The sequence below is a fragment of the Lissotriton vulgaris genome, chromosome 3_1 (assembly GCF_964263255.1).
Source record: "Lissotriton vulgaris chromosome 3_1, aLisVul1.2, whole genome shotgun sequence".
In the NCBI taxonomy this organism is placed as follows: domain Eukaryota; kingdom Metazoa; phylum Chordata; class Amphibia; order Caudata; family Salamandridae; genus Lissotriton; species Lissotriton vulgaris.
The window spans coordinates 386,001,345-386,145,523 of record NC_141689.1 but is presented as its reverse complement, the minus strand read 5'-3'; the positions used below and the strand labels follow the sequence as shown (position 1 = coordinate 386,145,523).

Sequence of the window (144,179 nt, the reverse complement as noted above, 5' to 3'; positions counted from 1 at the left end):
CAACAGAGCACTGCATCAGTTCTTATATTTATACCCCTAATTCGCACGAAATGCGAAGGTTGCATTCATTCTGTACACAGCCTAAGTGTAAAATGAATAGCACCTTTGCTTTACTCACACCAAAGCAAAATGCAGTCAGAGAATACATAACAAAGCACTTTAAGAAGGTACAAATAGACATCTGTAACCAACTTCATGGAGTGGGAGTTGTAGCCATTACTTTGTAGCTTGTCCACATCACATTGTGAACATACTGATAACTGACCAGAACGCACTGATATTAGGCGCACAAGAGCATCAGAGCACACAAAGCTACACTGGGCACAGAGAATCTACAAAAACTGTAAGCTTTTGCTTAGTTGAGAATAATGTTCTGTACAAGGAATTTCCTCACCATTGCCCACCCCTCAAAAATGCCATGCACTGCCATGGTCCTCTGTCATATAATCAAAGGAAGCACGCACATCACACTTGTTACTTGCTTTTTTGTGTCAACATGCAAGCTTAGTAACCATCCTGGAAAAGGAGTTGTTCCTGTTGAAATAATACGTAGTAAATCTTTTTGGCACCTTCTCTTCTATAATTGATTATATTTCTTTTTTTTAATTGCCTCTTTACTTTGTATATCAACAGTTTGGATTTGGCCCTGATGGATTTAGGGGAGCACGAGCCAACTGTGAGTGGGTATCATCTGCCTGTTCTTTAATGTGCAGATGACGCCGTCCTTATGGTCCGTACAGCCAATGGCCTACTGCGTTTATTAGACTTTTTGTTACATACATTGATGGCCTTGATCTAATGACCAACTATGCCAAGTCAAACGTTATGGTGGTGAGCCCTAGGAACACCAGAACCTTACATTTTATAGTGAAGGTCCATCTTATCACTAGGGATGATCATTTTTCTTATCTGGAGATACTTTTTGATTCCCGACTTTCCTGGCAAACGTTCTAAAGAAATATTGTTCCAGATTCAAAGCAGTGGTAAGTGGGGTTGGCCTCTTGGCTAAATGTTTGTGCCACAATAACGTGAAGGCTATGATTAAGGTTTATAGGGCCAAATGTGTGCTATTGGCATGTCATGGTGAAATTTCGGGCCATGTACCTGCATCCCAACTGCAGGTGGTTGAAAATTAATTTTTGAGAAGCTTTCTCAAAGTACCAGCTAGCACTGCTTCTGAGATTCTGCTTGAGGAAGTGGGCATGGGGCATATCTCGGATTTGATTAGGCTTAACCCTTTGCTACTATAGCTGTCAATTTGGCTCAAGGAGGATCTATCACTGAATGGGATCATTATACGAGACTGCTTGGCCCTGGATGGCAGGTTGAACATCCCTAGTTTGCCTACATTAGGCAGCTCTTTAAGTCATTGGGTCGCTCGTTGTTTACTCACCCAGAAGCTATAGTAAGGAGGGACATACCATGGCTTAAACAGGCTTTTCATTACATGGCTGTTGTAGACCGAGAGGCTAGGGCCCTCTTAAAGCGCTCTGTGTGTCATTTAGTAATGATAACATCAGTTCCTAGAGGAGAACCTTTTCTGGTTTTGGAGATGTCTAACTTTCATCGCAGATTATGAACCTATTTTAAATTTAATCTTTTTCATCAGCTTCTGTTGCCCAAAGGATCTTGGTGTAAAATTTCAGAACTCCCGACCTGTATTTGGGATGATATCTCAATTCCTGATACATTTCATATAGTCATGGTTTGTTCAATTTTCAGCCATTTTAGGCATAGATTTATTCGCCCACTCCTCCTACCTACAGACTTTACTGAAGTGAGGCCTGTCTTTCTTTTCCTGCCTTTGTTAAATTCCCTTACTATTTTTTTCATTTGGCTCGTTTTTTATCTGGGGCCATTCAGGGGCGATAGTTTTTTGTGATCCTGGTGTATTATGTTGTGTATAATTAGTCTGTTATTTTTTCTTATGCGGATTTCCAATGTATTTTGTATTTTTCCAATGTATTTTGTGGTTTTTAGATGGTTTCAAGTATTTGAATTGTATTTTGCTGAGAAACATTTTTATTATCTGCTATATTGTATACTTTTATGATTTTCCTGAAAAAACTAATAAAGCTATACATTCATTCAAATAATCCTGTATTTCGAAAGCTTTCAAGGGCTGGTTTATAAGGCATTTCATAAAATTGGGGCCTTATTCCTGAGAAATAGATGCCAGCACTAAGTTCCATCCAGAAGTCAGCCTTACTTCAGGCGCAGGACCTCCTCAGCTCGGATTAAAATCTTGGCTTTTCTCACAATAAATCAGTTGCCCTTGGATTGCCCTCACTGCTTGTCTTTCCCAGCGCCGGGACACTCCAGGGGGTAGCCGCACGCTTTATAAGTACCCGGATGCAAAGACATGGAAATGTTGAATGTTTATTGAACTATAATGCCGAGTTAACGTATTGCAGCAAATGCTCTTTTGAGGTGATTTAAAATGTTCTGCATCTTGCAGACACTCTGTTCTCTCCTGTCTCTACTGATAACGAAAGATCTGTTCTGTTTAAGGCAGCCGTTGACAAAGTAAAAAATAGGAAAAAGAGAAAATGTATATTTAAAAAATATTACTACAGAGATTACACTTCTGCCATGCCCTAATTTTTAGGTGAGCAAGCACATGTGTAGAGGTGGAATGCAGTCCCTCCTCTGGAGCCAATGGGGGGAGTGGGCTGACCCACAGCCTCATGTGGGTTGGTCGAAGCAAAATCTGACTGGCAGCTGCACATACCACTGGAGAGGACCACGGACCAAAAGACCTTCTATTTTTCTATATAATTATGTTTTTTTTTTTTTAAACATAAGTCTGGCACTGTCTCTAGGTTACACCAAAAAATGGGCAGGCGAAACCAACCCAGTGTTTTTCTCAGAGAGAAGAAATAAGACTGTTAGGGGCTCCGCCTTTTTAAGCCTTGCCACGTGATTAAAAGGCCCTTGTTAATAAAACATTGACATTTTAATTGTCTATGCCTAAAAGCTCGCAGCTGCGATCAATCTAAACCAGACTGGTAAACTGGGTGTCGGAATTCCTCACGCTTAGCAAATATTTGTTTCTTTGCATGACTGCAGATTTGCATATGCAAATGTGGTCATTCTTAGCGTCTTAGCGTCTTACCCGTGGAATAATGGAGCAAAAGGCAAAAACAACGCACTACAAAACAAATAAATAGAATTGTTCTTCTGTGCTTCGTGTGGCATCTCGAACGAGAAACGCGCTTTATCTTGAGTGTGTGGGACTTTAATAACCATTTTAAATGGTGCGCTAATTACTACTTAAGAATTCTTGTCAGCTCTGGCAGAAAGATGCCACTCACAGTTTCAATTATCTGCTTGTGCGGTTCCGTTCACTCGATAATGCAGCCTACGTAGCCCTCTGCTGGTGAACAGCATACAGAGCGCTTACATTACAATACAGACATGCCATGAACAATACAGACATGCTATATACTATTTAATGAACTACGTTCCTCTCATTCGCTGTCCATGTATTTTATGAGTGCATATTATTTTTCATGCTGTGTCTTCCGAGTGAAATGCTTGCACGGAAGGACTTATTTTGTGTTAATTAGGAAACATAGGGGTGGCGTGAAAAGGGCCAATAGCGTTTGTGTTACAAAGAATAACGAAGAGTCCGAAAATCAAAGATCAACTTAAAAAGTTAATGGTAAATGAGCAACTTGGCCCACTCTCGCCCGGGGGCGATGCAACCTCTCCACTCGTCTTCCACCAACTCTGACCGCAGTTACACAGGGCCGATTTTAGTGTGGTTCGGGGACGCTGTCTTGAAATATAATGTATGGGTTTAAAAGCATCTACTTTAGAGTTCCTTGTGTGTCCAGCAGTTTTTAGGTAACAATAAAAATGTCGAGATACACCTGAATAATGTCCCTGTTGGAGAGAGAGGAGTTTTGTTTTGTCGAGTGGCAGTTTTGACTCATCATAAAGTAGTGCAGAGGGTTAAAAAGCTAGCAGCAAAGAACATGTGCCATGCAGATCACATAATCTTTTTTGTGGATTACTCAGTGGGTCACTGCTTTTGTCACATAGCTCTCTTGTTACATAAGTTACAATCCTATAAAAGCCCAGTGACCAATGAACTGTCATCAAAGAGATTCATGCAAAATGCATTGTATGGGTTGGAAACGTAGTTTTCTCCCCATTATTTTATTATCCTAATGAAGCTAAAAAGGGATTGTTTGGGCAGAAATACATTCTTATTAGCAAAGCCAACTTCAAGCCACTGTGGTAGATTTAAAATATATTGCCCACTAGTATGAATTACATGTGACTCACAACTTGCAATCCTCATTGATTTGTGTAACATTTCCTATAGAGTGATTTACTCACCCAGAGGGTCTCAAGGCGCTAGGGGAAGGGGTTCATTATTTGTCGAATAGCCAGGTTTTAAGTTCTTTTCTGAAGGAGATGTGGTTCTGAGTAAGGCGGAGGTGGGTGGGGAGTGAGTTCCAGGTCTTGGCAGCCAGGAAGGAGAAGGATCTGCCGCCCATGGTGGATTTTCGGATGCCCGGGACTGTAGCGAGAGCTTGATTGGACGATCTAAGTTGGCGGGTGGGTTTGTAGAAGGATAGTCGAGAGTTGAGGCATTCGGGTCCTAGATTGTAGAGGGCCTTGTGTGCGTGGGTGAGAAGGCGGAAAGTAATTCTTTTGTTGACGGGAAGCCAGTGGAGGTCTTTTAGATGTCCTGTGATGTGATCTTGGCGAGGGATGTCTAATATGAGTCTCGCTGACGCGTTTTGGATGCGCTGGAGTTTTTTCTGTAATTTTGTTGTGATTCCGGCATATAGTGTGTTACCGTAATCCAGTCGACTAGTGACCAGTGCGTGGGTGACAGTCTTTCTTGTCTCGAGGGGGATCCAGCGGAAGATCTTTTTCAGAATGCGAAGTACGTTGAAGCAGGAGGACGAGACTGCGTTGACTTGTCTGGACATCGAGAGAGATGAGTCTAGGATGAAGCCAAGGTTACGTGCATGATCTGTGGGTGTGGGTGCTGTGCCCAGAGCGGAAGGCCACCAAGAGTCGTCCCAGGCAGAGGGGGAAGATCCTAGGATGAGCACCTCCGTTTTGTCTGAGTTGAGTTTTAGGCGGCTATGTTTCATCCATTCGGCTACTTCTTTCATGCCTTCGTGAAGATTGGTTTTGGCAGTGTTGGGGTCTTTGGTGAGGGAAAGGATTAGCTGGGTGTCATCGGCGTAAGAGATGATGTTGAGGTTGTGTTGACGCGCGATGGAGGCGAGAGGACTCATGTAGACGTTGAAGAGGGTGGGACTGAGTGAGGATCCTTGAGGTACGCCGCAGATGACTTCGGTGGCCTCTGAGTAGAAAGGGGGAAGACGGACTCTTTGCGTTCTCCCAGCGAGGAATGAGATGATCCAGTCCAAGGCTTTTCCTTGTATGCCGGTATTGCTGAGGCGATGTATAAGGGTGCTGTGGCAGACTGTGTCGAAAACGGAGGATAGGTCGAGTAGGATGAGGGCCACTGTTTCTCCGTTGTCCAGGAGTGTTCGGATGTCGTCGGTCGCTGCAATGAGGGCGGTTTCGGTGCTGTGTTTGGCTCGAAACCCAGATTGAGATGGATCAAGGGAGTTGTTGGATTCAAGGAAGGCGGCGAGCTGGTTGTTGACGGCTTTCTCGATGACTTTGGCCGGGAATGGGAGGAGGGATATGGGTCGATAGTTTTTGAGTTCAGAGGGGTCTGCTGTGGGTTTCTTCAGAAGGGCGCTGAGTTCAGCGTGTTTCCAGCTTTCTGGAAAGGTGGCGGAGTTGAACGAGCAGTTGATGACATCACGGAGATGGGGTGCGATGATGGAATCAGCTTTGTTGAAGATGTGGTGGGGGCAGGGGTCGGTAGGCGATCCAGAGTGGATTGAGTTCATGAGGCGAATGGTCTCTTCAGTGGTGATTGGGTTCCAGGCGCTGAGGTTGTTAGTTGGCGGAGTAGGATCTGAGGGGGGTGGGGAGGGTAGATCGCTGGGAGTATTCTCGAAGCTGTTGTGGATGTCGGCAATTTTGTTGTAGAAGAAGGAGGATAGCGCGTCGCAGAGGTCTTAGGAGGGAGTGATGTCGTTAGATGCTGCGGTGGGGTTGGTGAATTCTTTGACGATGTTGAAGAGTTCCTTGCTGTTATGGGTGTTGTTGTCGAGACGATCCTTGAATGCTGATTTCTTGGCGGATCGAATCAGTTGGTGGTGTTTGCGGGTGGCTGTCTTGAGGGAGGCCATGTTGTCGGAGGTTGGGTTTTTTCTCCATATCTTCTCCAGGGTGCGGTATAGCTTCTTGGATTTTTTAAGTTCATCATTGAACCAGGGAGCCTTTTTATTGGATGATTTCATCTGGTGCTTTTTCAGGGGTGCTAATTCGTCAGCACTGTGGGTAATCCATTGCCTGAGGTTGGTGGCCGCTTGGTTTGGGTCCATTGAGAGGGTGGGAGGGTATTGGTTGAGTGACGTGAGGAGTTGGTCGGAGGTGATTTTGTTCCAGTATCTCCGGAGAATAGGTTGTGGACGGTTGTGGGTCAGGGTGGTTTTGTAGCTGAAGTGAACACAGCTGTGGTCCGTCCAATGGAGAGCTGTAGTGCGACCGAAGGAGATGTGCTTGCTGGAGGTGAAGATAGGGTCGAGCGTGTGACCGGCTACATGGGTGGGGGTGTCAACAAGTTGTTTGAGTCCGAGGTTGGCCAGGTTGGCCAGAAGGGAGTTGGTGTTGCTATCGTATTTGTTTTCAAGGTGGTGGTTGAGGTCTCCTAGAAGAATGTAGTTCTCGGAGGCGAGGGCGTGTGGGCTGATGAAGTCCGTGATGTCATCGCTGAATTGAGTGCGGGTGCCTGGAGGCCTGTAGATGAGGGTGCCTCTAATTGTGGTCCTGGGGTCGGTGTGGATCTGAAAGTGGAGATGTTCGGCGGTTGCAAGATTGTCGTCGGAGCTGGTTGTGATTTTGATGTTGTTTCTGTGAATGATGGCGATGCCGCCTCCTGTTTGATTGGTGCGGTCTTTACGGATAATCTTGTAAGTGTCCGGTATGGCTATGGCGATGTCGGGTGCCGATGATGTGTTCATCCATGTTTCAGTGAGGAAGGCGATGTCAGGTGACGCAGTGTCGAGTAGGTCCCAGAGTTCAGTTGCGTGTCTGTGGACCGAGCGGGTGTTGAGCAGGATGCACTTTAGGCGGTTAGAGTCAGAGCTGTGTTTGGGGGACGTGGATTTGGTGAGGGTCCTGAAGCAGTTGAACTTGCAGGAGAGGCAGGCGAATGGGCCGTGAGTGCGTCCTGGGGTGGCATTGCAGCATTGTGGTGCTCGTCCGGGGTTGAGGGCGTGGAGGGTTGCGCCATCATATGTGAATCTGGAGGGCTGGGTGAGGTGGGGACCAGGGGGACGGGCGCTGGGCGCGGTCCAGGCGCGGACGGGCGTAAACGGGCTTACCTTTGGCGCACCTTCGGCGCGCATGGGGCGCGACCGCTGCGCGTGGACGCTGCGCGTAAATGCATCTGTCATATATGGATAGTGGGAGGGGCGAGGGGTGAGGGAGGATGATCTTGGAGGCGGTGAGCGGGGCGGAGAGCCAGGCTGGGGGTCGTCACAACAACAACAAGATGGCTGCAAGCCAATATGCGAGCGCGACGAGTTAGGGCACAGCACAGGCAGCAAAATTAATATTTAAATCTTAAACAGTGATCTTAGTCGGGGCTCTGGCACAAGCAGCGCGAGCAGCGCCAAAATAACCAATTTCCAACAATTAGAGGCACAAGCAGCACGAGCAGCGCTAATTACATAAATCCGTGATAACTGTTCAGTAAAGAAGGCACAGGCACAGGCGGTGTGATCAGCGCTACGATACCAGCAGCAAGCAGCAAGGGGAGCGACCTCCTTCGAGGATCTCGGGACGGTCACAGCGCTACGAGCGCTGGGACGGGCAGGATAAACACAGTGGGAGGGAGGATGATCTTGGAGGCGGGGAGCGGGGCGGAGAGCCGGGCTGGGGGTCGTCACAACAACAACAAGATGGGTGCAAGCCAATATGCGAGCGCGACGAGTTAGGGCACAGCACAGGCAGCAAAATTAATATTTAAATCTTAAACAGTGATCTTAGTCGGGGCTCTGGCACAAGCAGCGCGAGCAGCGCCAAAATAACCAATTTCCAACAATTAGAGGCACAAGCAGCGCGAGCAGCGCTAATTACATAAATCCGTGATAACTGTTCAGTAAATAAGGCACAGGCACAGGCGGTGTGATCAGCGCTACGATAGCAGCAGCAAGCAGCAAGGGGAGCGACTGAGAAATTGGGTTGTTGGTTGACTGTGGTGTGAACCCTTTTCAGGCAGCAATCACAACCCTTGTCAGGATTAGGCACAAGCAAACTCTTAATTAACCTATGCTCAACCATCTGATGGCTTGGCACAGAGCAGTCAGGCTTAACTTAGAGGCAATATATAATGTATTTGTGCAACACATCAAACAGTAATACACCAAAAACTTCACACAATAAGGATCACTGAACACAATACTTAAAGCCTGGTTTACGAAACGTTGCAAGGATCTGCGCCAAAGATGCATCATGCAACTGAAGCAATGCACTTTTTTCTGAGCTGCGGCGAAGCTGCGATGCGAGGGCCTGCATCGTTGTCGAGGATCCCGTCAACAAAGTTCATGATGCAAAGTCCGGCATCAAGGATGTGGTGTGCAGTTGGGTCGATGTGGTGGTTCAGAGGAGCTGCCATCAAGAGATGCGAAAGGCCTTTGCATAGGGTGTGTCATGCAGCAGCAGTTTCGAAGTAGATGCATTCTGTGGTGGCAATGCAGCTCTTTGCAAAGGGGGCCAATCCACACAGTAGCTGAGATGCATCAGTTCTGGTCAAGTTTGCGCTGTGCAGCAGGGGACATGAGTTGCTTCAGCAGAATCCACAGACGCTAGCAGAGCACCTTAAACCCACTTACAAGGGTCCAGGGCTGGAATGGCACCACTTGGCAGGGTAGACTCACCAATAGCAGAGCCCAGGTGTAGATGCAAGGTTGTTAGAAGCATGCTATGACCCTGAGGCTTCAGATTAGAAGGTCAGCCAACTAGTTCTTAGAGTCACTCTGGGTTCAAGAGATGCAGATCCAGTCCTTCTCACCCAGACAAGAGGGCAGTGGGCAGCAGGTCAGCACAGCAGTGCAGCAGCTACTTCAGAGCAGCAGTCCAGTAGAGGAACAGTTCTTGGAGCAGCACAGCAGTCCTTCTTCCTTGCAGAGTATCCACAGGTTTAGAATTGTGCTGAAGTGGTGGTGTCTAAGGTCCAGTATATAAAGCCAGTTGTGCCTTTGAAGTGTGGACAAGGGTGTAGAGGCATGCCTTTGTGACCTTGGCTCCAATCTAACTACAGGGGGGTATGTAGGCCTTTTTGTGAAGAGAGGACACATGCTATTCAAGGGTAAATGGGGCTCGGTCCAGATCCTCCCTCCCATCCTGCCAGTGATGGCCCATCCAGTCACACCTAAGCTCTCCTTTGTGTTTGGCTGTCTGGGAGGAACACGCCAAGCCCAACTGCCACTACACCCAGTCACGTGACCCAGAGACACGCTGTATGCACCAAATGGCTAAGACAAAAAAATTCCAACTTTGTAAGAGTGGCATTTTCTGAGTTGTAATGTAAAATCAGACTTCACAATAAGTTACTATTTTAAATTGCGATTCAAGAGACACCAAACATGAAGGTGTCATCTGTTCCCATTTGGAAAACACACTTACAAAATGTAATAAGGTAACTCCAATGTTATCCTATGGAAGATGTAGACCTTGCAGTAGTAAAAAAAGAAATTTAAGGGGTTTTTACTACTAGGACACATAAACCTCAAAAGTACATGTCCAACTTTTTAAATAGACTGCACCTGTCCATTTGGACTGTCTAGTGCCAGCCTTAGGGAGACTAATATATTTAAAAGGAAGGTTCAAGCCTGGCAAATGGTGTATTTAGCCAGGTCAAATTGGCAGTTTAAATCTGCACACACACAGGCTGCAATGACAGGTCTGAGACACGTTTAAAGTGCTACTTAACCCCTTCGGTGCTCACGACAGCCGGGAGCCGTCATGACACACAGTGGGCGTGTGCTCATGATGGCTCCCGGCCGCGAAGCGCTGGCGCTCCCCCCATGGGATACAGATCTTCGTGCCTGCACTGGGGAAGGCAGGGGAAGTCCTTCCCCTGCCTCCTCCAACCCCCCATCCACGTCACTGGAGGTTTCCCTTTGTTTCCCGACGCGCAGGAAGCCATTTGCTTCCAGCGCGTCGGGAAACAAACAGGTGAGTTTTTCCTCGTGGAGGGTATATTTTAAAAGGCAACGGAGGAAAGGGAAGATGTCTTTTAAAAAGCATTCCTGCTGCACGGTCGCGCCGGGGCGCGATCGTGCAGCAGGAATGCTCTTTTTTTTTTAAATGGCCCAATTTGTGTCGGGGAGCGGCTCTTTGGGCAAGAGTTGCTCTCCTTGGGGGAACAAAATCTGCAGTTGGGTCTGCCCCCACTTGAGGGGGGCAGATCGCTAATATTTATTTAAAAGAAATTAGTGTGTGTGCCCCCACTGGGCCACCAGGGATTTTTTATTTAAATGCCTTTTGTGTTTTGGGGAGCGGCCCCTTGGACAAGGGTCGTACCCCTTGGGGGAGAAATATGTGTAGTTGGTTCTGCCCCCCTTGGGGAGGCAGATCAGATAATTTAAATTAAAAAAAAAAGTATGTGGCACCCACTGGGCCACCAGAGATATTTTTTTGTAAATGCCCTTCGTGTGTCGGGGAGCGGCCCCTTGGGCAAGGGTCGCTCCCCTTGGGGAAGCATTTTGTTTAGTTGGGTCTGACAACCTTGGGCGGGCAGATCTGGTAAAAAAAAAAAAGTGTGTGCCCACTAGGCCACCAGGAATATATATATATATATATATATTTTGTAAATGCCCTTTGGTGTCGGGGAGAGGCCGCTTGGGCAAGGGTCGCTCCCCTAGGGGGAGCAATTTGTTTAGGTGGATCTGCCCCCTGTGCCCACTAGGCCATCAGGGATTTTTTTTAAATTAAATTAGGTTTTTGAGGAGCGGCCCCTTAGGCAAGGGTCGATCCCTTTTGCGGATCATTTATTTTGACAGTTTCTGCCCCCCCCCCCTCCTTTAGGGGCAGATTGTGAGTCTAGCGCCCATCTGCCCCCAAGGGGGCAGAAGCCATTAGACACAAGGGATTGTTTTAGTGTTGTTGGGGAGTTGCCCCTTGGGCAAGGGTCGCTCCCCTTTGGGGAACATTTATTTGGGCCGTTTCTGACCCCTTGGAAGAGCAGATCGACCCAAATAAACAATTTTATTGTATGCCCACTAGGCCACCAGGGATTGTTTTTGTGTAGGGAGTGGTCCCTTGGGCAAGGGTCGCTCCCCTTTATGGGGTATTTATTGTGGTAGTTTCTGCCCCTTTGGGGGCATATTAGCCATATGTTTTCAGGCCCATCTGTCCCCTAGGGGAGCAGAAGCCAGTAGACACCAGGGCTTTTTAAATGTTGGGGAGTGTTGCCTTGGGCAAGGGTCGCTCCCCCTTTAAGTGGGTGATTTTTTTGGCTGTTTCTGCTCCCAGTGGGGGCAGATCAGCTTTATGCTTTTAGGCCCACCTACCACCTTTGATTGGCTGGTGGATAGTATGTGGACTTGTGCATTATTTACATTTGCGATTGTAATGTTTTATTTCTCCTTTTTATTCTGGTGTAAAGATTTTGATTCCTGTTTGCGGCTTCAGCAGTGGTTGTTCTGTAGTTTTGTGTAGTTGCATTTTTTTGGTAAGAACATTTTTTTTGTTGTATTTACTCCAAATAAGAATTATTGTCATGCATGAATGAATTTGTTTGTAAGTAGTGTCATAATGGCATCATATTTATTTAGTGTTTTGAGCATGAAATTCTTTGCGATGTGTTTTGCATTGTCTTATGTGTAATTTTCTTTTCTTTTTCTTTTTTAGTGGGATATTGTTGATCCTTACTGTGTCTGTGCATAGTAGGTGGTGGTTATTCTAGCTGCTTCTGGCAAGTGAGTGGTATCGTTTTGGAGTATATAGGTCTTTCTGATAAAGACGCATTTTGTTTATTACTTATTTTACAAAGTGTTTGTTGTTGTTAACTTGTTTGACAAGTTACCTTTATAAGTAAGAATTATGGCTAGCTGTAGAATGACTGCTCAGCAGGTGGTTCGTATGCTTCTTGAATCTTCCTCTGAGCCAGATTAAGAGACTGACAGAGCGTCTGAGGGAGAGGAGGGAGGGGAAGATTCAGGTAGTGAGTTTTCTCTCCAAATGGAATCTTCGGATGATGAAGATACTCTCAGTGCGGATGAAGCTACTCTCAGTACGGATAAAGTGCCTGTTTTAGAGGGGGACTCTGATGTGCCAATAGCACAGAAAGAGACATTGGTATTGCGGCCGGAGGCTGCAAGTCTTCCTACTGGAAGTGCTGGACTCTGGGATGATCCAAACATGGTACAGCCGGTGTTGCCTACCTTTAGTGTGGATGCAGGGTGTAGAGTGGATTGCAATTTTTTTTGCCTATACAATTTTTTCAGTTGTTTATGGATGATGTATTTTTGGCTGATTTGTTTAGCAGACTAATTTGTATGCTGAATAGTTTTTGAGGGACAACAGTGCCACATTTAAGCCCCACTTTAGACCTTACCCGGTGGACTCCCACAAATCTGAATGAGATGAAGAAGATTTTGGGTTTGACTTTTTTGATGGGCTTGATAAGGAAGCCGTCCATGGCTTCATATTGGTCTACCAGTCCCTTGATGGCAACAGCCATATTTACTGCGATTGTGATCCGTGAATGGTATTTATTTTTGCTTCGGATGCTGCATTTTTTTATAATACTTTTGCGTTGCCACAAGATCACCCTGACTGTGACCTTCTTTTTAAGATTCCGCCTGTTCTTGATCACTTTGTAGATCGATTTTCATAGATCTATACTCCAGGGAAAGAAATATCTATTGATGAGTCTTTGGTCCTGTTCAAGGTCTGTTTGGTTTTTAGGCAGTACGTCGCTAGCAAGAGGGCATGTTATGGAATTATGCTGTATATGTTGTCTGAGAGCTGGACAGGATATGTTTTTCATTTCTGTGTGTACACTGGTAGGGATTCCACTTTTGACCCCCCTGGTAATCCGTCCACTTTTGCAGTTTCAGAGAAAATTGTGTGGGATCTTGCTACAAGACTGTTTAACAGAGGCCATCGTTTGTACCTGATAACTTCTACACTGTTGTGCAATTGTTTGAGGAATTGTTCAAAGTGGACTCTTTTGCTTGTGGCACAATCCGCTCTAGCCATAAAGGTTATCCAAAAGAGCTTGTTTCCAAAAAACCTCAGAGGGGACAGTGCAGTTCCTTGCATAGTGATGAACTACTAGATGTGAAATTTGTGGACATGCCGACTACCATTCATGATAAGAGTACTTCACCTGTGGCTGTTTGGGTTCAGTTTGCTGAAGTACGCAAACCTGTGTGCATTTTAGACTACAATAAGCACATGGGTGGTGTTGATAGAGTAGATCAGAGGTTGGAACCTTACACTGCTATTCGTAAGGCTTACATTTGGTATAAAAAGTTGGCAATCCATCTCTTCAGTTTAGCAGCTTTCAAAGCATGTGTTGTGTACAAGGAGTGTTCTTCTGAGTCAAAGATGACTTTTGTTCAGTTTCAGCAGTTTGTGATAGGCAGCCTTGTTGTTGTGGAACAGGCAAGTGTTCCTAGAGTTGGAGTGGTGGAGGATGTAGCTGGATTGAAAGATCAACACTTTCCTGATTTAATTCCTCCCATGCCCAAAAAAAAACAATCCCTGTAAGAGATGAAGAGTCTGCTTGCGAAGAGGTGTGCTAAAGGAGAGTCGTATGCACTGTGCTATTGTCCTAACTCTGGGCTGTGTATGCCCTTATGTTTCAGATTGTATCACACTATAAAGAGTTTTTGGGAGGAACCATGAGTCTAATAGTGTACTGCCTGGTCTGTATGGTTTTATATAGTTGTTCAGTTTCACGTTTGGCAATAGAATGATGTCTTTAGTTACTGCTGTTGTTTTTGTAGTTATAGTTTTGTATCTTGTTGCAATTGGTTTGTGTTTTTTTTCTTGTTTAAAAACAATTTAAGACGATGTGCGTGGACTGGCGGTTGGCTGGAGATGTGCATGGACTAGCGCTTGGTTGGTGGTGTGCGTGGGCTGGCACTTGGCTGGCGGTGTGCGTGGATTGGCGCGTGGCTTGCAGTGTGCTTTGAATGGTTTCTTGTTAAAAAAATGTATGACAGTGTGCGTGGACTGGTGCTTGGCTGGCGGTGTGCGTGGGCTGGTGTTTGGCTGGTGGTGTGCGTGGGCTGGTGCTTGGCTGGCTGTGTTGCTTGGAATGGTGATAGGCTGGCTGTGAGTAGGCTGGCTCTTGGCTGGCGGTGTTTGTGCGCTTGGCTAGCAGTGTGCGTGGACTGGCGCTTGGCTGGCAGTGTGCATGGACTGGTGCTTGGCTGGCAGTATGCGTGGACGGCGCTTGGCTGGCAGTGTGCGACTAGTGACTTGCTGCTGGTCACTACACACAATGCCAGCCAAATGCCACTCTATGCAATCCATGAGCTGGTGTGGTTGCTGTGTCAGGAATGTGGACGTGTGAAAGTGATGGGCCCTTGAATGGCGCTGTCTGCTGGTGTGAGTATTGTAATGTGCTGGGCCAGCAGCTGGCGGTGTGAATAGTTGGTGCCTTGTCGTGGCTTTACAACTCATGAGCTGTGAATCAATTGTTCAGCATCTCGTCCTTTCAATTATTAACAGTGCATTTCATTTTTGTGAAATCTCTCGGTAATACAACTGTATATACTGAACCATCACTCACCCTCGTGTCAAATTCAACCAGTATGTCTGTGCGCTTGAAGAATAGTTGGTTTTGCATACATATTCTGTCATTCTCAAGCAGGTGTTTTAATGTGTTGGTTTTGTGCCTGGTGGTGTGAATGGTCTTTTGTGTGTCGCATCTGAAAGGTTTGTGAATGGCCTGTAAAGTAGTTGGTGCCTTGCCGCGGCTTTACAGCTCACGAGCTGTGAGTCATTGGTTCCGTTTTTTGTCCTTATAATTATTGACAGCGCATTTCATTTTTGTGAAATCTCTTGTTAATAAAAATGAATATACTGAACCATCACTCACCCTCGTGACAAATCCAACCAGTATGTGTGTGTGCTTAAGGAATAGATGGCTGTGCAGTAATGTTTATCTTTTTAGTCTCTCTGGCAAATTATACATTCCATCTAAGAATAACCTACCAACTGTAGATATGGTCGTAAACCAAAAACCCATGGGAGTACATGGTGATGTCTCTTTTGAGGGTACCAACACGTTATCTTACCCACAATGTCCAGCAAACTTCAAGATGTCTGTCACATTTTGCGTTATTGTGCCAAAATGTTCAAGCTGCAGAAAGAAACAACAAATTTCCTACCCCCGCCTTTCTCCAAGTATCCCAACAGAAATGGTACCTCACTCGTGTTGGAGGCCCAAGTACCCGCGACAGGCAAGGACCCAAAACGTAGTGAGGCGACAACAAATTTGCCTATCATAAAACAACCTGGTTTTGCAAGGGGGTAACCTGGGTTTTTGGCCCGTGCTCAGCAGCCAGCTAGGGAAACCTACCAAACCCACACAAAAAATAGACACCTGGGGAATTTCAGGAAGGTGTGGCTTGCATGGATCCCCCAATGTTTTCTTACCCAGCATCGCCTGCAAACCTCAAATTTAGATGAAAAAATCATTTTTTTCTCATATGTGTGTGTGGGAAAGTTCTGTAATCTGCGTGGATCCACAAATGCCCTACCACTCAGCGTTCCCCCAGGTCTCCCAATAAAAAAAACAGAACCTGGTGGAAGCCAGTCATGTCACCACATCCTGGATTCCCCTGGGTGTCTAGCTTTCAAAAATTTGCTAGGTTTGCTAGGTTTTCCTAGGTGCCGGCAGAACATGGTTCAGAAACTACAGCTAGGCACTTTGCCAAAAAAGGATCATTTTTCACTTTGAAATTGTGGTGTGTCCATGTTGTGTTTTGCGCCATCCCCTGTCACTGGCACTAGGTCTACCCATGCAAGAGAGGTACCATTTTCTTGGAAGACTTTGGGAAACGCAGGATGGGTGGCAATTTGTTTTCCTACACGGAGGTACTGCAGAAGGGGGTGGGCTTCAGCCCTTTCGAGCTTTTGTACGGTCACCCTGTTAGGGGACCTCTCAGTTTAGTGAAGGATAGGGGGGGAGAAGACTTCAAGGAGGCTTCCCCAAGATGTAGTGAGCTACATGCTGGGTTTCCACACCCAAATGGCTAAGTTGTGGAATCAAGCCTCTGACAACTTAGAGGCCAGCCAGGCAGTGATAAAGGAATGGTACGACCAGAACTCTCACTTTGTGCAACTAGAACCCGGACAAAAGGTGTGGGTCATGGAGCCTGGAGAACTCAGTGCCCTCCAGGACCGTTGGACTGGCTCTTATGAGATATTGGAGAAGAAGGGTAAGGCCACTTACCTCGTGGACCTTAAGACCCCCAGGCAGCCCCACAGGGTACTACACGCCAACCGCCTCAAACCCCACGATGAGAGGTCTGATCTCACCTTACTTATGGTGACTGATGGGGCCGAGGAAGAGGAAAGCAAACCTCTCCGGGAACTCTTTGCTTCTAAAGAGAAGGACGGATCGGTGGAGGTAGTGGTCCTCTCATCATCCTTGACTCCTGAGCAACAGAGGGACTGCCGCCAGGTCCCGGGGCAGTTCTCCTCAGTGTTTTCCCTTATCCCTGGGATTACCCGTCATGTAGATAGGTTTTGCCTTCACACTGTGTTATGTTAGCATGAGCTTATTAGAAGTTTAAACGTCATTTTCCTTTTCTGCAGCCTCTGCACACGACACATTTTGTTATTAAAGCTTTTCGCCAAGTAGAATATTTTGCTTCACACGAGAATAATAGGTTTGCTTATAATATCAGCCTTGCTTGGTAAGCTATGTCTGAACAGTGAGTGCCGAGGCCTTAAGGTTCTTTCAACCAAGCGCTTGTTGTTGAGTTTGATCAGCGCACGGTCTAGACATAATACATATGCAGCTGTGGCCAACTCTGGGTTTTAGGCGCGATTAATAATGCACTGCACAGAGCATGAATACACACTTGATGAATATTCGCATGCAGGGAGTTGGTGCAGGAGATGATGTGATTCCTTTCTGCCTTCGACCAGAGGTATGGACCCGCCCTTCTAAACCCAAAGAGACCTTCTGTAGATATAATATAATATACTAGCAAGGGAGGGTAAACTGAGGTTCTATTTAGACCTTTTCCCTCTAGCATTTTAACATGCTTTCACCCTTAGTATTTTATGGAATTGTAACTATGCTGCTAACCTTGTTCCTTATAATATGTTTGCTTGTATTAACTAAGATACAGCGCTTGAGAACACTGCATTAGAAAAAAATATTTCAAACGTGCACGTGTCATCATTTACTCCTCATTCTGGACTGATATAACGAAAGAGTTTTCATGTGTTCCACGTTACCTGAGGTGTTCTAAGTCCATGTTCTGGGTTGTCTAATCATTGGGGGTGTGTAAGAACCAATGAGACACTGACTGCTAGTCTGGTAGGGGATTTTGGATACTAAGGTGAGTTTTGGCACACCCTAATTCACTGAGGTTGCAAGTCTCTATGCACAGTTCTATGTAGGAGCAGGATCCCTGCGACATGGCGCCCAACCGTTGGTGGTCTTATTACATGACACTTGAGTAGTACTTGTATCAGTTCTTAACACCCTTCACTGTTGTTTCCGGAAGACAGTGGTGTCGGACAAACCTACCTATCGTTACATAGGTCTTTTCAAGCTTGAATCTTTTGAAACGGTTTCCTTGAATTACTACCCAGTTGTGCTACATAGTTTTTATTGTACCTTTTCCTTTCCGTGTCACTATGGCCGCGGTGGACATCCCGCAACATAGTCGCATTGATGTGCGCAATCACTAGCAGGCTTATAACGTCCCCGTGGATGGCATGGCTGTGATCATGGTAGTAAGCGCGGAAGTAGCTTACCCATACGAAATTTTTTAATTCATGGGTGACCTTCCCGGCTGTGAATGCAAACACTAATGTGTTCGACACGTACACTCCCACAGCTGTGCCACAAGAATATTCTCCATATAGGACACAGGAGGTTCCCATTAACGCTAGGCAGCACCGAGTTTGGTTTAATGGCGTCCTACCCCACTCTTTGTTAGCACCGAGATTAGGGGCCATATGTATGAAGCAAATTTGCATTCGCAAAGGCCGAAATTCTGCGAATTTCAGCCTTTGCAAATGCGAATTAGCAAAATATTATGTATGAAGTACAATCTGGTGCAAAATAAGGAATCGCAAAATTTGCGATTCCTTATTTTGGATTTGCATTTAAGGAATCGCAAATTTTGCGATTCCTTAAATGCAATGTATGAAGCCCAAAAAATTAGCAAAATGCCCTTAAGGAATCACAAATTACCACCAACTTCTAGTTCAAAATTGAGAATACCTTCCTATTCATTCCTATGGGCCTCCTAGCCCATAGAAATGAATGGGAAAGTATTCCTTAATTGCGATTCGCAATTTGCGAATCGCAATTAGGGAATAGTAAGAATTCGCTAAAAAAAAAGCGAATTTGTACATACATACCAATTTGCGATTCTGAAATAGCGATTTCTTAAAAATCACTATTTCAGAATCGCAAATCGGTACCTTCATACATATGGCCCTAGGTCCTTTGTCCATTCCAGGCTCTACCTGGCCTGTATTGGCTGGAGTAACACCGCATCCTCGACATGGAGCGGTTGCCATTGCAGATTTGCGGCTGTTACATACAGTCGCAATTAATGTAATTAGGTCATTAGTACAGTACATTAGCCGCAATCTCTCGGGCGGTGCCCCAGGTGTTGCGGCAGAATGAAGCTTAGTCCTGTGATGGTAAACGCAATGATGGGCAAGCGCCTCCAGAATAAGGATGATTTTCCTTTTTGGCTTGCCTAGTAGTTTGACCAGCTGGAAGATGTATTTCCTAACACGACTCCTGGTGAAAAACACAGGATTCTGACAATTAGCATGCCTAAGGACTTGATCCCAGAAGCTGGTGACTGTGAGTCATGGGGTAAGATCTTTGCGGCAGTGTATACGAGTTGCTTCGGCCCACCGTCAATGACTGTCCTTTCAACGGTCGTTAAGCGTGTTCAAGATGAGCACGGACCTGAGGCAGCGGTTGAATTGGGTATGCGCCTGTGCGGCAGTTTTGACGTAGTTTCCGATCTCGTACTTGCAAATGTCAAGGGAGATGCAGTGAGCTTTCAGGTGTCTAATGCTTTGCAGGCTGTACCCGATGCCGATAAACCCCGACAGTTACCTAGAATTTTTGTGGCGGCTTATAAGACCGTGGGCCGCAATAGTTTGTGAGTCAAGCCATTTTCCACTAAAGAGAAAAAGCAACCCCAAGGGCAGAAGTCAGAGACTGACGGACAGCCCAAGGCTAAAAAGCAGAATTGGCCCGAAAAAAAACAAAAACAGGGTAAACAAAAACAGCAATAACAGGAGTCTTGTCCTGCATCTCCAGTGCCTGTGCCTACAGAACGTATTTATGACTTGCGTGATCGTGCGACAATAAAATCACCTGATCGTTTTCAGGTTTCTAAACAATGCTCTCCTCGTTCTTTTCAGGACTCATCGTCTTCATCGACCGGTGGTGGAGGAGGTGGCAGAGGTCGGGGTGGCCAGCAGGGACGCGACCAGCCCCACCCGAAAGACAGAAAAGGCAAGCAGGATGTTTCGACACCAAAAAAGACCTGTTTCAGAAAAAGAAAGTTGCTGCTTTAACAGCGAGATATGCCACAGATAGTGAGAACGCAGCTTCGGAATCAGACATGGGCTCTGACCTTGCTTGACAGCGTGGCGGAGATTACCATAGTGCGAGAAGCCCTGCGTCCGCTACTGAAGGTGACAGCGACTGACCAATATGTTGTTGTGGAGACAGCAGCTCCCCCCGATAGACTTTAAAACATAGTCCTTTTAATTGATGGTGACATACAGCGTACCATCACAGGGGTATTTTGGGAAAATCTTACTACTACCTATGACATTTTGTTAGCAGGAGGCTGACTGGCTCCCACCTTTTGTGCTCGCAGCTCCGAGAGGGGAGGAGGTAATCCTCCCTAGTTTCGCGCACACAGTCTCGAAAGAGCATGCGCTGAATTTTGCAGAAGAGTGGGCGAAGGCTCTTGCGCCAGCTTTGTACAGTACACATTGTGGGTGGGGATACATTTTCCAACACCACGAGATTCCTTTGCGGTCTATGCCACAGCCTCAACCTCAATATCCCATCCGACGTGAAGCTAAGGCTTCCGTCGCGGAAATCCTTGAACAATTGGAATATCAAGGTGTAATTGAAACTTGTGTGTCACCGATGAATAACCTTCTTTTTACTGTGACCAAGCCTGACGGCTCATACCGTTTGGTATTGGATTACCGGCATTTGAACTTGCATTGCCGTACCTGTGCAGTACAGGATACACACGGCTCTTGTGGATGGTCTTGTACGTAAACGGTTTAAAACCACACTTGACATATCCAATGTTTTTTTTGCCCACAATTTGGACGGACTGAGTTCCCAGTGGACCAGTTTTACCTGTGGCGGCAAACATCGCCAGTATAAACATTTGCCTATGGGCTATAAAAATAGTCCAGGCGTGTTTGCTGCCTGTATTATCTCTCTCTTAGAGAGGATAGACACAGATGCTTGTTCGTATTTGGATGACATATATCTCACAGATGACCAGCTTTGGGCGCATTTGTGTCACGTTGATCGCATTATTTGTAACTTTGCGGACTTTGGTTACAAGTTCAACTTTGCGAAGTCTCATATTGCAGAGTACACAGTGTTGTTCCTGGGCTACGAGCTCAACAATGAAGGTAGAGGATTGGCTCCTCACTTCTTGGAGAAATGCGCACAACTGCGCGCTCCACAACTCAGAAAAAATTAGTCCTTGCTGGGATTTTTGAATTTCGGGCGTACTTATATTCCCGAATATGCCCAGTGTATCAAGCCTTTGAATGCTTTGATACAACCTACTTTTATCAAATCTTGCTGGCTGCCAGAACATTCAGCTATTTTGCAATCTTTGCAGGCTGATCTTCTAGAATCTAAATTCTTACTGACTCGTGACAACCACACCAACCTGGTGATAAGAATCATCCCCGGGGCGGTGGGTTTTACGTACCTTACTTTTAACGAAGGATACACAGTACCTATTGCTCACAAGACACACTTGTACTCTACAGCTGAAATGTGGTTTTCTCTGTGGAAAAAGTTTTGACAGCAGTGCAAATGGCGATTCTTAAGGAACGTGCACTGTCGCAGGGAAAACGCTTGTTGGTTGTTACCCCGTATCCTGCACTAGAGGCAGTGATGAAGGCCAGTGTACCTAATTCTAAAGCTTTGCACCCACGGTGGATACAATGGGCAGCATCATTGGCATCTCCGGATGTCACGTTTATTTTTGATGTCTCCTTATAGTCGCAGGAGTTTTTGCAGTATGAGTTTCTTCATCCTGCGCCTTTGGCTATGCGGCCTTTGGAGGATTTCCATTCCATCATATACACTGATGGTTCAGCGCAAGTTGCGCATGGGTCTAAACACGCATACGTTTCCGCTTGCGCTATTGTGGTAGGTGCCATGGTGAATGACTAGTTCAATTCTAGAGTCGTGCACACCCAGACTCTTGGGGACTGCACCGCACAATTGGCAGAGCTTCGTGCTCTGATGCTTGCATTGGAGTACGCTGATCCTAGTGTGACAACTCTTATTGAGAGTGATTCTTACTACTGTGTCCAGTCGTACAATGAAAACCTGTACTTTTGGATTCAGAATGATTTTCGTGATTCCAAGGGTAGCACAATAAAACATAAAATGATCTGGGTCCGAGTGGCTGAGCTTAAAGAGCAGTTCTCACTCGTGTTTGTGATTCACACTCTCGGTCATCAGCGCGTGCGAGTCCACGCTGTTGGCAATTCGTTGGCTGAGGAGGCCGCAAAATCAGCAGTATCGACATATTTGGTAGCAGCAGTTACACGTTCCAAAGATAAGCTCAATGATGATATCCGATCACGCTGTTGAGAGGTTAATTCCCAACGCGGCCCGCAGGCCCACACTGATTACTGCAGCCACGAAGGTGTTGCGTCTGCGCATGCAGGCGTTTCGGCTACTGTAGCTCAGTTACAACAACGTTTCTGGTGGCGGGGTGTGTACAAAGTGATGCGCGATTATGTCCTTCAATGTGACATTTTCCAGCAGATTAAACCTTCGACTGCTGAACGCCCGCCACAGACACAGTTGTACATATCTAATAGACCGCTTGGGTGTGTTTATTTAGATCACTGTGGTCCTTTTTCTTCTGAGACTGCGTATAAGTACATCTTAGGAACAATTGATTCATGCACACGCTTTGTGTGGGTGTGGCCACACCGCAGCTCTGATTCACGGACTGTCATAAGAGACTTGCGTGTCTTTGTAGGGATTTTTGCCTGTGGTACCTTCCATTCGGATTAGGGTCCGGCTTTCGCCTCTAAGGCGTATAAGGATGCCATGACTCGTCTCCATACAGACCAGAGGGTAATAGTGTTGTGGACCGGATGAACCAAGATTTAAAGCAGTCTTTGATGGCTCGAGTTATAGGCACTGGCAGGAACTGGCTGGCCCACCTCAATAGCATACAGTGTGCTCTAATTAATCTCCCTAGAAGGTCTCTGGGTGGGCGGACTCCATACGAGATGCTCTTTGGTATCAAGATGTTTGTCCCGGACCTTGACGGACTAGACTCAGTGGCTATTGCTGCCTCCTTTGACGTAGATGAACATTTTACAGGATCTACAAAAGACAAGAGACAGTCTTGCAAAGGAACATTTGCCCTCCACCTCGGATGATGCGTTGCAGATCCCGGTAGTTGGCTGGCTACCCCAAGTTGGAAAACTGGTTCGTGAGAAGATCGAAAACAAGAAAGAATTTGGTCCCTCTTATCGAGCTCCGGTTCCAGTGCTTGGTGTGAAGGGCACAAGAACAGTCATTTTACCACCACTTCCAAGTCGTAAGGAGAACAGGTATATCTCCATTAACAATGTCAAGATACACAGAGTGGCCGATTCTTCTTAGTATGACACCGGCGGTCTCATGTCCTTCGATTTTGAGAAATTCTGTTTTGGCCCAGGTTTCCAATCCTGTACCTGATGTTGCTCTTGAGATGCCTGCTGTTTCCAGTCCTTTATTGAGTACACTGCCTGGTACTCAACATGATGAAACTGACCACGCTTACCCAACTGACTTATCGATGCCTGATTTGCAAACCCGCTTAGCTACAGAATCCAGATTTTCATTTGACACTGATTCCCACACATCAAAAAGGCCTTTGAAGATTTCTGTTCTAGCAAGACTGTTTAAAAAACATTTTTTGATTCCCCCTTGGACTTATATTTGGATGGTGCTTTTTTCGATTTACCTTTTTATGTCAATTGGTTTTGTGTTTTATTTTTTCCGTCTCGTCAATGGACACTATGTTGATGAGAGAACATGCATTCGACTTATCAATGGAACATTGGCTCCCCATTCCTCATCACACAGATTGAAGAGAGACTTGGCTTTTGTTAATATCACTGCTTGGCCTGTCTTAGATGGGATTGTATGGGATGCTGTTCGATTTCAAGTCCATGGGCCCACTGAGGTTACAAATGTCCCTAATGTGCTTAGAGTGTCCTTGGGGGATGTAGTTAAACAAAATATACGTTCTGATGATTGGGATGTTCAGGCCGTAGAATCATTGTTTTCTGATTTGAAATATTATGCCGCCTTTGATGCTGAAGATTTGTATTTGGAGTCTGCTAATTACGGTGATTTATATTGTTACCAACATTTTGGCAATCACTATCTGCATAAAACTAATACTAGAAGGCTCACTGTAAATTATACCCAGTGGGAACACTGTCCAGCTCCTATACATTGCAGTTCTGCTTCCTTTTTGAAAAGGTTCACTTACTTTACAGATTTTAATCAGCCTAATCCCACTGCATTTTATTTTAAAATGACTGAAAAGTCCACATCCAAAGTTAGACTTACTGATACTAAATTATTATACTCGAAGTCCTTTCTAGACCAGTTAGCTGTTGGGGACTACGAGTTGTGGAAGGATACCATTGACCTTAAATCAGTTTGGGGTTCTAAAAGCTGGCAAGTGCAAGGCACTGAGGCTTTGCACCGTGCATACCTCATCCTGAACCATATGTTGTTTTTGAATACTACAATTTCTCAGACAACATGCTTTGGATTGGCTACTGCTAAAAGATCGTTTTCTGGGTTTAGCTCATGGCTTTACACAGGTCAGGGTAGATTCTCATTTTGAGAGTGGCCATTCTGTAACTACCTATTCTGTAGGCAAACTATGTCAGAATTGGCTCAGACATTCTACCTTGGCGTCAGTTAAACTGCATTTATCTAAACTGACTGACGATGTTGATCTGAATGATTTTATAAAAGACCCGGATAAAGGTAGATCTAAAAGATGGATATATGCTGTTTATAACTAATTCTGGAAAACATCCCAGATTGAGGTGGCTACCCGCCTTAGAGCTATAGATCAAGCTAATTTAGAAAAAGTGCTAGCAGTTGTAGATAATAGCATAAACACGCTCTCTTCCCGCATTTACACGTTAGATAATATTGTGTCATCTGTTGTAGATATTGTGCAAGATGAAGTGTCTGTTTTGTACCACGGTCAAAATCAATTGCGTTCTATTATGCAGTTTGCATGGACATTGCATACCCTTAAGGCCGTAAAATTGCCATGGCATTACATAAATACATCATCGTTGTTTTTCCCGTTTAATTTGACTGACAAGCAGTGCTTACTGTCGATGAAAGATGCTTCTTTTTCTAGGTTACACATTGAGAGGTTGGAGCCTTTACCGTTTTCTGTGTTAGAGGCCAATACTGCAATGTGGCTTATTCACGGTTTAATAACTCTCCCGTTTCCACTGTTCGAGTTCAAGGGTTGTATGAAGTACTTTGCCATTGGTAGATACAAGCCTCTTGGAAGTTCTTATCTCCATGAAGCTTGGTCGCTTCCATTTACATATAGATGCCAGAGGGAGGGAAAAGAAGTTTATTTGAATGGTGAAGAATGCACTGAAACACCGGATCATTCATTAATGTGTAGACATATCCAATTACATGGCTCCTGTAATCAGAACGAGCCAAATTTAGCCTGTCTTTTGAAAGGTACCCCCGTGCCTGCAATTGTTCCCACATTCACATTAATGGCAAATGGGAGTTATTTACTTTTAAACAATGAAGATTGCTGTGGGTTAATAAAAAGGATTGCTTATGCAGTTACCGTCAGTGAGCGTGTGGTTTGCTGTAAGAATGTAATGTATCCACCCCCGCATGGGAAACTTGATGTTTCCATCTGGCCTAAGATTCCGACCTTGAAAGCAGAGTTCAATAAAGATGAGTTGCATAAGAGCTCTATTGTGCCAAAAAGAAGTTGCCCTCACATCTGCTTGTGAAACATTTGTGCTTCATGTGGCTAACACCCACACAGAGGTGCATGCTTTATTAAAGACTGATTTGCCCTTGCATTTCGGTGAATTAATTCACACAATCTTCAATGCATCCTCCACATCGGGGCTGGCTCACTTTTTTAAATTTGTAAGCAGTGGCCTGGTGACTTCCTTTCAAACGATTTGCGGGGTCTTTCCCGCTTTCTTCCATTCTATTTTTTCCAGCCTCTTCTGTGGATTTCCCTTACTACTGGCTCTTGCGGCTGGCGTGCTATTGCTGTTTTGCTTGTTTCAAAATGGATGCACATCCTGTGTTACAAGATGGGCTGTCTCGGCTGGGGCTGCTTCGCGCCCGGATGCTTGAGTACTATGGAGCGCTGCCTCTTGCTACATCGAGTGCATCTTATGGATTATCGTTTCGATTTTCCTACTATACCTGCGTCCAGCCTGTCTTTCATTGCCTGAGTTGCGACTTCGAATGGGCCCTGGATTTGTGTCTCTGCAATACGGTGTCCCCCGATGCGGATAATAATCAATTTATGAGCCCCTTAGTTGCTCATGAATTGCTTTGTTCTGATGGAGGGATTATGGTCTTTGCAGCGATGCATGGAATACTGGGTCGCTGGAATGTGTTCGCAGTGGCGCAAGATTTCTTGGCTCGCAGCTTCCTCGAAAACCCACTGAGTTGTCCTCTGATGGTGCTAGAGGCTCCGGTAATTGAAGAACATGTATGTTCTTTCCCTTTGTTAAATTGGATGGCCGAATTATTTTCGGATGAGAACAGTGACTTACTGTTGGAGGCTGTGGCTGCCTATTTTGTATATTCATTATTAGGTTGAGATTTGTTTTCAGTCTCGCTTCCTTGATCAACACCTTCCATTGGATAATCGTATTTGTTTTTTCACACATTTTTTTTTTTTTGAGAACTAACCTATTGACTTTATCAATGTCCGAAGGCTGGATTTTTTTCTTTTCAGTATTGTGTTATTTTTATCTCTTCTCTTGAGGTACCAAATTGGAGACTTGTGTTCGGACTGTCGATCTTGAACTCTGCATTCCTAAATTTGCCCCTTTTCTTGTCCTATCCATGCTCGGATCAAAGGGAGGGTGTCATGTAGATAGGTTTTGCCTTCACACTTGTTATGTTAGCATGAGCTTATTAGAAGTTTAAACACCATTTTCCTTTTCTGCAACCTCTGCACACAACACGTTTTTTTATTAAAGCTTTTCACTTAGTAGAATATTTTGCTTCACACGAGAATAATATGTTTGCTTATAATATCAGCCTTGCTTGGTAAGCTATGTCTGAACAGTGAGTGCCGAGGCCTTCGAGGTTATTTCAACCCAGCGCTTGTTGTTCGGTTTGATCAGCGCACGGTCTACATATAATACATAAGCAGCTGTGGCAAACTGTTTATTAGGCGCGATTAATAATGCACTGCACAGAGCATGAATACACACTTGATTATTTGCATGCAGAGAGTTGGTGCAGGAGATGATGTGATTCCTTTCTGCTAAGACCAGAGGTATGGGCCCACCCTTCTAAACCCAAAGAGACCTTCTGTAGATATAATATAATATACTAGCAAGGGAGGGTAAACTGAGGTTCTATTTAGATCGAATCCCTTAAGCATTTTAACATGCTTTCACCCTTTGTATTTTATGGAATAGTAACTATGCGGCTAACCTTGTTCCTTATAATATGTTTGCTTGTATTAGCTAAGATACTGCGCTTGAGAACACTGCATTAGAAATAAATATTTCAAACTTGAACGTGTCATCATTTACTCCTCGTTCTGGACTGATATGTTAGTATAACGAAAGAGTGTTCATATGTTCCACGTTACCTGAGGTGTTCTAAGTCCATGTTCTGGGTTGTCTAATCATTGGGGGGGTGTAAGAACCAATGAGACACAGATTGCTTGTCTGGTACGGGATTTTGGATACTAAGGTGAGTTTTGTCACACCCTAATTCACTGAGGTTCCAAGTCTCTATCCACAGTTCTATGTAGGAGCAGGATCACTGTGACATACCCACCTGTGTACCCATGATGTGGACACAGGAGACAGCCTCCCTGTTACAGGCTGTCAGATAAGGTGAAGGCCAGTATCCAGAGTGAAGTCACTAAGATGCTGAAGTTGGGGGGGATAGAGCCCCCCAACAGCCTTTGGTCCAGTCTGGTGGTTCTGGTACCAAAAGCTGCTCCACCGGGCACCACAGCAGAATTTAGGTTCTGTGTGGATTACAGAGGACTGAACTCTGTGACCGTGTCTTGAACGTGTCATCATTTACTCCTCGTTCTGGACTGATATGTTAGTATAACGAAAGAGTGTTCATATGTTCCACGTTACCTGAGGTGTTCTAAGTCCATGTTCTGGGTTGTCTAATCATTGGGGGTGTGTAAGAACCAATGAGACACTGATTGCTAGTCTGGTACGGGATTTTGGATACTAAGGTTAGTTTTGTCACACCCTAATTCACTGAGGTTCCAAGTCTCTATCCACAGTTCCATGTAGGAGCAGGATCACTGTGACATACCCACCTGTGTACCCATGATGTGGACACAGGAGACAGCCTCCCTGTTACAGGCTGTCAGATAAGGTGAAGGCCAGTATCCAGAGTGAAGTCACTAAGATGCTGAAGTTGGGGGTGATAGAGCCCCCCAACAGCCTTTGGTCCAGTCCGGTGGTTCTGGTACCAAAAGCTGCTCCACCGGGCACCACAGCAGAATTTAGGTTCTGTGTGGATTACAGAGGACTGAACTCAGTGACCGAGACTGATACTCATCCTATCCCTAGGGCGGATGAGCTCATTGACCGACTGGGGGCTGCCCGATACCAGAGTACCTTTGACCTCACGTCAGGGTACTGGCAGATCGCCCTAACGGATGGAACCAAAGAGAGGTTTGCCTTTTCCACCCCAGAGGGCCACTACCAGCTAAGAGTGATGCCCTTTGGACTGAAAAACGCTCCTGCCTCCTTCCAGCGTCTGGTGAACTGGGTCCTCTCTGGTTTAGAGGCCTGCTTTGCTGCCTACCTGGACGACATAGCTGCCTTCAGTAGCAGCTGGGAGGACAATCTGGGTCACCTCCAGGAAGTACTTCAGGCCCTGCAGCAGGCAGGCCTGACTATCAAAGCCAGCAAATGCCAGATAGGGCAGGGGTCGGTAGTCTACCTAGGACACTTGATGGGCGGGTGCAAGGTGCAGCCCCTACAAGCCAAGATAGAAACCATCCTGGCCTGGGAGCCTCCCAAACACAGACTGAGGTCAGGGCATTCCTGGGCCTTATGGGGTACTACCGCAGATTTGTCAAGGGTTATGGCACCATTGTGGCCCCCTTGACTGAGCTAACCTCTAAGAAACACCCTCGGAAAGTAATTTGGGCAGAGGATTGCCAAAAAGCCTTTGACTCTCTAAAGCAGGCCATGTGCACTGCTCCTGTGCTCAGGGCCCCTGACTTCTCCAAAGAGTTCATTGTCCAAACGGACGCCTCAGAGCATGGCATAGGGGCGGTACTTTCGCAACTTAATGAGGAGGGCTTGGACCAACCAGTGACTTTCATCTCCAGGAGGCTACTTCCCCGGGAACAGCGGTGGAGTGCTATAGAGAGGGAAGCCGTTGCGGCGGTCTGGGCTGTGAAGAAGCTGAGGCCATATTTGTTTGGCTCCCACTTCCTGATTCAGACTGACCACCGGCCCCTCAAGTGGCTCATGCAAATGAGGGCGAGAATCCCAAATTGTTGAGGTGGTCCATTTCCCTACAGTGGATGGACTTCAGGGTGGAACACAGACCCGGAGACCACGCCAAATGCTGATGGTCTCTCTAGGTTTTTCCGCCTTAGTGGTGAGAACTCCCTAGAGGTTGGGTAGTTCATCCCACTTTCAGCTGGGTTGGACGCGTGTTGGGTGCCTTAGGGTGGTCTTCCCCTGCCTTTTTGACCTTGCGCCTCCCATTTTTACCTTACATTTTGTTGAACTTAGGACTCCGCTAAACAGTGCTGAGGTGCAGGTTCTCTCCCCTAAAACAATGTGACGCTGGCATATCTGCCAAAAGCCCCTGCTACCACAGTAAGGCTTAATCCTCCATAGGCTAACATTGGGAACCCCCCTTATGGGATAACTTCTGGCTGGGACCGAATAAGTCTGTCATGTTTGATCTTGTCGGACTCGGGGCGGGGAACCCTCTCCAACGATATATGGGGTTTGGGCCCTACTACTTTAGAAATCCCACTTTTAGAAAGTAGACCTTTTCCTGCCTACACTTCGTCTGGGCACTGTAAACTCACCCCTCCCCTCTGCATGCTGATAGCCTGCCTGGGTTGGGAGGTGGGAGTGGTGATTCACACCTTCTCCCCTTGGATGGGCTGTCCACTGTTGCCTTAACGGCCCTGTCTCTCGTCACTGTGACAGCCAGGTCAGGGAAGGCAGGGAACATCCCAGAACTCCCAGGACTCTTCCAGAAGCCCCTGCCCCAAAACCCTTCCAGAGACTTACACCACTTTCCAGTAACTGGACTGTAGAATATATAAGGGAGGGTCCAGGCCTCACATTCTTGTTACACTGCTGGACTACGGGGAATCTGTTGGAGTAAGGGCTGCTGCGTCAGGAAGATTGCCACTTGTGAGGAGGCTGACTGCTCCCAGGAACTGCTGCCCCTACTTGTAGAGCTGCCACTGCCTGCTGATCCTGCCCTGCTAGGGAGTACTAGAAGTAACATCCCCAGAGTGTCTCCACCATCTACCTAAGAACAGCCTTTTTGGGACTGTGCCCTTTTGTGATTTAAAGAACACTCCCCACCTTTGGACAACATCATCTTAAAGACTGCCTTATGGGACAGCATTATTTCCAGGACTTGACCTACAACGCTGGGCCCGCATGCATTCTCGCTGGCCCTTTGATCTTTAAAGAAACTGCTCCTTTGGGATTACCATGCTTCTAAAACTGCCGCCATGGCGCTGAAATCACAATGTTTTCTTAAGGGATGCCTCTGCAACACGGAGCGCCTGGAACTGCGACACCCTTAAAGACCTGCCATGCGTAACGAGGACCCAGTGATGGAAATTGCCACAATGCAATTTGAGTGAGGCTGCGCCCAACTCGGGGCTCCAACTGGTACCATAAGCCTTGCCCCCTCCCCCCCTGAAAACACCGCCGCCGGCCTGGGCCGTACTAGACTGTGCAGTGGTTTGCAGCCCTGTGCCTGAATGCGCTCATGCACCTCAAAATCAATGCAGCCGGCCCGAGACCTGGAATCGTCGTGGCGAGCGCTGTGAGGGGAAGGGCTGATCAGCCGGAGTCACCCCCCCGGGAGCCTCAGGAGGCCTGTGAGGATCTCCCCGTGGCATCAGAGGCCGCCCAACGCTGGGATTGGAGCCAGTGGGGGGCGTTGCCTAGCAACCAGAGGGCTCGCCGCAGGAACACAAAGGAAGCTGTGCGAGGGTGCTCCTGGTCTCCCCTTGCCACGCCGACACCGGGAGGAAGTTCTGACCCCAAGGAAGCCCCGAGTCAGCGCACCGGCCCCAGGTAATAATCAGCATCAAGCCAAGCTGCTGCGCTATTGAAATAGGTTTGGGCGGATTACGGGAGTGTCGGGGGGCTGCCCCAATTGAATAGCAGGCCTGCCAGGGATTGTGATTGTAAGTAGCAGGCCTGCTTGAGACTGTGTTGGGACCTTCTTCTGAGAACAGGCCAAGGGCTGGTGTGACTCCACCTTGAAGAACAGCGGGGGCATATTGATACTAGCATTGGCCGCGCCCTCACTATAAACCCGACTGGGGATATTGACATTGAAAGACCTCATGATTTTAGCCCACAATTCCTTTCCCACAGGACTATTAACCCCCACACATATCAGAGATTGAACCAGTGCCCACAAAGCGGGCCTAAGTGACTGAACAGGTGATTCTTTCCTTATGAACAGAGTCTTTTATCAAAGACTCACCTGAACCTGCATGTCCATAATTATACTGCACAAGGGAAAGTCTCTGCATATGTGAGTTCCTATTGATGATCTTGCCTGAAACTTGATATAAAGATATTTTTATAACAGATTGGTGTAGTGCCTTTTTCTTTTGTGCGTGTTTTACTGTGTTACTATTGGTGAGTGTTGCACAAATACTTTACACATTGCCTCTGAAGTTAAGCCTTCCTGCTCTGCGCCAAGCTACCCTGTCGGAAGCTGTGGTCCCTACTTGGACAATGGTGCATACCCTGGCCAACTAGAGACCTCGGTTCTAACGGTATCCAATATCAAAACATTCCTCAAGGTGCAGGCTCTCCTGGCTCAGCTAAGAGCTAATACTATAATATTTACTGCACTCTAGAATCACGCTCCATAATGCTTTGCGGGGCCTTTGTTTGGCATTGTCTTTTTGCCAATAACTTTACTTGTGGTTGTCCGAGAAGAATGGGACCACCACCGAATCGTTTAGCATGACATGCTCCTTGTGTTCAAGACATCTGCTTGGTTCTCTCCCTAGGATAGGGGGGACCCCAAAAACATCACCTCTCTCAATGACTGATATTTTTCAAAGCTCATTTTTGCGAATTGGTTATATGTTTTGTAGCAGGTATGGAATGTTTTCAATGATTTTGCAGTGAAACTTCACATTTCCCTCATCTCATCCCAATTAATAAAACAGAAATCTCGCATACCTTTAATAAAACAACAAACAACTATCTCTACATGCTAAAATGCATATAGTCTTCTCACAAAAGTGAAAATATAGCAAGCAGTACTTTTAGTTAATCAAAAGATAACTATCTTTACATACTGAAATGCATATTGTCATTTCACGAAAGTGAACATGAAAATATAGCAAGCAGTGAGAGAGGTGATGACTTTGTGGTCCTCCCTAACCTGGGGAGAGAACCAAAGAGATGCTTTGAACTCAAAGAGCACATCATGCTGCACAATTTGGTGGTGGTCCTCCCATCCTCCCAGGATCACCCCAAACACAGTTATGGGCAAAAATACAATCCCAACTAAAGTACCTGCAAAGCATTATGAGACAATATTCTAGAATGCAGTGAATATTATCGTATAAAATATATAAACATTCCTCAAAGGGCAGGCTCTCCCAGCTCAGCTGAGAGCTAATACTATAATATTCATTGCACTCTAGAATCTCGCCCCAAAATGCTTTGCTGGGCCTTTGGTTGGGATTGTATTTTTGCCCATAACTTTGCTTGGGGTGGTACTAGGAGGATGGGACCACCACCGACTCGTTCAGCATGATATGTTCTTTGTGTTCAAGGCATCTGCTTGCCTGATATTTTTCAAAGTTCACGTTTGTGAATTGGTTATATGCTTTTTAGCAGGTTACGGTAAAGTTGTTTTATCAAAGAGTTATGGTACAGTAGCTAACTCAGCTACGAGTCTGAGTTTTTGCATGAATTTGGTATTTTCAATGCAATGCATACAAATCTTCACTACCTCCGCTAGCGCTCCTGACACCAGGGGCAACTTATTCCCTAGAATGCAATATGAAGACTATGAACCTTCTCTGGGTCACCTCACAATTCCACTCCAGGAATACCTGGGTCATAGTCCGGGAGAAGTCCAGCCCATGGGCCTGTGCTATCCTACACACCTGCCCAGTGTACTGCTCTGGGTAAACTAGCATTTCCACTATCATGGTCTGGTTAGCCCCGGTATCCCTAAGAGCAGTAACTGGGACCCATTCACTTTCACCTGGTGAAAGTGATAAATCACACCCTCAGTGATCACCCTCTCACCATCCCCCAGGTCTGTGACCTGCTCCTGTGGACTACTTACCCCTAAGGCCACATTGGCAATGTGTAGGAAAGTACCCCTTTTTCACATGATAACCCCCACTTTTTGCCTAGCATTTGATGCAATTTTGACAGAAGTGTACTGGGTTTCTACTATCCAGGTCCTCAGTGCCAGATCTCTTTCCCTAAAACTGTACAATTGTTCTCCAATTGGCAGGACCTTTAGCACTCCTGTACGTCCCTAGTGAATTGTACCTCTGGTACATAGGGCATGAGTACTAAAGCGGGTCCCTAAGGGCTGCAGCAAGCATTGCGCGACCCTAAGGGACCACTCACTCAGACCGCCATTGCAGGCTGCATGAAATGGTGCAGACAAAAGTGAAAACAGGACATGACACCCAACTTATGTGCCATGCCTGCAGACACTGCATGCAATATATGTAAGTCACCCCTACAGTCTGACTTACAGCCCCATGGCAGGTTTCATTATATTACATGTGTGGACATATCTGCTTGAGCAGATATGTTCCTGTGATGTCTAAGTCACTAAGTCAATCCTTAGACATTACAAATGAACAGGGTTAGCCATTTTCAGTATATGTACTGGGCGCTGGTAATTGCGAGTTCCCTAACTACACAATTAATACACTCATACTGATTCCAGTCATGGATTTATTAATACATGCACTCAGAGGGTGTCTTAGAGATAACCCTGAACCCTACTTGTCCTCTAGTGTTCTGGCTGACTGGTACAGTGCAGCCAGCCACCCCGACATGCTTCTGACCCCCTAGGAGGTGAGAGCCCCCCTCTCAGAGGTTAGAAAGAATGCCAGCTCTGGCAGGAGTTGTTTACACATCCTCCAACAGGATGGCTAGTAAATCAGTATACCAAGGCCAGAGGCTTCAAAGCCTCGGAAACATTAGGGGCCAGATGTAGGTAGGCAAATACCGGTCGGTAACAGCCGAAAATACAGAATTTCGGCCATTACAGACCGGAATTGGCTTTTTGAGATGTTGGAGCCAAAACTATACCGATTCGGTAAATACGAGTCAGTATTTTTCCGACTGTAGGTGCTTTGTAGCATACACCTGCATGTATCTGGGAGTTACCAGAGTGTGATTACTGCGGTAGGTGGGGTGTCCCAGAGCAGCCTGTCCTGTTTCTTCAGGAAGTTCCTGGAGGCCATGCTGCAGAGAATGCATCATTACATTAGCTTCCCTGGCACACAAGCGGAACTGGTGAAGACCAAAACTGATTTCTATCAACTGGCACACTTCCCTCACGTCATAGGCTGTATAGATGGCTTCCACATCCCAATCTGTCCACTTGCAGCCACAGAATACATATACAGGAAGCGGAAGTCAACACACTCAATCAATCTGCAGGTGACATGCAACACTGGCAACATCACAACAGTCATTGTGGCTAAACTCCCTGGGAGCACCCACGACTCCTACATATTCCAGAACAGTGGGATCTACACACGTCTTGCTGCTGGAGATTTTGTAGAAGGATACCTGCTAGGTAACTAACTGTGAGACACCCTGATAGTTACTGCAGATGAATGTATAATGAGTATGTAACTAATGGCACTCTCTTTTCCACCTAGGCGATACACTTATGCTGTGCGGTCCTTTGTGCTCACCCCCTACCTTAATCCATCTACCAGGAGTGAGAGGCGTTACAATTTGGCACACAGAGCAACACGCAGCGTTGTAGAACGCACATTTGGACTTCTAAAAAGCAGCTTCCGCTGCCTCCACAAGAGCGGAGGTGCACGGCAGTACACTCCTATCATCTGCTGTAAGATCATTGCGACCTGTGCCATGCTGCACAACCTTGCCACCAAGAAAGGCACAGAAGTGGAAATGACATATCATGAGGACATTGATGATGGAACTGAACAGCCGGAGCCCTATGCAGCAGGAGCAGCGCAAGCCACAGATGGGAGACTGAGACGGGCAGAGATCACACACAGCTATTTCTAAGTAAGTAAGGAGACACAGCTAGGCTTTGTATTTGAAAGACAGTTTAATGTGCACTACGCCAATTTACTGTTAGCACACCATGCTACTTCAATGTCTGAATACCCCACTGGGTGGTCACAGGTTACCTCACCATGACATGTCTTGTAGGTTGTGGGCATCATCAATGTTTGCGCCCACGGACAACAGTGCGGGATGCACGAGGCTGGGTGGCAACGGTGGCAGTGGAGCCTGGGTCAGCAGATTGGCGCCTGCTGCTTCTTCGAATGTCAGGAATAGGAGTGCTACAGCTACTCCTGCTGGTGGAGTCTTCAGTGTCCCCGACACCTGTGTCCCCAGCAGTGGCTGCCTGGTTTGTTAGTAATATTTCCCTGACAAAGGTAACTCTCCCCATCCCCCTAGACAAATCCGTGCAGCAGTGCACAATGCCATCTTGCATAGCGACAGAGCGCCAACATAGTAGGGAGGTTAATGTGGCAAGCTGGTTCATGACCTTGGTGTGTTGCCGCATTCACTGTCGATCCCGGTGCCTCTCTGTGTGATCAGAATCTAGTTTCTCACAGAGAGCAATCATGCACTGAGACATGTCCCTCATTCCCTCTGCCATGGACTTCATGCTCTCTGCCATGGGGCCAATCCCCCGGTCAATGTTGCCCATCCTGGTATTCAAGTTGCGCACCTGTCTATGTACTGCTAATATGCCCTTTGCTTGCAGGCGCTGGACATTGACCATAGTGGCCTCAAGACCACAGAAGACCCCCTCTCCATCCTGGGCATCACCTCTCTCCCGTACCTTTCGGCGTCTGGCACCTGTACGCACTCCTCCAGATGAGGTCTGCTGCCCAGCGTTGTCTGCCTCCAGAGGATCTGTTTGCGTGTCACCCTCCCCATCATCCTCATTGGACGTCTCCAGAATCCTGAGAGGGGGCACAACACGCCTCTTTGGCCTTACCAGTTCAGATAACACTGAAGTTGGTGTGGGGGAGAGTGCTGGTAGTTCCAACTGTTGTGAGCCAAACAGCAGAGGTGACAGAGGCTGTGGTGTGGTTGGTCGCTCTGGTGTTGTTGCTGCCTGCGCTGTGGGTGTGGGTGGCAGAACAGTGCTTTGCCCTGCACTTGTGCCTGCGTCCTCACTCCTCTCCGTTGCCCTCTCTTCCCTTTCCTGCGCTGTACTGCGCGATCACTCTCCTGTGGACAGATTTGAACATTGGCTCAGTGATGATGTACACCTGTGTGTTATTATTAAATCACATTCCTGTCACACAATTGCATAGTCCTCAACTGCTTATGGATGTAGTGTGTGGCATGCCTTGCTGTTTTCTGTGATGTATGTATTGATGTATGTTTCTATGACTACGTCTCCCATGATGCATTGCAAGTAAATCCTGAAACCTGTACCGGAGTGTGATGCACACAACCACATTGGGGAAGGGGGACAGGGAATGGGGTGGGGATTGATGTCCATGCAGCTTACCTTGTTGCAGCTCTGGCTGAGCTGTCAGCATCCCCTATCCCATTGACACTCTGGCTCCAGGGTGGACTCCACCATCAGCTCCAGGTCTGTTAGTGCAGGTGCACGGTTCCTTCCCCCACCTGTTGCACCGGCTTCTTTTTTCTGGGCTGCCAGCTTCTTTTTGGTTATGATCCGAAGAACATACCACCTTTTTTTAAGGTCATCAATGTCCCCTGGTTGTGACCCCGATGGCATTCACCTTGGACTGGATCCCCAGCCAGGTGTTCCTTTTAACAGACTCTGCAACATGCAGACACTGCTTGCCAAAGAGCTGGGTGTGGTGTCTCACTATCCTCCTCCACCAGCACCTGCAGTTCAGCTGAGCTGAATTTAATTTTCTATTTCCGCTCAGCTCCATCCTTCTGGGCATCTGGGACTCCATTGTGCAGCTCAGCTCAGCTCTGGCAGCCTATTCCTCAGTGTTTTACTGCTCTCAATGCTGTTCAGTTGCTCTGCACCTGAATGGGTGTGGCCAATTCCTGGTAGTGGGGTGGGGTAGATGCATTTGATTGGTTGGTTCCTCTGTTGCTTTGTTGTAGGGTGTGGTGAGTGTTCCTGATTGGTTAACAGGCTCAATTGGGTGTATTTTGTATTTCCGATTCGGTACATACTGATTCGGTACATACCGATTCGGTAATTCCCATTCATTCCTATGGGCCTCCAAGCCCATAGGAATGAATGGGAATTACTGAATCGGTAAATACCGAATCAGACTATCCGAATTTTACCGTATCGGTATTTTTTACCGATTTTTTTCCTACATCCCATTTTCCGAATCTAAAATACCGAATCGGTAAAATTCGGTATTTTAGAGTCGTTAAAATGGGATCACCTACATCTGGCCCTAGATATGCAACCCTTGCTTTCCCTAGACCTGGAAGACGCCACACCCTGTGGCCCCTTTGGCACCAGGACAGGCGGGAAATTATTTATGCTAGGAGGGGTGTAGCACACCCAGATTAAAAACACGTTTAAGGTGAGCAGCCTGATGTGCCCCACTCCAGAAATATTCTACCATCTTTCCCTACCCCTTTGTACCTTCCCCCTCTCCTTTCTTTGCCCCTCTGGACATGTGTCTTGGTTATACTATGCACTAGTAACTCATGTTATTGTGTAACACTGTTTGTTTTCCCTAGGTTATACTTGGCTCCTGTAACTTGTAACTGTCTGATCCTCATGTAAAGTGTTCTGATACGTCAGGGTCTAGCCAGCACTTTTTAAAACTCTGCAAATAAATAACAAAATCTTGGTGATGGCAGAATTGGGAACACTGGGACAGGGTTTTGCCTACTTCCCAAAGGAAGTGGTCATATAGGGGGCGTATTGACCCCAAGGGTAAGTAGCCCATTGGCTAATACTCTACACGCCCCTAACACCACTAAATTGTGTATTTAGGTGGCCCCCTGACACCATAACTTTAGATTCACCTGAGTACAGAAGAAGAGGGCACTGAAGGGCCAGTCAACGCAAGAACTGAAGACTGCGGTTTGACTTTTGGCACCAAACCCTGCCTGCTCACTCCTGACTCGGCAAATGCAAAGACCAGATTCATCCTGCGGCTGTGCATCTTCCAAAAGTCTTGGACAGTTGCCAGTACTTAAAAAGCCAGGCAGCAGGTCCCTAGTATTGAAGGGGCCACTTCCCAGCATCCTGCAGGCAGTGACCACTACATCCAGTTCCAAGAAGCTTCTGACCACTGGGTAAACACACGTGCAGTAGCCACCCATGAGGGAGGTTAGCATACTCAAAGATGTCAGGTCCTTCCCGTTGCCAAATTTGGAGGTGCCAGGTTCCTTACAAGCCTCCCTGCACCAATACCTGGGGTACCGGACCTCTTGCCACAACCAACACTTGCTTAGAGTCCAATCCAGACTCCAACAACCCGAAGACCGACCAGCCAAAGAGGGACGAGAGCTCCACACAGTGTTTTGACTCAGCTGTTCTGATTTGTCCCCCTGTTTTGGTCCAGATGAGAACTAGGATCACCTAAAACACACGAGGGCCAGCCGGACAAAACCCTCTGCACTCCAACTCCTTGGCTCGGGTCCACAAATACTAACTGCTCTCCCTTGCTCCCAGGTCCCTCATGAACCAAACCTCCCCATTGGGAACTCCCAGACTTGTCCGCAAGTCCCTATTTTCAGGCTATTTCTATGTGTCCCTCTCTTTGCCAACGGTGTAGTGCATACGACTACCAACCTGTCTTTGCACCAGGACAAACTAGCGGCAGTAAAACCCAACTGCTGGTAGACCTTGGGACCTTGGCCCCCTAACACTTCACGACCTAACGGGGACCTATGAAATCCTATTGCAAATATCTGTATGCAGTAAACGTTCTTCTCTCCATAAGGAAAAACATTACAGTGTATAAAAGCACTGTTAACATTGCTAACAACTGTAAAAGTAATAACTTGAAAAGTACTTACCCAATTATGAAAGTTCTTGGTGTTGAAATATGTATAAGAGAGTTATTTTTTTTCTAAATTGGTCTTGCGTTTCTTCTTGTGTGTGTGTGTGTCATTTATGGACACTGTGTGTTCCACAAATGCATTAACACTACCCTCTGATAAGCCTGAACTGCTCGCCCACACTACCACAAAAAGAGAGCATTTGGGATTACTAATTTATTGGAGCCAATAAGGGTTGTCGGAACTTTCTCAATAGTGTATACATTTTTGTACACTAAATAAACAGCCAGTTTCCTACACCACCCCTGCAGAGGTCCCACCAGTGAGTCATTCATTTGGACAGACAGAGTTTTCCTGCTTGTTTCATAGCCAAGAACAATCAAAGCAGCGGGGTTTGAAATGGGGAGCCCTGGGCCACCACCAACCAGAACATCTTTCCTGATTTCAGAGGGGGGCATATGTACCCTTTCCTCCCAACTTATTCTGGGACCTGCCTGTGTCTCCCTTGACCTCCCCCTAACTCTGCTGGGGGAACCTGAACCACTCTTCTTGGGTTCACTCCCAGGTACCTTCTTTTGGACCTTGGTGCAGAGCCAGGGGCTTGCAACTTTAGCAAGCTCCTTGGGACCAGAGAGCTAACTATCAATAAGGTGTTGGCACAGATCTGTAAAACAAGGACTGAACATGTGCTCTCTTGCAATCAAATTGTACTGCCCCTGATAATCCTTTTTGCAATCTAATTGTACAGTTCCTGATAATCCTTTACTTTGCTGTACTTCACTCAACCATCCAGTGCCTTGCGGAAGGAATCCACACAATCCACCTACTGTCTGATGGGCCAGTTGCTGACTGTCCCTAAACTTCTGCTTATACTTTTCTGGGTTATGGCCATACTTCCTGACAAGGGCTTTCCATCATGTCGGAGATACCTTGTTCTGTCCCCCTTCTTTAGGGCCAGTAAGGAGTCCCTCCCTACTCTGGTGATAGGATTCCATACAGTAGCCCCCCAATCCTTCCCAGGGACCCTGTGCATCTTAAAGCAGTTTCATAATCCTCGAACCACCTGTTCATGTCATTCCCCACCACAAAGTCAGGCACCAGACCTTTGGGAATATGGACCCTCTTGTCTCCAGGCGGCACTGTGGAAACACTGTCACAATCACTGCTGAACTCTGCCTGTCTAGCCTTGATGTTCAGCTCCTTAAGACTCAGTTCATGTGCAAGTAACAACTCTCTCCTCCCTCCTGTCTGTCATCTCCTCTTAGAACAGGCTACAGGAAGACCCAATGCTCCCTGTCCTAGCAGGTGGCTCAGTTCTAGGGGTCAAGTCAGTTCCCTCAATTGCAGATGTTACCACAGGAAGATCCTCTCCATGCTCTTCCATCTCATTATCCTCTCCTGTGACTCAATCAGGGACTGATGGGCTTCCACCCATGCCATCAGCGCCTTTTGGAGCTCTACCTTCCTAGTGGTGCTCTTAGCTGGCAGTCCCCTCTCATTGCAGAACTCCTTGACCAGGGCCATAGTGTAGGACTCTGTTAGCCAGTACAAACTCCATACTTGAAGGTTGTTTCAGGAACAACAGTCAGAGAGGGAATTTAGGAACAGCAGCAAATCCAAGCTGAGAGAATTTAAATTCTAATTGGTCTCAGATTTGGGACAGTACTGTACACCAAGCCACTCTATGGCACTACACAAACACACATACAAATCTTCACCACTGATCATCCTTACATCCATACATCCATCCTTCATCCATCCACCCTTTCATCCTTCCATTCATACATCCATCCTTTACCCATCCACCCTTCCATCCATCCACCCATCATTCATCCACCCACATTTTTACACATCCATCCATCATTCATCCATGCAACCTTTTATCCATCCATACATCCATCCACCCTTTCATCCTCCCATTCATACATCTATCCATCATCCATCCACCCTTTCATCCATCCACCCACCCTTTCATCCATCCATCCATCCATCATTTACCCCCCCCACCTTTTCACACATCCATCCATCCATGTATCATTCATCCATGCAATCTTTTATCCATCCATACATCCATCCATTCTTCATCCACCCACCCTTTCATCCATCCATCCACCCATCATTCATCCCCCCACCTTTTCACACATCCATCCATGCATCATTCATCCATGCAACCTTTTATCCATCCATACATACATACATCCATCCATCCATCCTTCATCCGTCCACCCTTTCATCCTTCCTTCCATCCATCCACCCTTTCATCCATCCATCCATCCATCCATCCATCCTTCATCCGTCCACCCTTTCATCCTTACATCCATACATCTATCCTTCATCCATCTATCCTTCACCCATCCAACCTTTCATCCTTCCATCCATACATCCATCCTTCATCCATCCACCCTTTCATCCTTCCATCCATCCATACATCCATCCATCCTTTACCCATCCACCCACCCATCATTAATCCACCCACCTTTTCACACATCCATCCATCATTCATCCATGCAACCTTTTATCCATTCATACATCCATCCACTCATTCATCCTCCCATCCATACATCGATCCATCATCTATCCACCCTTTCATCTATCCACCCACCCACCCTTTCATCCATCCACCATTCATCCCCCCACCTTTTCACACATCCATCCATGCATCATTCATCCATGCAATCTTTTATCCATCCATACATCCATCGTTCATCCATCCACCCTTTCATCCATCCATTCACCCATCATTCATCCACCCATCTTTTCACACATCCATCCATCCATCCATCATTCATCCATGCAACCTTTTATCCATCCATACATCCTTCATCCAGCTACCCTTCCATCCATCCACCCTTTCATCCATCCACCCTTTCATCCATCCACCCATCATTCATCCACCCACCTTTTCACACATCCATCGATCCATCATCCTTACATCCATCCATCCACCCATCATTCATTCACCCACCTTTTCTGTGCCTTTCTCATGGGGGAAGGGGGGGGGGCAGTATCTCTCTGCGTGTTTTTCCTTCTTTCCCGATCATGGGAGGGCATCTCTGTGCCTCCCTGCTGGTGGCGGGGGATGTGTCACGGGACCCACAGCTCCAGGCGCGCAATATCCATTGACCTCAAAGGGCAGGCTACACTACAGCCTGCTCCCCCAGCCCCCCTCCCCGACTCCCCCCCAGCTCGAAACGGCTTCAGGGATACACACAGCCACACCCAAGTACTTGACAAGTCTTTTACTTGTTAATGAGGCTTCGATGTTTTTCACACTTCGGTGTGAATTAGGCCTCGCCATGAGCACCCTCATCAGCCCAAGCCAGGGACAGAATCTGCGACCCCCTTCAAAGTACTCCACGACCCCCCTGGGGGTCGCGCCCCACAGATTGAAGACCTCTGCTCTAGATCGTGACAAGGGAGGTTGAGGTGTACTCTGCCTTTCCCGGGTGACACATAGCCAGGCTGAATACAACTGGTCTACATTTCGAGTGGTGGGAGGATTGGTCACCAGCACCTGAATAGGGCTGTACCTGCCTTTCGCAAGGCTGACTCCGCTCCCTGTAGTGTTTCTGGAGCCAGGGCTGAGGATTGAATGGGGTGTTGTACTTTTCTAAAGTTTACTTGAATTGCCCTCAGAACAAAGACTTTGTGAGTATAAGTATAGGGGCCGTGACCCCATGATTTTAGACACTGCGTTGACTTGTAACCAGACGCTGCTGGCTTTACAAACTGTCCATTGCCAGAAGGAACTGTTCTGCTGCCAGGAAGGATTGCCATTTGGACTACTTGCTTTGCTGGGTTGGCCTGCTGCTCGTGGATTGCGGGGCTGCTGGAGGGACTACCACTTTGCACTGCCTTATGTGCTGGTCTGCGGCCTGTTCCCCTGACCGTGTGCCCCCATTGATCTCCCAGGGCTAAGTGGCCTGCCCTGTGTTTCTGAAAATTCAGCATGAGAAGGGCACTTTCCTTTTCATTTCTCAGCTGCACTCTAGGGGCTAGTGGGGAATACTTCATAAACCCTGTTTGAATGGCCCATTGTGATGATTGATGGAGGTTACTGTTGCATTTCGTGCCCTGATGTGATGTTATATGTCGTTTTAATCCTTGTGAAGGCAAAACAAGTATCAATATAAAGAACTGCACATTATGCACAGTAATGTTTTTCCCAAATGTTTTAGTGACCTGTGCAACTCATACATATAATATATACACATACACACACAAACACACACTCATACATACACAAAATAAACCAAGCCTAGTACCTGCAGTCTATTATGATTAGAAATTCAATCTCCAAGTTTGAAAAACTTTAGCTCATTTCTGGCACCTATCACTGTTTGTCCCCTTCGCTCATATAGACTAGAAAGAAATAGGTTCCTGGGAGCACTGAACTATAAATGTTACCTTTACCAAAGGTACACTTCAAATTTTTTTTGCAGCGCCAATAATGCCATCCATGTTAAAACAAGCTAGTGGACAGAATGCTTTTTCGCGTCTTATAAAATGGTATTTGTTGAAGGCCCATACGAAGACAATAGTACCACTGTCATTTTTAGAGTCTGGTTACAGCTTTAGCGGTCTGTCGAAGCTCTAAGGACATTGATTTTACAGTACAGGACCATCTCATATCGCAAAAGGTTACGTTGTCCCACTGGATGACAAATTGCTTCTGATGCGGGTACAATCATTTCTAATTCACAATTCCCTGCATGGAATATTTGTGCCTCTCTATCTACTATGTGTACTACTAGCAAGTCCGGTAGTTTGGTTTTGCCACTGCTTGTTAACCTCCGAGACTCAGTGATAGGAAGGAACAGAAAGACGTCAGATCAGCCTTGCTTCCCAGGGCAGTGGAACTGGCACGGTCGCTTATCTCTTTCTTGCACATGAAAGGTTCCTTCATAGCAGATATAGGTCAGGGCACTTTAGTAAGACCGGCTTGTGAAACGGAATTAGACATTCTGAAGGCGCAGGACTGAAAACTGTGCTCCACACCTAATACTTGGTGATACTGGCAGTGGGTAAAATTTTGCTTAGCGTGCACATTTTATGTACAAGCGGTCAGAAGAAAAAAAGACAGAAGCACAGACGACTCACAGAGCAAATGTTATCCAAACCAGGATAAAACACAGAACGAACGGGTTTCCAAGATGAAGCAACATTTGGAAAATAGATTCCTTTAGTGATCTTTTCCAATCGTCGAAGCGATTTATTTCTGGCAAGAATGCATCTGTGAGCACAGTGATGTAAATAGACAGCTCGGGTAAAGCGGCATCAGACCGAGCACATTAACCCTATTCCTCTGAAAAGACAGGTCAAATGTAAACAGTTAGGTACCCTAATTCAAATAACATGAGATTTAAAAGCTGCTAAAATCCCTTCGGAACCAAAATGTTAAATAAAGCAATCTGCTAAAATAACTTCTATTTTTTCTTGATGATGCCACACAGTTATATAAAAACCTTTATTAACAACCAGCAAACATTTCAGAATTTGCAGTGGTCTCGCTTGCTCTTTCAAACTCTAGTTACGCAGATATTACTTTGGGTGCCTAGAATGATAATATACACCCACAGTTGAAAGTATGTAAACAATGAATCTAAAATACTCACTGGTAGTATTTAGCTCCACTGCCCACTATTTATTTGGCTACTTCAATTCCTGAGTCGATGATTAAGTGCTTATCAGGGAGGCGATGTGGTCTCCAAGCAAAACCGTCCGACTATGGAATAAGAAGAGATGGGTTGTAATCCTGGCTCATATTTCACTGAAAATTGTGATTTTTAGAGTTTGGGGCGGAGGTGGGGGGGGGGGGCTCTTCGGGGGGAGGGGGAGGGTAAGAGATCACCTACTCTCCATGGCTAAAATAGTGCATATTTGTTAAAAGAATGCAACAATAAATTAGTCCCGGGTGAAATTCCTGTTACATCAAAGTAATCTCATAATTTCGAGTTACACTTGCTACGTGAAATTTCTTAAATTACGTGCAGCAAAAAGTTAACTGAAAACATGAGCAGCTTCTGTTTGCAGCACTTGTGTTTTCTCATGCTATTTTTTAAGTGCAAAATGCGCCTTTAAAATCCTAAATGGAGGTTAGGATGCATTTTCTGTTAAAGTATGGTGCAAAATGCGCTTTTGCATTTGGTACAATTTTTCTGAATTTTGTGTAATTACATAAATCGCACGCTCATACTATAAATATGTTTAATGTCATTGTACAATTCAAATGTGTAAAGCTCCAACTGATGTGCAGTATTGGGTCGACTGTCTCCCAGTATCACCAATTAATGCACTGCACTCAGTCACAAGCAAGTACGGTTTGTGTTACATGAATACCCCCACCCATGACTACAAATGAAGTAAACAAAAGGCACCTTAGTGATAATAGAATTATTAGCTATTCATTTAGGATATATTTTCCTCGTGTGTTCACAGCAAATAAAAATACATTGTAGTCTTTATACGAGAATTTATTTACATATTTTATATTGATATTTTACAGTTTTCATGAGGTCGATTAGCAATATTCAACTGTGTGCCCCCGAGTATGCTGAGGGTCGGTTCAGTAAAAAGCGAACAAGATTTATTAGAACGTCATCATTAAACCCTTTGACATCACCATCTTCCACTGCTTCGTAGAGGGGGGCACTTTCGGTACCCCAGCAAATGTTCTTTCGTGGATTGTTTTTGTCAGTCTCAACGTCAAGTGCCAAGGTATTCAGCTGGTAACAGAAGAAAGAAAAATGTTTTCCATCCGAGATCACACCCTGTGAGGCGAAAGGACGGGTAACATCTGAATGGCTCCAGAAGCCTGCAACGTGAGCAGTAGAGAATTAGTTATCTCTTCAGTTTAGAGAAATCCCACACTCTACAAAAGGACGATAATCCGTGCCCCACCTAGAAAATCGGTTCAAGGCGCCTGAACTTTAACAAAGCACCGCGCAGCTTCAGTTCAACCACTTTACTGCACATTGCTCTTAAAAAGGGAAACACGGTTACACTGCCTACAGATACCGAAGTCTGACAACCGCAGCGAAGGCACAGACTGGGAAAAGGTCAACCCATCACCAGGCAAGAGTGCACTATCTTTCAGAGTCTTCAGGTGAAAGTCACCTTAAAATATGTTGCTTTACATGCAGATGCGTATTCGTCACAGCATCACCATCCAGACCCCAGTGCTACAAGAACTTGAAGCATCAGGGAGTCCCTGAAACAACTGACCCTCGCATATGTAATAATCTCCCCCAAACAACCGCCTGGCAGTGAGAGAAGAATGACAGACAGACAGACAGACAGACAGACAGACACACACACACACACACGCGCAAGCACACACTGAATATCAGTGCTCCTAATTTCTCTCCAGTCTCTCTTCTCAAGTACCTAAAACAATTCAGTTGTTCAGTGTAAACTACAAAAGGAAATAAAAGACAAATTAATAAAAAGAATTGGAAAATACGTGCAATAGATTTTGGTGTTTCTAGCACTAAAAATATATTCAACATATTATTCACTGAAGATATTTCAGATAATTTTATTTTTGTTGTTTCTAATAACTGGATTTAATCCCAACACAAGAAAATTGCTCCTATGAAAACAAACATGACAACATGGGGAGAGGGGAGGGAGAGAAAAAAAAAAACTTATTCATGACAAGGCTATGACATTACCAATAGTTCGTGTCAGATGATTATGTAAGGACGCAACTCAAAGTGGCAAAAAGACTGATTGGTACTGCTCAGTCTCCACGTATGCAGCCATAGGCTTTAGGGATGGTGTGGAGGACCTTACCGACCTGTTAAAGCAGTAGGTCTGCTCTTTATAGAAAGGAAGAAGCAGCTGAGTATCGAGCGGAATCAGACAAGCATGCCAGATCCTCTCCACCCAGTCTGGGACCATCATAATCAGTTGTCCCCTATCCTTATCTTAATAGTAGAATGACAGAGTTGGGCAGTCTAGTATACAATCTCCTAAGTAGTACTGCAATAACAATGGAGTATACTGTTCCAAAGATCTAAGCTCAAGGTGCCATATTAGAGACCCAGAACATCATTGGTTACTAGGAGCATCTGCTCTTCGACCCAAGTGCCCTTACACATCATCAAGACTGCTCCTTGTTGGGCTTGCGCTGCAATGACCAACAGGCCCCTCGAGTGGGCAATTTGCTGGCGATCTTTGATTCACCTTTTCGAAGAGCGTACACATGAGTGTAAGTCTACCAGTTTTCCCAAATTCATGGCATACTTTTGCACAGAGGTGGGGGTCACATATGCATAAGAGGACCCTTACTCTCCCTAAGTTAGGATCAGGTATACACACGTACACGTCCCAAAGAAATATATAGGCATGAAACATTTAGACCATGAACTCGTTTCAAATTACATTAATTTTATTACAGTCTTCATATGGGAAAAGCTAGAATCATTACATCCTTAAGTTTCCCACGTTATTTTTAACCTTGACAGATTCTTGCACCCTAATTAAATTACCATTACAAAGTATCTATAGTTAATTTTAACACAGATCCACCTCTAATCTTCTCATCCTGATACTGGGAAACACCAAACATGTCCAGTATTTCTTAGGTGAATCAACAAAATCGTGAGATGCTGATGTCTGTCTGCTGAGCCTGTCTGCTTCCACATGGTTCTTCCTGGTAGGTGTATGGCTAGTAGGTCTATTTTAAGTGGGTTTGCCCATCTCCATATTTCCTGCGCTAGGTTGGATAGTGCGACTGATTGTGTTCCTCCCTGTTTGTTGATGTAGAACATCGTTGTTGTGTTGTCTGTTTGTATCAATACTCTCTGGTTGTACAGTTGTTTCTGGAAGGCCTTCAGGGCGAGGAGCACGGTCTTTAGTTCTAGGTAGTTGATGTGTCTGATCACATCTGCTGGAGTCCACAGACCCCTCACCTTGAGCTTGTTCATGTGGGCTCCCCATCCTATTATGGATGCATCTGTGGTGATGGTCACCGTTGAGGTTGGTGGTGTTAAAGGCTTCCCTTTTGTTATGTTCTCCTTGTTCCACCGCGTTATCTCCTCCTGCACTGCGCGTGTTACAACCACTAGATCTTCCCAACTTCCTGCAGCTTGTGACCATTGTTGTTGCAGCCATTTCTGGAATGGTCTCATGTGGAGCCGTATATTGGGGACCAGGTGTATGCAGGATGCCATCATCCGCATGATCTTGCTAGCTGTCCTCACTGTCAGTGTTCTCTTGTCGCTGGGGAACACCTTGCTCTGTTTGGTGTTGATCTGTGCGCCTAGGAAGATCTTCACTTGCTCTGGTTCCATTGAGGATTTCCCTCAGTGTATGGAGAATCCCAGATCTGTCAGCGTTTCTGTGACCCGCTGTGCGTGTTCCTTGCATGTCCTGTGGGAACTTGCTTTTATTAGCCAGTTGTCGAGGTAAGGGTATACATGAATCCCTTCCCTCCGTAGGTGCGCTGCCACAGCAGCGAGACATTTGGTGAAGACCCTTGGTACGGATTTTAGTCCGAAGGCTAGGGCTGTGAACTAGTAGTGTGCTTTGTTGATAGCAAATCTTAGTAGATGTTTGTGCTGCCTGTTATGGGCATGTGTAGGTAGGCATCTTTGAGGTCTATGGTGAATATTAAGTCTCCCTCCCTTATCTGAGGAATGACCTCTTGTAGGACTGTCATTTTGAATTTTTGTGTCTTTATGTATTGGTTTAGGAACCTTAGATCCAGGATGGGTCTTAGCGTTTCGTCCACTTTTCGTACTAGGAAATAGTTTGAGTACACTCCCTTGTTTCTTTCTCTGAATGGTACTGGTTCGATGGCCTCCTTTTGGAGGAGTTCTTGTGCTTCCTCTAGGAGTAGCGCTAGTTCCTTTGCCGAGTGCACCTTTCTTTTTGGTTTTCCGTTTGGTGGTTTCTTTTCCAGTTCTATGCAGTATCCGAACTGTGTGATGTTGAGTATCCATTTGTCTGTAGTTATTTTCTTCAATTCCTGGAAGAAATGTTTTAGCCTGCCTCCTATTGGTGTTACATGTTCGTTGATGCTTAGTCCGTGGTACCCTCCTTTGTTGACTTTGTTGTGCCCCACCCTTAGAGGGGTCGTGTGGGTTGGCACGCTTGGTGGACGGAGTCACTTTGAGGTGGTTGCTGGCCCGCTGTTCTTGTTTACCCTTGTCCATTCGCCCTCCCGTGAAAAGACTGGCCCCGAGGCTGGTACTGCCAGGTTTGTTTTTGCTGACCCTGCTGTGCTTGATTGTCGCCCTGGTAGGTCTGCTGGAATGTCTGATGTGCCGGTCCCGGCTGTTTTCCCTCTCTTCCGTTTGGTCTCCGTGTCGGGTACCCCTTCTCATTCCTCTGAATTGCAAGGCCCCCATGGACCTTGCAGTCTCATTTTTTTTTTTTAGCTGGGTGATTTTCATATCCACTGATGCCCCGAACAGGGTTTCTCCATTGAAGCGGGTGCTCAAAATGTTGTTTTGTACTTCCGGCTTGAAGCCTGAGACCCTCAGCCAGGCATGCCTTCTTTCTGTGACCTCGATCATCATGAGCCTGCTGGATGTGTCAGCCCCATTTTAGGCATGAATTTGCTATATTCTTGCCTTCCTCCACCAGGTGTGATGCTCTTTGCTGATATTGCTCAGGGAGGTGTTTGAGCAGCTGTCCGACCTCGTCCCAATGCTGGTGTGAGTGTCTGTTCAGTAGGGCATTATAGTTTGCAATGCACCAGTGTACTGCTGCATTCCTCTCTATCTTCCTTCCAGTGATGTCCATCCTCCTACTTTCTGTGTCTGGTGGTGGGCCTGAGGTTGTTGGAATGTTTGCCCTTTTCCTGGCTATTGCCGCAATAATGGAGTCAGCCTTGACGGATCCCTGGATGTAGGGGGGATCTTTAGAGGAGTGTTTGTATTTCTTCTCTGTCCTGGGTGTGACAGACCTGCAGGTTGCTGGGTCTTTGACTGCCTCCCTCTGCTGGTCCAGGGCACTTTGAAGCTTGGAGAGGAATGGACTACTAGCATGGAAGCAGGCCTTTGTTTTTTCTTCCTCCAGTTTCACTCCATAAGCTGTTGCAGAGTTCCTGACGACCATGTTGTTGACCCCAATGTCATCTGGCGGTGAAGGCCTCGAAGGGTATGATTCCACGGCCTCTTCTGGGCTTTCGGCATCGAGGTCCTGCCAATCCAGGTCCTGTGCCATCGTAGATGCCGAGCCGAAACTCGTCCGCTGGTCTTCCTCGTCGAAGTATAGGCCCTCTACCTCTTGGTGTTCCTGGGGCTCGGGAGTTTTCGGCAGCCCTTCGGCGTCGAACTCCTTTTCTTCTTCGATTTCGATGATCGTCAGCGGCGGTTTCGATGTAATCGGGAACCTTTTCATCTTTTCATCAAACTCTCTTTTCCTTTGCACGATGTTGTCCATTTCAGCCTTGAGCCACCTCTTTTTCCTCTCCATTTCGGCGGCCTGTTCGGCGTAGAGTGTTTCGGCCGATCTCTTCGACGTAGTCGTCGATGTTGAAGTAGCCTTCGGGTCCTTTTCCTTCGGAGTCGAGTGGTCCTTTTCGGGGACGTGCTTCGACGACCTTGGCTTTTTGCCTCTTTTCGCCGTCTGGGAGTCCTTTTCAAAGGATACGCTGGGCTGTTTGTCCCTCGATGCAGCTGTCGAGATTTTCGGCGCTGGTGCTCTTTTCGTGGACTTAGACTCTGTTTTTCGAGAGTCTGACTCAGGTTTTCGAGAGTCTGTAGGGGGTTTAGGGGGTCGAAGTCACTCCTACCTCTTTAGATGCTTTATTGGTCACTATGACCGTGTAGTCATCTGGTCCCTCGGCGATGTTGTCCTCTTCGTCACTGGAGAGGCCCAGGTCCCGAAGCGACCGAGGTTGGCCTTTGCCTTGCATGCTGTAGTTGGCTCTTCTCTGTCTCTCTCTTACCCTGAGAGTCTGCCGGGTGAAGACAGAGCAGGCGTTGCAATCCTTGCTCTCGTGGTCGACCGGTAGGCAGAGGTTGCAAACTGGGTGCTGGTCCTTCTGTGCGTATTTGTGGTGGCAGATACGGCAGAATTTAAAAGGTGTTTTGTCAATTCCTGCGCTTAGGGGCCCCCCTGTGTGCGCATTCTCCGTCGGATGTCGAAGTTCTCGTCCTTCGTCTTGTTTCTCGATGTCTTCTCCAAACTTTTTCGTATATAAATCTGTCTTTTCCCTCTTCTTTCCTCCAAAAACTCTGGAGCCTCTTGTTGACGATTCAGACTCAACGGTGGAAAAAAGAATCTGAAGATGGCGCCCAAAGGTGGGAGCTTCCGCAGGAAGCATGGCGACGTCACAAGAAGTACACCAAAGGGTGGGACGTCGACGCCCACCGGGGCTACGAAAAAAAGAGACAAGACTACGATACCGGACCCAACCACTAGACCCCGGAATAATGCACAGCATTGTGAATCCAGAAAGATTCACGCTGCAAAACCCATAGTTGTTCACCAGCCCAGAGCGCAGAGGTTTATGACCACGTTAGCCTAAGCATGCAGAGGGTTGAAAGATAACCTATCAAGAGGATGGAGGGGTTGATTCACGAGAGCCAATCCAGAAGTGGGATTCTCCTGATGCTGGAGCCACTGTGACTTTTTACACCATCTGGCATATAGCACGAACAGGAAGCACAAAGCCTTAAGGCCAAGCAGACATAAGACTTGCAGATGTGGAATCTGAGCCCAAGTCATGAATCTTGGAATAATTTCCCAAATATATGTAATCCTTCAAGGCTAGACTGGGAATCCAAAGCAGCTCAGGCAATATGTCAGACCAGACCCTGAGGCTGTGGGAGGCAAGTGAGCACTGTTGCTTTTATCACTGGTGGCCAAAATTGCAGGACTGCTACAAACTCATCACCCAGTAACAAAACCAGCCGCAAACTGCTGAAAAAACGGCCCTCATCCATCCAGCCTCCTGGGGAAACGCTTGATGCCCGCTACAGCCAGTTCGGCCCTGGATCCTTCATGTAGGAGGGAGAAAGGTCTTCCCATGGGTCGTGGTTAGTACGGTTCTTACAAAGGTTAGCTTCTGCATGGCATAAGGTGGGCTTTTGCACGTTGAGGATAACATCCTCTTATGCTTGCCAAATATCTCAGTACAGAAATGCATGGACTCTCAACCGTCCAATGATGTCACCACAACCGCCAGCACTTTCGTAAAAGCACATCATGCAGTTGTCAGTCGAAACATTTGTACAATGTCCTAATAATAAACTCAATCTATGAGAAAATTCTGAAAGCCACGAGCTCAAACTGTAGCACTCCTGCCTCCCCCATACTTACTCAAAGAAAAACCTCCCTACTAACTTTTCCACCAGTAACTGACATAGATCTTCCCCTCCTTACCAGCCATATAAAATCAGGTTCCCCCAATGATTTTGTACCTGCTAAAATGATGGCCCCCCTGAGTACCCTGTTAGGACCTCAAATCCAAACAGTTATAAATCACTCCCTCAGAGAAGGGCATGTGCCAGTGGAATGGAAAAAAGCAGTGGTCAACCGTATCCGAAAGAGTGCCGCACTTCCATGGACGGACCTTTCCAATCTTCGACCCATCTCCCTTTTGCTTTATCTCAGCAAATTGACCGAAAAGCATGTGAATACTCACCTGTCAAATTACATCGAGGCAGCGGAGGGCCTGGACCACTCTCAATCTGGTTTCAGGCCCAATCACAGCACCGAATCAGCCCTCCTCTCAGTGACTGATAACATCAGGATGTCACTTGATGGAGGGGGCTCAATGATTCTGGTGCTGCTAGATCTATCCACTGCCTTCGACACGGTGTCACATGAACTTCTTCTCGGCCGATTGAGAGATGTGGGCATAGGAGGTGTGGCTATGTCGTGGTTGGAAAGCTTTCTTTCGGGTCGCTCACAAGTTGTCAAGTTGGGCTCCCACTCTTCCACCCTAAGGGAGCTCACCAAAGGAGTGCCACAGGGCTCATGCCTAAGCCCCACGCTTTTTAACGTGTATGTGGCCCCCTTGGCAAACATAAGATCATAGGGGTTCACCCCGGTGTCACACGCTGATGACACCCAGCTTTTATTTCCTTTCCATACTCTCACACCCGCAATCCAAAAATCATTTGCGGACGGAATGAGAGCAGTGGCACACTGGATGGCACAGAACTACCTCCAATGCAACGTGACCAAAACTGAGGTCATGTTTGGGGGGGTAACTCTAATGTGGTCCCCTGATTGGTGGCCCTTGGAGTTGGGACCTGTCCCAAGCCTGAAACAAACAGTTAAAAATCTTGGTATTCGGCTGGATCAGGCACTCCTACTTAAGGAACACACTACCCAAGTCACAGGTGCATGTTTCCGTGTGGTTGGGCTGCTTCGACGGGTTTTTCCATTTCTGACAGACAACCACAGGAAAACGCTTGTTCAGACCTTAATAATAAGTAGGATGGACTACTGTAATGGCCTATACATATCGGCCAATGAGGAACAACTGAAAAAATTACAAGTAGTCCAAAACACTGCAGCGAGGCTAGTTCTCAATGCTCCCCCCAGAACTCCCCCTCGTCCCCTTCTTCACCAACTCCACTGGTTACCAGTAAAGCAGCGTGTTAAATTTAAGATATGTTGTACCATACATAAATGCCTGTTTGGAACTGGTCCCAGATACTTAAAGGAAAAATTTGTTCCATATACCCCTGGACGTACTTTACGCTCCAGTAGCCACCAATTGCTTCAGGTCCCAAGGTTCAGAAGAGCCAGACAGGGAGGTCGGGCCCTTTCTTACAAAGGACCTGTCCTTTGGAACTCCCTACCCCCTGTGCTGAAACAAATCAGCAGCCTTGAATCCTTCAGAAAAAAACTAAAAACATATCTCTTCACCCTGCCTTAGGTAAAATTTCCCTTATAATACAGCTAAAAACCCTGATAGAGACTAACCAGTGGAAGCACAAGCGCAGAGATATCCCTTAGGGAATTGAATCAGGCCCTTTATAAGGCTATAAATAAATAAATAAATAATAGTGCTGGGATTCCACCACAATCCTGAGGTATCGCCTGTGAGCTAAAAGAATCAGAAAATAGAAGGAGATCTCCTGAACATCCCGGGGGACTTGGCCCAGGGACAAGATCCTGACCGTGTCGAAAGTGATAAGCTTCAGACCTATAAGAAGTAAAGGGAATAGAACGTTCCAGTTCATTCAACAGCAACAGCACCACCACCTCTGTGGGGCCCCTTGGTAAACATAGAAAGTGCTTCCACCTCCAAAATGTAGACATTTGCTGAAGAGCACCTCCTGGTGGATGGAAGGTGGTTCATAGCAAAGCCCAGGAAAGCTAGGGTGTAGCTCTTTTGCATTAGCTAGATGGCCCGCAATCTGTTGTGGTCACCTCACAGCTGATGGAAAAAAGTGAAAAGGGGGTAATCAGGCAGGGTGCATCTACTGCTTTTGGATGTATCCCCTAGTTCCAATGTTCTCCAGAAAGGAGCTGTATAGCTGCTAGGTTTCCTGGAGATGCTAAGAAAACCATCCCTGCTGGGATTGCACCACTCTGAAATACTCACAAAACTTACTATATACTTGGAGGAACTGACATGCTTGAGAGGCCAGGATAAACAAGTAAGTTGAAGAACTACTTTTTTGTTTGTTTGTTTTTTAAGTGCTCAATTGAGAAATATGCTTGCTCTTTAAACAGATGCTCAAACTGAAGGGCATGTCCAGGAGAGTAGCTGTTACATCTCTGGAGAAGCCAGTGAACTGTGTTCAAGTATACCAGTACAGCATCCAAACCGTGCCAACGGACGGAGTGACTGTCAGTTTAGTCCGAAAAAGGTTTCTCCTATGAAGCCACAACAGGATCCAAGACAGCCTGATTGAACGGAAGCAATGGCTCTAATAAAGAGGAATAGGGTTTCCAGATTCCAGTCAAAATGTTAGACTTTGCCTCCACAGATGCCAAGGTCGCTTTCCAAGGCTTAAACTGCTTTTTGCACTAGTCATAAATGAAGAAACTTCCTTCGAAGCAGGGCCAGAAGTGTACGGGATGTCCTTTTCCGGTGAGGTGCAGAGACCTCTTGTATTTTGAAGGTCCACTTATAAATTAGCATTATATTTGAGAAAGAGGTTGTCAGCTTCCGAATTTCCAGTATTTCCATACTGTCCCGATGCTGCCTGGCCTTATTCACGCAGCACAGCATGCTTTACTGAGGGGGCAAGTAAGTGTCTGCAGACCCCATCTCCAAGGTCAGGATCCCACGTCTGCCTTTAGAGCTCCTCACAGAATGAGGAAGGGAGTCTTTAATTTTCGATCGCCCTAAGAATACGGTATCAAGAAACGGCGTGGAATCTCTCAGCAGCCACAAAACAGATTCATCAAGGAACAGGGCTACTCCTTTCATTGGAAATACTGTTTTTTAAGGGATTATCTATTGAAACATTTCCTTTTAGGAGACTAACCTGCAGGTCAAGGAGATAATTTAGGAGTCTCCCTGGTGACTCTTGATCCCTGTTGGCCTTTGGGTACATGTAGAACATAGAAAATTGCAGGTTGTGGAATTATGCTCCTTTCCGAGACACCATATGTAGTTGCCATGTGGATCCAAAAGGACATCTTACAACATCAGCAATAAGGCTTGAAACCTGACCGTTTTGGAGTAGAAATATGGCCTAGATGCGGTCTAATGCAGAGAAATTTTGGTGGCGAGAGCGAATTCCGGTCCAGCATAAATGAGGCGTGGAAAAACAAGAACCTACTGTAGCATGTTGGCTTGTGACCTAATATACTCTGCCATAGTCATATCCGAAGGCATTGTTATAGTTGGAGAGGCATAATCCCACCTGGAAGCACTTGAGACCTATTGTTGGGAATAAGATATCCGGAGCAGTGTGAAACCTGGAAGGATCATTTACAAGTTATGGAATCTGCAGGAAGATTTATCCATCAGGCGACATAACATACAGGACATGACTGACAAAGGACGGTTGCTGATGGGGACTACTAGAGGCCACCACTAGATGACAGGAGTATGCATGCAAAAAGTACAATTGATGGGCAGAATGCAAAACAATGTCATACATTCACCCCAGTACATAGATGTGGTCTTAAAGCCATTGTTTTTTTGTTCCCCATGCCATTCCAGTTTGAACCCAGCCATATGCAAATTAGTACTGTGCCACTGGATTCAAGCTAGCCTGGCCGATGACGGGTGATGCCCGGAAACCAGTCCCAGGATGCTGGTTTCCGGTTCAGGGAGGACCTGGCTTGCCAGTTCGCACTGAGCTGTTCCCATAAGGAACAGGGTCAAGACTGGTTTGCATAAGGCTGGGTCCAGATTGGGGTGGCTTGGTGAGCTAAAGAATGATGGATTAAACCCAGATCCTTGTGACTGGGGGTGAATGTTTGCATTATTCAGCATTTCGTCCATTATTTTTTTCTTTTGCAGGAGTATGCATAGCATGTGTTACAGCAGCCAACACATTCTACAAATACCGGTTTGTTCACCCCAGTGCATTCGCACCTTTAGCATATTGGCTTGAGTGGTTGGTCCCAGTCCTATGGCTGTCGAAAAGTATAAAAATGTTTTAAGTCTCAACTTTTCATAGTTAGGAGAAGTCTAGTTGGAAACAGCCAAGGGTTCCAGGACCTCAGGAATATAGCTTGGGGGTAAGACTCACTCCAGCAGAGTCGAGTCCAGTTGCTACTGGTCAGCTGGGCACTTCAGAGAAAAGGCCTCTTGCACCTTGTTGAGCCACTGTAGCCACACAGGAGGCCAAGCAACCAACACTTGTCTTCCTGGGTACAAGTGGGAAAAAGTCCAGACTTTCAGGTTTCCTCATAGGTCTCAAACAGCAGGTGCAGTCCTCCTACTGTTCTTCCACAGGTCCAGTGAGTATTAAGAGGATGCGGTCTTGTGGTGCCACATTTATGGTTGGCACCCACTAGTTTGCTGTGGTGAATCCTGAATTTTCCTTAAGCAACAGGTTACAAGTTCCCAGGGGTAACCCTGCCCAAATTTGAAGTAGTTCCCACCTTTACTACTGTAAACATTTCCTCAGTGCACCTTGCTTCCAAAATGGGAGAACCCTGGGGGGCGTGGCTAGCAGCCAAGCATGGAGGCAGCCTAGCGTGAGAGCTCCTGAGGGCACTGTGGCCTTTTCCTAAATCCGACACATTCATCCGCTATCCTGCTCACCTGAAGCGGCGGCGATCGGGTCCGGGCACGAAGCGGTGTCACCGGTCCGACTCTCAAGTGAATCGGAAGACCGGAGCCTACCGAACTCCGCGCGACCGACTCTGGGCCTACCAGCGGGAAGACAGCACCGGCCTTGCGTAACACACAGGCCCCGGCAGAAGTGAGATCGAGCCGGCCTGGGTGGGTGGACGCATCCCGGCTCCCGCCCGACAAAACGCAAAACTACCTGGGGCTCTTAACTAGTGGCATTATCCTACGGAATTCACACAGGCATCGGCACGCCACCTGTGCAAGACTGGCATAACACGCAGAACGAGGGAGAGCAGACACGGCCTAGAGCGCGGCGCCGAATCCCCACCTCCCCCCCCCCCCCCGGGGGACCCGGCGTGCTGCACGAGACGGCTGCGGCGACCTTCGCGCCTCATCTGCCCGCGGGGTCGGAGTGGAAGCAACTACAAGCCCCGATCGGCGGTAAGAAACATTGGTGCCCCCGGGGGACGACGACGCGTAGAGGAACCACGCAGGGACTCACGGAGGAGGCTCGGGCCCACATATCAACCCAGAAGCATCAGCCTGGCGCGGGGGGGACACAGATCCTGTACACCAAGCGGGAGAGCTTGCAGCCTGCCTGGCCCATAGGAGGGGGTGCGACCGCCAAAAACCAGACCCTCTGCCATCCGGTATACAGGAGCGAGGTGGCCCTGCCCAAGAGACCCCAACTGGGGGCCGCTGAGACTGTCCCTGCTCAGGCAGGGTTTATCGAGGGGCAAGAACGCAGACCACGAGACGCGACCTACAGTGAAACGCACTGGAGCACGCGCAGCGACCGCTGGTACTATCCTGCAGCACTACCACGGCTGGTGAGGCCTATACAGAAGGGAAAGGTGATACTCCAACTAACGCGTGCCAGCCTACTGCTCCCTGGTTGGTAACTAGAAGCTGCGGGACAAGACGGAGCGCTGATCGCGACTCAGTAGGGCAAGACTACAGATTCCACGAGCCCCAGAACCACGGCGGGCAAAGGAACTAGGAGTGGGTCCACACAGGCCAAATTTGCCTATGGACAGCAAGGTCAGCCACACAGTACAGGGCGCAACTCCACGGGTAATGCCCAAGACGCAGAAGGAACCAAAAAAATCACGTTGGAAGACATTATGAGAACACTCTCGGAGGTTAAAACAACAGTGGGCGTCATCTCCTCTGAGGTCTCATTGTTGCGAGCGGACTTTCACAAAATGGCGGAAAGGGTGTCGCAGGTGGAGGTGGTCACGAAATCTCTTGTAGAAGACACATCGGACCTGCAAGTGGCCATGGAGCGCATGCAGAAAGTCACCAAGCTCCTACAAGACAAGCTGGACGACCAAGAAGGGCGTTCGCGGCGCAACAACGTGCGCATCCTTGGAATTCCGGAAACGGAGGGAAAAGGGGCCATGGACCTCTACGTGGAAGATCTCATAAAGAACAAACTGCAGCCCAAAGGCCTGTCCCACTTCTTTTCGGTAGAGAGGGCGCATAAAGTTCCGGGAGGTCCACCCAAGACAGGAGCAACGCCGAGACCTGTGCTGGCAAGGCTTTTCAATTTCAGGGACAGGGACGCGATCCTACAGGCGGCGCGAACCTCACCACCTGTGAGGATCCAAAATGCAACCTTGGCTTTCTTCCCGGACTACACAGCGGAGGTGGCCAGGTGTCGTAAATCGTTCACGGAGGTGAAAAAGGCACTACGAGACAGAGAATTGCCATACTCCATGCTATTTCCAGCTAAACTGTGGATTGTGGCCGAGGGAAAGACATGGTTTTTTGACACGCCGGAGGTAGCGCAGGAATGGCTGGAGGGCTGGAGACCAGCGGGACGGCGACATCGCTCACAGCGGGACCGGCCGACACAACGTGCCGGTGAGACGGTGAACAACCAGACTTCCCAATCGCCCCGTCAAGACGGCGCGGAAGAAACGGAATCGGATCTTGAAAGAGACCCGCTGGACTCTGGACAACTGGCTCCGGTCTGAAGCCGGACTGTACTCATATGGGACTGAGTGTGGCGCGGAGTGCCTTGGACCTGGCGTAGCTGAGTAGGGTGGGCACAGGCAGTGCCCGTAGGAGACTCACCAACCCCACGAGCAAGTAAGATGGTTGGGGAAGGACTAAAGCACTCTGCCAAGTTGGGGAAACGGGCGGGGGTCTGTCCGTGGAGCAGGGTAGCAGGGAGGGGGGACGGGACTGATGGTTTTTTGTTAGAATTCATGTTATTGTTCGTAGTCATCACTCAGCATTCACATTATTCTACCACCCCGAATATCGCCAGCTTCCTACATAGTGTGGCGCGAAGCAATACTTGTGCCTGCCCTGCGGGCACACTACATGCGACATTCTCACATCAACTCGATGGCCAGGCTGATTCATGACTTGCCCGCCGAGGGCTCCCCTGTGACGATGGGGGTTCCCCCACTACGCATGCTAACCTGGAATGTCAGAGGCCTGGGAGACAAAATAAAAAGAGGCTTGGTACTGCAAGCCATAAAGCGACACAGCCCAGATCTGGTCCTCCTACAGGAAACCCACCTCGCGGGGTCCACCTGCAAAGCACTTGATAGGCGCGGCTACACAATGGCGATTCATGCAGAATTCACTACCGGCTCCAGGGGGACAGGAATACTGGTGAAAAAAACATCTCCCTTTATCATAACACATCGTGAGGCGGAAGACCAAGGCCGCTTTGCTGCACTACATGGCCAGTGGGAGGGCAGATCTCTCAATATAGTGTCGGTATATATACCCCCAGCGTTGCAATCCGTGGCCCTGCCTGCACTAGGCAAATTTCTCCTTAACCTCCCTGAAGGGGACACGATTGTCGGGGGGGACTTCAATGCCATCAAGGATCCGCTTATGGACACCTTTCCCTCTAGGACCTGACCACGGGGAACTGCATCACTCTCGGATTTTGTAGAAGCCCTTGGCCTTGTAGACATCTGGCGGCATCTGCATACCGAGGATAGTCAATACACTTACTACTCAGCTGTACATAATAGTCTGTCCCGTATAGACTACTTTCTAGCCCTGGGGTTGGGACTGGGAATGGTAGAAACAGTAGAGCTCCTGCCCAGGGGCATCTCTGACCACTCTCCGATTGCTCTATCTCTTACCACCGGGGAAAAAAAAGGTGCTAGGATCTACCCAATTTATCCCAATTTTTTAAAACTCCCGAAGATTCGGAAGAAACTTAAACTGGTCACGACGCAATATTTTGCTGAAAACACAGGGACGGTGGCGTCCCCGTCAATCTTGTGGGAAGCATACAAAACAGTCCTCCGGGGGGCGGCCATTGCAGCCATAACGGGGCACAAGCGGGACTCCCGGAAAGAACTCACAGAATTAGAACTGGCACTCAACAAAGCCAACACTGCACACATGACAAACCCCTCCCCGTCCACGACACACACCCTCATGATTCGGCAACAGCAATACCAGGCTCACCTTAAAAAAACAGAGGATGGATACATCGCAAACACAAAACATAGAATATACGATGTGGGGGACAAAGCGGGTAAAATGCTGGCGTGGTTAGATAAGAGGGGAAGTGGAACGAAAGGTATTCAGAGACTGCACACGGAGGAAGGACGGACTTTGACGCACCCAGAAGACATAGTTTGCGCCCTGGCGCAGCACTATCAAAGAATATACACCCCAGACAGGGTAGTCACACAACAAATGGCGGCAGCGACGCTAGCGGACATAGCCGTCCCCTGCATTACGCAGGAGGATATGGAAGCCCTAGAAGCAGACCCGACGGCAGAGGAAATTCAGCTAGCAATCCAGGCGTTACAGTCTGGAAAAGCACTGGGTCCGAATGGGATACCCGTGGAATGGTACAAATCCATGGCTCCGGAACTTAGTGCCCCACTGCTGGCCATGTACTTGGAAAGCAGGGAAAAAGCAGAATTGCCACTGGATCAACGCACGGCTACGATTGTGACGATACCCAAACCAGGGAAACCCCCATCTGAATGTACCTCGTATCGCCCGATATCATTACTTAATATTGAGGCCAAGATATTGGCTAAGCTTCTGGCCACCCGCTTGATGCCACACCTCAGTACCCTGATCCACCCCGACCAGTCAGGCTTTATGCCTCAACGGAGTACAGCGCTGAATCTCCGGAGAGTGCATGGTGTAATGGCCCGTGCGCACCTCCTCACGGAGAGGGCTGTGATTCTCTCCCTCGACGCAAAAATGGCGTTCGACCTCGTAGAGTGGGAATATCTCTTCATGGTACTCGAGCGTATGGGATTTGGGCCGAAATATATGGCATGGATACGACTGCTCTATACGAAGCCAGTCGCACAAGTAGTGGCTAATGGCCACATATCACCAAGGTTCCAATTAGGCAGGGGGACTAGACAGGGTTGCCCCTTGTCACCCTTACTCTTTGCGCTAGTGCTGGAGCCCCTGGCAATTCAGATCAGGACTACACCCTTATTTGCGGGCATTAAATGGGAGGAAGGGTGGGAGGACAAAGTCTCACTGTACGCCGACGACATGCTCATCTACATGACTGCACCTGACGACGGTGTCCCAGCCCTGCTAGAACTCTGTAACACCCACGGGCACTCGTCGGGCTACACCCTAAACTGGTCAAAATCTGTCATGTATACGCTAAAAGGCCCGGCACCGAGGTTGCAGGATGACTGTCCGCTGATTGCAACGACGGTCTCATTCAAATACCTAGGTATTGTCATCACGAGTGAAGAGGCAAATTTTTTTACTTATAACTTAAAACCGCCTATAGATCGCCTACGTGCGGACGTTAAACATTGGGCGACCCTGCCCCTGACCTTACTGGGCAGGGCAGCGTTATACAAAATGCTGGCGCTCCCAAGGCTCCTCTATGTCCTAGAAAATACCCCGCACCTAGTGCCGCCGCGATACTTCAAGCAAATCGTGGCGCTGGTCTCTACCTTGCTCTGGGATACAGGCCCGGCTCGTATAGCGTACGACAAGTTGGTCAGAAGCTGGTATGAAGGGGGAATAGCGCTTCCTAACATTCAGCTATATTACTGGGCGGCCCAGCTTAAAATAGTGAATTTTTGGATCCACGCCCCAAGAGAGGACCCGGCCTATCGGGCAGACTGGTCACAGCTCGGAACGGACTGTATGCTGTCAGTGCTTTAAATCAATCAATAAATCGCAACTTAAGAGTCTAATCGGTCCGACAAGACACACGGCGGCCCTATGGCACATGGCACAGGCCAGACTGGGATGGGCAGGTAGAATCACCAAAATGACACCATTGTGGGACACGAAGGCTTTGGGAAACCTCAGAGGCTGTAAGGGATTTGAGCGGTGGGACTCCATAGGAATCACTACGGTGGGGGACCTCTGGGACAATGACACAGTAATACCATTTCCACTCCTACAGCAGCAATACAACCTCGGTCCCACAGAAACATTCAGGTATGTGCAAATTAGGCACGCATTACTCGGGGCGATCCCTGCAGGTGCTCCTCTGCCGGAATCTTCTCCACTAGAAGATAGACTACTAACAGAGTACATGATCCAAAGCGCGACCTCACTCACGTATAAAAAACTGATCAATAATCTCAAAGACCCCACACTGAAACTCAAAGACAGGTGGGAGGGGGATATAGGTGAGGCGGATGAATTTGAATGGAATGAGGCGCTGGCCTCCCCAAGAGAGGTTGGAATCTCGAGTAAGTTCAGACTGGTGCAACTAAAAATTTTACACCGCATCTACTACACCAGGACACTACTTCATAAAATACAGAGAGCGCCACATCCCTTTTGCTTGAGAGGTTGCGGGGAGGAGGGAACATTATTTCATACACTTTGGGAATGCCCGCAGACACGAGAATTCTGGAGGCAAATACTGCGCACGATCTCCCAGGCCCTTAAAATTTCTGTACTGCCTGAACCGCGCAAGTGCCTCTTGAACATCTGGGACCCCAATGACCTGGGTAGGTACGAACTAATTTGGGCAACTTTGGCCATGACCGTGGCCAAGCGAGATATAGCGCAGAAGTGGGGCGCACCGGAACTACCCACCACGAGCAGGTGGGCTAAAAACATGGACATCCTGATGGTGACAGAAAGGGCGGTATACGTCCTCCGTGCGGCACCCCGCAAGTGGAACAAGGTATGGGCGGCGTGGAATACCTACAGAGGAGAGTTCTGCGACCCTTTGCCAGAAGGGGACGACCCGGACTCAGAGGGGGAGGAGGAGTAACGAAGCAGGAAGGTGGTACTAACCTCAGCGGTACAACAGTACAATATTTCATGCACTGACCTGGCTATGTAACGATGAACACACTAAGGAACTTGCTGGTTGAGAAAATGGGTGGAAGCACACTGGTGATGATGACACAAGTTTGGGGGGGGGAAGGGGTGTTGATTATTTCTATAATATAAAAGCAATGTTACGGTTGAATAATACACAAAGGGGGGGAAAAGCAACGAATTACAGTACATACGATTGGAACACATGTAATGCATCTATGAATCTTCCAAGGTTTAATGCGTCACAGCTTTTCCTACTGCCATGATTCCTGCCACATACGAAAAATAACTGTACGAAATGCAACCACGAACGTATGACTGTATGATACTGCTTGAATATTGTTCCTACCTGTCAATAAAGTTTAAAAAATAAAAATAAATGGGAGAACCCTTCCTTTTGTATGTAGAGCCTGTGTGCCTTTTCAGTGACGTGGCAGGGAATTCAAGTATCCCCTCCTTTGTGGTCACTTAAAATCGCTTCTGATGGTACCTCTCCTACCACTAGGTTTAGTGGACAGCCTGCTGGGTGCCTTCTTCAGCTCTCATTTACATTAACTTGAAAACGGCCGGACTCCCTTTAGAAGTTAATGAAGTTCCTCAGTCCACCCTAACTGGTCTTCCTGCAAGAGGAATAAACACACCTCCACCTGCCCAGGCCATTGTTCCTGCTCTGGGAGCAGTGTTCAAGCCTCATTAAGATCTAGCACTGGCTGGGAAGCTGCTGAAGAGATAATGCAAATTCGCCTGTAGGAGTTTCAGCCAGGGAAAAGGTATACTTGGATACTCTAGTTTTCCTTATAGAACAGCCACAGGAATCCATAGTGAATCAATCTTTTGAGGCGTTGTCACTGTAAAGACCTTACCATTACATTCGTACATGGCCCACTTTTGAATACCATGCCCCCTACCTTGGGTGGAGGCGTAGGGGTGACTTATTCATATATAAAAGTGATGTTTTTTTCTTTCAAAAACAGTTACGTTGACAGATCAGGCTGCAGCTTTAAACAGCAGCAGTCAGGCTTTATTGGTAGGCCTAAAGCCATATTTTCTGTCATAGTAGTGGACTGCACATAAGCGCTGCAGTCCATTTAACTTTGTGGTATGGGTGTATTTTAGCACCATATACTATGGCCTTATAGGAAAGGTAAATATGTCAATGAGAAGTTAACACATTTTACCACATTTTAGGGGTCAGAACATACGCATGGAGGCCTGTTAACAGTGTCCCCGTGCAGAGTCAAAACACAAAGTCAAAACACAAGCAACATCAGTCCAAAAATATGGGGTAATAAAGCAAAAAGGTAATTTTCTCACACATGGATACAACAATGAACACATAAATAGATTCACAAAGGACTACGAAGTATTCTCAACCACCAAAAGGTAGGGTTGCAAAATGCTTCATGCTGAAAATAAAACAAAATACTCTTGAGAGTGATTAGGTATGACAGACACTGAGTCACGTAATGGGAATCAGTTGAGGCACAGGCTAAAGGTTATATTCCGCCCCAATTTGCAGATACCATCAAGCACTTCATGGATAAAATGTAAAACACTAATAACAGTATTTTCAGACAAAAAAAGGCAACTGTAATACCATGAATAACTCAAGAGTACCGACAGGGCAGAGGAAGCATTTGTAAACCACTGAGACACTTGCTAGTTGGCAATAACTCAGAAAAGTCTGAAGAGTATTTAACTAGATCTCTGAAATATAAGACACTTATTAAAGCAAAGTAAAGACTTGCTGAACGACAGCATGCATACTTTTCGTATGTGTAATAAAGAGAAATATTGAGGGTGTGGGGCACTTGAAGCCTTAGGCACTGACACTCAAGGAAGGCCAACATTTACTGATTCCTGAATCTTGGCACAATTATCTAATCAAGATTTATCATGCTTTAATTAGATGATTATCTCGTTAGGAAAATAACGGTACCTAACTTACTCGTGATTTTTAAATTGCTTAAAAGCACCAGAGCTTCAGCACAAGACAGAATCTGGAACCCACTGATCAAACAAAATTCCCTGATTTTTGAGAATCAGTTACACCTATGATTATTTTGTCTCTAGAAAACCAACCGACGGGGACAGAGACTACCCTGCATCTAATCACCTCACATGTTTATGATATTCTGCATCAAAAAAGGGTTACATGAATATTAAAATGTCAGGAGGAAACTGTAAAGAGGTAAAAGTGATATGTGGCTGGGGTGACTGCACAAGACATTCAATACTGACTAGTGTTGCTTGTTCGGAAACCCGAAGACTATATGCATTTCTCGAATAGTGCTCTGTCCGGTTGAAAATTTATTTTGACGTACATTGGCAAAGCACAACTAAGCAGGGGGGATATATACCAATAATATACACCTCGTAAACTGGCTAAAGCAGTACATACGGTTAGTGAGTGATAAAAAGAAAACTACATAGTATTGACTTCAAACATGTGAATTAAGCTGTGAGGTACACTGTGCAGCGCAGAGAAAGTAATACAGTCAAATGGGGAGGGGGTGTTGCGATATTGCATATGCTAGTGATATTCCAAAGTAGTATATACAGTTTTAACGGTCAAATCTTGTGGAATTATAGGGCAAAAATAATTAGTGGCATGAGGGGAGGACAAGAAGTCAAGTCCATTGAATTATGAGTGGTTGGAAATATATGCAGTAGTCGTATCGGTTTCAACACAAGAAATTAAACGCACGGAATCGTGGGAAGGCTCCAGTGTCAAAAATAATTCAGTAATTTCAGAGTTACAAGTGACCAAAAAAAATCTCTGTGTCTGTAATACGTATGTATAAACAACATTATTGCTAGAAGATGAACACATTCCTACAGTCTTGAAACGTAATATTTTACATCTGTATAATACTTAGGTTACTCCTTTTTCTTGCAGAAACTATGCATGAGGAACTGAAAATCCTGCATTTACATAATGGAAGATGTACGAAATGTTCACGGAAACACAAAACCAAAAAGTAAACTGAAACAAACCTTGATACATAGCTTGTGCCCCTGTCCATGCAAAGAGACTTGCAATAGCATGAGCTCTTAAACGAACTTCAATCTGGTCAGTCAGGTTGGTTTCAAGCAGTCTATCTCGCTTAATTTTGTCAGTCTGCAAATGAAACTGCGTATGCCCATAGCAGCAAGGATCATCTATCTTCGAGCCTGTAACAAGATATTAAGTATTTTTTCAAGAGTACGTATTTCTTTTGCATTTATAATTAAATGAAAGGTATAGCATTGCATTTCTTAAAACTTTAATTCTTATAATAGTCCATCGCAGGATAGCCTTTGACAGAATGTGCAAATAACATGGCAACGTCTTCATTCAAAGAGTTAGGAGTAGTTGTGAAAGAGTTTGAGAAATTCGGAGCCGACAAGATCAATTATAATAACACTTTGCCCATGCACACAAGGCACTCCACAATACCGGACCAACGTACCTCAACAGACAACTCAGTTTCTACACCCCCACCGCCAGCTTCGCTCCGCCGACCTCGCCACAGTCCCCCCGCATCCAAAGAGCGACCTCCGTTGGCAGATCGTTCTCACACCTCGCTGCCAAGACCTGGAACACCCTCCCCATACACCTACGGCAGACCCAAGACCTGCTGACCTTCAGAAAACTCCTAAAGACCTGGCTTTTCGAGCAGTAGCAGCATTACCCACCCTGCGCCTTGAGACCTTCACGGGTGAGTAGTGCGCTTAACATATGATATGATTGATTGATTCGCAACAAGTTCATGTGCATTCATCCACCTCCCAAGAATCCCTGCTGTCAAAGCATTCAATTGAGCACTTCAGACAGAGGAAAGTGTACGTGGGGGGGGGGGGGGGGGGGGGGGGGGGTTTGGAGGACACACACTAAGGGGTACTAAAGGGGGGGTTTGGGGGGTGTCGTGTGGGGCACTGGTTCTATAACTACAGTATGATATCAAAAAGGAGGAGTAAATTGCAAATATCTATAACTACAGTACCACAAAATGAACTATTGCAAATGGCATTACATGAAAATGGGCCTTAGTCCAGTAATTTATAAGAAGCTTCAATTGTACGTACTACCTGGACAAAATAATGCATTATTCCCTTTTAACAGGTGCCACCTGCTCTTATTAGAGCTGGAGCATTCCCCCCATTTAGTTGTTTAGGTCGAGCGTCAGCCTGCATGTGTTGTCTACAAGACCTTTTGCAATCAATACACCAGGCGTCGCTCTTTGGTGCTTCCTGAGATGCGCAGGCAGCCTATCCTTTACTTCCGCTAAAGGCTCAGGAGCACCAGCCAAGTACAGTTTAATTACACATGCATTGTTCATCTGCTATTTTAGAGAACTCTTTTGTTTAAATGATCCTTTGAACTCCATCGCTGGTCTTATTTTTTAGGCTGCTCGTGTCTGTCTACGGTAAATAAAAATTTATTTCTGGAGCGCCTCGCACAATCTAACAAATGGTGTACTTTGGGATGTAGTATCATGTAAGTGGGAGGGTTGATATTTGTTTAATTGAAGGACAAATAGTTCAGGAAGCACTACTACAAGGCATTCAGGAGTGCTAGCGCGTTTGCAATCTTTCGGAACTGCGTTTTCACTTTTTCCGGTAATTGCAGCCTAAACCCTGTAATTCCACCCTTGGTTTCGTTCATCCTGTGGAATGGTGTGCTTCCCTCGGGGGTCGCCGTCCGTAATCAGCGGTGTTTGTACTCAGTCAGCGGCAGTTTCTGAGCATAGGTTAAGGGGGCACACCATTCTAATTTCATAGGTATGGATGATAATTGCACAAAGTAATCAATTAGAATTACCATCCAATTTAAATTTCTTTTTTTAAGTTCAATACATTTTATTACTTTTAAAACAGCACATATATAGTTGAAATGCACAAAAAGTGATACAGATGAAGAGAATTGAAAAGAAGAACTATACAATTGTGTTAAATCGCACACAATATATCCAGTATGATAAATACATTCATTATAAAGTGCGTCAAATTTGTTATAGAAATAAAACATGTTAAACAGTAAAAGTATCACCCTGAGATGTAAAAAAAAAAAAAAAAAGGGGAGAGAAGAAGAAAAAGAAAACCAGGATAGAAAGGAAGAAAAGAGAGGAAGGGAGAAGGGAAAGAAGGAGAAGAAAAGAAAGAAAAGAAAAGAGAAAGAAAGAAAGAAAGAAAGAAAGAAAGAAAGAAAGAAAGAAAGAAAGAAAGAAAGAAAGAAAGAAAGAAAGAAAGGGAGGATCTTCTGAAGGGCTATCCAAACAAAACAAAAACAAAACAGCACAACACAAGATTACACAAAGGGAAATTGATCAACTAAACCTTTCGATGCCAAATCCATATAAGCATCCAAAGCTCTCTAAACACCATTAGAAATTGAAGGGGAAAGATGTGCCTCATCCACTGAAGTATGAGCACACCTCAAAAAGGAGACCCGAGCACACCAAGTATGATATGATACAAAAGAAAAAGACTTCCACTCCATGAGAACGACTTTAACAGCCACCGTCAGTAAAAGGTCCATTAACTGTAAGTCCAAGAGATCTAAAGGTAGGGGAACTTGGGACGCCCAAGGACCTAGCATGATCATGGGGAAAGAAAGTTGGAATTGGATATGAAAAATCAGCATATGATGTTTATGTATTAAATCCCAGAAAGAGTGAAGAAGGGAGCAATCAAAAAACATATGCTGATAGTCACCGGCCGCCAAACCACAACTCCAGCAAAGGTCATCATCTTTCAATTGTAGAGAATGTAGACGTACTGGGGTCCAATGTAGGAGATTAATAGAGAAGAATTTAGACTGAATTAAAGAAGGGGCTATTTTATTACGAAGGGACAGCTTCCTAATCCACTGCTAATCATCAGAAGAAATGTGATCAATAATTTCTGAATCAAAATGACGACACCATTTAGATTGGGCAACAGTACTTATGTTAGAGGTAGTAAAGGACAAGAATTTATAAATCTTTGAAGCCACATGTCCAGACTTAAGCCACAACTGAAATAATGTAATGGTAGGAGAATGTGGGTGAAATCGTAACTTGGCTACAGCAACTTAAATTTTCAAAAACGTGTAAAAATCCACATTAGGGAGGGCAAATTGTTGGGCCAAGGAGGAGTAAGGTAATGGATCATTATTTGAGTCAAAGATGACGTACTAGGGTAATCCCTTTGGTAGCCCAATAGTGCATTAACGTAGGATCAATAACAATTTTAATCCTAGGATTGCGCCAAAGAGAGGACCACCGCAATTTATGAATTGGGACAGAGACCTTCCTGTCAATTACCTTAACTGCTGTGATCGTATCTATAATATTCGTACGAGAAAACAGAATAGAGATACAGGAGGCAGTTAAAAAGGAAGACATCGGCAAGGGGGAAGAAAGCTCATGTTCAATACATAACCAAGAGGGAACATGTCTAGGGCAAGAAGAAATGTAACAGAAGGGGGGAGAGAGAGAGTCAGTGGATTCAGTCTCCCTAAATGTATAAATAAACAAAGTGGAATCCACTCAAGGTGGTGGTGATCCCTGAAGTGATGGGGAAACACACAGTGTTGTTTAAATGCCCCTCACACACCAACAGGCCCCTTGGTGTCATGCTTCATCATCGGGGCCTTCGCACCCCTCTACGGGATGCGGCGTGCTACGACTCGCGGATACGCAGGAGCACTTTGAAGTGAACTATGTGTGGGGGTGTGTGTATAGAACCAAGGTGTGAGTGAGGTGAGGTGAAAAAAGTGAAAGGTTAAAAAATACCTGGCACGTGGGAGGAAATTTTTTTTTTAATTTAATCCCCGGCTGGTATTATTAAAAGAAGTTCAGGGCGTGGTTAGGTAGATACGAGTTAAGGTATCGGAAACCACTATTAAAGTGTCAACATGTTTCGGAGGTCACAGCCTCCTTCTTCAGGACAAGGGTTATGCACTTACCCTCCCCTTACTCACATGCAGAATGATAAAGTGTATTAAAAATTTACAAAATTACCATAATGTGTAATATTCCTAACAATGTTTTTAGTGTTAGCGAATGCAGTTGCGCCCAATTGGCAAAAAAACCTGCAAAAAGAAATGCATAGATAAATACATGCAAATGTCACAGACAAATAAATGGAGAAGAAGAAACCTTCTCTGAGTATCACCAGGTCATACCAAAAATAATGGGACCCTGTGAAGAAAAGAAAAGACACAAGTGGACATAACAATACTGACACACACATATATACAAAACACAGAATTACTCTCTGCTCTGATGGAAAGAGAGCACATAATAAGAAGGAGAAAGTCTTACTTAGAGTTCTAAAGTGTAAGACCTCATGAGCCTAAGCGTATATTGGGGATCCTTCCTTCCTGCTCAGAAAAGACCTAAAACAACATTAATGAACGAGGTTCAGTTGGAAAAAGGCATGATAATGTATCTACCAGACTGGTGGAAAAAACTCGTCTTTGTCACCCATAAACTCACGGTTACTGCAATAGCAATTCGCCTGCCTTCCCTCAACGCGGCTCCGATGAAGTGAGCCTGTGAAGCGTCAGGGCCCTTATATACACTATCCCTCACGGTAATTGGTGATGGTTAATTAGTTAATAAGGATCGGTATATGCCCAAATACGGAGATCGCAATCACCTAAGGTCCGGTGTTGCGCTCCTGTGGAACACTAAAGGCGCGCATGCGCACAACAGCCTGTCTAATACGCATGCGCGGTCAAAAAAGGCGACCGCGCATGCGTGGAGCAGAGGCGCTACAAGTGATACCGCAGAAGCCAAGGAGGAACAATATACAATGCCTCCGCCTTGCTTAAAAGAGCGTGTACTTCAAGGCTGAACTGGGTTCACAAACGGGCAAATATTTACTGTTACAATATGGAGGGACAGCAAGATATGCCATTGACTAGGTATTTGTTTAGTACAATACTATAAATTAGTAGCGTGTACTGTACAATAGTGCCCATGCCCCAATAAATATCTAAAAGGGGCTCACGTTATCTATTAGGTTTCAAGATGAAAAAAACTGATAGAATTAACGCACAGATGAGTTTCAGTTGCAGGGCATGGAGGCCATGTGCACGTGGTGAGGTGATGGCAGTATGACCTAATAGACCAAAAGCATCATGATTTAGGATATGAACTACATAATGTATCAGAGACAGTTATTATCTCAAGAGGCTCCAAGGGATGGAGTCATTAAGCCCCGTTGTGTCAGTTCCCAACCTGAACACCCACCGTTGTTCTTTTTCCAAGAGGCCCACCTCTGAGGGTAATTGTTCAATAACCGTCCACTGCAGCTCATTCACACAGTGTTGGTGTTCGATGAAGTGGGTTGACATTTTGGTAGTGAGTTTCTTACATCTGATGTTACTTTTGTGTTCATTTAATCTCACTTTAACAGGTCTTGTTGTCATACCAACGTATTCTTTTCCACAGGGGCACGTGATCAGATATACAACATTCTTGCTGTTGCAATTTGTGAACACACGTTGCTCCCATTGTGTCCCATTTGAGAAGGTCAAGGTCAGGCTTTTTTTAGTGAGGTGGCAGTTGTTACAGTTACCACATGGATAGTGACCATGTATGCCCTGAAGTCTTGTTTGATCCTTTTTCGTGGGGGGGGGTTTTGTGTGGACAAGCATGTCTCTCAAGTTCCTGCCCCTTCTATGGGCAAACAATGGCTTCTCCAAAGTTAGACCGCTACTCGTCAGAGTGCGCCAGTGTTTGTTCACCAACTTGGTCACTTGGTTGGTAACTGGACTATATGTGGTGACACATACTGTTCTTTTTTCGGCTTCCCTCCTCCGAGGGTTATCCTCTAGGAGGGCCTCACGGTTGTTATTCCTGGCCCTTTTTGATGCTTTTCTGATTACAGTTTCCGGGTATTTCCTCCGTCTCAGTTTCATACTTAGATCCTTAGCCTGAGATTTATACTTAGCAATGTCACTGCAGTTCCGCCGAAGACGCAGGAACTGTCCATAGGGAAGGTTCTCCCTCAGATGACGTGGGTGGAAGCTGTCAAATCTGAGGAGGCAGTTCCTGGCCGTTGGTTTGAAATGTGTTTCCGTTTTGAGGGCTCCTGCTTCGTAATAGATGTTTAAATCCAAAAAGACCATGCTTTGGTTAGACACCTGGTGAGTAAATTTTAAGAAGGCATTTTGGTTGTTAAGCCAAACGGTAAAGTCAGTTACCGTAGTCATATCTCCTTCCCAGATGACCAAAATGTCGTCTATATACCTCCGCCAGGTACAAATCCTCGTCCTGTATGGGTTGTCTGTGTGGAGGATTCTTGTGGACTCGAGGTGATGGACATATAGTCCGGCCAAGCTCGGGGCAAAAGTACTGCCCATACTGGTCCCATGTTTCTGCCAGAAGAGGGTGCCCTCATACTCCAAAAAATTTTTGGTAAGGGCCAATGAGATGCATTCAAGTACTACATTTCGTGGGGTATGGTATTCCCAGTTTGTAGAGTGTAGTACCTCCTCAATGATTTGTAAAGTCTCTTCGTGTGGGAGGCTCGTATAGAGGCTCTCCACATCAAGACTGAGGAGCATCTGGGAGCTGGGATCAAAAGTCTGGTTATTCAACAATTGGAGTACTGCCTTTGTGTCCTTCAAATATGTGTCAGCGGCCTGCACAATTGGTCTAAGAAAGGCATCCGCAAATTTGGACAATGGTTCCAGAATAGATGAGATGCCAGAAACAATGGGGCGACCGGGAGGATTATCAAGGTTTTTGTGCACCTTGGGTATGGTGTAAAAATATGGAGTCCGTGGATTCTTTTGTATCAGAAACTCCGACTCCTTCTTGGTAATCCAATCATGTGTAAGTGCCTCTTCCACCATGCCTCCTATCTGAACTCTCAGCGATTCAGTTGGATCTTCAGTGAGGATCTGATAGTTCCTATTGTCAGAAAGGAGCCTCCTACACTCTTTATCATAGGCTAAGGTGGTTTGGATAACTACTGCCCCACCCTTGTCCGCGGGTTTTATGATCAGGTTCTTATTCATCCTCAATTCCTTAATGGCCTCACTTTCCATTCTTGACATGTTCTGAAAAACCTTCTGTTTATTTTCTAGACATTTTAATTCTTGCATTACGGCTTTTTCGAAGGCCAGAACCTCAACCGGGAGTTGATTATCCAACGGTGTAAAAGTTGATTTCGGTTTTAAACCGGTGTCTGAGGTCTCTGTGGATGGCTCCTTATCTTTGAAAAACGCCCGCAGTTTAATAGTTCTAATAAACTCCTGCATTTCTTTGTGCAATAAGAAAATGTCTGGTTTGTTCGTGGGGACATATCCTAGGCCTTTGTTCAGTACCTCCCTCTGTAAATCAGTGAGGGGCCAGGGAGTTATGTTAATAACTAGGTCCCCCTGTTGCTCGATGACGCCTGATTCGCCGTCATGCTCCTCGTCACTACCCGTGGGTCTGCCTCCTCTGCGGGTTGCCAATTGACGTTGTTGCCCTTCTTGTTCCGCCCTCTGCGGGATCCTTGGCCCCAGGATAAAAAAGGCTGTTGGTTCTGGGGAGCATTGGTTTGATCCGGAACCCATTGGGGGTACATTTGTCCCATTTGTGGTGGTACAAACTGGTACTGTGGGAATTGGAAAGGCGGCTGATAAGGGTTAAATTGAGGTCCTTGGAAACCTCGCCAGCATCTCTGGCGTGGAAATTGGGCCCTTTGCTGTCGGAAACCTCCCCTTTGCTTTCTTTGTTGAAAACCACCTGACTTATTGCTTGAGTTACTGCTATCAGAGTTGACACTGTCAGTATCACTTGAGTTATCCTTCATAACGTAGTCAGCTCGGGTGTAGGGGTAGGCTCTCTCAGGGGTAAAGCGATCTTTATCTTTTTTAAATTTATTAAATTTGCTTTGTTTTAAGGTTGCCTCGAAATCCTTCATTTGTTGATTTAGCTCCTCAAGGCCTTTTTTCAAATCTGCAGGGGAAATGAAAGCTTTAAGCTGTACTTCCAGTCTTTGGATCTCAACTTTTAATTCCACTGACTTTCTTGCGGCAGTTTGAACTATGAGTACCAGCCAATCCCTGGTACAGTGCCACGAGATGAGTGACCATGCCTTTTTAAAAACGAGGTCATCTTGGAAAATAAACGGTTCTGTTTTGACTAGTAAGCCTTGCGGAGCCATCTTGCTTCGTAAATACTCCCTCATTAGTAAGCCATGAAGGGCTGTCCTAATTTGGGTTTTTCGGACATTCATTAATTCATCCCAATCTGCTACAGCAGGGCCAGGGTCACTGTTACTAAGGCCTTCAAAGGGTTTGTCATCAGCCAGAATACGGTCGATGTCATCTTCGCTAAAGGTCAATCCATGTTCATCCTCCATATTGTTAGGTGAGGAGAGCAGGAAGGTTTTGAAACTAAAGTGTTTTGTATGTGTGTTTGGGTACGTCCAAAAGTGGAAATAAAGATGGGAAGTGGCTCCCACAGCTGTGCGCTGTCAGTATACGAATTGTAACAGAAGGGGGGAGAGAGAGAGTCAGTGGATTCAGTCTCCCTAAATGTATAAATAAACAAAGTGGAATCCACTCAAGGTGGTGGTGATCCCTGAAGTGATGGGGAAACACACAGTGTTGTTTAAATGCCCCTCACACACCAACAGGCCCCTTGGTGTCATGCTTCATCATCGGGGCCTTCGCACCCCTCTACGGGATGCGGCGTGCTACGACTCGTGGATACGCAGGAGCACTTTGAAGTGAACTATGTGTGGGGGTGTGTGTATAGAACCAAGGTGTGAGTGAGGTGAGGTGAAAAAAGTGAAAGGTTAAAAAATACCTGGCACGTGGGAGGAAATTTTTTTTTTTTTTTTTTTTTGTCCTCATTCACGCCCTTGGTATCTGAGTAGTAGTGCGTAGAGATAAGTGTACTGTCACAGATAAACTGGTATAGGCATTGGATGTTATGAGGTGGTACGCCCATCAGTACTTCTATATGCTCCCACAGCACCACGTCAAGATAGCCATCAGGGTAGTATGCTGCAGTCAAGTACCCAATCCTATATCGAATCGCCCTATTGGGTATACAGACGTAAAAGAAAATGATTTCCAAACAGCGTAATCATTGGACTTCGGGGAAAAAAAAAAAAAAAAAAAAAAAAAAAACCCCGATCACATACTCAACGAGGAATTTTTTTTTTAATTTAATCCCCGGCTGGTATTATTAAAAGAAGTGCAGGGCGTGGTTAGGTAGATACGAGTTAAGGTATCGGAAACCACTATTAAAGTGTCAACATGTTTCGGAGGTCACAGCCTCCTTCTTCAGGACAAGGGTTATGCACTTACCCTCCCCTTACTCACATGCAGAATGTTAAAGTGTATTAAAAATTTACAAAAATTACCATAATGTGTAATATTCCTAACAATGTTTTTAGTGTTAGCGAATGCAGTTGCGCCCAATTGGCGAAAAAACCTGCAAAAAGAAATGCATAGATAAATACATGCAAATGTCACAGACAAATAAATGGAGAAGAAGAAACCTTCTCTGAGTATCACCAGGTCATACCAAAAATAATGGGACCCTGTGAAGAAAAGAAAAGACACAAGTGGACATAACAATACTGACACACACATATATACAAAACACAGAATTACTCTCTGCTCTGATGGAAAGAGAGCACATAATAAGAAGGAGAAAGTCTTACTTAGAGTTCTAAAGTGTAAGACCTCATGAGCCTAAGCGTATATTGGGGATCCTTCCTTCCTGCTCAGAAAAGACCTAAAACAACATTAATGAACGAGGTTCAGTTGGAAAAAGGCATGATAATGTATCTACCAGACTGGTGGAAAAAACTCGTCTTTGTCACCCATAAACTCACGGTTACTGCAATAGCAATTCGCCTGCCTTCCCTCAACGCGGCTCCGATGAAGTGAGCCTGTGTAGCGTCAGGGCCCTTATATACACTATCCCTCACGGTAATTGGTGATGGTTAATTAGTTAATAAGGATCGGTATATGCCCAAATACGGAGATCGCAATCACCTAAGGTCCGGTGTTGCGCTCCTGTGGAACACTAAAGGCGCGCATGCGCACAACAGCCTGTCTAATACGCATGCACGGTCAAAAAAGGCGACCGCGCATGCGTGGAGCAGAGGCGCTACAAGTGATACCGCGGAAGCCAAGGAGGAACAATATACAATGCCTCCGCCTTGCTTAAAAGAGCGTGTACTTCAAGGCTGAACTGGGTTCACAAACGGGCAAATATTTACTGTTACAATATGGAGGGACAGCAAGATATGCCATTGACTAGGTATTTGTTTAGTACAATACTATAAATTAGTAGCGTGTACTGTACAATAGTGCCCATGCCCCAATAAATATCTAAAAGGGGCTCACGTTATCTATTAGGTTTCAAGATGAAAAAAACTGATAGAATTAACGCACAGATGAGTTTCAGTTGCAGGGCATGGAGGCCATGTGCACGTGGTGAGGTGATGGCAGTATGACCTAATAGACCAAAAGCATCATGATTTAGGATATGAACAACATAATGTATCAGAGACAGTTATTATCTCAAGAGGCTCCACGGGATGGAGTCATTAAGCCCCGTTGTGTCAGTTCCCAACCTGAACACCCACCGTTGTTCTTTTTCCAAGAGGCCCACCTCTGAGGGTAATTGTTCAATAACCGTCCACTGCAGCTCATTCACACAGTGTTGATGTTCGATGAAGTGGGTTGACATTTTGGTAGTGAGTTTCTTACATCTAATGTTACTTTTGTGTTCATTTAATCTCACTTTAACAGGTCTTGTTGTCATACCAACATATTCTTTTCCACAGGGGCACGTGATCAGATATACAACATTCTTGCTGTTGCAATTTGTGAACACACGTTGCTCCCATTGTGTCCCATTTGAGAAGGTCACGGTCAGGCTTTTTTTAGTGAGGTGGGAGTTGTTACAGTTACCACATGGATAGTGACCATGTATGCCCTGAAGTCTTGTTTGATCCTTTTTCAAAATTTTTTTTGAGTATGAGGGCACCCTCTTCTGGCAGAAACATGGGACCAGTATGGGCAGTACTTTTGCCCCGAGCTTGGCCGGACTATATGTCCATCACCTCGAGTCCACAAGAATCCTCCACCCAGACAACCCATACAGGACGAGGATTCGTACCTGGCGGAGGTATATAGACGACATTTTGGTCATCTGGGAAGGAGATATGACTACGGTAACTGACTTTACCGTTTGGCTTAACAACCAAAATGCCTTCTTAAAATTTACTCACCAGGTGTCTAACCAAAGCATGGTCTTTTTGGATTTAAACATCTATTACGAAGCAGGAGCCCTCAAAACGGAAACACATTTCAAACCAATGGCCAGGAACTGCCTCCTCAGATTTGACAGCTTCCACCCACGTCATCTGAGGGAGAACCTTCCCTATGGACAGTTCCTGCGTCTTCGGCGGAACTGCAGTGACATTGCTAAGTATAAATCTCAGGCTAAGGATCTAAGTATGAAACTGAGACGGAGGAAATACCCGGAAACTGTAATCAGAAAAGCATCAAAAAGGGCCAGGAATAACAACCGTGAGGCCCTCCTAGAGGATAACCCTCGGAGGAGGGAAGCCGAAAAAAGAACAGTATGTGTCACCACATATAGTCCAGTTACCAACCAAGTGACCAAGTTGGTGAACAAACACTGGCGCACTCTGACGAGTAGCGGTCTAACTTTGGAGAAGCCATTGTTTGCCCATAGAAGGGGCAGGAACTTGAGAGACATGCTTGTCCACACAAAACCCCCCCCCCCACGAAAAAGGATCAAACAAGACTTCAGGGCATACATGGTCACTATCCATGTGGTAACTGTAACAACTGCCACCTCACTAAAAAAAGCCTGACCTTGACCTTCTCAAATGGGACACAATGGGAGCAACGTGTGTTCACAAATTGCAACAGCAAGAATGTTGTATATCTGATCACGTGCCCCTGTGGAAAAGAATACGTTGGTATGACAACAAGACCTGTTAAAGTGAGATTAAATGAACACAAAAGTAACATCAGATGTAAGAAACTCACTACCAAAATGTCAACCCACTTCATCGAACACCAACACTGTGTGAATGAGCTGCAGTGGACGGTTATTGAACAATTACCCTCAGAGGTGGGCCTCTTGGAAAAAGAACAACGGTGGGTGTTCAGGTTGGGAACTGACACAACGGGGCTTAATGACTCCATCCCTTGGAGCCTCTTGAGATAATAACTGTCTCTGATACATTATGTAGTTCATATCCTAAATCATGATGCTTTTGGTCTATTAGGTCATACTGCCATCACCTCACCACGTGCACATGGCCTCCATGCCCTGCAACTGAAACTCATCTGTGCGTTAATTCTATCAGTTTTTTTCATCTTGAAACCTAATAGATAACGTGAGCCCCTTTTAGATATTTATTGGGGCATGGGCACTATTGTACAGTACACGCTACTAATTTATAGTATTGTACTAAACAAATACCTAGTCAATGGCATATCTTGCTGTCCCTCCATATTGTAACAGTAAATATTTGCCCGTTTGTGAACCCAGTTCAGCCTTGAAGTACACGCTCTTTTAAGCAAGGCGGAGGCATTGTATATTGTTCCTCCTTGGCTTCCGCGGTATCACTTGTAGCGCCTCTGCTCCACGCATGCGCGGTCGCCTTTTTTGAACGCGCATGCGTATTAGACAGGCTGTTGTGCGCATGCGCGCCTTTAGTGTTCCACAGGAGCGCAACACCGGACCTTAGGTGATTGCGATCTCCGTATTTGGGCATATACCGATCCTTATTAACTAATTAACCATCACCAATTACCGTGAGGGATAGTGTATATAAGGGCCCTGACGCTACACAGGCTCACTTCATCGGAGCCGCGTTGAGGGAAGGCAGGTGAATTGCTATTGCAGTAACCGTGAGTTTATGGGTGACAAAGACGAGTTATTTCCACCAGTCTGGTAGATACATTATCATGCCTTTTTCCAACTGAACCTCGTTCATTAATGTTGTTTTAGGTCTTTTCTGAGCAGGAAGGAAGGATCCCCAATATACGCTTAGGCTCATGAGGTCTAACACTTTAGAACTCTAAGTAAGACTTTCTCCTTCTTATTATGTGCTCTCTTTCCATCAGAGCAGAGAGTAATTCTGTGTTTTGTATATATGTGTGTGTCAGTATTGTTATGTCCACTTGTGTCTTTTCTTTTCTTCACAGGGTCCCATTATTTTTGGTATGACCTGGTGATACTCAGAGAAGGTTTCTTCTTCTCCATTTATTTGTCTGTGACATTTGCATGTATTTATCTATGCATTTCTTTTTGCAGGTTTTTTCGCCAATTGGGCGCAACTGCATTCGCTAACACTAAAAACATTGTTAGGAATATTACACATTATGGTAATTTTGTAAATTTTTAATACACTTTAACATTCTGCATGTGAGTAAGGGGAGGGTAAGTGCATAACCCTTGTCCTGAAGAAGGAGGCTGTGACCTCCGAAACATGTTGACACTTTAATAGTGGTTTCCGATACCTTAACTCGTATCTACCTAACCACGCCCTGCACTTCTTTTAATAATACCAGCCGGGGATTAAATTAAAAAAAAAATTCCTCCCACGTGCCAGGTATTTTTTAACCTTTCACTTTTTTCACCTCACCTCACTCACACCTTGGTTCTATACACACACCCCCACACATAGTTCACTTCAAAGTGCTAATGCGTATCCGCGAGTCGTAGCACGCCGCATCCCGTAGAGGGGTGCGAAGGCCCCGATGATGAAGCATGACACCAAGGGGCCTGTTGGTGTGTGAGGGGCATTTAAACAACACTGTGTGTTTCCCCATCACTTCAGGGATCACCACCACCTTGAGTGGATTCCACTTTGTTTATTTATTAGGGCAAGAAGAAAACCACAGAGCCCTTGAGAGGCCAAAAAAGCCACTTGATATTTCTCCCAATCAGGAAATTACACCAGCCATATCATAAGGTGTCCGTAAAAATTTGTATGCAATCCTAGCTCTTTTGTCATTCCAGAGAAATTTGGAAGTAAGGGTATCTAACTCATGAAAAAAAAAAAAAAGAAGAGGACAACTTTACAGGGAGCATAGAGGACACAAAATTAACAATAGGTGTAATCATCATCTTCAAGGTTTGGAGACGGCCCCACCATGAAATATGTTTAGGAGACCAGGTATCTAGAAGATGTCGTACTTTAGTTATAGTTTGAGCTTCATTATACGCTACAGTGTCATAAAGAGTACTACAGAACCAGATACCTAAGTATTTAAGTTGTTTAGATTGCTATTTAAAGCCTGCAGAGCCCATATGCGCAGGGAAGCAATACGCATTTAACGGGAACACCTCCGTCTTATCCTCATTAAGAGTATAGCCAGAAACTTCAGAAAAAAGAGAAATGGTGTCAGAAATAGCGGGGATGGCCTGCCCAATATCATTCGAGAAAATAAGGACATTGTCCGCATAAGCGGCCGCCTTGATACAATGAGAACCAAAAGTAAAACCTTTAATATTAGGATGACGATCAATCAATCTAAGAAGCGGGTCAATGGATAATAAAAACAATAGGGGGGATAAAGGACAACCCTGCCTAGTACCTTGACACAAACTAAAAGATGAAGACGTCGCCCCATTAACCCTAATATTTGCTCTAGGTTGGGCATATAGTGACATAACCATATTAATAAAAGATTCCCCAAGATTATGTGCGAATAAAACTGCACGCAGAAAAGGCCAAAAAACCTTATCAAAGGCCTTCTCTTCATCATTGGCCACAGCAGCAGCCGGCAGAGTAGATCGCTTCGCTGATCCTAAAACATGACAAAAGGTGTGAATATTATCTCTAGCCAGTCGGCCCTTAACAAAACCAATCTGAGAAGGATGCACAAGTGTAGGAATATAAAACTCCAACCGTCTTGCCAGAATTTTGGCAAAAATCTTAGCTTCCCTATTAAGAAGAGAAATAGGGCGAAAATTTTTAGGGTCTGAATGATCCTTACTTTCTTTTGGAATCACCACAATAGTGGCGTCAGCAGCCAAACCTGAGACCGAACCTGCTTGGATGAAAGCCTCAAACACAGACTTGAGGCGAGGAACGGCCAAAGGAAGAAAAGTTTTATAAAACATAATAGGAAAACCGTCGGGACCAGGAGCTTTCCCAGAACGTGAGTCCTTGATTGCTTTTATAATTTCCTCAGAAGTAATAGGGGCACCCAACTTCTGACCATCCTCCATTGACACGGTATGAATAGGGATGGTTTGCAAGAAATCTTGACAGTGTTCAAAGGAAGCTTGGCTTGTGGGAGTATAAAGTTTACTATAGAAATCATGAAAAACTCCAAGAATCTCCTTGGTCTGAAAACTATCAGTAATAGAAGACATTTGAGACGACTTAAAGGTATAATCCTGAAATTTCAATGTTGCCGCCAAAAGTTTACCTCGCACGATTCTTCAAAAGCAACCGTTTTGATTTTCTGTGCTTGCACTCCTATATGAGCTCTTTTAGTAACAATAGTATTATAAGAGTATTTCAGATTCTTAATAGAAGTTAAGAGTTGCTTATCCCGAGAGGTACGATAAAGAAGTTCTTGTTGTTTTATCTGGTTTGCTAGATCTGTAAGTTCTTTTTTAATAGCCGCATTTCTTTGTGTCATACATTTGATAACATGACCTCGAAAGGTGCATTTAAAAGCATCCCACAAAACTATTGGGGAGGCAACCGAGCCATCATTCTAAGCAAAAAAAGTTTCAATTTCCGCAGAGAGGGCTAAGACCTGAGAGGGCTAAGACCTGAGAGTCCTCATGGAGAATCTCCGTATTTAATCTCCACGATCGAGGTTCTTTAGGAGAAGTAAAAGCCAAAAGAGTAAAGGAAACAGCTGCATGATCAGAAACAAAGATAGGATGAATGTACGGAGAAGATGAAGATTGTACAAGAGGAAAGAACTAGAAGATAATCAATACAAGAGAAACTGGAATGGGGAGAAGAAAAATCACTACCTGTAGGAATATGAATACGCCAAACATCCTGAAGATGAGTAAAGGAACACATGTTCGTCATTTGCTTTTGTGCTCTAGGCGGACGATAAGTAAAAGCAGATTGTCTATCAAACAGGGGGTCCATTAGAGAATCTGGTCAACAACCACCGACCATCCGAGTCATGTTCCGCAGAGATCACAGACAAACCAGAGTTCTTAGAAATTAATGTGATTACCCCATTCTTTTTGCCCAAGGCATCAGAACACACAACATCAGATACCCAGTCTTTCCGTAGGCACAGAGCCTCTTTAGAGGAAACCTTTGTCTCCTGTAAGAGAACCAAGTCAGAGGATAAAGATTTACAATAATCTAAAATTTTAGACCTTTTCACCGGATGATTTAATACTCTGACATTAAGGGACAAGACACTCAAGCCAGGCATATTCTTTCAAAAATAGAAAATCTATACCACATAGATAACAAAAGAAGAGAAAGCACAGGAACAGAGTCAGACAACCAGAGACCCATTAAAAACATCACAATCAGGAAGCACCCACAAGAGAAAGAGAGAAAAAAGAGAAAAGGAAAGAGAAGAATGATAGAAGAGAGAAAGAGAAACCCTCCAGGGGAGGTATAGAAAAGACCATATTCATACCAGGGGGGCCATGGATAGGTAAAAAGGAGACCGTCAGGAAAGGTGAGATAACTACAGACCCCATACTAGAAAATATGGCGATAGAGAAATACGGAACCCAGAATCAATGTAAGTATCTGTCAGTACATATTATAATTCATAGGAAAAATAAGGGGAAAAGTAAAACATTAGCTAGAGTGGAGTAAAAGAAGTCCGGATATACACGGCCAAAAAAAGTGATAAATACCAATTCAGTATAGAGAATATAAGTATGATTTGCAAAAAGCAGTAAAAGTGTATGAAGTGAATTCAGTAAGTATAATGATCAAAATCACTGAATAAACAGTCAACGTCCAGAAGAAAGAAAAATAAAGTTAAGCAATGACTAGCAACATTATGCATAATAGGAATAATAAATAACAATAAATATGGTTCAGCAACAATGATAAAACCGGTAACTATATAAAAAATACAGAAGTAGAAACAGTACAATAATCATTACATCAGAACGAAGAAATAATTATGCTAGCATAAGAAATAGATATACACTATCTAAGGTTATAAAGAGGCTAATTAGATAACCGTAATATAAAGGAAACAAAATGACAGAAAATGATATAAAATATCCTAAGCATACGAATAGACAAAAGACCAACGTTAAAGCCAGGTAAACGGAACAAAAACATGACTTCAAATAGAAGAAATATTCAAAAAGATAGACAAAAGTGAGATACAATGCAGGGAAGGATAAACAACAAGATAGCACCAAGCGGAATAACACTACGCGAGGGGAAGACGAAAAGGCCAAATAAGCCTGTTAATAAGTATGGAAAATATAATAAGATAAGAAAACAACACATGAAGCAGATATCAAAGATAATGACAATTAACAACCAGGAAATAAGAACACCAGTGTAAAAGGAAAATAATTGAGGTCACAGAAAGAGCAACCAAAGCAGATGGAATATTATAAAAAGAAAGAAGAAAACCAAAACAAAAAGCAAAACAAAGAAACCAATAGACTACTCAAAAAACTACAGGTAATCACGACGACAGAAATACGAAAAGCAAGATACATGAAAAAGTGGGATGAGCCAAAATCAACATGTAGCACTAAAACAGTGACATGTCAGACAGAAATATATAAGATTCTACACAAAAAAAATACACAAAGAGAATCAAGATCCAGAAGGACCAGGAGAAGAATCCATCTGCGATTCAGATTGATTATCTAGAAAAGAACGACCCTGGAATGTGATACGAAATTTGGAAGGACCAGCAAAAGAACAGGGGATGTTCATGTCCAAAAGATGTCTCCGCAGATTAAGAAACCCCTTTCTACGAATCATAGTGTCTCTGGCAAAATCTTGTGAAATAGCAATCCGATGACCCTCCCAAGTTACTGACTTGACCTTCCTCATATGAGCCAAAATTTGCTCCGAATGCTGATGACGCAACGGTTTGAAAATTACCGCCGTTGGATCGGTCGAGGATTTGAATCTAAACGAAGGAATACGATGGGCCCTCTCAATCTCAAAGTCCGTCAGGAATGAAATTTGTAAGGTAGAAGGAAGCCATTGGGATAGAAAGTCAATCATGGAGGAGGTAGACTTCTCCGCATCTTCAGGTAGACCAAAAATTCGTAAATTGCTTCTCCGGTTACGATCTTCTTGCTCTGTAAGGTCTCTCCGCAAAGCTGCCATTGAGCGTTCCATTTGTTGAAGAGTCCTTGAATGTTGGTGTGCAGTATCTTCCACACCACTAATTTGAGATTCTGCAGTAGTAACCCTGACAGATAATGCTTTAAAATCATTCCTGATAGCTGCCACTTCAACTTGTAATAAATCGGTATTTTATTCTTGGTAGATTGTGCGATATCATGTACCGCATTTAAACGCGACAAAATAGTATCCAAAGTGGTATTGGTATCTTTCTGAGGAGACTCTGGGGTAGGAGAAGTTTGTTTAAGCTGCTTTAAAGCCCCTTTAGAATCTTTAGTGGTGGAAGGAGGGCCCATATTATCTGCCATACGAACAGCCCACAGTGAAAGTCCAAAAATGCAGCAAAGCAGCTACGTGGAGAAAAGGCAGAGCACAAAATAGGCCAAAAATGACAAAAATTGCAAACTCCCCAGGGCTCACTGAGAAGAGAAACTGCGAGGACAACAAGCAAAGACCATGGCCATATTATTAAAGGACAAAATGGCGGACAGGAGCAAATGAAACAGAGCCTTCCAACTGCCCAGCAACCTCTAAATCAGATTAAGAATCGCAGCATCTCAAATTGGCCAAAATAGAACATTAAAACCTCAGATGAAGGGCAAAGATGTCAGTCAAGAAGCCCCGTCAAGCAGAGAGTCACATATAAATAGCTGCAGGCAGTGAAACATCCCTGGAAGCAACATTAGGGTTATAAGCAAAATATCACCTCATGCCAGCATCAATGTGGGTTCCGACAAACCGCCACAGCACTTGAGGGAAAAAACGCGAGCGACGCCACTGCAAAAACAAAATGGCGGCTGCTCGCGAAATCGAAGGACCGGAGCTTCCAGACGATAAAACAGTAAGTTCCTGCCAACTTCAGCGAAAGTAGCCTCCCTCAGCACGTTCACGGCATAATCAGACTCAATATGCCAGGAGCAGAGCAAAAAGCACCGTCAATAGGGATCCCAAAATCGTCCCGACAGCCGCTGTTGCCCCGGAGCTCAAGCGCGATCCGCCATCTCGTAGCGGCGCGCAAGCCACGCCCCCCCATTCAATTTAAATTTCAAAAAACAAGAGCATTTTAGTCGGCAGCAGCCACATGCGGCAAGCAATCAAGTCACTGTGAATGCATAATACAGATGCCAAAGAGATGGCACACTCTTGTTTAAACAGTTTTGCCCCTTACTATGTTTACGAGGGAGGAATGCTCGCAAGGCTGTGCCAGAGAAAGCATGAGAACGCAGAAAAGCATTCTAATGTTTTACTAGGTCATCAATTCACTATAAAGTATTTCACTTTCAGCCAAGTGTATCTCAGTGCTAATGTTTTCAGAAGAAGGATGAGTGCATTTTAGGAACTCTACAAAATAACTTTATTTAGCTAGTTTTACTTTTCAACATTATGCACTTCTAAACCCCCTTAAATTAGAGTTATTTTGTGGATTTCTTGTTCAAAAGGGGGTCATCATGGACTCATTCTTGTCGCTTGTGCAAGTTCTCATCTCTCAGAGCAGCAGGAGTCAATACACAGCCGAGAACAGCCTGGGAGTATCCACAAACAACCAAACACACTCTGCCTTCACCTACCTAGATTATGCTAGTCCACTCTCCGAAACGCACGTCAGGCACTTTTAATCCGGCACCGGAGCTAGCGGCAGTCACTGGCAGCAGTGAATATTAAACACCCTACTGGCAGACCTGCCCGGGCCCGCCAGGGTGTGCAATGCTTTTGGCCTTTAACTATTGACTCGGTAAAGAGTCACATTTTGAAGCAGCCCTCTACTTACGAGGCTGCTTGTCAGATTTTTATTATTATTATTATTAAATTCTATTTCTATAGCGCATGACTACCCTGAGGCCTCGCAGCGCTGTTACAGCTGCCTCTTACCAGAAGGGTGACGAGTTGGGAAGCAGTCCCTTTAACCAGTAATAGTGTTGCTTAAGCCCAACTCTCACGTTATTGGCAAGCCTAGCTTGTTGCAAGACTTCATTTAGCCATTGAAGCTCGCCTTCTGTTTCTGCCTCACTAACGCTGCCAAATGAGCTCCACCAAGCCTTCTCCTCAGCCAGTCTGTAAATCTTTACAGTCCTGTATGTTCTCACTGTCAAATGCAGGTCGTTCACACTCAATCACTGCATAGCCGGTTGCTGCAAAATAACATGGCATGCTTGGACACTGTCCCTGTGAGGCTTTGACCAAGATAGGCACAGAGCGTCTTTTACAACCGTCACCTTGCTTACCACTGGTAAGTTTTATTTAAATAACATTTAGATAACCCTTTCTGATTTTGATGTGGTGCTGAAGCGCTTCGCCAGTGCACCACATTGTTACTCGCGTGCACTCTTTTAGTCAAAAAGTTACGGGTTGCAATTATAAGGCACAATAAGTGCTATAGCCAGAAACAGTGGGTACTATACTAAGCAAATATATACTATAAAATATGGCAAAAGAGCTGCTTACACTTGGAAAGAAATGTTTTGCACTTCCACACCACATTGTGGGTTCTTACAACAGAATCGTGATCTTATTATATAATATCTACTATAATATTTATGCTTTGTACATTTGTTGTTTCGTCGCTGTATTAGGTCTGTGGACCAAAATGTGTCTCTCCCTTTTACAGGCACATTGTCATTTACAACACCAATAGCTCTAACTCTCGCAAACTCGCAAATGCGAGATCTATTGCATTGCAAATACTTGTTCTTAACTTGGTAAACTATTGTGGGTCTGTGATGGTGGTACTGCCTGGACATGGTGCCCCAGACAGTTAGAAGAAGGGGGAAAATCTAGTGTAACATGGCTGACTCCTGTGGCATGATGCATAATTAAGATTCCACTGCCTGCCTCCTAACAGGCAGCACAGGCTGCAGTCCAAACACAGAAAGTAAAGGTGGGTGCAGTAACAATATGTCTCAGGTTCACGCCATCCCCCCCATATGCCATGGGAGGGGCAACATCAAGTATAGCACACGTCATACACAAAGGTAGTCGAGCAACATAGATTAGTTTTAGGTGCTGGAGAAGTGTCTGGCAATCATTTGAAATCTACTTGTCATCTTGTTACATTCTGCTCCCTCCATCTGATTCCTTGTATGTAATTTCCTACCCCCCCCCCCCCAAACCCGGTCCCTTGAATTCTAGCCAGTTTAAGACCTTTGATGTGTAGCCTCCTATTTCTGTGTGTGTGGGTTAAAGCCCGTATTCCCATCCACAGCAACACTGTTTTCATCGTTATATAGTTTGTTTTTGAGAAAAATACAAAATAGCATGACCGAATCAACAAAGCTTTCAAATGCAGGGTGCAGTCTGCCATAGTGGGGGTATTGGCTCTTCTATCCCTGTGACCCCTTTGACTGCTTAACGCAGTTACTGTGGCAACAGTACTTTGAATACACTGCTCTAGGCAGAAGTAAATTGATACACATTTTCATCCCTCTCTTTCCTACATGTGCATGTAGTCATGGAGACACTCATTCAGTCACCTGTTCGCTCGTAACCCACTTACCTATCCACTAAATGAGTCACACAACATTGCAATCCACCAACTACCCACCCACTGATTAACTCACCCAAAAATTCAAATGACTAATACATCCATACTTTGTCACCCTCTCACCTTCCAATATCAAACACCAAACTCCATAGTGATTCCTGACTGTAAGAGTGCCTCTTTTGACATGGTTAGACACCCACCTGGAAAATGATGTGGTTTCGATTGTAGTGCACAGAGTTCCTGCCAACTAGGCCCCTGTGCCTGTGCTTCTTCCCTAAAACTATACCACAATTGGCCCTTCAGACCCCCTATAAGACCCTAGTAAACAGTACCTGGGCACCTAAGTAGCTGAGACTGAAAAGGGTCTCCTAGGGCACGCAGACTGCCGTTGCAGCATGCATGTCCAAGTGCAGTCAAAACCGACAAAGTCGACATGGCACACTTCCTGGGTGTGTTGACAACCAGCACTGCCCAAGGCACAGGTAAGTCACCCCTCTAGTAGGTCTTACAAGCTCTAAGGCAGGGTGCACTTTTTCTCAGGTGGGGGCATATCTCCATAGGCAGATATGCCCCAACAATATTTAGGTATATTCCCTAATATTGTTAAGTGTCAGTGAAGCCGTAGAGAATACATGGGCTGGACACTGGACAACTCGATTTCCATAGCACCATGATGACATCTCTGAACACAAGGGGTTATAGGGCGGGATCAGAAGCAGGGAAATATACATTTCATAATAAAAACATGGCCATAGGTCCAGGATTGGTTTCTTTTTAATATAGGCGTCGATTAGCTAACAAATCAGAAATGTGGTGCATATCCCAGAGCATCTGTCTGACCATTCGGCAGTCTTTTTACAGATTGAGTTAAGGAGCAAACTTGATGAAAGACGTTGGACTTTGAATCGATCCTTACTCTCAGATACACCAACAATAGAAAAATGTAAACATATTACAAATTAATTTTTTCTTTTTGATCTAAACACAGCCCCTTTAGATAAAGTATGGGATGCGTATAAAGCATATCTTAGAGGGACATTAGCTGGCATGAGTACATATCAAAGGAAAAAGGACAAGGCAGAATTCCAGGCACCAGAAGAGGCAATGAAGCAGACACAGAGAAATTCAGAATGTTTTCAAAACCCAATTACTGAAACGGAGTTAACAAAAAGCAAAGAACAATTTAGCCGACTACTTGGAGATTAAAGTAAGGCAAAGATGGGAAGCATATAAACTCGCAAACTATGAGTATGGGGAAGGTTGCGGTAAACTGCTAGCGTGGAAATAAGGGCAGACCAAGCTAGGAATATAATAAGTGAAGTAAAATGTCAAGAAACTGGAACAAGATTCACTGAAGATGGGGGTATAAAACGGGCATTTGTAAAAAAAATTCAGGACCTTTACAAAGAGGATTTAAATCCAGGTATGGGCCAAATAGCAGCTTTCTTACAAGATATAAACTTTCTGCATTTTAGTGATGAACTTAAAGAGGAATTATCGGCCCCTTTCACAATTGACAAAATCTATAAGGTTATTAAAAGCTTAAAGAAAGGTAAAGCTGCTGGCCCTGATGCCCCCCCAACGAAATCTATTCTCTTATGAAAGAGGAACTCGCCCCCATTCTGCTTGATTTGTTTCATATTGTAAAACAAGATCTCCCCGCATCCTGGGATCTGGCCACAATAACTATATTACTAAAGCCCAACAAAGATCCAAAACTCTGAGTCATATAGACCGATCTCCCTGCTCAACTCAGATTATAAAATATTCACACAAGTAATTACAATGAGGTTAGAGAGGGCAGTCGGTCTATTGATTCATAATGATGAGAAGGGTTTTATTAAGGGCAGGCATTTGCATGATTTAACACATGAATTAATAGGCACAATTGATATGGCCACAGTAAAATCCATGCCCCTAACGGAAATGACCTGCGACGAAGCTTAAGCGTTTGACAGAGTCAACTGGCTTTTTCTCCAAGAAGTAATTCAACGCTTTAATTTAGGCCGTCATTTTTTACTAGAAATTAAATCATTATATAAAAATCCTGTTGCCCGATTCCTGGTAAATGGCACCCTTTCATCCCAGATTACAATAGGCAGGGGTACCAGGCAGGGGTGCCCCCTTTCACCATTACTTTTCAACATATATAGAGCCGCTTGGCATTAAAGTAAGGGAGTTCCAGGATATTATTCCATTTTCGTGTAGTGGATGGGTGAAGAAAATAAGCCTTTATGCGGATGCCTAAGGATTTTTACGGGACACCTTCTAGACTCAAAAGTAGCCATTTGAGACATTTGAAAACGTTTTGGGGAGGTATCGGGATATGCAGTTAACCCAGTCAAAACAGAGGTTATGCAATGGAATATGTACTACAGCTGTGATCAGAATCGACGTAGCATTAGGTACTTGGGGATAGAGGTAGTCCAAAACTCGAATTATTGCCGAAGGTAAATTTTGATGAAGTAACATCTAAAGTCCGGGCACTACTGCAGAAATGGGATTCACTACCTCTATCCTTTTTAGGAAAGTCGAACCTATTAAAAATGGTAATCCTGCCGAAATACTAATTTTTATTTAATTAAATTCCATTGGAGTTTAAGAAGGACTGGATAACTAAGGCACAAGGTCTTTTCACTAGTTTCATTTGGGCCAAAAAAAGACCCTGAATAGCTTGGCGAAAGCTCAGGGAAAAAAAGGAAAATGGAGGGATTACTAGTCCAGATCTCCTGCAATACCAGAGGGCGTTTCACTTAAAAATCTTCAGGCAGCTATTGGTTACTCTACACCGCCGAACACCTGCACTTCCGGATCCACACCGACCCCAACACCACCCTCAGAGGAACACTCATCTACAGACCCCCCGGTCTCAGTTCAGCGACTCCACGCCGACCTTGCCAGCACCCACACACTCGCCTCCACGGACTACATCCTCCTCAGGGACCTGAACTTCCACCTCGAGAACAACAACAACACCAACTCCGCCACCCTGTTCGACAACCTCGGCCTCAAACAACTCGTCACCTCACCCACGCCGCCGGCCACACGCTGGACCCGGTCTTCTCCACAGGCTCCCACGTCGCCTTAGATCACACCACCAAACTCCACTGGACCGACCACGGCTGCATTCATTTCACCATCAAGAAACCAACCACGTACCACCACATCCAACAGCTGCCTCGCCACTTCTAGAGCAAAGTCACTGAAGACCGGCTGATCACCACCCTCGCCCAGAACCCACCCACCGACCCCACCAACCCAGACGCCGCAGCCCGCAACCTCAGACAGTGGATAGACGACTGCGCCAACACCCTCGCCCCACTCAAGGAACCCTCCAACAGCCACGCCAGCAAGAGAGCCTCCTGGTTCACAGACGAGGTCCAGACCTCCAAACGTGCATGCCAGAAACTGGAGAAAATAGCTCCACGAACGCACACCGGACAGCCACGCAGCCCACAAGGACGCCACCCGCAGACATCACCACCTCATCAGATTAGCCAAGAGATCCTCCTTCAAAGACCGCTTGGACAACAATGCACACGACAGCAAAGAGCTCTTCAGCACCGTAAAATAACTCTCCAACCCCAGCGCCAACGACATCCCACCCTCACAGGAACTGTGCAACTCACTAGCCATCTTCTTCCACCGCAGGATCGCTGACATCCATGACCGCTTCAACACCACAACCGCCGCGACTACGCCAGACTCCTCCTCCCCTGTGAATACCACTAGCGCCATCTGCCTGACCTCCTGGTCCAACGTCAACGACGATGAGACACGCAAGGTCATGAACTCCATCCACTCAGGATCTCAGTCAGACCCGTGCCCACAGTACGTATTCAACAAAGCAGACAGAGCCATCGCACCCCAACTACGGAAGGTCATCAACATCACCTTCGAAACAGTAACATTCCCGGAAATCTGGAAGCACGCCGAAATCAACGCCCTGCTCAAGAAGCCCAAGGCAGACCTCAAGGACCTCAATAACTTCCGGCCCATCTCCCTGCTCCCGTTCCCGGCAAGGTCATCGAGAAAATCGTCAACAGGCAATTGGCCCGCCACCTGGAAGACAACAACATCTTGGACCCGTATCAATCCGGATTCAGACAAAATCACAGCACTGAGACAGCCCTCATCGCCGCCACAGACGACATCAGGCACCTACTAGACAACGGCAAAACATCGGCCCTCAACCTCCTGGACCTGTTGGCCTAAGAGACCTACACTGGCTTCCCGTCGACAAGAGGATCACCTTCAAGCTCCTCACCCACACACACAAAGCACTCCACAAAGCCGGACCAGCCTTCCTTAACAGCAGACTCAGCTTCTACAGCCCCACCCGCCATCTCCGCTCCCCGAGTCTCGCTGGCTGTCACCCATTAGCAATTTCCTGCCCAAAGGTCCCCCAAAACAGGAGGTAGGAACTACTGAGCTATGCTTAAACCATTATGCACAGCATTGTAATGGCAGCACAATTTGGTAGAGGGGAAGAAGTGGCGCGTTGCAATGTAGCTGGTCTCATTCTTTTTGAAAATGTCACTGCCATAAAGTCGCCTAGTGGCTGCACCAATATGGGCAAAAATATAACAAGTATTGACTAAGCCAAAAGATCTCACCCAAGGGATCTAGTGGCTTTTCTAATGAGTTCTGGCGATGCTGTACAGCTTTGTTAAAAATCAAAATGCTTTTTGCTGATGTTGCACAAATAAGGCACTATGAAGGGAAGCATACAAAGCACATAAACGTTGTGGTGCTAACAGAAGCTCGCCATTTAGTAGGAGCATATGTGCATACCATACATGCACGTGCCTACAGTGAGTCGTATGCATTATTTTCTTCACCAATACAAGACAACAGCAGCCACTTGGATAGGCAAATAATAATATACATTTTGCCACTACCGGTGCAGAAGTGCTTTTAAAAAGCGAAATGGCCCAGCAGCCAATAGTAGCTGCCGGGCCGCTGAAAAATATACTTACTTTATTTTTAGTAACTGTGAGGGATGGGTGGCTTTAAAGAAGTGGGTGGGAGAGAAGTAATGGAGAGCAGATGAGGGGAGCATCAGGCAGTGGGAAGAATAAAGAATAATTTATAAAACATAAAAAAGGAAATAACTAGGAAGCAATAAACTGAATGGGGCGGAGCAACAAAGAGCACTTCTGGAACAAAAAGCAGCCCACAAAGCGTTTGAGAGGCATGGTGTGAGGATTTGGTATGGAAGGAAGTCGCAAAAGAGGGAGAGGTCCTGAACACAAATGCAGTATCGGGGAGTGCATAAAGAAAAAGGGAAAAACTGTACCCTAAATGAGAGCAGTAGAAGGATACTACTACTACAACGGATCAAACGTGGAGTAAAGAGGCAGGCCATCAACAAGAAGCAAGCTAATGAGTGTGAAATAAAGCCAACTCGTGCTAAGCAGTGGGCGGGCCATGAGCCCACAGTAAACTGTTGGTATGATCCGAAAGAGCCCTTTGCCTGTAGCTAAAAGCTTTATGATAATTATGAACATGCCATAGCAGAAACAACAGTTATATAAGTTGAACTTTTAAACTTACCTTCCCAAGGAGCACACATGTATTGACACAATGACAGACACTAATTCTTTTGTCTAAATGTATTACGATGATCAAACAATCAGAGTAGACAGAAATACAGAAACGCATTTATAAGTAGTATCCAATTGCACAAATGTAATCTCACTGTGTGCAGTTGGTACTAGATAATCACAAGAACTACTTACCAATAAATACAGTATTTTCATATTGTCTTTTAAATAGCGGAAGTTTATCTGGTCCAACAGTAATGATGGGGATTTCTTCAGTGACCGAATAGTCTAGAGGCACAAACTAAAAGGAAATGCACAGGTAAGCAAAGGACTAGTCAGATTAGTTTCGGTTCAGAAACATCCTTTAAAAATGCAAAAAGGAAGACATGATAATAATATCCAGGCAAATAACGTTCACAAAAATACAGAAATTATATGCTTTTTGCCACCACAGACATGTGGACAAACAGGTTGTCTGATTATAATACAAGATGTTGTTCAAGAGGTCCACTAGGCCTTTACGCCATACGGGGGATTTTGATCGAATACATGTATAGCGTAAAGGCCCAGTGGACCTATTGAACAACATCTTGTTTAAGTTTTTACCAAGAACAATGTATATCCAGTATCAATTTTCTTGATATCACTATAGTTGTCAACAAAGGTAAATTATTCTCAATTCCCTACAGAACATCTACTGCCTGTAATGCTCTATGACATGCTGAGAGTTCACACCCAACCTCACAGATCAATGCAATTCCCTACGGGAAAATGGTAAGAACAAAGAGAAATTGCAGTGATGAGAGCAGGCTTGATGAGGAATTTTTACTGGTGGAGAAGAGATTTTTGGCCAGAGGATATGGCTGAGATGTAACTGACAAGGCCCGGTCAAAGATCGATAAGAGGGATAGGAATACACTGCTCAAACGCAGAAGGCACACAAATGTCGCAAGTACCAGAAAAATACGGTTCATAACACCATACACCTCAGTAAGTACAGATCAATCAATCAGAGAATTTGTAAAGCGCGCTACTCACCCGTTAGGGTCTCAAGGGGGGGGGGGGGGGGGGGGGGGGGTTTGAAGAGCCGCTACTGCTCGAAGAGCCAGGTCTTGAGCTGTTTCCTGAAGGAGAGGTGGTCCTGGGTCAGTCGTAGGTGGGTGGGGAGGGAGTTCCATGTCTTGGCTGCCAGGTAGGAGAAGGATCTTCCTCCGGCGGTGGTTCTACGAATACGTGGGACGGTGGAGAGGTCGAGGCAGGTGGAGCGGAGCTGGCGGGTGGGTGTGTAGAATGTGAGGCGGTTGTTGAGGTATTTGGGTCCCATGTCGTGGAGGGCCTTGTGTGCGTGGGTGACGAGTCTGAACGTGATCCTCTTGCTGACGAGGAGCCAGTGCAGTTCTCTCAGCTGAGGCGAGATGTGGCTGTGGCGGGGGGTGTCCAGGATAAGTCGTGCAGAGGCGTTCTGTATGCGCTGGAGTTTTTTTTGTAGTTTGGCTTTGGTTCCAGCCTAGAGGGTGTTTCCGTAGTCCAGTCGGCTGGTGACGAGGGCCGGGGTGAGCGTCTTCCTGGTGTCGGTGGGGATCCATCGGAAGATCTTTCGGAGCATGCGCAGAGTGTTGAAACAGGATGACGAGACGGCGTTGACTTGCTTGGTCATCGTGAGGGAGGAGTCCAGGATGAAGCCCAGGTTGTGTGCATGGTCCGTTTGCTTGGGGGCGGTGCCCAGGACGTGGGGCCACCAGGAGTCGTCCCAGGCGGAGGGGGATGTTATGTTATGTTATGTTAATTTCGATTTATATAGCGCCAAATCACCGACAGGTCTCTTAGTGCTTGCTTTGGGAACCCGTCCTGGCTTTCCCTGCGAGATAACCCCTACTGGGCATCCCCAAGGTGAAGACCAGGCATCCCATCGCGGTGGGGCCGTAGTGGAGATTAGGCAAGCTATTGCCCAGAGTTGCAGAGTGTGAACCCATGATTCGAGTAGGCACCGAGGTGAGAATTATCGAGTCCGTGGACATTTTGAGCTCAAGATCCTGCCGCGTCGGGACTTGAACCCTGGTTCCAGGTAAGACCTCTGCATCAGGGTCTGCCTCCTCTAACCAGTGAGCCACACTTCTCCACGCTTCCCTGGGTTCCCAGGATGAGGACTTCAGTCTTGTCTGAGTTCAGTTTCAGCCGACTGAGCTTCATCCATTCTGCGACGTCTTTCATTCCTTCCTGGAGGCTGGCTCTGGCGGTGGCGTGGTCGTTGGTGAGGGAAAGGATCAGCTGGGTGTCGTCTGCGTAAGAGATGATGTTAAGGTTGTGTTGGCGTGTACAGTTTACTGCCTTAAATGTATATGCAATAAAATCTATATTGGCAGGACGATAAGGCCCCTAAAGGAGAGAATACAAGAACACATACGGGCCATACGTAACAACAACATGCAATACCCTTTTGCAGTACATTTTAACACCATACATGCTAACAGAGATTTACAAAATAGGGTTTCATGGTATTTAAACTAGAATGAGCAGAAATCCTTGTCCTTCATAACTCTTGACTTCTATAGCAAACACAGATCTTTCCTAGTTCAACTGTTGGTGATTTTTGGTCCTGGTCCACTGCTCCCAACTGATCTGTATTGTATTTTAAATTATACTAATTTTCCATGGAATGGTTATTGAATTCTGTTACATCCCGATTCCCTAAATAAGGTTTTCTTCATTTTGATGTCTTTGTGATCATTTTTCCCTTTTTTGGAAATTGCAACTTGCTTCTTTCTTATATTGTACCACAGTTTGAGGTAAGGAAATAGTGCTCAGCGACTTCACCTTGGGCACCAAGCCCCCATGGTGCATTGTACATCCATATAATCCTATTGGAGGTCTCTCAAACAATCACATATCACAAATTCGACTTAAGCCTTACGTAGTGCTCATCATAAAGTAAAATTTGTTATAGACGTTTGGCATATAGCAGAGTAGAGAAAAGCTGTATAAAAGCCAGCCAACACATATTTCAAGGAACACTCTTCTTTCTCAAGACACTCCTCTTTCTCAAGGCACAGGATTCCTATTAAATAGTGCATTTACCTTAGAAATTCATTGATTAGGAATATTATGTTTCCTTACGCTTCGCTTTCCCTCTTTAAACGTATAAAAATTCTAGTAATCTATCAACTGTTCACTGTAGCTCATCGTGTTAGCATACGGTGTCCTTTTGAATCCGCATTAGAAAAAGACAGCCAAACTGACTGTTGCAGCTCTCCCCACATAAGAGGCATCAAGAGACTCAGTTCTTTCAACAACAATTCAGATGCCTAAAATTAGCTATATTGTTGACTCTACGGGGCTTAGCCACAGCACACATCATGCCTGCAGTCTCCATCCCAATAGTTTAACAATCCGGTTTCCTACATATGGTTCCCTACTTGGGGTATAAACAATGCTCCGCGAAAGAATAAAGGAATATTGTCGTAAATGGTATGCCTATCTAGCTATTCTTAGTCAATCACATGAAAGCAATCAGTTTCATGGAGCACCCTCTGTTCCTTGCTCCTCCCCCAAACACAGTGCCCACATTTCATATGTATTTTCTTGGTTATCTGTCTTACTGTGAGATCACAAGCCCATTTTTCAGTTAATAAAATGTCCATGTTGCTGGTTTTCCTTCTGTCTGGATCCATCACCAATAAATCAAGAATTGAGTAACATATCTAGGAATCAGTCTTCGAGTAATCAGAAACATACTGTTGACGGAATACGGACCACATCAAGAAACAGGTGTGAGCACATCCATGCAAAGGTAAGCGCCTGAATACGGATTGTAGTTGTATTTTTAAGTGATTCAGATTCACGACATTGGCAGAACGCAGCAGCCAGACTGATCCTAAACCTGCCCAAGAGGACACACATGGCCCAGCATCTAAAAGAACTCCACTGGCTCCACATCCAGAAAAGATGCCATTTCAAGCTCCTGACTCAGGCCCACAAAGCCCTCCACATCCAAGGACCAGCCTAAGTGAACCACCACCTGATCTTCCACCAACCTGCCAGAAACCTCTGCTCACCTCGCCCTAGCTGAGACACCACATATCTGTTGCAGCCGCTCCTTCTCCCACCTCGCCGTCAAAGACTGGAACGCCCTCCACAGACGCACTGCACCCTCGCTGACCCACTTCAGAAGGGACTCAAGACCTGGCTCTTCAATTGATACCTGTAGCACAAAGCCTGAATACCCCTGTGGAGATTAGCCATGCTATACTTGACGAATTGGCTGGCTGCATGCGGTGTGTGGTTTCTCTAGTATTCATTTTAGATTCATCTGCTACCAAAATTCTGCAAATATATAGAGAGTGGCATGGTGCAGTTGCAGAGCTGAAAGGAAAGAAAAGTGCTCTTACCGGGTCCAATTGTTGAGGCACACGAATTTGGCTATGTGGGCTGTCATCTATTTGAAATCTAATTGGGTCAACCTTGCCCTTTCGATGCCCACGAGCCACAACAGTTTCACCACGCATCCAGTAGAAGTTGACATTTGGTCTCAAATCTAAGAAAATGAACAAACATAAGATGTGGGACTTGTTTACACTGAAAAACAATTAAATTATCCTGTGGAAGCAATAGTTTAGATGATATTTTAAGCTTAGCTCTGGCAAATACACCACTGATCACAGGCTTAGGTTACTTCAAGTATATAAAGGCATACAACCAACACGTTTCTGTTAAGAATTATGGTTTAATTGCCTTCTCACCCAATGCTGGACACTTCCGTAGTGCAAAGCTACTGACCAATTAATTATATTTTTTGGAAGGCTTTGCAGATACTTTCAAATAGGCAATTATATAAACTGCAAATATATAGGAGCAGTATTGACTCTTTGGAAAAGGTTTGCAGAACTTAAGCTCAAGGTTGGGAACTTGGGCTCATTGAGAAGGGACTCTACATATTTGTAGCTTTCCATAACCTAGACAAAGCAAAATGTTTGTCCCACCCCCTAAGTACTTAAACCGTTATTGTCCTGTTGTTGGTTTCAGAAGAAAGTAATGTATACCATTTCATACCAGCAAATCCAAGCCGAGTTGCTTAAATTAATTTAACAAAACAAACTTGTGCAAACTCATGACATAAAGGCAATTTCACAGTATGGTATAAGAGGCTTAGCCCCAGCTGCAAGGGGAGGGAATGAGACAGAAGTTGACCCAAGTGCTAGAGTGGATCCCCTGGTCTCCATGCCGCTGCTTAAACCATAAAGATTGTATTGTGCCAGCCAAGGATAAGGAGAGATTGAGGCAGTTTGACTGCAATCATTCAAAGACTGCATCCACCACAAAAAGTCCTGTGATGACTAACGGCAAGCAGAGTGTCACCCAAGACCAAAAGTCACTGCCAATACAAGGGTGGGAGCTTCACTTGTTTGGGATGAGGGTTTTAGTTTTGGGTTGTTCCCTTGCTTGAGATTGTTGCCACCATCACTGGACAGTGGCAGTCTGTAGAGAGATCCCGGACATCGGAGGAAGGAAGAGCTGTCCCACAGATGCTCTGGATTAAGGGTTTCACGCTGGGAACCTTGCCGATTATAGGCTCATGTTAACTCCTCCATCATTTAACTTGTGCTCATTGTACAATGAGCTCTATCGGCTTCATGAAAAGCGATAGTGGGTGTTGTAAAAGACTGGTGCACTGAAAGGAGCCGCCAACACACAAGCCTGATTAAGACTATTCCAAGTCAAATAGATTTTTGCCTATTTTACTCCCAATAGCACCTCTTAGAGAACACTTAACCGGCAGACATATTCCAAAATATACATTTTTAAAGCATAGATGCACCATACTTCTAAAATGTGGATTCCTAAGGACAGGGACTATCTAAGAAGGTTTGTGAGTGCTGTGCCCTGCACGACAGCGTTAAGCTGCTAACTGGAAACTAGTAACTGCTATCTTTCTTTGATCACTTGAGAGTTCCAGATATGCTAGAGCAAAAAAAACCTTTGCCTTCTTAAACTATGCAGGGCCCTTTTTCACATACCTGGATAATCAGTTTAAGGATGTGAACTATTGGTCTCAAAAGCATCTTGTTTACGTTGTTACCTTGTTGTTTAGCTCTTTTTGTGCAATATGGAACATTTTCAATTTAAAACTATATATGAAGGGTAAGAAATGAAAGGATTTCAAGGCCGAAGGAATTTCCAATAAACTGATGATTCCCCTTGCAATACGCAAAGATAACTTTTTCACACATACATTTCCTTCCAGGACTATACGTACTGAGCCTCCCACCCTGAATATGAGAACTATTTTAATCACATGTGTAACCCGAGACCTGTTTTGGTACCCTGCAGTGTCTCCGACCAATCTTTAAGTTCTTCGATGCGGAGACCAGACAGATTATTGTCCAAGCCCTGGTTCTTACCAGACTAGATTATGCTAGCTCCCTGTTTCTGGGCCTTAATCAGGCCGAGCTATCTCGTCTTCAGAGAGTTCAGAATGCGGCAGCTAGGATGCTTGTTGGCCTTCCGAAGTTTGTCTCGGCCCGTCGGACTATCCAGGATCTCCATTGGCTGCCGGTGGGGCAGAGAATTAAGTTTAAAGCTCTTTGCTTAACTTTTAAGATTCTCAAAGCAGCCTCCCCTCCCATCCTTGCACAGACTATCCAGCACTATGTCCCTGCCAGAGCTCTTCGCTCTGCTGGATCTAATTTGGCCATTGTGCCACGTTTCAAAAAATCTAGGATGGGCGGACGCTCTTTCTCAGTGTTGGCGGCTACTCTCTGGAACTCTTTGCCTGCCCCTTTGCGCTCCATTCCTGAGTTGCTTCCTTTCAGAAAGGCACTTAAAACCTTCCTTTTTACCACAATCTAGGCTCATCTTTTCCACCTTTTCTGTCGTGTTGTGTTATTATTCTCCAAAGCGCCGGGACGCCACTTTGCTGCGGCATTCGTGCGCTATACAAAAATCATATAACATAACATAACATAACATCAACATCACCAGGCAATTCCAATCACTTTTTAAAGCAACATACTCCTTTTGCTTCTAATTGTACACATTACGACAAACATTAAAACAGTATATAGCCTGTTTTACACTCTAGAGCCTAACTGCTTTCAAGCCAATATAAAAACAATTTTGGTAAATATTTTTTATTATAAGGGCCCATCACCCTTTAAACATTTGGAGAGCATTGTCCTGAACAAGACTTGCAACAAAGTAGATTCTGCCTGGAGAGAAAGACACACTGACTTTAAGGGGCACAAGACAACAGACAAGAGTAATTCTTGTAAGGGAGAAACATACCAGCCTAACACACTGGAGAATGGAATCTATAGGTAGTTCCCTCGCCCTGGTCTTACTCATTGGAGACTTTATTCATTACACTAACATCAACTTTTACATGAAAGCAATCTAAAAAAAATAAGAGCAAGTAGTTAGGAAATCAGTGTTCATTTCCTGAAAAATACTTGAGCTGTGCAACTGATTGGATTTTAATGTATAACTTTAACTTGTCTCATTTTAATTTAATAAGGAGTGACATTTACCCATAGGCATCAAGACACTGTAGTCACGACCATCCAATATTGAATAGTGTCAATCAAACCAAATTATCTCTAGGAAAAGCTGCCTAGATGTCATGGAGCCAGGTCTTAATTGCCTTTCTAAAAAGGCAAATGTTCGGTAATCGTCATCAGAGACTTAGGAGGCTAGTTCCAAAGTTTGGTGGCAGCAACTGAGAAAGCTCTGTTCATCATCTCTTCCTCTGAATGAACCCTTGGTACGATGACCAAACTGCAGTTGACAGAGCGAAGATCTCTTCAGGGCTGTACCGATGAAACATCTTTAATCCCGGCAGGGCTGGGAACGTGGAGGGTCTTATGAACACTATAGATGAATTTAGACAAAATGCGCTTCTTGATGGGAGCCAATGCAGCTCACCCAGGCCCACAGCTGTTGACTGGCACTTAGGAATGCCAAGAATAGCTCTTACATGTACATTCTGTGGCACTTTAAGTTTTGCCTGGGTGCCGAGGTTCGTATCCAGGTAAATGGAATTGCAATAATCTAGCCTGGACATGACCCAGGCTAGTGCAATCTGCTTTCGGGCCGAGAGGGGGGTAAAAGGAAAGTCATTTTTTAACTTCCTTACAAGCCAAAAGCAGGTAGCGACTGTACAGATGGCTTATCCATTCAGAGAAAGTTCAGCGTGTAAGATTAGCATAAGATTTTTTGCCTACTCAACTCGAATCTGGAGGGTGCCTAGAGGGTCCAGCCACCAGTTCACATGCTATTATTGATTTTTCGACGGCGTTCGGTAGTGTAGATAGATTGACTCTATGGAGAAAATTGGCTGAAATGGGGATTCCCAAAGGTCTTTAACACCTTGGCTGCTAAGGGTTTTCCCGCTGGGTGCTGATCATTTACGAACCCCATTGTTTGTGACAAGGTCAACTCGTCATAAGCGCAGGGCAGGTAAAGCCCATGACGAGTTGACCTTGTCACTAGCATGGAAGTGGTTAAACAATAATAATCTCCCTTCATACGTCAACATGGTGCAGAGTCCAAATGGGGGGGGGCGGGGAGGCCTAACCAAACCCATCCCTTTGAGGAATGGGCTAAAACAGGGATGCTTATTAGCGCCCTTATTATTTTCCATCTATATTAGCGATCTCTTAAGGCGTCTCTCTCAAAGTAAGAATTTCCCTCCAAAATTAGCTCGTTGATATACCTTGTTTAATGTATGCAGATGATATTGTTATACTTGGCCAGACCCTGATAGGTTTACAAATATCTTTGAATGAATTAAATTTGTATGCAATCGAAAATTTCCTGACGCCAAATATTAATAAAACTAAAGCAATCCCTTTCAGTGGCAGAAGGAAGCCCTTACCTTATATCTGGTCTTTAGGAGATGAACCAATAGAAACTGTAAGAGAGTATGTATATTTGGGTTGTATTTTTACTTCCAATCTGTTAGATACAGCCCACCTCTGCCACCTCTACCGGAAGGCAGATTCCCACGTTTGGGCTTTACAGAGATTGTCCCACTCCACGGGAAATAGACACTTTACACCAATACACCAAGTCTACGGTATGAAAATCCCTCCAATTTTATCGTATGCCATGGTATATTCACAAATTAAAACATATCAATCTATAAAAGTAAAGGAAGGGACCATACTCCGAAAATTGATAAAAGTGGCTCAGTCGGTGCCAGTTCAAGCCCTACGCCTTGAGGTATCGGTAACGGGCATCTCAACCAGAGTAATTTCAAATATTATTAGGTGGGCATATAATTTATTACATGTAGCCCCAGACACCTGAAGACATTTGCTAAAATTGGAGACTTTCAGAGAGGAAGCGACTGGGTATACTTTTAATAGGAATATGGTGAAAGCCTTTGAGGTCTGTCAATGCACAGTCGCACTTTTACAGCAGTGGTCCCCAGCACACCTGAAATTGTTTTTAAAACATTTGGCCCCTAGAATCAGCTTTGAATCTGATAAAGAATACTGCAGTCAATTGAAGCACTATAAACGGTTTGCAGAACAAATAGAATTTAAAACCTATGCTCCCTATTTGCGATTTCAATTAAAGCATGGAGTTAGGTGTTGCCTTCTACTCTTATGCTTGGGTATACTCCCATTAGCCACTTTTTTAGCTAATTGGGATGTTACTAATAATCCCAAAGGTTTAAGCGAATTATGAAAAGGTGGCCAAAAAGATTTTCTACACATTTTATTAATATGTCCTAATGGGAGCATAGTTGCGGCTTGTCAACGTTATAGAACCCCAATTCAATTAAAGTATAACGCAGTTTCTGCTGAAGATCTAAATGCGGAGGGAGAGACCAACCTCCCGTTAATGAATTTGTCTGTCATAATCCGTTTAAGTTTTTAAAAAGCTTTTTGCAGCTGTTTTAAGTTATAAGCACAAAACCGAAGATGTCACCATATCTAATCCTATTGCATGTTGTATGAGTAGGTGGTAGAATATTGCTACTGTACCAACTTGTAGTGAGCCTAAAAAGCAAAAGTATTTTATCTAATCATTTTTATGAGTATATAAAATTATTTTAATTCTGCATTTGTTGATCTCAGTTGAGGTCTGGATCAAATAAAAATGTTACTGTTCCTGTTTAAAAAAAAAGTTTACATGTATGTGAGCGATAAGTGTATTTTCAAATTGGTTTTCAGTGGGCACTACACTACACATGATAAGCACTAAGCTAAAAAAATGGACAGGGTTCAGGATTGTGTACAGGGCTGGATTGTGTTGGGTTTTTAAATATTGTAGAAATAACTAAAAGGAATCACGTATATAAGCATTCAAATTAACACAGTATGCTCGACAAATCACTGGGTAATTGATTGATTAATGGCCAACTAAGATATGTGTCTATTGAGGGCTTCAGAGTATACCTATAGAAATTCTGAAAATTAGGGGACACTGCATCAACATAATGACATTAAAAAGTTAAGAATCTGCTGATAGTAAGATGTGCGTCTTGAATCTGTCCTTGCCAAAGAGTTTGAATATAGCACTTCATCAAAACACATACTAAACAAAATGCATGTTTTTTCTCTGCATGGGGAAAGCAGAACTTTTGTGAGGGCCTATATACACACACAAGTGCATGCCACCACCAATCTTTGGACAAAATGTGCAAAGCTGAAAAGGGCTTGAAGGGACATCGTGGTAAATGTCAGCTGCTAGTCACCTAGCACGCAGACATCTGATATTTAACGGAATAGTGGGAAAGCAGTATTTCTTACATCTCCTGAAGAGAATGCAGCCTATCAGCCAAGACTACAGCCCAATGCAGACTTGTAATTCAAAGAGCAGAAATATGTGACACCAACTGACAAATAGAGCATCAGTTTATCTAATAGAATAGTCTAAGAACAAATAACTGGCTGTTGTTGAATCCTTGATGTGCGGAACCTGCTTTTGGAAGTGTGCCTGTACTAAATACCCTACAGGCAAATCTGTCTCTTCAAACTCTGCTGAGGGCGCAGCACCAAAACCCAAGGAGATGTTCACTAAACTAAGTGTGCCTGATGAAATCAAATCAGCCAGAGGCCTAACTTGCAGTAGTCTTTTTTTAGTGTGTTTTATGCGCACTATGAGAACACTACTGAAACTGATGCAGCTAATTTTGAGACGGCCAATCGCCACTTTGAGGACATATCAGAATACTCCCTGCTGTAGCACTCACTGTGCCCCTGCTTCGATGGGTTTTGGACAATGTATCAAGGGCACGATCCCAGTGGCACAAGATGTACACCCACCACTGCAACTCCTACCATCATTGAAGAAAGGAGATGTAGAAGTAACAAGTAAGCCAACACGTAGTGGAACCAACCCATGTAATGTTGGTAGCCAAGTACTCGTTCAAAATAGGGATCCTGAGTAACAATTTGAACTGACGTTTTGATACCGGTCATGAAAGATGGTGGCAGATAACCGACTGCCTTTTAAATGCTCTCAGTGGGAGACGGATGCCACAAACAAAACAATAGTTCAAGTGGATTATAAAAATAATCTGAATGAAAACATACTTTAATCAAGTTTCCGTCAGAATCATTCTTACCTGCTAAGCTCGTGTACGGATATTTATTTTCAGGGCTCAAAAAATCCCAAAAACGGTACTAGTCCTGCAGGACTAGTACCTTAAAAATTGTCCTCGACCTAACTGCAACCTACTTGACCTCCGTCTCTGAAATTGGAGCAAATGTGACAAGATAACAAGATTTAAAGGAATCTTTATTGCTCATTAACTTTGTGAGCAATCAAGATGCCTTTAAATCTTGTTATCTTGTGATTTTATCTGGGTGTGTACCTTTATTCTTAATTATGGGAAAACATTTTACAAACTACAATGCAACCTCTCTGTGAGATAACAAATCTGACAACCCACACACACAGCCAGCAATATCAAAATCAAAAGAACTTTGCGGGCTTCTCGTGGGTAATACAAGATCAGTGAGGCTGTTAGGCATGACAAAAAATATTGCATCAACATAAAAACATTACATGGACACAATAAATAGAAGTTTTTTTCTCCCAATGATCATATATCAAGCGTGTATAAATGTCAATCATAGGCACCCTTCCAAGCATTAAAATGTCATACGCACACAGACAATTTAACAGCTCTGTGAGACAAGTCTCACCAGTCATCACTAATCTGCCCTGGAACACGTGATGGTAACCATTGCCATATCGGAAGGTCCTTAAAGGCCAGTATATGGTTCCAACTTATAAATAGGCAACTGCTATTAAGGAGCAACAATTTTGTTTATCCAACATTTCGGGGTGATCCCCGATACTGGTACGTACGCTTTTTCCAGCTCGTAAAAGAAGTAAGCAGAAGAAGGCGTACCGAGATGAGAGGTAATGAGGAACGGGTTATGGCGCACCAGCTCGGCTCGCAGTGCAGACACAAGAGCGGTGAGGAAGGGCTGCGCGGTGTGCTCCTGTGTACGGCGGAGGAATGGCCGGTGCTTTTTCAAGTAGAAGGCCTCCTGCAAGAGGGCGTCGCAGGCGAGAGACCGTAGCTCGTTCAGATCCAGCCCGGGGGTCTCTTGGAAACTCCCAGGAGGTAACTCATGCCTAAAGGCAGTCTTCGTATAGTCCTGGTACCAGCGGTCCGCATTTAACGAGAAGGTCTGCGGGTAGACTTCAAACTTCCGTCTCTGCAGCTTTGTGAGCATTCGTATCCGCTCGCTGACCGATGCTGCAGCGTGCACAAGCCGCCGCTCTTCTTCCCGTCGCCGCTGCGAAGAAGCTTTGCTTTGAGCGGTCAGTGAGGCCACCACTGGGGGATATAACGAGCTGGGAGGTGGCTTTGGGGCCTCAGCGACCTCGGTGTGCAGAGCTGACCGAATAACAGGCGTCCCGTTTACCCACCTCCAGGCAGCCGCTCGTAGAAGCTCGCACTTCGCGGAGGCTGCCATTTTCCAAAGGTCAGGACGCCTCGGCTGGTATCTTAAACCACTAGAGCGCGCTTTGTAAACACATATTCTGGTGCCAGCGGCCATTTTAGGTGTATGAATTTAATACATTTCCTGCAAAGAGCACAGAGGAAGCGAGTTTATTTTTAAATTCCGCCAGGAAGTTCTTTACTCATTGTTAATGTGTCCCATATATTTATATTTTTGTTTGAACATTCTGTGCTTGCTGTGTTCGATATTGTGTTCCTTTTGCTTGCGTTGTTTTGATTCTATGGCCTGCTATTTTTCGCCAGGAAGTTCTTTAGTAATTGTAAAATTTGTCATATTTATTCTTATTTTTGCTTGTACAGTCTGTTCATACTGTGCTTGAGACTGTGTGCCTTTTGCCTGCGTCGCTTCGATTCTATGACATGCTATTTTTGTTTGTTTCATTCCTACAACAGTTCTCTCATGTAACGTAACTGGTTCTATTGTACAGTGCTCTGACACCTTCTGGTAAAGTCAGCGCTTTATAAAAATGCATTAAATAAATAAATAAAAATCCACCATCCACGCGATATATGTGTCAGTTGCTCCTGGGGATTGTAAATATACTGTATCTAGGATTTGTGGAATCTCCTAGAGGGAACCAAGAAAATAGCCAAAATGTAGCTAGTTTGTGTGTGTGTTTTTTTAACGTGCTGTGCAAGAAAGCTTATGTGTGTTTTTTCTTCTAGAAATGGCAGCAGCAAAACGTTTGCTTTACTAGGATTGCTGCCTTCAGAGCTTTCAGGAATAAGCAGAGTTGTATTAAAACATCAGGGCATATTAGCAAAAACCTCGTTAAAATTATCGCTGTTTTAGCGGTAGGAAACTGCCGCTAAAATGGCGATAATGAGCGTGCTAATATGCGTTATGGAATTCCAATAGAAGCCCAGGTTAGATGTGCAGGACATCTAACCTGGGCTTCTATTGGAATTATATAACGCATATTAGCAAGCCCATATTTGCCATTTTAGCGGCAGTTTCCTGCCGCTAAAACGGCAATAATTTTAACGAGTTCCTTGCTAATATGCCCCATCATTTTTTGAGCAGTTTTTGCATCTTTCTATGAGGTAGTGTATTTTTCTGGATTTTGGTGGTTTCAACCTGTTTGAAGTTTGTGATGGAAACAGGTGTGTGTGGTATCGCCTAGCTCAGCCTAGAAGGTTCCTTACAGACACCTGTGACGTACGTCACCTTTGGAATGTTTAGGGGGGAATTGGATTATGGGTGAACTGTGTTTGGCAGTTGGGACGCACTTATGTCCCGCTCTCCCTCCTTATATAATTAAGAACTTAGCCTACGCCTGGCCTCAGAGTATTCTTCACTACAATTTGGCGACGATTGACAGACCCACATCCTCCCACCATATCCTCACACCCTCGTGCGAGGGCATTCAGCAACCTACATTGCGCCCACAGACGCAGCTACTCCTGCTTGAAGGTATTCGGGTGGTGCTGAAGAAGCGGTAAATCTTCTTGAAGGTATTGTAGCGCTTTTTTTTTGTTTCTGCTCCCTACACCTTCGGATTCAAGATTTGCCTCAATTTTGTGTGTCACATTTGGTGGCCACTATTCAGCACGCCTTGCTACTAGGAGGGAGATTGGACACTTTTTATTAAAGGAACTTTGCATTTTATTGTAACTGCTGAATGGGGGCTTGTTAGACCTGGGGATCTCTTCTTGACAATGGTATACACCTTTGACCAAACAGGAACCCTTGCTTCTAAGTCAGGAAAAGGGGATTACACTCCTGGAAACCCCTGCTCACCCCCTTGATAGCTTGGCACGAGCAGACAGGCTTATCTCAGAAGCAGTGTGACAAGCATTTGTGAACACATACATTAATACAGTGAAAACACTACAGATGGACACCACACATGTTTCATAAAAATAAGTATTCTTTATATAGACTTATCACAAGACCATAAACAACAAAAATCCACAATACTATAATCAAAAATAATTTTCAAGATGGTAGAGATAGTTCCAAAAAATTATTTTTCACTTAAAAATAGTCTTTAGCAACAAATAACCCCAACTGGAGTTATCACAACGTCAAGGTCAAAGAAATCCCAAAGTATGGCGCTGATCGCAAGGTGCACGGCGTCGGGCCCAGAGTCAAAACAGAACCACAAAGAACAGTACCTTGGAAAAGCGAAAACAAAGTCAGCTCACGGCATCGGGGAGATAGGGCGTCATTGGCGTGTTGCGGCGTCAGTTCCTTGCTTTGGGGGAGATGATGCGTCGGGACCTGGATGCTTGCGCAGGCAGAGGAGTCGTTGGTTCCTGACCAGAGAGAAGGTGACGTCACAGTGGCGCAGAAACCACGGTTCCGTACGATGTCATGATGTCGATAGATTTTTGACCACCCATGTCGACGATCGGCTCCGCGATGATGTTGTCTTAGGAGTCGATGCGGCACAGCAGCAGGCTTCGGGCTGGCGTCGCAAGTCGGAGCAGTGCTCACGGCTATGGCAGGCTTACGATGTCGTTCGCTGGCGTCGATGCGGCCGGCGTCGGGGCTACGTTGCAAGTCGGAGCAGCGCTCACGATTTAGTTGCAGATTACGATGTCGCTCGCTGGCGTCGGTATTGCAGATTCCTTCTGTAGCACTAGAACAGCAAGTTCCAGATGCAGGCAAATAGAAGTGGGTGAAGTCTGGTATCTCTGAGACTTCGGTCAGGAGGCAAGCTCAAATCAAGCCCTTGGAGTAATATTCTGCAAGATGATGAAAGGCCAACCCAGCAACACAGCACACTGGCAGGGGAGCAGTACAGCTCCTACAGCTTCCTTGGTTCTTCTCCTTGGCAGAGGTTCTTCTTGTTGTTCCAGAAGTGATCTAACGTCTTGGGGTCGGGGCCCCCCTATTTATACTGCAAAATCCTTTGTCCTCTAAAGGCAGATGGTCCTGTACCTAGTCTAAATCAGTTCTGTGCAGTCCTGGAGCACTTTGTTTACATGACTCCTGCTTTCCTTTGGCATGGTGGGCCAGGGTAATCCAACACACCACAGGAGGTGGAGCCAGCATTACGGAAGGCAGGCACAGCCCCATTCAGACCCAGGTGCTATTCCTCCCACCCATCTGCATGCAGATAGGTTTATTCAGCCTTGTGCTGACTCACCCTGTCTCCTGGAATCCTGCAGCCCATCACTCACAAAACCAGACACACAATACACAAGCTAGCAGAGGCATGGTTAGGCAAGAAAATACCTACTTTCTAAAAGTGGTAGTTTCAAACACAGAATGTGAAAACCAACTTCACGAAAAGATGTATTTTTATCAGTCTGAGTTCAGGCATACTAAATTTGAATTTCTACCATGTTCCCTGGGTCAGTTAGGATTATAAGATGTTACAATCAAACTGCCCATTCTATGGCCAATGGGGACTGGTAGCCTTGCAATAGTGGAAAATTAAAATGCCCTCACGCATCATGTCAGCAGCCATTTTCCTCATTTACGTCACAAAAGCGGCCATCTTGAATAAGCCCGCCTTGCTGTGTGCCTCAACAGTGAATGTACCTCACAAGCGCATTTCTACATGGAGACACGCACACCCTTTAGCGTGTCATCACCTTTTCCAACAGCTGTCTTGTGCGAGATCGCTTCCCCTTTCCAGTGTGCTACTTTAAAGCATTACAGTGGAAACCTTCCTGTATGCTTGTTACACAGTAATGCGCACACCCTTCTGCGTGTCATTGGTCTCGCCCTCTGCATTTGAGTGTCTACAGTTATACGCACACTTACTACAGCGTGTCTTGGTTTTACATCACCCTCTACATTCGGGTGTCCACAGTGATTCGCACACTATCTTCCTTCACATCTGCATGTCAACAGTGATACACACACTCTCTTCAGCGCGTCCTAGTACAGGATAGTACTCGCATTAAAGTGTGTTTTGCGGAAATAAGCACACCTTTGCACTTTGTACTTACCCTTTGAATCCTTATGTGGTGAACTACATGATTACATCTCTCCTAAAAGCACACCTTTTGAAAGTATTCTGTACATTGCAATTCCTTGTGCCAGTTTGTGTAGTCATCAAGAACATGTGTGCACAAACATTCTCATTGACACCACCAGTTCCTTTTCATCCCAATCCACGAGAACCAGCAATGAAATGGGCGCACTGGAAATGTTATTTTTTAAATTATTTATCTGCTGTAGAAGAAGGTAGTGATGAGTTCAATAGTAACAGAAAAACAAGCATTGACATAGCCAATAGGTCTCGCTTTAGGACCTTATAAGTATTTAATTATGCAGCACAATATCCTTGGTGCAACAACATCAACTTTTGCACGGCTAAACACTTATAAGATCCCAAAAGAGAGACCTATTGCCTATACCAATGCTTGTTTGTTAAAGCTTCCATTTTAAGATAGTTGGTATGTACGTGTGAGCGAGGGGTATATCAGTGAGTGAAGACCGATCCCTGAGTGAGGTAGAGTGCATGGGTAGTGACTGACTCAGGCAAACAGTAAAAGACTCCTGATATAATACAAATCTTCACTGTCCTGGTAAAGGCCAATAAACAGTTAACTGCGCCAACATCTCCCTGTAATGGATACAGATGTCACAGAGGTTTCTTCAAAAGGCTAACATTGCAAGGGGGCGGGGTGGGTTGTTGACTATATTATGTCAGCCTCCCTGAAGTCCAGCCTTTAAAGTTGGGTTTTCTCTATTGAGGTGCAAAGGCCCAAAAATAAGATCTGCCAGAGGCGGGAGCCGGGGCAGCGTGCGGGCTGAGAAAGGAAGGCGCAGAGGCAGGAAAAGTGCTTGTCAGAGAGGGAAGTGAACAGGGCGGGGGAGCGGGCAGAAAACGAAGCGCAGAGAAAAGAGAGTAGCAGTAAAACACATGAAGGAAATAATAGACAAAAGGAAAAATAAATGGATGAGATGAGATAGAAAGAGGACTAGAGAAGATGAACAGTCTAAATCCCAAAGAGAGAAGAAGGTGACAGAGAACAGGCAAAATAAACACGATAAAAGAAGAGATTCGGCAGAGGGCAAATGGAGAAGGCATGAATGAAAGAACCAGAGAAAACAGACATACACAGCGATATCAGGGTATTACTTTATATACTTCTTTATGTAACGTAAACTCATCAAACCTGCGTTTACGCACATCAGCGAAATCCGAGCGAACCAGAAGAGTCCTTTTTCTCTGTTTAGACTGTCATTTCAGTAAACAGGCAAAGGTTGTCGCGCTCACGTCAAAACCTGGGTCCGTGCGCGTTTATCTTCCCCAAGCACGCGCTAGCCGGTGGTAGACTGGTATTATACACCGACTCGGACATCAAGAATATCTTGCTGAATGTAGTAATAAAGCCCTCAGCGGCTGACCTCCACCACGCTAAAGGTAAGATGCAATTTGTCACAGGTTTACCTATTTATAATTTTTATGTACCTATCATGAACCATAGAGTATTATGGAGCTTTTCAAGAATCAGCTAGTATACATGAAACAGCAAAGGAATATTTGTGCAAAATCAAGAAATGAACAACCCAGGCTAGAAAAACGAATGACACTATTAAGATTCATGAGGAAGAATACAGTTGTAGGTAGAGGGTAGGGGCCGGATGACATAGGCAGGCACATAGGGCGGAGGAGTTTTAAGGTATACAGAGTATGATTTTCATTAGGCACCTGTTAAAGCTGACACAGCCCCTTCTTTCTACCGCCTGGACACCCTCTTGGGTGAGATATGCGCTCTACAAAAACTCATTACATAAAGAGTTGGAAATCGTCCATATTCACGCATGGAATTTGCCAACCTTTCGCAGACTATACCATTTCAGACGCTTTATATATGGGTGCCGTACACCTCAACATACTCGTAAGTCAGTAACATATTGTACAGACCCTAAAAGATTCACTTCAGTGTTCGTCAAGCGCACCTGCTATAAAATCACGAAAACAGACACAGTGCCAGCTATTGATACACACATGGAATTTCAGTTGTTTTGTATCACTCCAGTGCTGCTCAATGCAAACCTTCTCCCAGGGCGAGCATCAGCCAACACGACCTCACTAAATACGTATAAGGAAGATACATTTCACACCCATTAAGGCTGAGACACCTAATCATTCTCACCCTGCTGCTGCTGCTTGTTTTCCTTCGTTATCCTCCAACTGGCACTCACGGGGGCAGTGACAGCAGAAACTGGCGGGCCCCCCTCAACGGCAAAAACAACAGTTGATGGACAGAATGCAGAACATTGTCTTACATTCACCCCAGTACAGAGATCTGGGCCTAAATCCATCGTTTTTTTGCACTCCACACAACCCCAGTTCAGACATGGCCATATGCAAATCAGCCTTGACCCTGTGCCTCATGGGAACAGTCCAGCCCGAACTGCCAAGCCATGTCTTCCCTGGACCGAGAATCAAGCATCCTAGGACCGGTTTCTGGCTATCAGCCGTCATCAGCCAGGATAACTTGACTCCGATGGTGTGGAGAGCACGGGACTCACGTCTGAGCATATCCGTCCCACTCGGGGTGACAAATGCATAAACAACAGTTGATGGACAGAATGCAGACCAATGTCATACATTCACCCCCGTACAGAGATCTGGGCCTAAATCCATCATTTTTTTGTGCTCCACACCACCCCAGTTCAGACATGGCCATCTGCAAATCAGCCTTGACCCTGTGCCTCATGCGAACAGTCCAGCCCGAACTGCCACGCCATGTCTTCCCAGGACCGGAATCAAGCATCCTAGGACCGGTTTCTGGCTATCAGCCGTCATCAGCCAGGATAGCTTGACTCTAGTGGTGTGGAGAGCACAGGACTCACGTCTGAGCATACCCGTCCCACACGGGGTGACAAATGCATAAACAACAGTTGATGGACAGAATGCAGAACAATGTCATACATTCACCCCAGTACAGAGATCTGAGCCTAAATCCATCGTTTTTTTGCACTCCACACCACCCCAGTTCAAACATGGCCAGATGCAAATCAGCCTTGACCCTGTGCCTCACGGGAACAGTCCAGCCCGAACTGCCACGCCATGTCTTCCCAGGACCGGAATCAAGCATCCTAGGACCGGTTTCTGGCTATCAGCCGTCATCAGCCAGGATAGCTTGACTCCAGTGGTGTGGAGAGCACAGGACTCACGTCTGAGCATACCCATCCCACTCGGGGTGACAAATGCAAAACAACAGTTGATGGACAGCATGCAGACCAATGTCATACATTCACCCCAGTACAGAGATCTGGACCAAAATCCATCGTTTTTTTGCACCCACACCACCCCAATTCAGACATGGCCATATGCAAATCAGCCTTGACCCTGTGCCTCACGGGAACAGTCCAGCCCGAACTGCCACGCCATGTCTTCCCAGGACCGGAATCAAGCATCCTAGGACCGGTTTCTGGCTATCAGCCGTCATCAGCCAGGATAGCTTGACTCCAGTGGTGTGGAGAGCACAGGACTCACGTCTGAGCATACCCGTCCCACTCGGGGTGACAAATGCAAAACAACAGTTGATGGACAGCATGCAGACCAATGTCATACATTCACCCCAGTACAGAGATCTGGACCAAAATCCATCGTTTTTTTGCACTCCACACCACCCCAGTTCAGACATGGCCATATGCAAATCAGCCTTGACCCTGTGCCTCACGGGAACAGTCCAGCCCGAACTGCCACGCCATGTCTTCCCAGGACCGGAATCAAGCATCCTAGGACCGGTTTCTGGCTATCAGCCGTCATCAGCCAGGATAGCTTGACTCCAGTGGTGTGGAGAGCACAGGACTCACGTCTGAGCATACCCGTCCCACACGGGGTGACAAATGCATAAACAACAGTTGATGGACAGAATGCAGAACAATGTCATACATTCACCCCAGTACAGAGATCCGGGCCTAAATCCATCATTTTTTTGCACTCTGCACCACCCCAGTTCAGACATGGCCATATACAAATCATCCTTGACCCTGTGCCTCATGGGAACAGTCCAGCCCAAATTGCCAAGCCATGTCTTCCCTGGACTGGAATCAAGCATCCTAGGACCGGTTTCTGGCTATCAGCCGTCATCAGCCAGGATAGCTTGACTCCAGTGGTGTGGAGAGCACAGGACTCACGTCTGAGCATACCCGTCCCACTCGGGGTGACAAATGCAAAACAACAGTTGATGGACAGCATGCAGACCAATGTCATACATTCACCCCAGTACAGAGATCTGGACCAAAATCCATCGTTTTTTTGCACTCCACACCACCCCAGTTCAGACATGGCCATATGCAAATCAGCCTTGACCCTGTGCCTCACGGGAACAGTCCAGCCCGAACTGCCACGCCATGTCTTCCCAGGACCGAAATCAAGCATCCTAGGACCGGTTTCTGGCTATCAGCCGACATCAGCCAGGATAGCTTGACTCCAGTGGTGTGGAGAGTACAGGACTCACGTCTGAGCATACCCGTCGCACTCGGGGTGACAAATGCAAAAACAACAGTTGATGGACAGAATGCAGAACAATTTCACACATTCACCCCAGTACAGAGATCCGGGCCTAAATCCATCATTTTTTTGCACTCTGCACCACCCCAGTTCAGACATGGCCATATACAAATCATCCTTGACCCTGTGCCTCATGGGAACAGTCCAGCCCAAATTGCCAAGCCATGTCTTCCCTGGACTGGAATCAAGCATCCTAGGACCGGTTTCTGGCTATCAGCCGTCATCAGCCAGGATAGCTTGACTCCAGTGGTGTGGAGAGCACAGGACTCACGTCTGAGCATACCCATCCCACTCGGGGTGACAAATGCAAAACAACAGTTGATGGACAGCATGCAGACCAATGTCATACATTCACCCCAGTACAGAGATCTGGGCCTAAATCCATCGGTTTTTGGCACTTCACACCACCCCAGTTAAGACATGGCCATATGCAAATCAGCCTTGACCCTGTGCCTCATGGGAACAGTCCAGCCCGAACTGCCAAGCCATGTCTTCCCTGGACCAAAATCAAGCATCCTAGGACCGGTTTCTGGCTATCAGCCGTCGTCAGCCAGGATAGCTTGACTCCAGTGGTGTGGAGAGCAGGACTCACGTGTGCGCATACCCATCCCACTCAGGGTGACACATGCAAAAACAACAGTTGATGGACAGAATGCAGAACAATGTCATACCCTCACACCAGTACAGAGATCTGGGCCAAAATCCATCGGTTTTTGGCACTTCACACCACCCCAGTTCAGACATGGCCATATGCAAATCAGCCTTGATCCTGTGCCTCACGGGAACAGTCCAGCCCGAACTGCCAAGCCATGTCTACCCTGGACCAAAATCAAGCATCCTAGGACCGGTTTCTGGCTATCAGCCGTCGTCAGCCAGGATAGCTTGACTCCAGTGGTGTGGAGAGCACGGGACTCTCGTCTGAGCATACCCGTCCCACTCGGGCTTACAAATGCAAAAACAAAAGTTGATGGACAGAATGCAGAGCAATGTCATACATTCACCCCAGTACAGAGATCTGGGCCTAAACCCATCATGTTTTTTTAGCACTCCACACCACCCCAGTTCAGACATGGCCATATGCAAATCAGCCTTGACCCTGTGCCTCACGGGAACAGTCCAGCCCGAACTGCCAATCCATGTCTACCCTGGACCGAAATCAAGCATCCTAGGACCAGTTTCTGGCTATCAGCTGTCATCAGCCAGGATAGCTTGACTCCAATGGTGAGGAGAGCATGGGACTCACGTCTGAGCATACCCGTCCCACTCGGGGTGACAAATGCAAAAACAACAGTTGATGGACAGAATGCAGAACAATGTCACACATTCACCCCAGTACAGAGATCTGGGCCTAAATCCATCGGTTTTTGGCACTTCACACCACCCCAGTTCAGACATGGCCATCTGCAAATCAGCCTTGAACCTGTGCCTCATGGGAACAGTCCAGGCCGAACTGCCAAGCCATGTCTTCCCTGTACCAAAATCAAGCATCCTAGGACCGGTTTCTGGCTATCAGTCGTCATCAGCCAGGATAGCTTGACTCCAGTGGTGTGGAGAGCACGGGACTCTCGTCTGAGCATACCCGTCCCACTCGGGGTGACAAATGCAAAAACAACAGTTGATGGACAGAATGCAGAACAATGTCATACATTCACCCCAGTACAGAGATCTGGGCCTTAACCCATCATTTTTTTGCACTCCACACCACACCAGTTCAGACATGGCCATATACAAATCAGCCTTGACCCTGTGCCTCATGGGAACAGTCCAGCCCGAACTGCCAAGCCATGTCAACCCTGGACCGGAATCAAGCATCCTAGGACCAGTTTCTGGCTATCAGCTGTCATCAGCCAGGATAGCTTGACTCCAATGGTGAGGAGAGCATGGGACTCACGTCTGAGCATACCCGTCCCACTCGGTGTGACAAATGCAAAAAGAACAGTTGATGGACAGAATGCAGAACAATGTCATACATTCACCCCAGTACAGAGATCTGGGCCTAAATCCATCGTTTTTTTGCACTCCACACCACCCCAGTTCAGACATGGCCATATACAAATCAGTCTTGACCCTGTGCCTCATGGGAACAGTCCAGCCCGAACTGCCAAACCATGTCTTCCCTGGACCGGAATCAAGCATCCTAGGACCGGTTTCTGGCTATCAGCCGTTATCAGCCAGGATAGCTTGACTCCAGTGGTGTGGAGAGCAGGACTCACGTGTGCGCATACCCATCCCACTCAGGGTGACAAATGCAAAAACAACAGTTGATGGACAGAATGCAGAACAATGTCATACCCTCACCCAATGTTCCCTCTAATTTTTTTCCTCTGTGTGCGGCAGTGTAAGGTCTCTGTGCACTGAAACCAAGGCTATGTGCGCCGAAACCAGACCGCGTGTGTGGGTGCAGTGCCAAATATCACTTCAAACCTTTGCTTAGTGGTAGTGTGAGTGGTCAATTTTTAAAAGCCTGGACTGTTAAACTTTGTTACATCATTTAGACTACATATAGATCCAATGAGATAAGATGTATGCCTCTCCCATGGGTTTCTTCTACCAACATTCTGCTTCGTCAACCCCCCAACCAAGGGAAGCTCAATGCTTACTTCTAGCTTGAAATTAATCTAACAGCCCTATTGCCACCTTCACCTTGCAAAATCGGTTTGCACCACTGTTCCCACTAACCTGCGCGCGTGGGCGCGCGCTCACGATGGTCTCCCAGAGCGTGCAGTGTCCTGAATTCAGCGCGCACTCTAAGAGACGTCCTTATGAGACCATTCCCGCTGCCGCTTTTAAAACGCGAGCGGCGCGAAATCCAGGCTGGAGGCAGAGTAAGAACATAGTGTTGCAGACTTCCAAAGCCCTTCGTGGGCTTCAATCCCCCACACGCACACCCCCGTGTGTGGAACCCCGGGCTGAGATAGCTTCCCAGACATACAACAGCCGCACCCGAGTACTTCACTTCAAGACCATTTGTACGTTAATTAGGCTTTGATGGGTTTCACTCCTTCTTGGGCCCCTGCATATCAACACCTCCGGGCTCCGACTGCTGGAAGAATTAGACCCCCTCCCACGCCCTCTCATTGCTTGCTAATGATTTCACTCACATATGAGACGTTTCAAGGCTGCTTATCCACTCGAATGACTAATGTGTCACTCACTCCCCCGTCCCATGCGTGCCCGGAGCTTGCTTTGCTGATCAGTGGTCTGAGGCCGCCTCACCAGTCAGATTCCGAGGTAGGTGTAGTTTAGACGACCAAAGCCGCATTCACCAATCAGATTGGACTCGACTATAATGACTAGTCGATCATATGCTTCAAATCAGAGTCACCAATCAGAATGTTCAAGCCTAATTACCCATTCAGTGACGTTGCCTCTATAAAAGTCTGCCTCCAGGCCCTGTTCGTTCGGTTACTGGCTTAATGATGGCGCTGTTGATCACCGTCAGTTTGCTGCTGTTTTCCCAGCTGATACTGTGCACACCTGAGGTGAATGATTGGTAGTGCTGTGTTTCTTTGTAAAAGTAATAGTCGGAGCAGGGGGGGGTTCTCTATTGTTACAGAACTTTGAAAAATGTTTTGCTTAGAGGCTGCTTTATTGGCATTGTAGGTGGAGCTTTGGCGTGTGGGTTGGGGTGTAGTGGGGGGAATATTTCACAGGGCAGTTCAAGAGAATACTAGTTTTAGGCGTTTCGAGGACATTGACCGTGTTTATTCGAAAATGGTTAAAGAAATACAGAGCTCCAGTTTCCCTAGTCCGTGCATGGTCCGCCAATCCAGTCCGGGCTTTTGTTGTGCACTCTGGGACTTGTAGTATTGTTTATTACAAAATAAACCTTGAAACTAAAAGTCTCAGAATGCCAAACTGAAACCTGGTATGGATGGGCTAGGCACGAGTGAACCTCGAGAGCTCTAGAAATGGGACAATATGTAAAACTCGAGATTTTTTTTATTTTGCTTTTTTTTTAATACAGCATCGAGATTTTTCTTTCTTTGTAATACAGCACCTTAAGATAGAAAACATGTACGCTACTTAATCTATAGAGCCTAACCAAGCGATTTACCCCTTTTCTTATGGCGATAAAGTCTGATGAGAAGGAAAAAAAGCAAATACAAAACGTTGGTGTCCTTGCTTGTTGGAGTTATACCAAATGTCTCCTAAAATCATTGTCTGGGCGGTCAACCTGATGTCTATCCAGTGGAAGAACCCAGCAGCACCTCACCCAGAACGCCAGGCTTGGAAACGTGACTAGACAAAAGGGCGTAACATCCATTGGCCGAGTGGCTGAAAGGGCCCATTGTTGTCGTTTGTTTTGTATAGTGCCTCATAATATATGTCCACTGTCAACAAGTAGTAAGTAAAGTTTCAGCCCCCAGGCAGCGCTGGCTGCGCACGCGACGCCGGTGATGAGATGTCGGTCACAGTTTATTTTTATTAATGTTCAGCAGTGCGCACGTCGTGCTCTGGTGCACTGCATCAATGCCATGTTTGCAATATTGTACAACAGGTTAGGTAGAGTAACTAATTGCATGAATTTTGCTCGCGAGAAAGTGTCACTCATAGTCGTTGAAATGTCACTCATAATTTCACTCAAATTTTTGAAATGTCACACATGGCAATCTGAAACCTTGGCAGCTATGTGCTTGGTCAGCCTTTCTAGAAAGATTCTCTACTGGCAGCATTAGGAAAATAGCTGAGAGGGGGTGAGGAGGTAAAATTTCCTGCACTCCGCACGTAACTCCAGCGGGTCATTTCATTGGGGCAAAAACATTGTTTTTCCTGTGTTGCTCTCTCCCCTCACTCTCAATTCCTTACAGGTTCCCTTCCTCCCACCATGCTAGGAGCTTTTCCCTATCGCAATGCGTTTTTGTTCAGCCTTTCTGGAAATAGGCTTTGCTGGCAGCAGTGGAACAAAGGTGAGTGGCGGGGGTAGGGAGGCTGTTTGCTGATGATCCTGCACATAACTTCTCTTTTTTCACAGGAATACGTGCCTGTCTTCTAGAGGAAGGGACTGAGTTGCGCCTGAAATGAAGCTACTTTTTACACTCTCATTCAATCCCTGGCCCCTGTGCTGCGACTTCTAGAACGTTTTTTACTGTTGATAATGCGCTTAGAGAAGTGGTCATCTGTGTATACATTACTGTTAATATGCAGAGGTCACATGTTTCCGCTGTGGGTATTAAATAAACGTTACCTGCGCTTTCCTGCCAGCCCTAAACATTGTTTTAATGGCAGGCAGGAAACAGGGCGTTAATGCAGTGAAAGAAAAGTGTGGAAGAAGTCAAGCCAGTGCAAGGCCCGTTTTCAGGACAGCTTTTGTTTATGTGATATTAATATCCTTGAACAAAGATGACTAGTTACTTACGTAAATGCTGCATTTTTGGCCGACTAGACACACCTCAGAGCAATTTCACCAGCATTTTAAAATCAGCATTTCATCTATGGGGGCGACTCACAAAAGCATTTATGAGTAAAAGTGCAGGGGTACTCTTGCGAGCTTCTGTGAATTGGCCCAATCTAAAATACGAGAATATTAGGACCGTGTTCATATACATTTAGGAACAATAGAAAAGGCGGTTCCTATTTTGTACTTTGGAGGGAAGGGATTTAGACGTTTCAGGGCAGAGTCACAAACACATGTAACAGTTCCTCAAAAAGTATTACACAACATCTTGCATCGCTTTACATGAATAGAGCACAAATTCACAACACTGTCCCTGCCATCACCGTTTCTAAACGTGGACAAAAAATTCTGCTTCACAGAACCTGGTGGACACCACAGATAGATACAGCAACTTAAAGGTGGATGAAGTCATGGAATTGTGAAACATAAGGGCAGGATATTGGTTGGAAGGCTTAGATTGGTGATACATGGTATTTTAAGAAAGGTCAACTTATCTCCCATCTTGGACACTTCACAGCCAGACCTAAGTTCTAAATGGTCTTTGCAGACAGAAGTGGCTAATATTGTGAAAACCTGAAATAAAAATTCAAAAAAATGAAACAATAAAGTATTGTGCGGTAATTGGGGAAGCATCAGGCCTATAATATGTTCAGCTGCAGCAGTGACTCGCTTCATGGCCAGTTTGCTATTGCTGTCTTATTGCAACAACTGGGCAACAAAGGCGGGGATGTATGTTATGACAGAAAGTGAGTGATGCCCCCATCTATATGCCACACTTACTAAAGCCAAAAATGATCCATAAATAAGTGAACAAGAAGCACACACTCCATCCATGCAAGGTAAATGCCTAACCCCACAGCGTACAAAGAAGGGAAGGGAGAGACTGCTTGGCTACAGCGCCGGCTCTGTGAAGCAGAATTTTCAGCACAGACATCTCATCACTGTACCCCACCCAGCAGTTATTAAATATAATAGATTGATCAATCCAAATAACTGACTAACATAGAACCACTCACATTACATTCATATTTCACTATACTAATTCAAAATTAATCCTTATGGGTTCCAGAGTAGCATGCTACTCGCCAAAAAAAAGCGCTTCAAAACCCCATCAGGGGTAGCAAGCGCTATATAAATACAAACCTCTTTCCCTTTTCTATCCCGCCACCTACCCTTCTCTATCCAAATAACTGAACAACATTTCCACCACTCAAATTATTTCATATTTCACTATACTAATTTTCAACAATAATACTTTATGGGTTCCGGAGTAGCGTGCTACTTGCCAGAAAAGCGCTTTAACATCCATTAGGGGTAACAGGTGCTATATGAATGCAAACCTTTCTTCGTCTTCTATCCCTCCGCTATCCTTCTCACTCCAAATAACTGACTAATATGTGTGGAAATGCACAGTCTTTTCAGTTTTTTAAGCAAAAGTTTGAAGGGATATTTGGCGCTGCACACACGCGCAATCTGGTTCCTGGTGCACATAGCTATGGCTGCAGCGCACAGAGACACTACACTGCCGCACACAGAGGAAAAAAATTAGAGGGAACATTGGTTTGCACCCCTGTGTGGGATGTCAGACATAGAATGACTGAGTCCCACTTCAGCCCATAGCCAAAAACTCAACAATTCCTATCTGAACACCTGCAAGTAATGCATTGTTTTGTCCAGTGTGCTGACACAAGAGTATCTCATTGCATTTTAGCTGTCCCAAAGGTAATGTAGTTCATTAAATTAGATCATTCATCTACCCAACATTAATGGAACTATCTTCCATCTAGTCATGCATTTATACCAGTGTTTGATGTGTCATGTATGCAAAATTAAAAAATGATGATAGATAAACCTGATCAATCATAATATAAATTTGCTATCTGTTGGAGGTCTCACTGAATCCAACACAATTTATTCCTGGGTAAAAATTATCAATTTTTTCAATCACCAGCCTTCTAACAATTGAAGTTATAATTATCATGGTTTATGTTCTACTTGCACCAAGCATGGGGGCACAACGGTGACACAAAACCTAGTATGACAGTCACCAGGCCACGCAACCTTGTGTGGCCTTGCGTGGCTTGGTAAATGTGGAGTAATGCAAGGCGACACAAGTCGCTGCCTTGTGTTACCCTGCCCCAGGGAGAAGTCCTATGGGTGGAGGAACCTAGAATGGAGCATGCAGTAGCAGAAGCTGCAGACTAGTTGGGCCTAGTTTAAATTAAAAGATAAACAAGAATTGGTAAAGCCAATAGGTCTATGAGACATATTGACTTTGCCAATGTTAATAGCCATGTTGTACAGGATCGCAGCAGCTGTGAAGCATGGCTGAAAGGCAAGAGGAGAAGTGACACGAGGGAGAGACAGAGGCAAAAGGTGAAACACATGGGCAAAAGAGAGCAGCTTGGCACGTGGAAGAAGCACATAGGCAAGAAGGAGCAATTTGGAGATGGATAAAAAAGCACAAAAGCAAGACAGATGGAAAACATATGCACTCCCATGGAGTATTTAAAAAAAAAAAAGAGAAAAGTATTTTCCCAAAAGTGAGCAGAGGAAGCACAGAGGCCAGCCAATCAAATAAATGGTAAAAAGACTGTGCTGCATGGGAGGGACAAACACAAGATGAGTTGGCGGAAACAAGGAAAGACATCCAAGAGAAAACAAGCCAATAAGTGTGACAGTAAATCCAACCAATGGTAAGCAATGGGCAGCCTGCACGCCACTGTAAGTCTTGGTAAGCCTACAACATATCTTTGACTACCAAACAGCTTGTGCTCTCTGGTTGGCTCGACTTAAAAACAAGAAGCTTTTTGTCTTCTTCATGAGAGTTTTTCAAGGTATGTTAAAAATTCTAATGGCCTGATTCACAATGGTATGTCACACTTTGTAGTATATTTATACATTTGTAGTAAGTTAACACTTTGTAATAAGTTTAGCACATTCAGTATTCATAAACTCTCAAACTCACTGCAAAAGTGTAAGTTACATGCCTCCACCCCAGAGTTATGCAATTGGTGTACTTTTGTGTGGGTGAGTGCCATACCTCTTTAAACCTGGCCTTGAACATCTCTAATAATTCTTCGTAATCCCATCCTCGTTAGTAGTAAGTCAGCCATTTTTCCCACCACCCACTCTCCGGTGTCCCTCCCACATTTACTACTAAAATCTGCACTTATATGTGCGGAGACTCCACAGTTGGGGCGGAGAACTCTGCACATATAAGTATAGGCAAGCCTTAGTATGTTTTGTGGTGCTACTTAGTAAAGTTTGAGAATCAGGCCCTAAGCATCTAAATCACTACATTAAAGTAGACTCCCTAAACATTAAAGATGCACTGTCCGATAAATGTTAGGTATTCAGAATTCTACTTCCTGGTTTTAACACAGCCGTGCGAACCTTGCAGAGATAGATGAAACAGTAGGAGTGTCTCCTTTTTTAGGTCTCGCCTGTCGATGCGCATGCGCATCGAGCAAGGCGAGAGTATTGGGACTTATCCGCTCTTTATCCACACTGCAAGGAATCGTGGCGATTCCTTGCAGTGCCCGTGACTTTTAAGCTCAATGCGCATGCGCATTGAGCTTAAAAGCGCGTGCACGTCCGTCTTTGTTTACCCGCTCCGCCCCCTCCCCTTCCCGCCGTGTCGCATTTCTCCTCCCCCCTCCCCTCTCTTCCCTCCGGCTTGTTTCTTTATTTGACCCGCTCCGCCCCCTCCCGCCGTGTCGCATTTCTCCTCCCCCCTCCCCTCTCTTCCCTCCGGCTTCTTTTTTGTTTATTTTACCCGCCGTGTCGCCGTGTCTCCGATCCTTTCGCTTGTTGTCCCATTGCGGTTCAGCACATGCTACACGGAGAAAACGTACACACCACACACACTCCTCGCTAAAATGTGTGCACTTACCTACACAAGGTTACTATCAGACAACCTCGTCATGCACACACAGTCCACTAATGTATATGTACACACACACGTTTGCAGGGGTTCCTCCTCCTTCATTGCTTCTCTCCCGTTATCTTCTACCCCTCCATCTCTGCTGCTTGCCCCTGTCCTGTCTCTCCTCCTCTCCCTCTCTATACCCTCCCCCTCCCCCCCACCACTCCCATCAAGTCCCTCTGGCCCTTCCCTCCTCCCCGGACCCCTCCTCCCCTGCCCCCTCCACCCTTTCTTGGTGCTCTGCAGCCCGCGGGGCCGACAGAGGTACCTCTTCTTTCGGTTTCCGCTCAACAACAAGGACCCGTTCCCTTCAGTCCCGGGCGCCGCTGCGTCTCTCCGTGTGATCTTGCTCCCGTGCCCCTTGCAGCTGGCAGTGCCAGGGTTTCTCCGTGCCTCTCTCGCGCCTGCTCTGCTCGCACCACAACAAAGGAGGCAGAGTTGTATGGATGTCTGGAGCGGCGGGCAGGGCAGGATGTGACCTCAGCTGCAGGCAGAGAGGAGACCCCCGTGCAGGGAAGCAGGAATCCTACACACGCTGGAGCCCAGCCAAGCCCCTCCCGCCTCACGCCCCCAGGCCGGGGGGCTCAATGTGCATTCCATCATAACACTCTATTTAAGAGTAACAGCATAACTCTTTGCCTGATGTCTGTTTTGCAAAGGGGCTCTACCGTCAGGTAGCACCGTTTACAGGTTTTATCTTCCTTGATGTGGGTGGGGAAGGCTCTCTCCTAAGTTGTTACAGCTAAATGTGGAACGAGCTATTTAAATAAAATCTTCCCAGACAATGAAGCAGGGTTTTCCGCCAAGGCTATTCAACTAACCCTTGTATGGTCCTGACTACACTTATAGAAACATATACATTGGTCTGGCCCAGTCCTACCAAACTGTGACTTTGGACATATATTAGGGTGTTATCAGGGTCAATAGTACTTACTATCGACAGTGGTTGGAATTTAAACAGTCTATAAGCAGTCCTCTGAAGTCATTAGATGTAGTTCACTCACCCTCACCCTCACTCACCCTCACCCACACTCACCCTCACTCACCCTCAACCCCTCACCCTCACTCACCCTCACCCTCACTCACCCTCACTCACCCTCACCCACACTCACCCTCACCCACACTCACCCTCACTCACCCTCAACCCCTCACCCTCACCCTCACTCACCCTCACTCACCCTCACCCTCACTCACCCTCACCCTCACTCACCCTCAACCCCTCACCTACCCTCACCCTCACTCACCCTCAACCCCTCACCCTCACCCTCACTCACCCTCAACACCTCACCCTCACTCACCCTCAACACCTCACCCTCACTCACCCTCAACCCCTCACCCTCACTCACCCTCAACCCCTCACCCTCAACCCCTCACTCACCCTCACTCTCACTCATCCTCACTCACCCTCAACCCCTCACCCTCACTCACCCTCAACCCCTCACCCTCACTCACCCTCACCCTCACCTTCACTCACCCTCAACCCCTCACCCTCACTCACCCTCAACGCCTCACCCTCAATCACCCTCAACCCCTCACCCTCACCCACCTTCACTCACCCTCACTCACCCTCACCCTCACTCACCCTCACTCACACTCACCCTCACTCACCCTCACCCACCCTCAACCCCTCATCCTCACTCACCCTCAACCCCTCACCCTCACTCACCCTCAACCCCTCACCCTCACTCACCCCCACTCACCCTCAACCCCTCACCCTCAACCCCTCACCCTCACTCACCCTCACCCTCACTCACCCTCAACCCCTCACCCACCCTCAACCCCTCACCCTCACTCACCCACACTCACCCACACTCACCCTCACTCACACTCACCCACCCTCACTCACCCTCACCCTCACTCACCTTCACCCTCACTCACCCTCAACCCCTCACCCTCACTCACCCCCACTCACCCTCAACCCCTCACCCTCAACCCCTCACCCTCCCTCACCCTCAACCCCTCACCCTCACTCACCCTCAACCCCTCACCCTCACTCACCCTCAACCCCTCACCCTCAATCCCTCACCCTCACCCACACTCACCCACACTCACCCCCACTCACCCTCACTCACACTCACACTCACCCACCCTCACTCACCCTCACCCTCACCCTCACTCACCCTCACCCACCCTCACTCACCCTCACCCTCACTCACCCTCACTCACCCTCACCCTCACTCACCCTCAACCCCTCACCCTCACTCACCCTCAACCCCTCACCCACCCTCAACCCCTCACCCTCACTCACCCTCAACCCCTCACTCACCCTCACTCACCCTCACCCTCAACCCCTCAGCCTCACCCTCACTCACCCTCAACCCCTCACCCTCACTCACCCTCACTCACCCTCAACCTCATGCTAAAGATTTACAAAAAAACCCATAAACAATTCTAAAAGCACTAACTCTAATGCTGCGAGACCTATTGCATTTCTAATGCTTGTTTACTTTTTTGACCAGCTGGGTCTGGTGGCTCAGTGGACTAATGCGTGTACTGCAGGGGCCTGTGTTTTACCTCATGGTCACAGGTTCAAATCCTGGTGGGTCCACTCAGCCTTTCATCCATCTGTGGTCGATAAAACCAGTACTATTGTGTTGAATAACATCAAACATCTGTTATCCAGCGCCAAGCCACCCGTAGTGGTGAACATGCACTTTACAAATACACATGTTATGTTATATGATAATGAGTTTTGTTATTTAAGGACATTTCTGAGACCGTGTAACCTTTGATATGTTCTTTTTTTGTTCTCACCCTTTCAAAGAAGGAAATTGAAAGTGAACATGGCTTGTTAGTGTCTATGTGTTTAGTCTCTGGTTAGCTTTTCTAGTTTTTCGTTACACATTATAAGATGGCCTTCAACCACTACGTATATTGCTGATAATAATTGTTGAGTCTAAAATCTGAATGTAATCACCTACATATTAACATGAGTACAAGCAAACCACAAGCTTTTCCAAAACTATTAAGGCCCACTAAACTCACGAGCATTCTATTGTCTTATAATGAATAGGCACCTACCCTATCCTGCCTACAAGCTTTACACAGACCAACTTGGTAAAAGTTGGTAAACATGGGTTGTAAATGTGCTTCTTTTCACTTCAAGTTTTGAGCACACCACAATGACTCAGACAAAGTGTTAACCCTGGATATATGCCAGAACTGAACAAATAAGAAACTTTAACATTGGAATGTTAAATCCCAGAATAAAATACAGCACACCTGCCATGGACACAACAACGTCTACAATTAGGACACATATTCAGCTTTATTATCATGGCTAGGTGGTGACCGGGGTAATATTAAACAAATGCTGCACTCAGATGTGATCGCTCCGAAGAGAGCATTTCTTCCACGAAAGCAGCAGTGAATGTTACTCGGAAAAAAATACAGCAGTATTAGGGACTAATGAAAGCAGTTTCGAGCTTTGTCAGTTACGTGCTTTCTGTTGTAAAATGAAAGATATATAGGGTTGTGCAGCTGTTTAAAGGCTGCATGTTAAGGCTGTTTACTACGATGTCACCACAAGCAGTGAACTGTCACATTCTGACTGCCACATTGTTGCTGCAGCTAGTTGAACTGTCAAGGGCATCACATATGAAACCAGAAATGGAGAAATGGGTACACAGTTTTCGCTGTCAGCTGTAAAACATTGAGTGTTTGATAACTGGAAGAGAGGGGGAGTGAGCGAGGCGACGGAACCGCAGAAAAACACATATCAAAGCACACACATACAGAGACATGCAGACAGAAGTGCACACAGGTGCACTCACACCTGCTCACAAAGAGCAAACCAGACAAACTCACACACAGACGCCGTCCCACACATATACAAGCACACAGGACACCCAAACGAACTGCACAGACATACACACAGGAGCAGCCTGGTCGTGCAGGTGTACCTGCCTTGTCCCTTCCCCGCTGCCTTCACTCGCTCCCACAGCGTGAACCCGCCGCTGGGCTGTTTGTGTCTGGTGTTGTGGTGACCTCACACCTTGCGGAGGTTAGGCTCAAGTATAAATGCTTTAACAGGGAAGACAGGCGCACCACCCTTCCTCGCCTTCCTTTCCACACTTTGCCACGGATCCCGTGGATCATATTCTGAAAGCACACGTTGTGCTTTAGATGTGCTGCATTCTTTTCCCTAATAGCGGGCTGCTGCGGGGTGATTGTTTGCCTTTGAAAGAGTACTCATGTTAAATGCAGCGCCCGTGTGGGGCACTGCAATTAAAATGAGTACTCTTTCAAAAGCAAACAATCAGCCCCGTAGCAGCCCGCTATTAGGAAAACAATTGCAGCAAGTACAGTAACAGGAGCCACTTGAAATGACTGATTTTCGTGCCGCTCGCATTTTGAAAGCGGCGGCGCGAACGGTCTCAATGTGCTTTGTGTGGTATGTGCGCGCTAAAAATGGGACACTGCGCGCTTGAGGGGACTTCCATGGGCGGGCGCGCAGCCGCGCACCTTATTGGGAACAGTGCCCTCACCCCAGTACAGAGATCTGGGCCAAAATCCATCGGTTTTTGGCACTTCATACCACCGCTGTTCAGACATGGCCATATGCAAATCAGCCTTGATCCTGTGCCTCATGGGAACAGTCCAGCCCGAACTGCCAAGCCATGTCTTCCCTGGACCAAAATCAAGCATCCTAGGACCGGTTCTGGCTATCAGCCGTCATCAGCCAGGACAACTTGACTCCAGTGGTGTGGAGAGCACGGGACTCTCGTCTGAGCATACCCGTCCCACTCGGGGTGACAAATGCAAAAACAACAGTTGAACCAGAATGGAATTTGTTCCCGTTTTGCCGGTAATTTACCAATGACTGATTGTATAGTCTGTGGTGTGATTTTATTTGTGTTCCCCTGGTGAGGGGTGTGCTGTGAAATTTTTACAGCAGGTTGGACTGTTAAAGTCCGCATGACATATTGTACCAATTGTCTATGTATTTTAATTAATTGTTTTAGTTGAACTAAAATTTCTCTGTCTGACATTCCTTCAATGTCAGGATGTAGTGTATAGCTGGCTAGAACCGGCCATGTGGATCCTGGTCTACCTAGTAGACCGAGCCTGGTAATGTGATTTTGATGTTTTAGGGCGCCATTAAACCAGAGCTGATGCTCCTGGTAAGTTCGTGGAATTTCAACGTCCTCGAAAGGAACATATTCCGCTGGAGGTTCCCCTGCTTTGTAGTAGTGGAACTCGTGTGTTACAGCATTTGCTGCTGGAAACTTTATCCAAGAATAGAATACCTCTGTCTGCCGACATTCATGTGCCTCTACCACACATATGACTGTACCACCTCTCGATGATACTCCATTTTCTATAAGTTTTATAGCTATGGTTTTCCTTACATTTACCTGGATATTTTTCGCATCCAGGTAATTTTCATGAAACCCTGTAACGTCAAAACCTGGTTGAGTCGGATCTACTGCAGCTCCACCGGTTTTGTTGTTGTCGCCGTTAGTTGACATTGTTTAATGAAAGTTTGCAGAGCAAGTTTCAAGGAAACAAAGATTAGGTGCACAATATTTTGGAACACTGTATCCTTCAACGTTGAATAAACCAAAAACTAATACATAGGATTCTCGTCCTACTTAGTTCTGGTGGATATTGACCATTTTACCCACTCCAGACGTCTATTGGAGTTTTTACGGAAAAAGGGGTCTGTGTGAAAAGCACGACTGAGTTACTCTATTATCGAGCATTAAATTATCGCCTTACCAAACGTTGGGCGCCATGTAGTGTAGTTCCTATATTCCCAGTAGGCTCTGCACATTGGAATAACATAAACTATAGTTTAGACGTAAGACTGAAGTCGACTAGGTCTCTATTGAATATGTTAGACTTAATTGTGAATGCCAGCTAGCTCAGAGGTCACTAGAAACCTTCTCGAGTAAACAAGAAGGTGCTAACTTTCCTAAATAGACAAGAAGGGATTAGTTTCTGACAACCGCATAAACATGACAACTTTGCTCCCCCAGAATAAGGAGTATATCTCCAGAGTCGCGGAAACAATAGATAGCTAATTCACTCAGTTAATCATGCATGCTTAGTTTCACCAGAAGTGCAGAGAAATAGATAGACGGGCGTTTTCAATAAAAGTGGTTATTTATTGAGCAGTCTACTTTCTCATGCAAGAGAAGTGAATTTCCACAATTTCTATACTTGTCATAAAGTAAAGTGCGTACAGTAAAAGGACTATTATGAAATAATACTGTAAAAGTATTTATATGGTTTCTAAGCCATAAGGTACTTTAAATGGATAAATACATACAATGATAAAATAATGAGTAGACGTACTCAACTGGTGTTTCTAAAATATGCCTACCCCAGTGTCCTTAACCTAAGCCTAGTACAGGGATGGAGTAGATGAGTTACAGTTTTTGCCAAGAATCTGAATCAAGAATTCTCTAAGGGTCTAATCAGCTCTGTACCTTGGTTATAGAATGAAGGAGGTCTTGTATCTCTTTCTCAGGACTTGATCTCGCAGCAACCCGCAAGGGTGACAAGGAAACACTGGATCTAGATTTCTTGGCAGGGGAAAAGACAGCGTCTCTCTCAGTGCGTCAGCAGGGAGGGTCGGCTTCCTTCGGTACTCGCATCCGCAGGGCGTTGGGCAAGTAGATAGCTGATCTGCTCCAAACCACTGTGTGTTGCTTAAGGCAGATGCTGGTATATTTATACCTGGAAGGTGCCGAGTTTGACGTAAGGTTGCACATAAGACGTCACTAAGAACTCGTAGTTCTTTCAGCAGGGGAAATTCCCGGGCTGCTGGAGGCTTGGTTTGTTTAAGAACACGTTGTGCTTTCTAGGAGTCTATGGGAGTAGCCTTGCCGTATTTGGACTGTATTGGCTATGTCATAATATGGGTATGATTCTTATGCCTATATAAGGATATGATTTGATATAACCACATAAGGGCATGAAATCGGGAATATTTACTAGAGTCCTAGAATCATCTACAACTACAACTACAACTACAACTCTCTATGAAGCACATGCACACTGCAAAGGAGAGACCTAAAAAAAGATTCTATTGCATAGCCTCTGTCCAGAAGGTTTAAGGGTGTACAGTGAGATGGTTAAATAAACAGAGATGCTCAAAATGAGGATGTTTTCTAGCAGGCCCTAGAGGATCTAGAAAGTTATTACCAACCTGTAATTTGTGCAGCCATTGACAGGTATAATTTATTTCAGCGTAAGCAAAACAAGACTGAAACAGTGGAAGACTATGGTTCTGCACTCAAAAAACGTACAGTGAATTGCAAATTCAGCACTCTGCATGGCAAATTTATTCGTGATCATATAGTAATGCATTCTGTTAACACTAGTGTACAAGAGAAATTATGAGTGTGTGTGGATTCATCACTTAATGACATTATTGCCATTGTCAAAAAAGTGGAAATGTCCAAAAGAAGTGCCATGGCTGCTAAGAAAGACAATGAAATCACAAATTCTGTTTGCATAGTTTCTGATAAGAAAGTAGTTTCTGATAACAAGATCCTAACTAGTTCCGGGAACAAAGGTAGTAGTAAAGTAGTCAGAAGCACTTCCACAGTTAGTAGGACACACATTGACAAACGTCCGAGCTGTTTCAGATGTGATAGTCAGGCACACATGGCTAGAGACAGGAATTGCCCCGCCATGAGGTCAAGATGCACCTATTGTGTCATTGTTGGACATTTTGCTAATGTATGCAGTAATAAGTCCAGCAATGCCACAGTCAAGTGAGTATTGCATGAAGAAAACACTGATGAGGAAAGTGAACACAATTTTGAGAATGATGATTGCATTCTATGTTTTACAAAGTGGAGGCATAGAAGCAAGGTGTATATAAAGAAGTTTATTCGTAAGGAAAAGACCCCTAGATGTTGCCACATGTAACAGCTCATCTCGATTGCCCACAATCCACATTCCAGTCCAATAGATGCACAAACATTCCAATAGAATTAAAGGAACAGCATACATGAATGTAACACATCTCCCTTTCTAAAACTAAGCAACAAAAAATAAAATAATAATAATAATAATAATATGAAGACAAAATTCATGCTATGTACATTCAAGAGTATAACAAGTAGTCATTGAGCTTAACAGGTTTCACCACAATGCGTCCAGATAATCTTCTCGTGTTTGGAACACATTTCTTAACAAAAACAGACGGCTTAGGATGAATAACAACAGACCTAGGTTGAACCTCACCAGAATGAGCCTTTATTGAAAATGCTTCTATTGATTTAGAAGGAACAGTACCTGAATTTGATTGCACAGAAACATCACTGTTCCTGTTCAACCAGATGTTACGTTCCAAATCATTGCACAAGACAACATTGCCCAAATTCCATTTGCGTCCATCATCTAACAACACACAATTCCCTCTTACCTCCAGAACTTTTTTTGGCTGAGACCATTTGGAAGAACCATCCTTTGACAAACCAAAACATGAGGATCTCACCCAATCACCGACACGAAAACTTTGCATGCATTTCTTAATTTTGTTGTTGTATCTGTCTACATACTTTTGCTGATAAACATTCATTCTATCACTGAGACACTCATTGGAAATATGACCAGAAAAAGTTTTAAGCATCCATGCAGGAGTTACTTTATTACCTGCAGAACGTCCCTTGAGAAGATTGAATGGGGACACTAAGGTTGCAGAATGTGGAGTATTGCGATAACTCCAAATCATATCTTTAAAAGCAACTTTACAATCTGCACCTTCAACTAACGCCAACTGTATGCACTCCTTCAATACACGGTTGGATCTTTCTACCATATCGTTTTCCCTTGGACAATAAACAGCAGTGGTAATATGTTTTACACCACACAAACGTAAATAACTTTGAAACCCACCAGCTACAAATTGTGGACCATTATCTGTAGTAATTGTCTCTGGAAATCCCTCTCTATGGAATAGCTCTTCGCAAAAACTAACTATATTAGAAGCTTTAATCTCGCTAACACATGCTACTTCAGGCCATTTACTATAATAATCTATTAAAACAATGGCAAATTTCCCAACAATGTTACCAATGCTAAATGAACCACAAACCTACGACCCACCTCCCCTAAACCTCACAACCACCTCGCACCTCCCCATTCCCACAATACACTCAAATCCCCGTAGACCCTCCACTCTAAACAACAGAATATCCGTCCCGAATAACCTTAGAAAAGTCCCCCTCTCTCTAGTACCCTCTTCCTCCCCTGACACACCCCGTCTCAAATGCACTCTCCTAAACTGCAGATCGGCTTCTAGACACTCCTTCGCCATCGCTGATCTCATCCTAACATTGGACCTTGACCTAATCATCCTGACTGAAACCTGGCTAACCGAATCTTCTACATCTATAATGGACATTCTGGTTCCCCCCAACTACCACATCATTAGGCTTGACAGGTCTGGCAAGATAGGTGGCGGAATCGCATGCATATACAAGAACAGCCTTTCTGTTCTGAAAGTCTTCACGCCTTCCCTACCCTCCCCAACTTCCTACGAATACATCTGCCTCGATATCATCAGTGATGGCAAACCGATATGCTCTCTTCATGGCATTTACCACCCACTCAGAGACAACCTCATCTTCGCCCAACAAATGATGGACTTGATTTCAACCAACGCCGGACGACAGCACACCCAAATATACCTTGGTGACTTCAACCTCCATTGGAACGATCTCAATGATGCAGTGGTAAATAGTCTAAAAAGCTTCCTCAGCGCCCTGGACCTCACACAATTATGCAACAGCCCGACCCACGAGAAAAGTTCTATCCTCGACATTATCATCGCCATAGAGGACGCTACTCAACTTGAGTCTATCCAACCCTGTGACTGGTCAGACCATCATATTGTCACATTCCACATCAATGAAAAAGTCAAACTCAACTCGGTTCAACCCTCCAGACCTAAAGTCTGGAAAAGAGACCTGAAAAAACTCAACCCATTCTCCATACCCCCGAACAGCCGCGACATCCTACTCCCGCCTACGGGCGCTACAGATGTACAATTCCTGACTGACCACTATCTCAACGCCATGACCTCAATAATTAATGAGGCTGCTCCCATGCAGCTAAAAAGACTCTCCGCTAAAATCTCCAATCCATGGTACGACGGGAGTCTCAATGAAGATAGACGAGCCATGCGAATGGCAGAGCGCACCTGGAGGGCAGCTCCCTCTGCACTGCACCTGAAAACCCTGAAAAAAAAGAGAAACGTCTACTTCAGGAAAATAAAGCGCTCAAAAGCAAACTTCTTCAGCCTCCAGCTCGACCAAGCAAAAAACCGCCCAAGAAAACTGTTTGAGTTAATCAGAACACAAGCCAAGGAACAACCCCAACCTCTCAGTACCTTGCACGAAGCACCCTCCTGTGAAGACTTCGCCGCTTTCTTTACCCAAAAAACTGACAACATAAAGAATGATCTCCGCGCTGACGCAAGACTCCACACCACACTCAACTGCATAACACCCACCGGACCTAAAAACAATGCAACATGGTCAACCTTTGAAACCTACTCCAAAGAAGAAATAGGCAAACTGCTCAGCACCTTGAAACCTTCCAATCACCTCACGGATCCCCTCCCTGCTAACGCTGTCAAAGATTTCACCCCACTGCTCCTTCCACTCTGGACTAAAATTATCAACAGCTCGCTCCAAGAAGGAACCATCCCTGACTCCCTCAAAGTTGGACAAGTCACACCTTTGCTAAAGAAACCTACTGCCGACCCATCCGACCTAAACAACTACCGTCCCATTACCAATATTCCCACTCTCGCCAAATTATTGGAAAAATGCGCACAACTACAACTGACTAAACACATTGATCTGTTTGATCTCCTCAACCCTCATCAATCAGGCTCCCGAGCAGGACACAGCACTGAAACTGCTATGACTCACATAATTGACGATGCCCTACAAATCCTAGATCAAGGTGATACCTGCCTCTCATCCTTCTTGATCTCTCTTCAGCATTCAACACTGTTAAACATGAGAAGTTACTCGATCTTTTGAGCAAAAGAATGGGTCTTTCTGGGACTGTTCTCAAGTGGTTCACCTCCTTTTTACACAACAGGTCGCAGAAATTCAAGAGTAACAACCTGATGTCCTCTCCAATACCTGTTTCGTTAGGCGTCCCCCAAGGATCCTCCCTATCACCAACTTTGTTCAACCTAGTTATGGAACCTCTCACCACCTTGCTTCAAGCATCCAATGTACTCTTTCCCATGTACACAGATGACACCCAACTATATCTCAAATTACAATCCCCCAATGACATCTTACTCCTGAACTCAACGATCAGAAGCACCCAATCCTGGCTTGCTGATAATCATCTCAAACTCAATGCTCTGAAAACAGAATTCCTGCTGATCTCAACTCCCGCTAAGATCTCTACCACTCAAACCTGGCTTAAACAGTTAACTGCACTCAATGTCCAACCCACCATAGTGGATTCAGCGAACTCCCTAGGCATAACTCTCGACTCCAATCTCAACATGCAGCATCATATCAGCAAGGCTACTAAGGGAGCGAACTTCCAAATCAATACCCTGAGGAAACTTAAACCCTTCCTACCAGCCAAAGACTTGCAAACTGCAGTACAAGCACTAGTAATCCCGCAAATTGAATACGGTAGCACCGCCTCTGCGGTCTCCCGCTAACCACTACTGCACCCCTAAGAGCCTCTCTAAACGCTGCAGCGAGACTCATCACTGGATCAAAAAAACACTTGCATATCTCCCCTGACCTGAAATCACTAGACTGGCTGCCTTTTGAAGCCAGAATGCATTTGAAAATCGCCTGCATGACACACACGGCTCTACACCTGAGCTCTCCCGGATACCTCACTCAGAAGCTGTCAATATCTGGCGGCTCTAGAAACACTAGAGGCACAAACAATCTTCTGCTAAAACCTCGAAGATTCCGGAAGGAAAAAACTTATAAACGCTCTTTCTCAGGAATGGCACCCAGGATCTGGAACTCACTCCCTCCCGAAACCAGGCTCATCTCCTCCATCACACTTTTTAAGAAAGAAGTAAAAGATATTTTTATGGCCAAGTACACCTGACCTATTAGCGTGATCTGGAAAGACTCTACACCGATCTGTATTATTCTGTTCGAACTCTATGACTATGTATTTCACCTGTATTATTGAGGCTACTGATTATCTATGCACACATTTAACTGTAATATTTATATTATTGATTTGCTGTACTACTTTGCTCTCTCACGTACCTATCCTTCCCACTTATTATGTTTAATTTTACTCTCTTGTTGGTATTCCCGGCTTTGTAAAGCGCTCTGATATCTGCAAAGATCTTGTTCGTGCTATATAAAACTTTCAAAATAAATAAATAAATAAATATCCATAGCTAATTTTTGCCACGGCTTGTCCGGAAATGGAACAGAACAAATTTTTGATTCCTGAGAAACATGAGACTTATCACTACAAGTACATGCTGTACAGTTCCTGACACACCTTTCAACATCCTTATCCATCCCAGGCCACCAGAAATCACACCTACACCGTCTCTTCATACCAGACATTCCTGAATGCCCCTCATGAATAAGATCTAACAATCTGCATAAACCAGATGGTACAACAAGTTGGTCTGCTCTCCTAACAACACCATCTACAGGATCATAAGAAAGTTCTGACCATACTGTCTTATATCAGAAAATCAGGAACCCACTGTAATGGGTTCAGAGACCTAGTTTGTGTGTATGGTTGCTGCCAAATATTGTCAGTTTCTACCAAAATGAGAAAGAAAAATTTCTTTCTAGAGTCCCCTCACTCACCGGGGTTTCCCCACGGTGACATGCTTCATCATTGGGGCCATCCCAGTTCTCTACGAAAAGGGGCGTGCTGCGACTAGCGGACTACGCAGGAGCACTATATTTGTGAAAGGCTATGTGTGGTGTAGAGTGTTGTGGTGGTGGAGTGGGTGTGTGATTAAAAATACCGTGCTAGTGGGCCTCAACAATTTATTCTGCTCTTAGTTTGGTATATTAAAATGGGGTAACACTGTTATCTAACCTTAAATTTGGGCTAGATCAGTGTTCTGTGGTCGACATGTTTCAAGCTCCCCAAGCTTTTCATCAGGACCATACAGGGTCCAGCCCTGTATATTCCACTCCTATATTTAAATAAATAGGTTTGTTTTTAATTTGTTTTACTTTGCGCTGTTAATGATTAAACATGCGTTTTTATACATACGATTTGTATCTTATTGGCGTATATGTATGAGTGCTAAGTTACACTTCATGGTCTCAGGCGAGGGCAGGATCACCTCGTGGAAACATTGTTCCTATTGGCGAACCCGCTCGGTATTACCTGCTCGATATGCGGTCGGGTGAGGATCGAGCAGGTAATACCATACATATACGCCAATAAGATACAAATCGTATGTATAAAAACGCATGTTTAATCATTAATATGATGGTTCAGCACCTTTCAATGTACGCGAAGCAAATGCCACAGCCCATTCCAACTTGTCCTTGCCTTGCATTAAAACAGCCCCCAAACCATATGCACTTGCGTCCACAACAATGACTGACTTCTTGCTGGGATCACAAGGTTTAAGTGCAACAGCATTTATGATGTCCCTCTTAACATCTTCAAAAACCGATTGGCACTCAGCACTCCACAAAAATGTAGCCCCTTTTTTCATTAACAATCTTAAACAAAAAACTTTTGAAGCAAAATTGGACACAAATTTGGAGTAATACTCCGCCAGACCTAAAAAAGAACGTAGTTGATCCTTGTCAGATGGTGATGGAGCATTTTTAATCGCATCTAACAAGTTTTTCTTAGGTTTAACACCTTCTGCTGACAAGGTATGCCCAAGATATTCGATTTTATTTGTGGCAAACTTACATTTCTCAGCAGCAACAGTTAAACCCGCACACTGGAGTTTGCACAAAACATAATTTAAAACTTTGTCAGGGTCAACTTTACTTTTCCCCCATACAAGTACATCGTCTTGAAATACTAACATATTGGATATACCTTCAAGGACCCTGCACATAACTCTCTGAAAAACAGCTGACGCAGATGATAAACCGAAAGGCATTCTAAAAAACTGAAAAACTCCCTCAGGAGTTATAAAAGATGTTAAATGACGAGATTCTGGGTGTAATTTTATCTGATGGTACGCATTAGATAGATCAATCGATGAAAAATACTCAGCATCCTTAACCGATGCAACCATTTCATTAATTTTGGGTAAAGGGTAGCGATCCACCCAAATATTCTTGTTTAAATCTCTTAAATCAACACACATGCGCAATTTGCCATTGCGTTTTCGCGCTAAAACAACTGGACTAAGCCAATCAGATGCCTCTATGGGATCAATGATGTTTTGTTGACATAATCTATCCAGTTCTATCTTTAGCTGTGATCTTAACACTAAAGGAATATTGCGTATTTATTGAATAACAGGTATACAATCAGGTTTAAGGATAATCCGATGTTCAAACTTTTTAAGACATCCTAATTTCGGAATAAATAATTCTGGCCATTTTTTATGCCATTCGAACCCTGCATCACTCTGGGTTAACAACACCTGGTCAGAGTTTTTCTTATGCCAATTAGAGGCTAACAGAACTTGATCAGGATGATTTGGATCAAGAATTATCCCCAAATTCTTTTGTTCCTTCCACCCTAACAAAGCTCTCCCCTTTTCTACGACATAAACAGTCCCCAGAGTATTTCTGCCTTTAAAAACAATATCACTAACAAAACATCCAATCACAAGTAATTTGATGCCTTAATAACCCACAGGAGTTTTTTCAGGACATATAAGATCAGATTTGCCGCATAACTCCCACATGTTTTTATCAATTATAGTATATGGTGAACAGGAGTCTGCCTGAGGAACAAACTGCAATTGTTGACAAAAATTTCACATTTAGGAGGTTGAGTTTCTTCGAATATTTAATTCACCTCATTATTCCAGATTGCCATAACTTCAACTTCACTATCACTACTTAAATAAGTAGACTGATCAACCAAATTAACAGAATTTTTCCATGCACCTGGATTGTCAGATCTGCACATTTTGGCCTAGTTTTGTTGCATTTGAAACACGTGACATTTGACGCAGGACACCACGAATTTTCAGCAACATGTCTACTATTCCCACACCTAAAACAGAACCGTTTGTTAAAACTCTGTGTTTTGCTGGAAAATTATTTGCTCAGTGACGTGGTATTCTTATTATTACTAGAAAATGTTCGAGGTTTAGCCTTGACATTATCACGCTTGGTACTATACTTGTTATCAAAATATTTTGGTTTGTTATTAACAACAGCACACACATCACTTAAATCTTTACTATCAGAAAACTTACGATCTTTACTATGTTCATTACTTAACTCCTTGACATATCGAGAATTATTCTCAACTCTTCTAGCAATACTAATGGTCTTCTGAAGGGATGGATCTTTTAGATCTAACAATTTTTCTTGAATTTTAGCATTACTAGTACTGTTGATAAATTGATCCCTTATAATTTCTTCATGTAAATCCTTAAATTTGCATGTGGCAGCTAATCTTCTTAACACTGCAACATATTGTTCTACTGTTTCGCCTACTAATTGTGCTCTTGAAAAAAACTTGTGTCTCTCCACAACAATGCTTGTTTTTCTTCCGAAATTTTCCTCTAATGCTTTTAATGCGTCAACATATTCATCGGACGAAAATAATTCAACTTTTGAACTATCGAACACTACTTCCTCATCACTAGATCTTCATCACCACCCTCACTGACTTTTAAAGTGGTACTACTTGTATATATGGGTAAGGTTTTTAATACTTTCCTACCTTCAACACCAAGACTGTGTTTTAGTAAAGCTAATTTACGTGAAGATAGAAAAACCTCCCCACCAATGGCTTCCAAATGAGTTTCAAAAGATTCTCGCCAATCCTCCCATACCATAGGAGGAATAGGAGGAATACCAGGATCATGTAGAAACTTTGGAAGAGCTAAAATGGTATTAGTTTCCATAATAACCTCAGAAATAAGGTTGTATATAAAGAAGTTTATTCGTAAGGAAAAGACCCCTAGATGTTGCCACATGTAACAGCTCATCTCGATTGCCCACAATCCACATTCCAGTCCAATAGATGCACAAACATTCCAATAGAATTAAAGGAACAGCATACATGGATGTAACACTATGGATTGAAGAAACTGTATTAGGCACTAATGTGGTAGTTAGTAAAAAACATATTTTCTTGTGAAAATTTGAGGAGTAGACATAACTATGGTTGCAGATTCTGGTTCGCTGTAGTACAACAAGAAGTGCGGGAAAAGGAATTTGTTAGAGTCTTGGGAGCTCAATTAATTCCCACTGACATCCATCCTGTGAACTTCACTGGTGAAATAATCCCCATGTTGGCCTTAGACGCCTCAATTGTGAGTTAAAGGGCAGACAAACAGTAGGAAAACTTTATGTGGCACAAAAAAGACCATCTGTTCTTGGCTGAGCAGACCAAGGAGCATAAGGAATTACCCTTAACCTGGAGGCAAGATGGCGGCCGCATCCGCGGCCGAGTGAGATGCGGTGTATGAGCGATCCCGTCTGAAATTCGACCTACCTGATCCCTGGTGACGAGTGCCGTGCTGGCGGTCAGGAGGAGTGTGTATCGGAAGCTGCTCAGTGTTGGAGTGAGAGGAGACATTGTAGAGGTGTCTGAGCGGCATTTCATTTGGATCATTTGAACCGGCAGACGGTTGCTGTGATTGCCGAGGAGAAACCGCTGCTGGAGCAATCAGAGGAGCGGAGCCCTGCCGCACTCGGAGGCGGTACCTGGTAGCCACCCCCTGGATTCACCTGAAGCTGCCTGAGCTCTGCAGAGTGTTTGACGCCGCTGCAGGGTTTGACGGCTTGAGCTGCGTATGCAAGCCGCACCGCTCGGAAAAGACCTTGGAGCAGATTCTGGAGCTAGTAGCGGTGGTTTGAAGCAGTGACCGGGGACCAGCTGCTCCATTTTGAGGTACTGCCGCTCACATTTTTCAACCCAAAGGGGAATTAAAGAACTCTGAATGATAAAGCACATTTTATTGGGGCTATTGAGGTGCCTTCTGGATCCTGGAGTCTTTTCACTCTGAAGAAATAATAATAATGGCTCCTAAAGGAAGGGGAGCAAAAGCAAAGGCTGCTGCTGCGGCTGTAGCTATGAACGGGAATTCGACGGTCTCCAGTGCGGTAACTCCCCTAAATAATGCCCCAAATAGTTCAAATGCTTTAAGCACTCCTGATTCAAGCAACAGTAACTCTAGTAGAGCTCTCAATGGGCAGATGGGGGCCCAGATAGATATGGGGGCAAAAAAGCGCACAGTACCTGATACTTTCAAGAAAAAGAATATCCCCGGTGCACAAACGGCAGCTTTATCGACTGGCTTAGGTGCCAGCAGTAAAGCCGTTGCTGGGACAATCCTTGAACAGAGCCTAGCCCAGAGTCTGCAACCACTACCAATGTTGACACCAACTTCTGGGACACTGGGGGTATCTGCAGACGTGCAAGTAGATGATGATTTGGCTGAGCTATGTCAGGCAGTAGAAGAGGTCAGAGTCTCACTTAAGGCAATTATAAATCCTACTGAAATCCTTATAGATACGGGACTGTGTCTGGCCTCCATGATGTCTGAGTCTTCTGCTGCAGTACATCAAATGAATCGGAAACAAGATTCTAATAATCAAGATAAAGATATGGGTATGGTCCTTGTTAACGACGGAGAGTCCGCTGGTTCTGGGGGGCAATTCTATTCTATGTCAGATGTTTCTCTTATGTCAGAGAACGAGAATGTGAATGAAACCAATAGATTGTCTCTCTCAGGTGATTGGGCGGATGATGGTAACTTGTCTCCTGAAGAGGACATTATAGGTCTAGACGCAAGGTGTCTGAACCAGCAAAATTGCTCCCTCTTGGCAGACCCAGCATGGTGGAACAACCTCAATGGAACGCTATACCTGGCCTCCAAATCAATCAAGGAGAAGCACCTGAAAATGCTGGTCCAGAAGGCAAGATCACACTCACATCTATTTATAATCTACAGTCTACAATCTATAAAGTCATTATGGCACACAGAGAGCAAACCAAAGCCGAAGGGCTCCGGACCCAGGGTGCGGTTCGCAGGCTCCAGAACACGGTTCGCCCCATTGCTAAGTCATGCACTGGATAAATTATCTACGCAAAAATCATCAATAATAACATTGCAGAAAACCAGTGAGGATATCGACTGGAAACTTACTGACCTGGAGAATCGTGCACGAAGAAACAACTTGCGTGTTCTAGGGATACCGGAAGGTACAGAGGGTAAAGATACTCGACGATTCGTTGTGGAACTTTTTATTACTGCCTTACCAGACCTGAAAGATTGGAATTGGGACAAGGAGAACATAAGAGCTCATAGGTTTCCGTTTATACAGAGACGAAATGCAGGAGGTGGGGTTGAGAAACCAAGAGCTATTCTTATTTGTCTTCACAATTATCTCCTTCGTGAAGTTCTGTACGATCTGGCTAGACCAGCACAACCCAGGAAAGGCAACGGCTGGGACTTTTTTGTACGCCCGGACTTTTGTCAAGTGACTGTGCAGCAACGGTGGCGTTTAAGGCAATTGATATCACCCATTCAAGTAAAAGGGGGACAGGTGTTTTTATTAAACCCTGCTAAACTCAAGGTTATTTATAAAGGGAAATTAATGTATTTTCTCTCTGAAATTAAGGCACAGGAATTTCTGGACAAGATGTGATTTACATGCTGATGTATATTGCAGAGCTGTCCTCACTATTTTGCTCTGTATTTTCAGAGATTGATGATTTGGTTTAAAGAAATAAGTGCATGGTATAGGGTAATTATAGATGGGGTGATGGGCTATAAATAGGAACAAGGACACAGGTTTGGGTTGGATACAGGCGGGCTTCAATCACCACACAGCCTCCCATCATCACAGAGGACTTAGTCCTTACGCCTCTGTTGGGTGGGTTCACTGAGGGTGTGGGGTGGTGGGGGAGGGGACGAGGGGTTGGAGGATGGGAAAGGATCTGGTACGGGGGGCAAGGAAAAACAGTAAAAGTATGTTTTTTGCGCAAATCAGGTTCAAAAGCGTGTCATTTCTGTATTTTTGCTTTGACACAGTTAATCTTGCATGAGCATTGCCTATTTTGTGCCCTATGGTGAATTTCTTTTTAGAGTAAAAAATGGGTAAAATTATAATTTGTTCATGGAACATTTCCGGCCTTAATGACAAAAGAAAGAGTGGTATAATAGCCCAAATACTGAAAACCATGAGAATTGATGTACTGTGTATTCAAGAAACCCACATACCTTGGAAGAATAGAAGCTGGTTTAAAGAATTAGGATTAGAATTAGTGGGCTGCTATCGACAAGGCTCCACAATAAGAGGAGTAGC

General features: G+C 45.4%; 1 protein-coding gene across 1 annotated transcript; it reads right to left on the bottom strand.

The window, feature by feature from the left end:
- Positions 1–45,429: 45,429 nt before the first annotated feature.
- On the bottom strand, positions 45,430–107,037 carry MRPS30 (mitochondrial ribosomal protein S30). The gene is made up of 5 exons (XM_086960609.1): positions 106,377–107,037; positions 98,401–98,546; positions 94,211–94,316; positions 66,674–66,850; positions 45,430–46,051 (listed from the first exon to the last, which is right to left on the bottom strand). The coding sequence occupies exons 1-5, from the start codon at positions 107,032–107,034 to the stop codon at positions 45,768–45,770; spliced, it is 1,371 nt and encodes a 456-aa protein (XP_086816735.1). The 5' UTR covers positions 107,035–107,037; the 3' UTR covers positions 45,430–45,767.
- Between the last annotated feature and the right edge of the window lie 37,142 nt (positions 107,038–144,179).

Coding starts and splice junctions, on each gene's coding strand:
- MRPS30 (XM_086960609.1), bottom strand. CDS start 107,034: ATGGCCGCTGGCACCAGAATATGTGTTTACAAAGCGCGCTCTAGTGGT. Junction 98,547..106,376: donor CCTCATTACCTCTCATCTCG/GTACGCCTTCTT, acceptor TCATTTTCTTAG/ATTTGAGACCAAATGTCAAC. Junction 66,851..94,210: donor TGAAAATACTGTATTTATTG/GTAAGTAGTTCT, acceptor ATCTTGTTACAG/GCTCGAAGATAGATGATCCT.